Consider the following 119,771-nt stretch of genomic DNA (forward strand, 5'->3'; position numbering starts at 1 on the left):
TGGATATCTCCGTCTCTGGCCCTGGCTGCCTCCCTACAGCCTTCAGAGAATCCCACCAGGCCCCACTGCTGCCACCAGGGGGCAGGAAGGGCCTTCCTTAAAATGTGCTTCCTAATGGTTGAGGTACTGGTGACTTGAGCCCAAAGAGAACCAGCAGAAGTCCCCAACCCCACCTACATTTTTGAGGAACCAGAGGGTCAAATAAAGGGCAGGATGGGGTGGGCAAGGGACTTGACCTGGATGAGACCTATCACTGAAGCAGGAGGGCTTTAGGTTACCTCTGAGGAAGAAAAGGACCATTTCAGGAAACAGACAGTGACGCCCCTTGGACACTGAGGGACTCCCTGAGGGGCTTATGAAAGGTGGGTGACACTACAAACCAAAGGCTATTTATTCCTTTCTTTAATGCAGTAGGCGGCACATTTACAAAGGAGTCAGGAATCAAGAAAACTAAAAGTCTATGTGCTTTTAGGCAAGTGCTTTGGTCTATGGTATTCAAAACACTTTAGCACCATAACCAACATGGTCCTCACAAATATACAAACCCATGGGACTTCCCTGGTGGCGCAGTGATTAAGACTCTGCCTGCCAATGCAGGGGACACGGGTTTGAACCCTGGTCCGGGAAGATCGCACATGCCACAGAGCCACTAAGCTCATGCGCCATGACTACTGAGCCTGCGCTCTAAACCCCGCGAGCTACAACTACTGAGCCCTGATTTCCAGGAGCTGACCGGCACCACAGTTGGCCTTATGTCTCCTGCTGAACATAAACTATTTTATAGGATGTCAGTATCAGACAAAGTCATTCTGTGCCCATGATGGGTTAAGACAAAAAGTGGGACTTGCCTGGTGGCACAGTGGTTAAGAATCCACCTGCCAATGCAGGGGACACGGGTTCAAGCCCTGGTCTGAGAAGATCCCACATGCCATGGAGCAACAAAGTCTGTGCTCCACAACTACTGAGCCTGCACTCTAGAGCCCGTGAGCCACAGCTACTGAACCCACGCGCCTAGAGCCCGTGCTCGGCAACAAGAGAAGCCACCGCAATGAGAAGCCCGCGCACCACAACGATGAGTAGCCCCTGCTCACCTCAACTAGAGAAAGCCCGCATGCCGCAATGAAGACCCAACACAGCTATAACTAACTAACTAACTAACTAACTAACTAAATAAATAAATAAATGGACACCCTGTAATCGTGGTTGAACACAGACAAAACAAGCTAAGTTAACAAGCCACCAAAATGACCAAGCATCTCCCTCTTCTGCCTCATATGAGTGACTGATGCTGCTTTACCAAATACAGTTCTAAACTCTATCTTGTCCTCTCTTCTTAGAGTTAAGATTAAGATACATAGTCAGAGAACTGCCCCACTTCCTGACAGCATCCATCCAGAGCAGAGCCAGCTTCCTGAAACCTTCCCCAAATCACCCAACCATAGCACATTTCTTTAGGTCTTTTCTAACATCCTCTTAATGAGATGCTAGGTGGTTCCCCAAGGTGTGTGTTCTCCTTGCTGTAGTGAGTAATAAACCCAACTGGTTCAACCAGGAACAGGAGTGTTTCTGGAGGTGTGTGGCTAGAGACGTTGACAGGTAGAATCATTAACCTTATTTTGTAAAAAAGGAAAGAGAAACTCAGAGATTTGGAGAGGTTTTCCCAAGACTATAAGGTCGTAAGTGACAGAACCAGCTCTTTCTATTTTCTCATATTTAAAGACCCTGCTATGTGAGTCTCTATGCATCAGTTTCCTTATCTGTAGTGATGCAGTTAGACACTGTTCTCCAAAGGTCTCTCCAGCTCACGTCTTCCTAGAGGCAGAGGCATGAAAACATTGTCAAAGTGGCTTGGCTTGGGAGAGCTGGGACCTCCTTTTGACTGAGAACCCAGTGGATTCTAAACAAGTCATTCCCACAACGCCTTGCAGCGGGGAAGGTCTAATAATGAACTTGAAGTGGGGTGCATCCTGGGAGATACCTCCATAAGCCTTGGATTCCTGCCCCACCTACATCCTACCCGCTCCTCTCAGCCACCCTCACTTAGGTGTTCATATTTCCACAGTATCTGATTGCCACAGCTCTTGACCTACGGGGAAAAGCAAGACTGGAGGGTGGGGCTTCCCTGGTGGCGCAGTGGTTAAGAACCCACCTGTCAATGCAGGGGACGTGGGTTCGCACCCTGGTCCGGGAAGATCCCACATGCCGCGGAGCGACTAAGCCCGTGCGCCACAACTACTGAGCCTGCGCTCTAGAGCCCATGCTCTGCAACAAGAGAAGCCACCACAATGAGTAGCCCCCGCGCACCGCAAGGAAGAGTAGCCCCCGCTCACCGCAACTAGAGAAAGCCCGCGCGCAGCAACAGAGACCCAACGCGGACAAAAATTAATTAATTAAATAAATTACCAAAAAAAGACTGGAGGGTGACCCGGGAGCTGTGATCCTAGTGACCATCCTCTTATTCTTCCACTAACCTCATCTCCAGCCCAGTGAGGGGGCACCTCAGGAAGGGGCCAACCATCCTAGCAGCATAAATTGTAGGGAGCTCTAAAGAGTCATTCCCTTAACTCTGAGTCCTGAGAATCTGAAAGACGGTGAAAGGGACTTAGCAAATGTTAAGAAACTAAAAGAGACTTGGGTGGTGGTGGAGGGGTACTTCCCTGACGGCCATCTCCCAATGTCTGTAGAACTAACAAAGACAGCAGAATTTGTCTGTAGGTTCTTAGGAGCAGAGTCAGGACCAATGTGGAAACACAGGGCCAGAGAGGAGGGGGACTCTTATAGGTTCAATAGGACGGAAGAGTGTTCTATTCATGAATGCTACCGGCTGGCACCTGCTACCCAAGAGAAAGTGAGCTCCCCCTAGCAGGAGGTAAAAAACACTGAGGCTGGTTGACTAGCTACCTTCTATGAAAATTTAACATTTAATTATTCAGAAGCCTTCTCCAGTGTTTTTCCAAAACCTAATTTCTCTTCCACTGGTACCTCTACACACCCACATGGCTCAGCTCTAATGGGTCTGTTTCTTAGAGATGACAAAAGCGGCTGCCTCACTCCCCTCAGGAGCTGGGACTTAGCAGGAGGGAGCGGAAAACTCAAGCTGTGGAACCAGGGCTCGCATGCAAATACGGTGGTTCCCCCACCCCTCCTAGGGAACTTCTGTTGCCCTACTCTGTACAGGGGGACTCCCAGGTTCATCGTGTTCAGGGTTGGGTGGACTTCGAGGAACAAGTTGGGGTCTCCTCGTGATGCTCAAAGGCTACTTGGAAACCAACACAGACTCCGACCTGGGACATGGACGGATGTAGAATCTCTGTTCTCATCTCTGCCTCTTTGTCTTGCCCCAAAGCTCCTGTTTGCCCTCTTCTCTCTACCTGACAGAATCCAACTCACCCTTCCAAACTCAGCTCAGACATCGCCTCTTCAGGGAAGCTGGCCTTGACTTCTTCAGAGAGGCTGGCCTTGACCTCTTCAGAGAGGCTGGCCTTGACCTCTTCTGGGAGGCTGGCCTTGACCTCTTCAGGGAGGCTGGCCTTAACCTCTTCAGGTGACAGCCAGGGCCTCCACCTTGGCTCCCACAGTAGCCCCAGGAAACTAATCCTCCAGCTAACTGACATCTCCATGCTCCCATTTCCTCCCTCTCAGTATCATTAGGAAAATACAAACAAATAATTTGGGGAAAATGACAAGCACAGAGCCTGGCACATGGCCAGTCTCACAAAAAAGGGTAGTTGTCCTTCTTTAACAGAAGAAGCCCCCTCTCCATACAGATGACCTTGCGGAAGGGTGTTCCTTGGAAAAATGGACAATTGAACCTCATGCTTCTTCTTTTGTCCTTCTAAGAGTCCAGGAGAACAACTTGCCCCCACATTTGACCTGGCCCAAGAAGTAAAGAAAGAAAGCTTTCATGTTGAGGTGTCTCCCAGATATTTTTGTAGCTTGGGGTGTCCATTAAGAGGTAGATGGCATTGCAATAGGTTTTCTTCCAATACTTGGTAGGGCCCAGTCTAAGGGCAGAAAAAGGGGAGGAGTCCACTGCTCTGCAGAATAATGAGAAGGGCCACCATCTCCGTGGACAGCGTTGGATAAGGTTCTTCGGTGAAGAATCAGAGTCCTCGCAAGTTAGCTCCATTAGGAAATTAATTTATTGATTATAAGGATGTAGAATTTTAAACGACAGATAGGAAAATGTTCAACGTCGCGGTGGGGGAAAGGGACTTCTTTAATGGAAAGACCTCTGCCATCACTGTTCTCAGAGCTAGATTCCAGAAATTCCACCAACGATACCCACAAGGAGAGCAGTGATGGTGGGGTGGGGGATGAAGGTGAGGATGCAGTGAGGATGAGGGTTAGGGTTAGGATACTTGCTTCAAATCCCAGGCCCTGCAGTCACTCCAGTCATGAGGAATGTGCTCCTGCATTCCTTCCTTCCTTCCTCAAATATTTATGGACCGTCTCCTTTGTGCCAGGAACCATGCTAAGCGCTAGGGATAAAGGGAAGACTGTCTCTCATGGCGCTTAGAGCCGACTGGATGAGACAGAGCTAAAGCAAGTAGACCCATGGGGGGAGGAAAGAGGCAGCGTTCTGCTGAGGAGGGTGGGGTTGAGAAGGAAGCCGGGGAGGCTGAACTGTTTCAGAAGCAGCCACAGCCCAGCCCTGCGCGGGTCCTCCTTGGACTTCAACATGTTGGGGGAGCACGGTTCACAGGTCCTCTGCAAAAAGAAAGGGACTGGCTGAATGACATCTCTGAAGCCCCAGACTTGGACACGGTACACTCTGTTGGGTCCTAGACCATCCCAGAAATGAGCAACCACAGTGCTCCCAGGACCAGGATGACCAACAAGAAGGAAGTGAGTTTTCCAAGCCTAGGTGGGGAGCTCAGGAGCTCTGCAGACCTGCTCTGCAGGGTGGCTGACTCAGTGTTCCCATCTGAAAAAGGGGAGCATGTGAGGAGGCTCCGATTCTCATGACGGGGCTTCTAGGGTGACCTTCTGCCAAGCTGGCCCGTGGAGGATGTGCTCAGTGTGTGGTTTCACAGGACACTGAGCCACTTCTCCTGGGAGGCAGCGAGGAGGAAAGACACTGTGCAGCTGTGAATGGTGGGTGGCCCCCTGAGCCCCTCCTCTTTCCCCAGCCCTTCCCCTCCCACCCTGCCTGCCCCTGTCTTACTCCAGGGCCTTTCGGCACCACCGCAGGTCCTCATGCAGTCCTCTGACGTCAAGAAGTTGTTTTGCTTGGCGTCACACCCGCCATATTTGAAGGTCTCGCAGAGCCTGGAGGTGGCGTTGTAGAAGTACCTGATAAGGATAGCCTTGCAGAGACCCTTGAAGGGAGGCTCCAGGCAGAAGGCGGGCGGTGGGTCTGCAAGGATGGGAGGGACTCTAGGTCAGTTATGAGGATGGTCATCAAAGCTTGGTCTATAAGGTCAACAACAGCAACACCCTGCTTGTTTGCAATAGAGAATGTTGGGGTGCAGCGGTGTGAAATGTGAAAAGGCCAGTCGAGGGTCTGTGCTCCAACACGTTACTATTAATGTTGTGGTGTGACCACGATATAGTAATCATCTTAAAAAATTATATCTTCTGGGCTTCCCTGGTGGCGCAGTTGTTGAGAGTCCGCCTGCCGATGCAGGGGACACGGGTTCGTGCCCCAGTCCGGGAAGATCCCACATGGCCGCTGAGCCTGAGCGTCCGGAGCCTGTGCTCCGCAACGGGAGAGGCCACGGCAGTGAGAGGCCCGCGTACAGCAAAAAAAAAAAAAAAATTATATCTTCCTCATGAAATATTTATGGATTAATTGCCATAATATCTTCGATTAGTTTTGAAACAGTCTACAAAGAAAAGAGGACCCACATCAATAATATTCTCCACATGCTGATAATTGTTGAAGCTGGATGATGGGTAAATGGGGTTTATAATACTATTCTCTGTACTTAATTGAATGGTTGAAAGTTTCCACTATTAAAAAAAATAATAAGTGTGAAGAGAATCCCCTGGTGGTCCAGTGGTTAGGACTCCATTTTTCCACTGCAGGGAGCCCAGGTTCGATCCCCGGTCAGGGAACTAAGATCCCACAAGCTGAGTGGTGCAGCCAAAAAAGAAAAAAAAAAAAAAAAAGTGTGAAGGAATCACGATGTAACGGAGAAAGGCATGAAAGAAAACACAACGGTGTGTTAGCTTTGGTTACCTCATAGGGACTGGAATAATGGAATATTGAGGGAATATTGATATTGTGACTTATAATAAATATATATTTGTCCTTCATCCCATCTCTGGTAACAGACTCCTAAAACCCCTGGAATTGCCAAAGTGAAGAGAGCTGTAAGTTGTCTTTTGTTATGGGACGGAGGTGACTGACTATTGGGAAGCCCCTAGTAACCCGAGGATGGGCGCTGTTGCCACAGGCGCTAACTGCCTGACCAGAGGGTTGGAACTTACATTCCCACCCTCCTCTATGGCCTCCCCCAGCCCCGCTCAGGGAGGGGAAAGGGGCTGGAGGTTGAACAGTCACCAGAGGCCAATGATTTAATGAATCATGACTAGGTAGCAAAACCTGCATAAAACCCTCAACAGACCAAGGCATTCATGTTATTCAGAAGAATTGGCATCGACCCAGGGAACAACATAGGTACACACTCCACCGTGGCTCACCTGCACCCCTGCAGCAGCCTGCCCATGGGCTTCTGTCTCTGCCCTTTGCCCCCTAGAGGCCACTCTCCACACTGCAGCCGCAGGGACCCTGTTACAACTTGAATCCTATCCCATTGCTCCCATGACCAAGCCCTCATCTCTCTCAGTCAAATTCTGACTCTTATCTTACACGACCTGCCCCATGGCCCCTCTGCCTCATCCCCTTCCGCTCCCCACCCGCCCCCCACTCAGCTCCAGCCACCCTGGTCCCGGCTGCTGCTCAAACACACCAGGCACGTTTTACTGAAGCCTGCTCCAGCACCTGCTTATCACAGAAGGTTTGCCCACCAGTCTGTGGAAAGAGCACAGCCTCCTTTATCCCCATCAGTCTCTTTCTTCAAAATATTCATCACGACCTGGCATATTAGTTTCCCCTTTCTCTGTGATCTGTCTCCCCCTTAGGAGGCAAGTTAGTTTGCTATTTTGTGTACAGCTGTTTCCCCACATCAAGAACTATGCTTGTAAGGACTTGAGAAATATTGTTAATGGAATTGACCTCCCATTTCATGCTCATGCTAAGCGTACGTTCATTGAATAGAATGGATAGCATTGAATTGCTGTTAGTGAAAAGTCTATTTAATGATGAGGCAAGTCTATATAACTGTGAATCTAGCTCTAACATTCTATATTTTGAGAGGATAGTAAAGTGATAGACAGGGGGGCAAGGGGAAGGGCATTGAGTTTTGAGTAATATTGTTCCAGCCTGGAAAAAAAAAACAGCCTTAGGCCCACGAACAAACTCACAGCAGTGCTAGATGTCTTGCCCTCCCTGTAGTTGCCTCAGGCAGAGCAGAAGCTCAGCTGCCCCACACTTTTCTGATGAATTTTAATAATAGAGAAATAATCATTATTTGACACGTAAATATTTTGGGCTGGGAAGGGAAAGATAAGTAGACTACGTCTTCCAGATAAATACATCTTGGGGGAAAATGGACATCATTGGTTATGAAATTCATGATCGGTTGGTTATCCCTTCAGAGAACCTGTGCAACAGGTGTCCCCAGTCAGGTGAGGAAACCACAGACGACTTGCCCCAGCACACACAGCACGTAAGTATTTAGGTCACCATGATACTATCATGTCACAACCACAGTCACCAAATTAAAGGGGAGAGTGACTCCGGGTTTCGTCCCTGAGAGCAAACATGTGGTGTCCCTACTGACACCAACCAATTCTGCAAGGCCAACTGGGCGTCCCACGAGTCAATTCACTTCTGACACTAAAACCGCAGAGCTTGTGCAGATTCAACAATATAAGGGCTCCGTCCCACATTTCAAATGCTCGTCACAAGTCCCGGGGTCACCCATACGTGTGACAAACTTGCTATAAATTCGGAGGTTCCATGACCCCACTTCCCATCTTCAGTAATTCATTAGAACCACCCACAGAACTCAAGGAAGCCCCTTACTTACTGCTCCCAGTTTATTACAAAGGTTGAAGCCCAGGTTGAACGGAGGAGACGCATAGGGCAAAGGGGGGTTGAGGGGTGCAAAGCCTCCATGCCCTCTCAGGACACTCTCCCCTCACATCACCTTGAATGTTCACCACTCTGGATGTTCTCCAAAACCCCAAAGTTTAGGGGTTTTTATTGAGGTTTCAATAGGTCAGCAAATTGATTGAATCATTGGTCACTGACGATTGAACTCAGCCTCAGAACTTACCCTCTCCTCTCCCCAGAAATACTACAGGTTGAAAGTTCTAATTCTCTAATCACCTGATGAGACTTTTTGGAGACCGGCCCCATCCTTAAGTTATCCTGGGTCCCCTTCCTTGACTCATCGCATTACCATACAGAAGACAGTAAATTCCAAGGGTTGCAGGACATCTGGGCCAGGAACCAGGACAAGGATCAAATATGGATCTTTTCATTACACTACATTGAGGTTCAGGGACAGGCAGTGACCAGGAACAGAGAGTCTCAGAGATAGAGTCCCTGGTCTGGTACGGTTTGGTGGGTTCCTTTTTTAAAAAGCTGAAACATAATGATTCCTTTTGAGAGTCATGAAATGTCCCTGGAGTTACAACTGCCCAACTTCCCAGGAGAAATCCAGAGAGGCTGTCAGCACCCACCCCACCCCTGCTCCCCAGCCCCTCCCATGGACTCGCCTCATTCCCACTCCACCCCACCCCCCAGCCCAGCCTGTGGAGGAGAGGTGAGCCGGGACTTACCTCTGGCACGGCTCTTGTGTTCAGCCCCTGGGGTGCAGGCCACCAGGGTGCCCAGGAGGACGAGGAGGGCGATGGAGAGGCAGAGCCGGCTCATGTTCGTGGCCTTGCAAGAGGGCTTCTGAGGAAAGCTGGGGGCTGACAGAGCTTTTCATATCCCAGCTGAGGGGTGGGACAGGCAGTGAGGAGGGGAGTGAGGAAGGGGTGGAGCTGGGCTGGGTCCTGTTTATTGCATAATCTCCCCACCTAACCTGCTTCTGCCTGCTGGGGCCAAATGCCCAGTAAGAGCGCTTCTCAGACTTGACTCTGCCTGTGGGTCTCATGGAAACACAGACTGTGTTTCCACAGGTGGAATTTTGTCCAATATGTTGACTCAGGGAGCGTCCCAGCACCTAGAGCAGTGCATGGCAGGTGATGGACGGTCAGTGGGTGGATGAGAGCAAATCAAAGGACAGATAAGTGAACGGGAGTGTGTTAGCTCAGGTCCTCCTTTTCAGCCTCCTGCTGATGTCATCACATCTGGGCATCAAAGCCTTTCACCCCCCACCCCAAATTCACTAACCTCAGAAGACAGGTGTGGCACAGGACACCTTCCTGCAACCATTGCCACAGCTTCTCAGCTGGATGGAACGTGCTCTTTACCTGGCACTGGTCCAAGCAGAAGCTGGGGGGTGGGGGGGAGGCAATGTTCTCCTGGGAGACAAACCCTGATTTTCTGGGTAGAAAAAAGAGTAAGGGGCGTGGGCAGAGGGGAAGCAGGGAAATGAACACGTCTCCACAGCATGACCACTTACCACCCCTCACCTGGTTACACCAACAGGAGAGCTGCCTGCCTGAGCAGACCTCAGGGGCTGGAGTGATCTGCGGGAGGCTGGAAAGATCGCCTGCAACATCTCCCGTTCTCGGGTCTCTCCACCTGTGGTTTTGGGGTCGGAGGATGTCAATTTGCATCCCAGCTCTCCCTTTCCCTAACTTTGTGACCTGTGGCCAGAAATCTCCCACAGCCCTGTGTCGTCAGGTGTCATCTGAGATCCATGCTGCCCACGTCGTGGGGTTGCTATGGAAGCAGTGGAGTCAACAGACATATATTCCTTCTCCCTGCAAAGTCAGTCCTTGTAATAAGAATAATAGGGATTTCCCTGGGCGCAGTGGTTAAGAATCCGCCTGCCAATGCAGAGGACACGGATACGAGCCCTGGTCCGGACTCGAACATGCCACGGAGCAACTAAGCTCGTGCACCACAACTATTGAGCCTGCGTGCTGCAACTACTGAAGCCTGCACGCCTAGAGCCCATGCTCTGTAACAAGAGAAGCCACCGCAATGAGAAGCCTGCATGCAGCAACGAAGACACAACACAGCTGAAAATTAATTATTTTTTAAAAAAATAATTATAATAATGAGTAATGACAGCAGTAAACACTTAGCTCTTTCCATGTGCCAGGCATTACCCTAAGCATTTAACTCATCTAATCCTCACGATAATCCTAAAAGAGGGTGAGGAAATCTTAATATTTCCTAACAATACAGAGGAGAAAATTGAGGCAACAGGAAATCTGTAATTTGCCCAAGGTCATGCTGGGTAGGAACAGGACCTGAACCCAGGAAACCGGCTTCAGAGTCTGCGGACCATGCACTCGGCTGCTTTGTAAGGTATAAAGTGCAGGCACGTGTGAAGGCTTACATACCCTCCCCTCTTCACTTGTCCCATCTATTCACTCCCAATTACAACCATGTACAGCAAGGCCCCCCCATACACACTCACTCATCCACACACAGACAAGCATCCTCCCACTAACACACACACACACACACTAACACTGCCGAGATGTGCTGATTACAATTCCCTCTGTGTACATCTTTTATCTCCTTTAACGATCACATCAAATCTCTCCTCTCTAGGGTATATTTCTACCTTACCACCTATCACAGAGGAGAAAAAATGCAGCACAGAGAGGTGAAGGCATCACCAAACTGCTGATCAGCAGTAAAAACAAGACCACAGCCCAGCCTTGTAGGCAATCACTCACACACACACACACACACACACACACACACCCTGTGCTCCACTTCCAGAGTCAAGGAGAAGGGAGCTGGGCTCAATGCCCAGAAGCCCCAGGAGCAAGCCCAACCAAGTGTCAAACGGGCACACAGCTGGGTGATGAGCTGCAGAGGGCGGGACGGGTTTGTGGCTGGCCCTTGAAGTGGGGCAGTTTTGTGGCACAGAGTCTTCCGCCTGTGGGCTCTAGTCTAACTCTGGGGATTTAACGTCAGAAGGGAATCGACTTGGGGGATGCCCAGTGGGTGTCGGAGAGTTGCTTGGTGTTGGTAGAGATACCATGGATTTGGTGTCTGGGGGAGAAAAACCCAGACCCACTCATTGCTGGGCTTTGGTGGCTGAGATGCGGCTTCGGGACAGGGGAGTAATGAGTGTGGGGCAGTGCATCCAGAAACGATTACCCATTATCTGCATTTTAACAATTCCCTGCAGATGTCAGGTGCTTCACTGACTGGATTTTGACAGAATAGTATTTTGACTTGAACTTACCACTCACCACGAAGTGACAAGAGGCCACTCACGTATCTGCAGTTTCCCCATGTAGACAGGTGACACCTGCCACGCAGGTTCTAGGAAGGGATTACCCATCGTCACATAAAGAGTTTTTTCACATTCCACGGCCGATGCTATCCATTTCCAGCATGATGTCTTAGTCTGGGGAGTTCACTGGTGGCACAGTGGTTATGAATCTGCCTGCCAGGGTCCGAGGATGGCACAGGGCCACCCACACCTTACCCGCGTCGAAACAGGCCTGGCTCTACCCGAAGGCCCTGTCTGGGTCAGACCCTGAAGCCACCCTTGGCCTGCCACCTGTGAAGCAAAAGCCACCTGACCCTGAGGAAAACAAGGATGACTGCACCTCTGACTTGGCCCCAGACGAGGAGGTAGGAGGGGCTGGCACGCCCGTGATCATGGAGATTTTCAGCCTGGGTGGAACCCGCCTCCGGGACACAGCAGTATGTTTGCCAAGGACAGGCAATCGGAAAGGGAAGATGGATGTAAAGAGTGGGAGACCGAGGACACACTGGCACCCACGAGTACAAGCTGGAGACCATGCGGATGGCCCAGAACCCATGTCAGCCTCTCACCACCCCTAACTTCGATGATGGGGGTTTCCTGCAGAAGAAGCTGGTGCCCTTCATCACAGAGTTAAATACGCATCTGGGCCAGGAATTAGAGAAGCCGAAGGAAGATCCTGGGGAAGGTGAAGCAGCTGCAGGCCTGACTGCTGCCCCACACCAACGAGGTGAGCCAGCAGACAAATGACATATGTGAACTGCAACAGTGCCTCGTGCCACATCGCCAACCTTCCGAGTGCACTGCTGCTTCACTGCTGCCCTCCAGTTATCACGCAAAATGTCTCTTGTGGCCCATCCTAACCGGAAGCGTACGAGGAAGGGAGTACTGGGAAACGTAGCCTAGTCAAGGTGACACGTTACAAAGCCACCCTGCCATGAATCAGCTCCCAAGGGTCTCACTACTCACCTGAGGATAACGTGATAAAGCTACATTGCTGAAAATGCAAAGCTGAAGGCCATGGATTTCATGGTGACCCCAGCAAGTACGGAAATTCTGTCAAGCCCACACAGAAAACACTTGCCAGTCTCGGCTCTTTATGTGTCATTCAAGTAGTGAGAACCTGGCCCATGGTAGGCACCGTACTTAATGCTGGGATTCAGGAATGAAAAAGATATAGTCCATGCCGTTCTATTAAATACATCAGTATGTATTTAAAAACAGTGAATGGATTTCCAACTTTATTGTGGAATTTAATGGTGAAAATACAGAATTCAGGAAACTATTGGGAGGACAGCCCTTGCATGAACCTTGCTGAGGCACAAGAGGCATTGGAAAATATATAAATAGTTTCTATCTCTATGCTGTTCTATTTTAAAATTATGTTTAAACGAAAAAGAAAAAGAATCTGCCTGCCAATGCAGGCAACATAGGTTTGAGTCCTGGTCTGGGAAGATCCCACATGCCGTGGAGCAACTAAGCCCGTGCACCACAACTACTGAGCCTCTGCTCTAGAGCCCACGAGCCACAACTACTGAGCCCACATGCCACAACTACTGAAGCCCGCATGCCTAGAACCTGTGCTCTGCAACAAGAGAAGCCACCGCAATGAGAAGCCTGCGCACCGTAACAAAGAATAACCCCCACTCGCCGCAACTAGAGAAAGCCCACATGCAGCAATGCAGCCAAAAATAAATTAATTAATTAAAAAATAAAAAATAGAGAGGGCAGACAGCAGAAGCAAGATGAACAGTTCTACAGCATGTGGAACAAAAACCACATTCACAGAAAGACAGACAAAATGAAAAGGCAGAGGACTATGTACCAGATGAAGGAACAAGATAAAATCCCAGAAAAACAACTAAAGGAAGTGGACATAGGCAACCTTCCAGAAAAAGAATTCAGAATAATGATAGTGAAGATGACCCAGGACCTTGGAAAAAAAATGGAGGCAAAGATCAAGAAGATGCAAGAAATGTTTAACAAAGACCTAGAAGTTCAAACAAAATGAACAATACAATAACTGAAATGAAAACTACACTAGAAGGAATCAATAGCAGAATAACTGAGGCAGAAGAACGGATAAGTGACCTGGAAGACAGAATGGTGGAATTCACTGCCATGGAATAGAATAAAGAAAAAAGAATGAAAAAAAATGAAGACAGCCTAAGAGACCTCTGGGACAACATTAAACACACCAACATTAACATTATAGGGGTGCCAGGAGGAGAAGAGAGAGAGAAAGGACCTGAGAAAATATTTGAAGAGATTATAGTTGAAAACTTCCCTAACATGGGAAAGGAAATAGCCACCCAAGTCCAGGAAGCACAGAGAGTCCCAGGCAGGATAAACCCAAGGAGAAACATGCCAAGGCACACAGTAATCAAACTGACAAAAATTAAAGACAAAGAAAAATTATTAAAAGCAACAAGGGAAAAATGACAACATACAGGGGAACTCCCATAAGGTTAACAGCTGATTTCTCAGCAGAAATTCTGCAAGCCAGAAGGGAGTGGCATGACATATTTAAAGTGTGAAAGGGAAGAACCTACAACCAAGATTACTCTACCTGGCAAGGATCTCATTCAGATTCCATGGAGAACTCAAAAGCTTTACAAACAAGAAAAAGCTAAGAGAATTCAAAAAAAAAAAAAAAAAAAAAAGCTAAGAGAATTCAGCACCACCAAACCAGCTCTACAACAAATGCTAAAGGAACTTTTCTAACTTTCCTAAGTGGGAAACACAAAAGAAGAAAAGGACCTACAAAAACAAACCAAAAATGATTAAGAAAATGGTCATAGGAACATACATATCGATAATTACCTTAAATGTGAATGGATTAAATGCTCCAACCAAAAGACACAGGCTCGCTGAGTGGATACAAAAACAAGACCCAGATATATGCTGTCTACAAGAGACCCACTTCAGACCTAGGGACACATACAGACTGAAAGTGAGGGGATGGAAAAAGATATTCCATGCAAATGGAAATCAAGAGAAAGCTGGAGTAGCAATACTCATATCAGGTAAAATAGACTTTATTTTTTGGATAATATTGTTCTAGCTTTTTTTTTTTAACATCTTTATTGGAGTATAATTGCTTTACAATGTTGTGTTAGTTTCTGCTGTATAACAAAGTGAATCCGCTATACATATATATATATCCCCATATCCCCTCCCTCTTGTGTCTCCCTCCCACCCTCCCTGTCTCACCCCTCTAGGTGGTCACAGAGCACCGAGCTGATCTCCTGGTGTTATGCAGCTGCTTCCCACTAGCTATCTATTTTACATTTGGTAGTGTATATATGTCCATGCCACTCTCTCACTTCGTCCCAGCTTACACTTCCCCCTCCCCGTGTCCTCAAGTCCATTCTCTATGCCTGCGTCTTTATTCCTGTCCTGACCCTAGGTTCTTCAGAACATAAAATAGACTTTAAAATAAAGAATGTTACAAGAGACAAGGAAGTACACTACATAATGATCAAGGGATCAATCCAAGAAGATATACCAATTATAAATATATATGCACCCAACATACGAGCACCTCAATACATATGGCAAATGCTAACAGCTATAAAAGAGGAAATCGACAGTAACACAATAATAGTGGGGGACTTTAACACCTCACTTACACCAATGGACAGATCATGCAGACAGAAAATTCATAAGGAAACACGTGCTTTAAATGATACAATAGACCAGATAGATTTAATTGATAGTTATAGGACATTCCATCCGAAAACAGCAGATGACACTTTCTTCTCAAGTGGACACAGAACATTCTCCAGGATAGATCACATCTTGGGTCACAAATGAAGCCTCGGTGAATTTAAGAAAATTGAAATCATATCAAGCATCTTTTCCAACTGCAACGCTATGACATTAGAAATAAATTACAGGGGAAAAAACGTAAAAAACAAAAAATTTTTTAAAAATTGTTTTAATTTAAAAAGAAAAGTGCTAAATTCCTTAACTTGGGATATCTGGTTTTCTTTCATATACAATAATCTTTTGACATTCAGACTACCTGCCCTTTGTTGGAAAACTTCCTTCTATATATGCTGGCTTCCCGCTCACCTCCTCAGAGCAGTTCTCTCACGGTTACTTGAGATGCTGCCTCCCGGGCTTGAAGTTCTAAAAATTTCCTCCAACTCTCAACTTTTAGGTTGCACACTTTTTTTCAGTCGACAATGGACTAGCCTCATTTCTCCCCCAGCCTGTGGAGGAGAGGTGAGCCGGGACTTACCTCTGGCACGGCTCTTGTGTTTACCGCCCGGGGTGCCAGCCACCAGGGTAACCAGGAGCATGAGAAGCGGGTCAGAGAGGCAGAGCCGGCTCATGTTTGTGGCCTTGCAGGAGGGCTGACAGAGCTTTTCATATCCCAGCTGAGGGGTGGGATCAGGTAATGAGGAGGGGAGTGAGGAAGGGGTGGAGCTGGGGTAAGTGCTGTTCATGCTTTACCTCCCACGTAATCAGGCTTCCTGCCTCTGCCTGCTGAGGCCAAATGCCCAGTAACAGCACTTCTCAGACTTGACTCTGCCTGTGGGTCTTGTGGAAGTAAATACGCATTCTGATTCCCCAGGTCTGGGTGACGCCTGAGAAGCTGCATTCCTAACAGGCTCACCATCACAGGTGTGTCCCCAGCCCCAGTTTCCCCTCCTATAAGATGGTCCACAATTTGATAGCAAGCCTGGAGGAGACTCACCGGGGTGGAGGAGAAGGGTAGCAGGTGCAGAGAAAAGCTGCCTTTCCCACGCACCTTGGAAAGTAGAGCAGAGAAGCCAAGGTCGGGAAGAGCTGAATCTCAGGAAGCCCCGCGTTCTCTCCCACTAACATGTGCCTCTTCCTAATTCTCTGCCTTCACCTTAATTCATTGCAATGATCACACACTGGTGGCCTGTGACAAGTACAAGTCACTGGACTTCTTTTGCAGAAACAAACGTGAGTCTCCTTCCATTCCCCGAGGATGAGATGATTGATTAGATCCCCATCCCCTTCTCCTTCACTCAGGATGGCATATAAGCCTCAACTGCCTGTCTCTGGGTCCCATGTCTTTGGGGATGCTCTACCTATGAAATTTGGTTTTCTCCTGTTCATCTGTCTTATGTCTAGTTTGTCTTACCAAACAAGACAAGGAACCTAGAAGGGAAGCAAAGAAAGGTTTCCTCCCCAACAACAGTAGGAGGACCTGGGTTTGGCAAATTACTTAGTGTTCCTGGGCCTTGGCGCCCTCACCTGTAAAACGGGATTGTTTATAAAATCAACCCCATTTCTTTGGGATGCTGTGAACGCACTTGAGACTAATGAATAGAGAATGCTCAGCTCTGTGCCCCTGGGGGGTAAATACTCAAAGACTCAGGGCTCCTCTCGTGATCATCAACATGACACCCAACTCCCAGTAGGAACGTCTGGATCTGATCTCAGGCCTGTGTTGAAATAAATATCTAGACCCGAGATGTCTGGGGTGCCATGTCAGCACGTTGAAACTTAATTCTGTGTTCTTGTAAATGATCTACAGTTCTTTGGACCCTTGGGGATGGAGACCGCTCACTTCATGAAGTGTTAGTTGGTGTCACCTGAACTGTCTTCTTTAATCATTTTAGACAAGGGAAATGCCTGCTTTCCCTTTGGGGTCTGGGGCTTCCCTGAGGTCAGCTGTGCAGGCAGTATATACCTGCATGCCTGACCACAGTAAAAACCCAAGACTCCCAGACAGAAGTGAGCTCCCCTTGTTGGCAACACCTCGGATGTGTTGGGCTGAAGGAATCAAGCAGAAGCTTGTGCCTGTGTTCCTCTAGCTTCACCCCATGCACTTTCCCCCTTTGGTGATTCTACTCTGCATCCATTTGATATAAACTCAAGTATAACACCTTTGTGTCCCGTGAGTCCTTTTATGAATTAAACCTGAGTGTGGTCTTGTGAACTCCAAACACAAGTAGTCTTGCTGCAGCAGAAAATAGTTGAGGCACCCCCATTACGTTAGACCTTATTCAGCCCTTATTCTTTCCACCCATTCCACCTGTCTCCTACAGATGTTTTCTCCCCCTCTTTCTTGCTTAATTGCACTCTGAAAACGACTGCCCTCTAGCTAAGGTTGCACCATGCGCCTGATGTTTACTTCTCCATGACAACACTCCCGAACACTCCTCTCCCTCGTGAGCATTCTTCATTCCGAAAAGGTCACGGAACGATAGATAATCTCGAGGACCACCAGAACCTATTCTGGAACCACGTGACGCCAGCCCTAATGATCTCAATGTCTCCAGGAGGAAAGAAGGATGCAAACTACATCAGCCCTGATCCTTATCTACAGCCCTATTTTCCACCCTGAAACTGTAAGACCCTTTTCTACTTCCCAGGAAGCGGGGCACAGCCTTGAGTGTGTTAGCCTGCTGTGGCCCCCTTTGCCTGGCAAAGTAATAAAGCTACTCCTTTCTACTCCTCCAAAGCTCTGTCTCCGGGTTTCTATTCTGTACTGGTGAAGAGAGGCCGGGTTTTCGGCAAGTTTCCGTTGTTATCTCCAAGTAGAAACTATATCCATAGAAGGTAAATAACTTGCCTGAGGTCACACAGATAGTGAACAGCAAAGCTGGAATTTGAATTCCTCTGTCTCCAATGGTGAGGTTTTTAACAACTACTGAAGCACAAGTGAAGATAATCTAACATAACTGATGTCTCATATAGAAAACTCAATAATTGGAAAAGAAACATTATTTCAAGATGTAATACAAGGAAATTTCCCTTACAAAAATCTGTAGGTTGGAAAAAGCATTCCATGTTCCAGTACAAAAAAAAAATGATGCAGAATGATACCAAAATACGTTATCTCAAGGATAAGCAAAGAGGTCTTCAAGCTTTCAGGTAGGAAAAAAGTCACCCCTAAGGGAGAAAAACATTCAGGCCACTTCATAGCGACACTCCATGGCAGAATTCAGTGGAACCAGGTCCACAATTGTTCTGGGAAAAGAAAGTCTCATCCAGGATTTTTTATCCCATCAAATTGTCCTTGAAATATAAAGGCAATATGCAAAAATTCAGAGAAAAAAATACCTGTAAACCCTTTGTTTTTTAGAATTATTATTTTTTTATCTACCTAACAAAATGTTTATGAGGATAACCTGAAGTAAAGATACTTATTTCATGTGGTGGAATTTCACCGTCCACTCTGGTAGCCACTAGCCACACGTGGCTACTGAGCACAGGAAATCGGAATAGCATGAATCAGGGTAGGATGCGCCTCAAGTGCAAAATACACTCAGATTCCAAAGACTTGGTACGAAGAAAAGTAAAATATCATATTAATCTGTATTACATGCTGATTATATGTTGAAATTATACTATTTTGGATCTATTGAGTTAAATAAACTATTATTAAAACTAGTTTTACTTCTTTCTTTTTAATCTTTAAAATGCTGCTGCTAAAAAAAAAGCTGCTAATTCCTTGGCAGTCCAGTGGTTAAGACTCAGTGCTTTCACTGCCGTGGGCCCGGGTTCAATCCCTGGTTGGGGAATTAAGAACCCACAAGCTGGGACTTCCCTGGTGGCGCAGTGGTTAAGAATCCGCCTGCCAATGCAGGGGACATGAGTTTGAGCCCTGGTCCAGGAGGATCCCACATGCTGCGGAACAACTATGCTCGTACGCCACAACTACTGAGCCTGTGCTCTAGAGCCCGCGAGCCACAACTACTGAGCCTGTGTGTGACAACTACTGAAGCCTGTGTGCCTAGAGCCCGTGCTCCGCAACAAGAGAAGTTATCACAATGAGAAGCCCGCGCACTGTAACGAAGAGTAGCCCCTGCTCACCACAACTAGAGAAAGCCCACGCACAGCAACGAAGACCCATCGCAGCCAAAAATAAATGAATAAGTGAAACTTATAACAACAACAACAAAGATCCCACAGGCTATGCAGTGTGGGAAAAAAAATGCTGCTACTAGAAAATTTAAAATTCTCTTGCGGCCTGCATTATATTTCTGCTGCACAGCACTATGGTAGAATCTGTGGGGAGTGATTTTGCCTTTTGTTTATGCTATTCAGTATAGCTTGATCTTTTAAAAATAAATATGATGATTTCTATGAAACAATACACTCATTATCCCAAAATTAAATAAATAAGCCAATGAACAAAGAGCTATGTTCTCTCTCCTGGGATGTTGAGACACTAGCTGGGAGGCTCTGGATAGGAACCAATAATAACAGAATGGAGAATAGCTGTGTGCTGAGCCTTTAGGGACCATGTGGTCTAGCCCACCTGTTTTACAGATAGGGAAACCGAGGCCCCCAAAGGTCACTTTTCAGTCCAAGGTCACAGAGACTCGAGTCTGCAGTACATGAGGCTGGGGACTGCGTTCCGGATGCTACAGAAGCACCGTCTTAGGGGACTTGCTCAATAGCCATGAAGAGCCCATCCAAGGCCAGTGGCACAGCCTCCAGGTAAGAAGTCCAGTTCTTCCAGCCCACACCCCTTGCCCAGGGTGCTTCCTATTCCAAGTAATGGAAAGCGAGTACTTCCCTCAGCCCTGGGGAAGAGGACCCCTTCTCCTTCAGCTGCAGATATAAGTTCCTGCCTCCTAGCCTCAGCCCAGAACAAGCAGCTACTCACACCATGAAGCTCAGCCGCCTCCTTGCCCTTTGCCTCACCCTCTGCCTGGTGGGCTTGGCCAGCTCAGGAAAGACCTCAGGTGAGCTGAGGGGTTGGGAAAAGGGTCCCTGAGATCATAGCCTATGGGGTGGGAGGATGTTGGATCCAAGAGGCCACCTGGTCACTTCCCCCTCAGGAGGAAACCAGGGCCTAGGTATGGGAAGGGGCTCCCATGGGGTCACCATCTGGTCTCAGGAAAATGTGGGACCAGACCTCCCCGGTGTCTATGTGACATCTTCACCAAATTCTAATTTTTCTTAAAAAGCAATACACATGTTTGTGTTAAAGACAAACCATATGTAAATGTATGAAGTTTAAAAAGTGGGTCCCCTGTTTTACATAGCACCAACAATCCTGCTCTCCAGAATCCTACTCCCTAGAATTCTTAAGCAAGAAAATAATGTTCATACTGCTTTGAAAATGAGGCCAGATTCTCAGACTTGGCTGCACACTGAAATCCCCTGAGGGGTCTCTGGGTCCCACACTCAGAAATTCTGATTTGATTGGTCTGGGATGAAGCCTGGGCATTGGGACATTTTTTTAAAGTTCCCCAAGAGATCCTAATATTCTAACCAAGATTGAGAACTGCTGCCTAACAGAAGGTCTCGAATTCCCTTCCTAGAATGGCCTCTTCCCTATTCTGGGTTAAGTTTCTCCCAGTATATTCAGCATGGTCAGTGTCATACGCAGTGAAGAGTCACAAAATGGTTCGGTAGAGGTGAGTTGACCCACGTGCTTATTTGTGTGAGGGATGCTGTCCTTATTAGGGAAAGTGTAATTATCAAAGTGGAGTTTGTTGCATCCCATAAAAAGTCCTGAGTGTCCAAGGCTAATGGTTGAGGGAGGGTGTGTGTGAGGGTTTGATAAATTCCTTTGTGTGATAACTGGACCTAGATGTAGTGAGGAGTTAAAATAACAAGTGATTCAGTCAAAGAGGCCAGTTTCCTTATTTGCTGATTACTTATGGATATTTAAGTTTAATGTAAATATCTTTTTCCTAGTTATAAAAAATGATACTTGTTCATTGGCATTCAAATGATACTAAAAAGAATTTTTAGGGAATTCCCTGGTAGTCCAGTGGTTAGGACTTGGCATTTTCACTGCCACGGGCCCGGGTTCCGTCCCTGATCAGGGAAGTAAGATCCGCAAGCCACGTGGCGCAGCCAAAAAAAAAATTTTTTTTAGAAGATAAAAATCCCTTCAAATTCTACCACCCAGAGATAACTACTCTAAATATACTCGTGAACAACTTTCATGTCATCATTCTACCGGTTTATACATATATTTTACATCCGCAGATCATACCAGATCTCCTATTTTGTAATTTGGTTTTTTTATTCAACAAAAGTTATGGACCTCTCCCCATGCTGATGTGTATAGATCAACACTATGCTTTTGTTTTTCGGCCACGCTGTGCAGCATGCGGCATTTAACTTCCCCAGTACCCCTGCAGTGGAGGTCAGAGTCTTAACCACTGGACCACCAAGGAAGTCCCAACACTATGCTTTTTAGTGACTGCATAATGGCCCATGGACCCCCTGTTAGTGAACATTTACATATTTTCCAAATTATAATTCTTTGCAATTATAAACAAATCTACAACAAACATCTTGATGTCAAGTTATGAGAGGCTATAGGACATAGCACTTGGGATTTGAAATTGGATCTGGCTTTGAATCCCAAGCCTCTCTCAACTTACAGGTCTTATGATTTTGGGGAAATTACCAAACCTCTCCGAGCCTCAGTTTCTTCATTTGTGAAGTGGGGACAGTAATATCCTCTCCATTATGTTAAATAATGGCAAGTATAGCAAACACCTAGGAGGGTACTTGGTGTAGAATAAATGCTGGGGGAAAAATACTCATCAGTTCTTTAAAAGGGCACATAAGTGACAATCCTGTTCTTCCTCTACCTTGCAGCCAATCTTCAGCAAGAGGCTTCCCAGGAGTTGCTCCGAACTCCCCCTGCCCTCTGCCAGCTCCCCGCAGTGAGGGGCCCTTGCAAAGCCTCTTTGCACCGATACTTCTACAACTCTACGTCCATTGAGTGTGAGCCCTTTACCTATGGTGGTTGTCAGGGCAATGCCAACAATTTTGAGACCACAGAGATCTGTGTGAGGGTCTGCAAACCCCCTGGTGAGTCCTCTGATGGAAACATGAGTAGTAATGGAGGTGACAGCATGCTGGGCATGTGAAGGGAGGTGGTGTTGGCGAGGATGCTGGCAGTGATTCAGATGATCATGTAAATATGGAAGTTGGTGATGATGGGAATAATGGGAATAAGAGATGGGTCACCGTGGGCTGGTGATGGTGGTAATGAGGTGTAGACAGTAAGGCTGCGGTGGGTGGTGGCATGGATAGTAAAGATGAAAGGAAGCTTGGTTATTGCAGTAAGCCCTTTTAAAATACATGGTGGGGCTGGTAAAGGTGAAGATGGCAATGTAACTTTCACAGGGGGGATCCTGTTGACAGAGGTGATGAACGTGATTGTAGCACTGATCACGGTGGGAGGTGACAGAAATGAGGAGGCCCCCAGGTTGGTGGGTGTTGAAGGGGTTGGGTAAGGAGTCCAGCTTGATGGCTCTGGCTCTAGGTCGCCAACAGGTCAGCCAAATAGGGAGCTGGCTGTCATCTCCCTTACAGAGACCAAGGTCAAGAGCAGCTGAAGGTGATACCTGCACGTTCCCAGGCCTTGACCGAAAGCTGGCTCGGCTGCCATTCCTGCGCAGAGGCCCTGCTCTGAGCCCATCCTGTAACCCTCCGGGACCGAGTCAATAAAGTGTTCAAAGTTGATGTGACCTGAAGCCTTCCTACAAGGGCCCTGGGCCTGTCCTCCAAAACTGCTCATAGCCACAGGGGCAATCAAACCTGCATCACCCCCACCCCTAACCTCCTTCAGACCCGCATTGCCCTGTGTCCCCAGAATGAAGATGAGGACAGAGGACACAAGTTCCCCTATCGCCAGGGGTCCTCATGCAAGCCAGACTGAATGGAAATTTGGGGACCTTGAGTGTCTGTCCCTAGATCCTGGCCTGCTGCTCTTTCCTGCCCGGGGCTGCAGGATGAGCCAGAAGGTTCTTCCTGTCCAGCAGGAACCATGGCCTGGAGGAGTGTGGAGAGGGGTGGAAATTCAGGGAATCTTGGCCAGCTAGGGTGGCACTCCCCTCTCCACCCAGAGGGATACTGGAAAAATGAAATTTATACATATTTTTAAAATTGTGGTAAAATACATACAACATGAAATTTACCATTTTAACCATTTCTAAGTGTACAACTTAGTGGCATTATGTATAATGCTGTTGTGCTAACATGACCACCACCCACCTCCAGAACTTTTTCATCTTCCCAAACTGAAACTTGTACCCATTAAAAATTAACTCCTCTTCCCCCTCCCTGCAATCCTTGGACACCACAGCTCTAATTTCCGTCTCTGTGAGTTTGCTCTAGGAACCTCATCGAAGTGGAATCACACAGTATTTGTCCTTTCGTGACTGGCTCGTTTCACCTAGCATCATCCATGTTGTAGCCTGTATCAAAATTTCCTTCCTTTTTTGGTTTTTGTTCTTTTTGTTTGTTTTTGTTTTGTTTTCGCTGCTCCGCACAGCATGAGGGATCTTAGTTCCCCAACCAGGGACTGAACCTGTGCCCCCTGCAGTGGAAGCACGGAGTCCTAACCACTGGACCGCCAGGGAATTCCCAAAAGTTCTTTCCTTTTAAAGACTAAATAATATTCCACTCTTATATACATTTTTGAAAACCAGACAGGTCTGCCTGACCACCATGCCCACCACCCCCTGTAACTGTCTCCTCCTGTCCTGCGTCTAATCTAACCACTTCCTCTTGCTGAAAGGGAAACTGCTGGGCTTCCCTGGTGGCTCAGTGGTTGAGAGTCCGCCTGCCGATGCAGGGGACGTGGGTTCGTGCCCCAGTCCGGGAAGATCCCACATGCCGCAGAGCGGCTGGGCCCGTGAGCCATGGCCACTGAGCCTGCGCGTCCGGAGCCTGTGGCAACGGGAGAGGCCACAACAGTGAGAGGCCCGTGTACCGCAAAAAAAAAAAAAAAAAGAAAGAAAGGGAAACTGTTGCCCAAAGTCAAAGAGCAATACTAGAAGCCAGAACCTGGAATCCCTAGGCTAGATCCCTGTCCTGGTGATGTCACTGGTACCCTTGGTGTGCCCTTCCCACCTCCATCCCCTTCAGATATCCTATTGCCCAGGAGCCAATCTAGATCATGTGAAATCACATCAGGAAGGACATGCTGAGTAGCCAGCCTTGCCCCAGGCTCAAAGTGGAAACCCAAAGTTGAATGGACCGGGACTTCCCTGGTGGTCCAGTGGTTAAGACTTCGCCTTCCAATGCAGGGGGTGCAGGTTTGATCCCTGGTCTGGGAGCTAATATCCCACATGTCTCACGGCCAAAAAACCAAAACATAAAACAGAAGCAGTACTGTAACAAATTCAATAAAGACTAAAAAAAAAAAAAAAAAGGTCCACATCAAAAAAAAAATCTTAAAAAAAAAAAGTTGAATGGACCCTTGGGCTTTATCAAAGGCCTGAAATACTTAAATTAAATAGACATGAGTACATATATATTTGAGACAAAGGGCATGCTTTTCTCTTTATTTCCCCACTCTCTTTCGTGTTGTGAACTGTTACCAGAGACTGAGCTCTGGAAGATAAGCGTGAGGGTAGCCTTAACGACATGCCAGGCATTGTTCCAGACACTGCAGCTACAAAAGACAAATCCTGGCCCTTATAGAGAGTAATCGTTAATAAACAAGTAAGACACACAGCACTTTAGATGGTGGTGAGGGCTACAGAGGAAAACAAGATAGGCAAGTGGTGAGCTGGTAGCTGGAGCAGCAATTTAAAATCGGGTTGGCCAGGAAGACCTCATGAATAACTTGATGGTGGAGGTGGTGGAGAGGAGTTGGTTTCTGCATTTATTTTGAAGGGAGAGCAAACAGATTTGTTGACAGAGCACAATGGGGAATGAAAAGAAGGATCAAGGATGAGTCAAGGTTTCTGGCCTGACAACTGGAATGATGAGAGCTGCCATTAGCAAAGATGAGCTGACGACGGGTGAGCATGTTTGGGGTGGGGGTGGAGATTATCAGAAGTTTGGTTTTGGGGATATTGAATTTGAGATGCCTTTAGACATCCAAGTGGAGATGGCAAGTAGGCAGCTGGGTAAATGAATCTGGAATTCAGGGAGGCGGTCTAGACTAAAGATATGGGGTGCTGTCTGTACACAGATTACATAAGACATGGTAGTGGAGGGCATTTCTAGGTGCTGACTTGGCTGGGGGAATAAAAGGCAGCTAGGCCACAACTCTGTGCTCTTCTGACTTGGCAGACACCCTGCTGCATGCAGGCAGCCAAGACCACTTCCCTTATCTGCCCACCTGCATTCTTATCTCACCTACACCCTGCGTATTTACTGCTTGGAAGTAAACGAGTAAAAGCATCTTGACCCAGTTGCTTTTGCCCATGGTCTGGACTAGCTCACTCACATCACCTCCCTTCCTAGACACACACACACACACACACACACACACACACACACACACACACACACACACACACACACACACACACACACACACACACACACACACACACACACACACACACACACACACACACACAACGTCGTTTGTATGTTCTAGAGGCTCTTGGAAAACCTTCAAAGGTAACCTGAACAGCCCCATCTATGTTAGCTGTACAGACATGACCAATCCTACTGTGTTAAAGACTGCACTCATACTTGTGGGGTTTCTAGAAAGCCCCTCACTCTACCCATCCCTATCTCTAGACCCCAGACCCCAAGCCAGAATAGCCCACACCCATTCATACATTTACGTCTGTTGACTGAGCACTTACAACTTGTCCTGAGTGCAGTCAGGTCCAGATGGAGGACAGCCCCTGTGCCTCCAGGAAGCTCCTAGTCTAATGGAAGTTAAAGGACAGTAACAGCCAGGGTGATAAGAAACATGAAAGCTAAGTCCAAGGAGGGGAGGGGCACACAGCAGCTCGGTGTATCAGGGAAGAATTCCTGGAGGAAGGAACATCTCACCTGGTTTTGTAAGTCAGAGTGAACCTAGCAGTTGAGGGGGGCATTTGGTTGGTGGAGCAGGGCATTCTGTTTGATGGGCAATCCACCAAACCACTATGATGGGAGAACTGGGGGAGGGAGGGGCAGACCACAAGTAGCTTATACAGTTGATGCCAAGTGTGTAAGAAGAAGAGACAGATGATGGGGGCAGGGCAGACATCTGCCTAAGGACTTGTTTTACAGGAATCCAGGGTTATACAACCAGGAGAGGTAGGCAGGGGTGGGCTTCAAAGCCTGTGGGTGGTCTAAGGACCACCTGCAACAGAAGCTCCAGAGGAGCCTGATAAAAACATAAAAACTCGAAGTCTAGGCTACACCCAGAACGACTGAATTCACAGGGTCTGGACCCCAGGAATCTGCACTATTTCACAAGAGCCCCAGATGATTCTAATACACAGTCTGGTTGGAAAACCACCACACAGAGTTCTTCTGTCGCTCCAGCCCTACCCTTGGTGATGGGGACTGGTTCTCAGGGCTCCTAAAAGGCGCAGGATGATTCATTTTCATGGTCATGGAAATGTTGATGTAAAACACTCCCAGCCAAACCCAGGGAGTTCTGGGAATTACAGTCAGACATGGTGGGCGGGGAGGGAAGCAGGAGACGAGAAGGAATTTCTGGCAGGGGTGGGAGGAGGTAGGGGAATTTTATTTGGTTGGTTGGTTGTTTCTTTGGTGGGGAGGAGGGGATGGGGTAGGAGGTCCTGTTCAGGCACCCAGCAAACACGCCCTAGTCCCCAGCTCTTCCCAGGCCTCAGGGACAGGAGGCAAAGAACCAAGGAAATAGGCACTTTTTATTCCACACCCAGTGAACTCCACCTACCGCACGATACGAATTCCTCAGCACATCCTATTATCCAGGCCACCGTATAACAGAACTTTCTGCAGTGATGGAAACATCTGTCCTCGCTGCCCAGTACTGCAGCTGCTGATCACTTTTGGTTACCGAGCACTTGAAATGGGGCTAGTACGGCTGAGGAAGTACACTTTCAATTTCAATTAATTTCAATTCAAACACACATCTGGCTAGTGGCTACTGTCCTGAGAGCGCCACTTGAGGCCCTGGCCCAATCCAGGGGTCAGCCTGGTTCAAAAACTGCCTCGGGGGAGGGCACGCGGCAGAAGCAGCCCTGGGGGTCAGTCACCACCCACCTCGGAGAGGAGCAGCAGCCCAGCTGTGAGGAGGGCGCGCCTCAGAGCGGGGGGACGCCTCGGGCGCGCCGGATGAGGTTGGCCAGCCGCCTGGCCAGGCCGCCCTTGCTGGGCTCCTCAATCTGGAAGGTTCGGGTGAGGAGGTTGTAGAAGGAGCCGTAGCACACGGCCACCACTGTGCACGTGAGGCAGATGACGTTGTAGGGCATGCTGAAGTCCGGCGTGGGCAGGCTCACCAGCAGTGGCTCCGTGTAGAGCCGCACGAAGTAGCTGGAGCTGTCGGAGGCTGGGAAGCTGGGGGTTGGGAGGGAGAGGTGAGGCTGGACCGGCTGCTACCCGCGCCGTCTCGCCACCCCCTCCTCGGACCGCACTGGGCCAGTCTTGGCAGTAAGGGTTTTCAAAGCCTTCTTAGCCTCAAAGCCTTTTAAAGCTCAACACAGAAATCTGATCACAGGAGAGCAGCTCCGGTGCTGAGGGAGAGGGAAGGGGCCCTGCCTCCACTTGGCTGCCTTTTCCTTAGCCTTCTGGTCTCAGCCTAAAGGCCATCTCCTCAAAGCAGCCTTCCTGAATGACCCACCAGACTACTCCCCAGTGACCTAGCAGCTCCCCTCTAGACTGAGCACAGGAAGGGCAGGGGCAAGTCTGTTTTGTTTACTGTGGTACACATGGTGCTCTCTGAAGTACCTGGCATCTGATAAGCGCTCAATTAAATATTTGTTAAGGGAAATAATGAGTAAACTTGGGCTATACATACTGCGCTTCTCACCTATTGATTCTCCTAGAAGCTCTTTAGGATCATTCCATAAAGGCTGTACAAATATTAGAGACCACTAGGGTTTTAATTAGGACTGAGGGAACCTACTCATTACTTTGGAAGAGGCAGCATCTAGCCCCAGCCCAGCCCGCAGGAACCCGATCCTCTGTGCTGGTGTCACGGCTGAGGTCACACTTACAGGGTGCTGAAGAGGGGACTCTCTTCCCAGTCCACGGGTTGGGCGGCCACCTCGCTGGGCACGAGGGCACTGAGGACAGATGGGCTGCAGAGAAGCAGACAGATATTCTGTGAGCCGTGTTCCTCACAGCTCCTCCATCAAGGGTAAGTGGCAGAGAGGGTGGGTCAGGAGGGTGGGGGCAGCAGGTCGGGGGAGCCCACCTGACGTAGAAGCCGTGGTTGGGGTCCGGGGTGTACTCGGTCCACTTAAGCAGTGCCCGCTCAAACTGGATGGAGACCTTGGTGACCGAGCTGGCCGGTAGCTGAATCAGCATCTCCAGGAGGTGGGGCTGCATCCGGTCCTGGGCAGGCTGGTAGTGGATGTAACCTGGGGGAGAGGTAGGGGCCACCCATAGCTCTTTTTTTGTTAGTTAATTAGTTAGTTAGTTAGTTATGGCTGCATTGGGTCTGTGTTGCTGTGCGCAGGCTTTCTCTAGTTGCAGCGAGCGGGGGCTACTCTTCATTGCGGTGCGTGGCCTTCTCATTGAGGTGGCTTCTCTTGTTGCGGAGCACGGGCTCTAGGCACGTGGGCTTCAGTAGTTGTGGCTCGTGGGCTCTACAGCGCAGGCTCAGTAGTTGTGGCGCACGGGCTTAGCTGCTCCACGGCATGTGGGATCTTCCCGGACCAGGGCTCGAACCTGTGTCCCCTGCATTGGCAGGTGGATTCTTAACCACTGCGCCACCAGGGAAATCCCACCCATAGCTCTTTCCTGGGCTCAGACTACCTGCACCTCTCATCCCTACCTATCAAGGCCTTGGGGCCTGGATCGGGGTGCCCAGAAGGAGGGCTTTGGATCACAGAAGCCAGGCAGGCTCACAGGAGGGAGGAGGATCGCAGAAAAGGGAAAAGGTGTTTCCAGGGCAGCCGCCATCCCAGGACATGTTCAACCTAATCCATCTTCACATCATGAAAACTGGGCCACCAGACATCAGGTGCCTCACGTGATGCGAAAGGCAGTCCACAGAACCACCTGGGAAGTTTTCTTGCCAAAAATATAAGACCTGAATCTAATCAAATTTCTAAATCTAACCACTGATACTCAAGAATACACAAGGGACAGGAACATGTTAAACACGGGCAAATCCAGAATGCAGAACATCCTATACAACAAATGACCCAGTTTTGCCAACAAATAAATTAAAAAAAAAAAAAAAAGCCTGGGAACTGTTTTATAGGTTAAAGGAGATTTAAGAGTACCACACTAATCAAGACGTGAATAACAAGGGAAATGGGGTGAGGGGGAGTGTATACGGGAGCCCTGTACTTTCTGCTCAACTTCTCTATAAACCTAAAACCTAAAAGTCTATTACCTTAAAAAAGAGAGAGAGAGAAACTTAAGAGCATATCAAGCAAATGTAATGTGACGAGGTTACTTTGGTCCAACAAACCAACTATAAAATTATTTTCAAGAACACTGGGGAAGCAGGAGTGACAATGATAAATTATGTATTTGTGTACTTTAGTATTTAGAGGTGAATTGATACAATGTCTAGAATTTAAGATACTCCAGCAGAAACATAACCAAACCAAAAAATAAATAAATAAAGGGAGAGATGAAACAAAAATGATGGGAAGCTGTGGAACAGAATAGAGAGCTCAGAAATGAACCCACACTTACATGGGCAATTAATCTATGACAAAGGAAGCAAGGATATACAATGAGGAAAAGACAGCCCCTTCAATAAATGGTATTGGTAAAACTAGATAGCTACATGCAAAAGAATCAAACTGGACTACTTTCTCACACCATATACAAAAAAACCCCTCAAAATGGATTAAAGATTTAAATGTAAAACCTGAAATGATAAAACTTCTAGAAGAAAACACAGACAGTATGTTCTTTGACCTGGCAATATTTTGGGGGGTATGTCTCCTCAGGCAAGGAAAACAAAAGCAAAAATAAACAAATGAGGTTACATTAAATTAAAAAGCTTTTGCACAGCAAAGGAAACTATCAACAAAATGAAAAGACAGCCTACTGAATGGGAAAGGTATTTGCAAACGATATATCCGATACAGGGTTAATATGCAAACTATACAAAGAACACATACAACTCAACGTAAAAAAAAAACCCCAAAATTACAAACTGGGCAGAGGACCTGAACAGACATTTTTCCAAAGAAGGCATACAGATGGCCAACAGGCACACAAAAAAATGTTCAACATCACTGATCATCAGGGAAATGCAAATCAAAACCACAATGAGATTATCACCTCACACCTGTCAGAATGGCTGTCATCAAAAAGACAGCAAACAGGGACTTCCCTGGTGGCACAGTCGTTATGAATCCACCTGCCAATGCAGGGGACATGGGTTCGAGCCCTGGTCTGGGAAGATCCCACGTGCTGTGGAACAACTAAGCCCGTGCACCACAACTACTGAGCCTGTGCTCTAGAGCCCACGAGCCACAACTACTGAGCCCAGGTACCACAACTACTGAAGCCTGTGACCCACAACAACTGAGACCGCAAGCCACAACTACTGAGCCCGTGAGCCACAGCTACTGAAGCCCATGTGCCTAGAGCCCATGCTCCGCAACAAGAGAAGCCACCGCAATGAGAAGCCCGCGCACTGCAATGAAGAGTAGCCCCCACTTACCACAACTAGAGAAAAGCCCGTGTGCAGCCACAAAGACCCAACGCAGACAAAAAAAAAAAAAAAAAAAGACAACAAATGACAAGTGTTGGTGAGTATGTGGAGAAAAGGGAACCCCAGTGCACTGCATTGGGAACGTAAATTGGTGTAGCCACTATGGAAAACAGCAGGGAGAGTCCTCAAAAAATTAAAAATAGAACTACCATACAATCCAGCAATTCCACTCATGGGTATTTATCTGAAGAAAATGAAAACATTAATTCAAAAAGATATATGCACCCCAACGTTTACTGAAACATTATTCACAATAGCCAAGATATGGAAACAACATACGTGCCCATCGATAGACAAATGGATAAAGAAGATGTGGTACATATAAACAATGGAATATTAGCCATAAAAAAGAAGCAAATCTCGACATTTGCAACAACATGGAAGGACCTAGAGGATCTTATGCTAAGTGAGATAAATCAGACAAAGACAAATACTGCATGATATCACTTATATGTGGACTCTAAAAAATAAAAACAAATGAACGAACATAACCAAACAGAAACAGTCAGAGATACAGAGAACAAACAGGTGGTTGCCAGAGGCTGGGGGGGTGGGGGGCGAGGAGAGAAATAGGTGAGGGAGAGTAAGAGGTACAAATTTTCAGTTGCAAAATAAATGAATCACAGGTATGAAATGCACAGTGTGGGGAATATAGTCAATAACTACGTATAATATTTGTATGGTGACAGATGGTAACTAGACTTATCATGACGGTCATTTTGAAATGTACAGAAACACTGAATCACTATGTTATGCACCAGGAACTAACATAGTGTTATAGGTCAATTATACTTCAAAAATAAACAAAAAAGGGGACTTCCCTGGTGGTCCAGTGGCTAAGGCTCCGCGCTCCCAATGCAGGGGGCCCGGGTTCCATCCCTGGTCAGGGAACTAGACCCCACATGCCGCAACTAAGAGTTCGCATGCCGCAACTAAAGATCCTGCATGCCGCAATGAAGATCCCGCACACGGCAACAAAGATCCCGCGTGCCGCAACTAAGACCCACTGCAGCCAAATAAATAAATAAATAAATTTAAAAAATAAAGAAATAAATGAACTCATAGAAAAAGAGATCAGATTTGTGGTTACTAGAGGTGAGGGGTAGGCGGAAGGGGAATTGGATGAAGGCAGTCAAAAGGCACAATCTTCGAGTTCTAAGATAAGAATTAGGAATGTCATGTACCACGTGGTAAATATAATAGGCACTGTTGTACATTATGTATGAAAGCTGTTATGAGTAAATCCTAAGAGTCCTCATCACAAGGAAAAAACAATTTTTTTTCTATTTCTTTAATTCTGTATCTGTACAAGATGGTGGGTGTTCACTAAACTTACTGTGGTCATCATTTCATGACAGATGTAAGTTAAATGAGTATGCTGAACACCTTGAACTTATAATGTGCTATATGTCAATTATATCTCAATAAAACTGGAAGAAAGACATCAACAACAACAACAAACAAAAAACAGTATATGAAGCTGGAGACTGCTGAGGCTGGATAATGGGTACATGGGGGTTCATTACACTATTCCATTTGGGTATGCGTTTGAAATTTTCCAGAGCGAACGGTTAAAAAAACAAAAGAAACCAAAAAACCGAAAACCCTACAAAATACATTGGTAGGATGTTCGAAGTAGGGATTTTGAAGGTGGTACGGATAGTGGGGCTGAAAATAAGTAAAACTATTAACCACAGGCTTGAAAATATGGGAAACAACAGAGGGGTTTAGAGAAGATTGTAAGTCTAGCTGTTTGGGATGTGCTGTAACCTCTTCCTAGGAAGTCATCTTCTGTATTACTAGTCTCCCTCCACTCCAAATGAAAACAAGTGCTTTTGTGCTATGCCTGGCATCTCTTAGAAAGCACTCAGTAAATATTAACTCCTCCTTAGAAAAATAATAGAAAATAAAAACAAATTTTAAAAATCACACCTCTTTACCCCACCCGAGGAAGCAAAACCATCTATTCCAGCTGTTATCTTCTTTGTTTCCAGTACTCTGTTTTTCTTGCTAATCCATTCTCCACCTGAAAGAGCCTATGAATCATCAGAAAACAAAAACATGTGCCCAGAGCACCAGGAAGCAAATGAAAAAGATATGGAAACTCCTGCCCTTGTCAAGTCCTATTAAGAGTCACCAGAACTATGTGGTTTAACTCTTTTGGCTTTATAAATACTTCCAGATCTGGCATTGGTGAGGTTACCCTTTCCATTTCTCAAACTATTCCTAACTCGTGATGCCTGTGTAGACTGCCGAGGCACTTCCGGAATGACGCTGAGAACTGAGGCTTTGGGGACCTGGAGGGGAGGTGGGGGGCTGGGTCGGGAGTCGGCACTTACTTGGTTTGTTCTCCTTGCCCTTGGAGGTGATGGTGAGGGTGTGCACGTACAGCCGCAGGTACCAGGGCACAGTGTCCAGCAACAGCACGGGGAAGGCCCGGTATGGGTGGGTGTTATACAGCAGCGTGCTCAGCTCCCCGTTGTGCAGCCCATAGCCGCTCACGTACCGCTGGGCGTACAGGAAGGGCGTGGGTGGGGCCTCTGTTCAGAGAAAAGTCAACAGTTAGCCACTCCTTTAAAAAAAAAAAAAAAAAAAAGCATCATTCCCCACCTTCACTCCCTGGGCCAGGTTCAGAGTCTCAAAGCCAGGGAGGGGAGGGGGTAATGCTTTGCCATCAGAACTGGGAAACCTGCATTCTGGAACCATCCCTGGCTTCCCCAACCCACAGCAATGATAACAGAATTACTAATATTTACTAAGTACTTATACAGGCCGAGCTCTGTGCCCCTTCCAACCCAAACCAAGTGCTCCTCACGATATTTCACATTTTTCCTTGGTAACACTGAACATAATCACAATTGTTTGATGCCTGCTTCAACTATCAGATGTTAATGTTGCTCGAAAGCAGGGTACTTCTGTCTTCAAAAAAAATTTTGTTGACTGAATGAATGAATGCATGATTGACCTCCATGTTTTCCATTAATTACCTCACCTGATCCGCTAGGTATTACTGTCCCCGCTTTCAAGACGAGGCAGTAAGGTTAGGAACCTGCCAAGGGCACAGAGCTTAGAAGAGGTGGAGTTAGAATCAGGACGTCTGACTCAAGAGTTCTGGGTCTAAACACAAGCCTGTTGCCTCGCGGTGTAGAGGCAGGACTGTGAGTCTCCCCCACGAGCTGAACCCTCTGTAGCCTATGGGGGCTGCGGCCGCCCACCTCCCACCCACCATTCCCTGGGGGTCTCTTCCACTTGAGCTGGAGGTTGAGGCTGCGCGAGCTGTTGATCACGGCCGTGTCCAGCAGGTCGTAGACGGCATAGGTCTTCCGGGTGCCCAGGACGACGTCCTGGTACGTGGTGAGCGGGGGCGGGTACACCTCCAATGTCTCATTGTCCTGGGTACACAACGGCAGGGCTGAGAAGCGAGCGGAGGGGCAGGCTGGCCTTGGGGGCTGGGGGGGGGCGATGTGTGTGGCTGGAGGCCTTAGTCTTAGTACCTGGCTATAGTTGGTGACGTCCACATACACTCGGCTCTCTGAAGCCAGGGGGCAGGGCTCTGTGAGGGTTCGGGAGAACATCCGAAAGAGGGACCAGTCTGAGGAGCAGAGAGAGGGGTTGAGCAGGGGCGGGACTAGGCCTGCTCCACGTAGATGGGGTGGGGCTGGCAGTGGTGGGCAGCTTACCTTGCTTCCCCTGCCCCGTGACGAAGGCATCAAATACAACGGAAAGGGTCTGCCTCAGCTCCCAGGAGATGCTGGCACAGCGTGCATCCTACCACGAGGGCCAGAAGGCAGCAGTGAGGACCTGCCACTGCCCCAGCCGCACAGCCCCAGGGACTACTACCCGGACTCAGTCCCTTGTCCACCCTGTACCTCCCCATCCATCAATTTGCTACCACCCGCTACCGAGCACTTGCCCTCGTGCCGGCAGCTTAACGCGCATCACTGGGATGAACCATCGCCAACAACCAGAGGAACTGACACTACTATTATTCTCATTTGACAGACGAGAAAACCAGGGAACTAAAATGACTCACTCAAGGTCAAGTCAGCTGGTGAGTGGCTGAGCTAGCAGCTGCACCCACACGGCTATCACTCTTAACCACGGCGAAGACTGAGTGAATGCTTGCCAGGCAACCACTCGGTTTCCTTGGTGTGTGGCCAGTGCCCTGACTCATCATCATCACATCTCCCACTGACTACTGGCTCAGCCCTCGGTAGACACTGGGCTGTGCTTTACCTGCACCTTCTCTCAGAGCCCCTGGATGGCCCCCATCACCTGTTCCCCGTGACTTACTCTGCAAACAGGGCGGATATGCACTGCCTGGGAGTGGTAGCTCGTGTGAAACAGGCGATCGGCCTTCAGCAGCACAGAGAGGCCTGCCTGGAGGAGGTGGCAAGAGAGAAAATGTCAGTGTCCCACACGGCAGGGCACCCAGGCATGGGGCCGAGGTTATCTGTCAGGCAGTGAGGGGGCATCTGCCGACTCCATCCACTCTCTGGGGCTCCCACCTACATTGAGGCCCCTCTGGCCTCACCTTGGAACTGCAGGGCAAGAGCTTCTTCCACGGGGTGAGGTTCTCAGTGCAGACGACCTCCCGAGGCAGCACCGCATAGCGCAGGAAGGAGTGATCTGTGCCTGAGAGATGGAAGCCTGTCTGGGGAGGCTCTCGGGGCACCCCTCCTCAGGACCCACACATACTCTCTAGTACCACTGCCCTAACAGTGTCAGCTCAGGGGGAAGCGGGGAGGACACCCTCCTCCCTTTGGGAGAAGGCAATGCGGAGACAGCAGAGTCTTGGGAAACCTTCCTCTGGGGCCTGCACACCCAGGGGATTTATGACCTGGCCCCGCTGAGGAAGAAGGAAGCAGAGGGGAAAGGAGGCAAAGGCTTGGGTAGGAGGAACAGGAAGAAGGAAGGGGCCGTGGAGGCTGTCTCACCATTGGCCAGCCCCAGGGGTTTGAAGGAGGCGCTGGGCGTGACTGTGTTGGTGGAGTCAATGAAGTTGAGAGAGGCACAGAAGATCCCCGAGAGGACGTTACTGAGCTCCTTCCAGGACTTATCCACACTAAACGGAGACACAAACCCACTCACTGTCCCAGGGCTGCATCTGCTTCCTCACTCCCCTCTGGATACCCCTGCATCCCCAGAGGCCTCTGCTTGGGTGGTTCCTCCTCCCGCCTAGTAATGCCCTCCTAACTCCTCTCTGCTCCCCTTCGAAGAGGTTCCCTCCTCCAGGAAGCCTTGCCGCCCTCCTCAACCACAGCCTCCTCCTGGGCTGCTGCAGTTCTGACCATCCGAGCCTCTCACCAGGGTTCTCCTGGGAAATGGCTGGGTGGCAACAGCATCTCGTCCTAAGCATCTTTTCTCCTCAACTAGGCTGTGAGCAACCTGAGGACAGGGAGCAAGTCTGGGTCACCCACGTACCTCCCACAATGCTATGCAAAACGCCCCACATGCCAGAGGCTGAGATCAGCTCACTGATCCAACCTGAGGTGTGCTCAGCTGGGCAAAACGACATACTTCCCTGTGAAAACCCTGGGTGAGTCCTGGTTCTACGCTCAGGGTTGGGAAGTCTTACATCTACAGAGGCTCACTGAGCAAGGGAAAACAAGCATTCTAGGACCCCACAGAAACATCAAATTAAATTAGACTTTTTTCTTAGAGAAATACCAAAACAGATTTGCTCTTTATACTAATAACAGAATAAAACTAGAATTCTGAACATCACCTCCATATTATAGGTAATTATGAGGGGAGACAGTGACAGCAGAGCAGTTGGGACAAAAGGCAAAGAAGCCAGGGTTCAGACAAGAGAGGAAGCCTTGGCTACTGTGGGGTTTGCTCCTCATTTGACATCACCTTATAGCTGTCCTGGGGGTTTTCAATAGTCCTCTGTTCAGAGCTTTCCAATTGCTCCAATCCTTAGGCCTCAAATAAAGATTGCAAACTGGAAGCCTGAAAGCTCTACCCAAAACCATAGCCATGTTTCATTTGACGTGCACAACATTAACCCATGTGGCATTTCTTAAATTTTTTAATTACTTGCTGATACTTAAACTTGCCAATTTTCACATTAAAATCCAGATTGCTGGTAACTCGTTAAAAATGAGAGTATCTGACGACCCTAGGCCCCTATTCCCACGTGGCAACAATCCATAGGATTGAGTGGCAGCTGTCCTCCCAAGCTCTGCCACAGTCCTCATCACTCCCTATTCTGACTCCAATTTTTTTTTTTTTAATCATACACGTGCTACTGATTTCCCACAGTCGGATTAAGAGGATACTGTGGTCCAACCACAGTACCTAACCACCTCCCTCTGCCCCGCAAATAAAAGCAATTTTTCTAATACAGAGATCTGGTGTCTTGTAGGCCAATTCTAGCCCACATATATTTTGTTTGGCCCTTGTGGCATTTTGTTATTATTATGTGAATGAATGTCTTTTAAAAGGCTGTCCAGTTTGCCACAGCTTCCTACTGCCTTACATCTAAGTAAGCTTCACATATTTGTTATCTGCATCTGTAGATATACACATACGCTACCTCAGGTCTGGAAGTATTAGGGGAAGGAAGTATATTCAGCGCCACTACGTCATAATATTTCTTACTTCCAACGCCATATTTACCCCCATGGAACTGCTGCCCCCAAGGGCAGTAGCAGGAGGACACCACCTGCCCTGCCATGTTCCCAGCACAGCCTGCCACAGGCCTCAAGGTGGGCACTCACTCAGTGATGGTGTCTTGGAACCAGGCCCACAGCTCTGCACCTGATGGGGCCTGCAAGAAGGGTGTCCCCCAGTATCGAGTCCTCCAGAAGCCTTGGGTTAAGGACAGGTGCAGCTCCCGTAGAGAATACTTGGAGATCAACTGCCCCAGTGCTTTGGGGAAGAGCCTATAATGAGATACTGGAGAAGGAGGTGCAGGTGAGTGATGATCCTGGAGGGAGGGTTCTCAGCCACCCCAAAGAGACAATACACCCCAGTTCTGGGGTCAGAGGAATCTAGATTCCTGACCAGACTCAGTCACTTACAAGCGATGTGATCTTGGACAGGTGCCTTACCTCTCTATACCTCCAATTTCTTCCTTGTAACCATTCACAGAACTTATCACCGTGCCCAGCACCCACGATAAGCCGTAACCGTCAATAGCATCATCATCAGTGTTGTCAACAGAGGGTTTTAACTAAATGTTTAGAGTGGCAGCCTGGAGCTGCGGAGAGAGCACTGGACTAGAAGTCAGGAAGAGTCACTGCTCCTCTCCGGGGATCAGTTTCTTCACTGGTATAACGGGATTCTTCAAAAACTATCCCATCCTTCTACAAGGACCATCTTTGTCAGGCCCCAAGCCCAGGGACCAGAACCTCACCCAGGGATCAGTCCTCGCCCCCAAGGCTAGCCTCCACCCCACTCCCAGCAGGTGCCACAGATATCTTTCTCCCGTCAGTGTCCTCTTCTCACCTTCTTCCCGCTGCAGCTCCGAATCCCAGCGCGTGCGGAACTGGAATGTGGCGGCTACGTCCCCAGAAGGCAGCGGAGTGATGACGAGCTCCTCCCGCAGGCTGTCGCGTGGGGGCTCCGTCTGGCCCCAGACGCCCGGCCCGAGAAGCAACAGCACCAGCAGAGAAAGCGGCGCTGCCGCCGCCATAGCTGCGGCTGTTTCCGCCTCCCAATGGCCCCGCCCCCGCGAAAGGCCGGCTTCCAATAGGAAGAGCGTCTGAGAAGCGACTTCCGGTGCCGTCCCGGAAGCCGGGGTGCGGCTACCACAGCGACTGCCAGGATAGGCCTTTGAAAGGCTGCTGGGTGTAAAGGGGCGCTGATAGGGCACAAAGGGCAGTGGGCACGTGGCGTGGCTGGGACCTGGATTGAGGACCCCCCTTCCCCACGACAAAGTTCTTAATAATACCGACCGCCATTGTGCCTCCGTGATGGTTGAAGAAACAGACTGAAAAATTATTACTTCTGCAAGGTCACACTGCGGGGCTCCTGTCTCCCTGAGCTTCGTGTCTCTATTTGCCCTGTCCTAAGCCTAGCCAAGAACTTTACTGCAAAACCCTCAAATAACTCACCCTTTTATTATGAAAAATTTCAAACATACAACAAAGTTGAAAGGATGAATACCTGTTAAAATGAACATCTGTATCCCCATCACCCAGATTCCACTATTAACATGTTACTGCACTTGTTTTTATCACATATCAGCTTCTATCTTCCCCAATTCATCTTATGTTTTGATGCATTTCAAAGAAATTTCAGACATAAGAACACTTCCCCTTAAATAGTTCAGCATGCATATCATTAACTAGAGTTCCACAGTTGTTTACATTTTTCTTTTGGTGTAAAATTTACAAACAATGAAATGCTCAACTCTGAGGTGCACATTCATTGAGTTCAACGAATGGATACACCTGTGTAACTCTTCAAGATATGTTTGGAAAATCCCTGAAAGTTGGCTAATGCCCCTTGCCAGGCAATGTCTGTGACCCCTGCCTTCCAGATGCAACCACTGTTCTGATTTTTCTCCAGAAAATGGATTAATCTGTTCTAGAGCTTCGTATAAATGAAATCATCATATAGTATGTGTACTTTTTTTTGTAAAAGGCTTCTTTCATGGGAAGAATGTTTTGGAGAATCATTCATGTTCTTGCATGTATCAGCAGTGTGTGTCTTTTCATTTCTGTGTAGTAGTCATACATTGTCTGAATATGCCATAGTTTATCTGCTCTCCTGTCCATGTACACCTGAGCTCTTTCAAGTTTTTAGTTCTTATGAGCTAGGCTGCTATACAAGTTTCTTTGTAGGCATATGCTTACATTTCTTTTAGGTAAATATTTAGGAGTGGTCAAAGAATAGGTATATGTTTAATTTTACAAGAAACTGCTAGATCTTTCTCCAAAACATGTTATTTCATACTTGTACCAACAATGTATGAGAGTCCCCATTGCTCCACATCCTGGTGAACATTTAATTTGCGGGGCTTTTTCGTTTTTGCCACGTGGGCGTGTTTGTAGTAGCATCTCATTGTGGTTTTAATTTGCATTTCCGTGGTACCTAGTGATGTTGAACAGCTTTTCATGTGCTTCTTGGCCATTCATATCTTTTTTGCGAAAGATCTGTTAAAATCTTTTTCCACCTCTCCCCTTTTGTGCTGACTTGAGTTGTAGGAGTTCCAAGCAATTCCTGCTTTGGTTTTTCCACCTGCCCAATGGGGTACACATTCATGAAGGATTTTGTAGACAGTCTTTTGGTAAAACTGACAACCATCTGGCTCTGAAGAACCAGAGATTTGGTGTCTGCCAGGTCTGCCTAGATATACCCCTGACCAACTGGAGAGGAAGTGTCAAAAAGACGTCTTTGTCTTATTATGCTCTCATTCTACTTACATCCAGTGTTCCTGCCCCACTAGACATGGAATAGAAGGAAGGCCACGAGCTTAGATGTCAGACAGACGTGGGTTCAAATCCCCACACCAGCCTTTAATCCATATGAGCATGAGCAACCTGAGTGCCACTCTTCATGCTCTGTAAAACAGATAAACCTGCTTTCAGGGTTGTTGTAAGGATCAGAAATTAGGTACATGTAGAATCTGGAATGTAGTAAGTGCTTAATAGCCTCAACTAACCTTTACTCCAAGAGTTCTATGAGGCAGGCACTATTATCTCCATCTTACAGATGAGTAAACTGAGTACAGAAACTGAGATAATTGCCTAAGATCACAGTGAGTGATGGAGCCAGAACTCGAGTCCACACTATCAACTTCAAAAACAAATTTTTTAAGGGAGTTGCTGTTATGATTATGATTACCTTGTACTTCTATGCTTTGTTTCCTTTTGAAATTGCCTGTCCCCATCACTCAAGACCCAGCCACCCCCAGAGAAGACTTGCTTTCTCCCTCTCTAGTGTGCTACAGCCCACATTATAGTTCCATTATCTGTGGCCATGTCTCTTCCTGGAAGAGCTCTTGGCCACCTTAGTGTTTCTGTTGCATAAGCAAGGAGGCTAGCACATAGTGGGGGCTCAGTTATGTTTGAATGAACAAACAAGAAGATATCATAACACCGTTCCATGTTGTCCCCATACCGCCATACTGTTCACAGTATCAAGTTCTGTGCACCCCTGGGGACTGCTACAGTGTGAGCCGTCCTGGGAATCTTCCCCTGAGATGTGGTCCCTCCTATTTCCTCCACAGCACAGGATTCTACAGGAGGAGTCTGTCTTCTTCCCTCCTCTCAAGAGTCTATGACAAGTCTATGCAATGGACAGAAGACACCACACTGTGGCTTGGAGACTGATAGCTGGGCTGCTTGCCTCTGAGTTGGAGCCAAATCATCCCCCATCTCCAAGGGCCCTGTGTGGCCTCAAATAAAACAGTCAGCTGGAGATGCTGGCTCTGGCTCTGAAGGCCAGCCAAGCCCCTGTGGTTTGGCAGAAGAAGAGGTCATTGTCCAAACAGGAAGTGGTCCTGGGGTCTCAGCTGACCCTAGATTTTCCCAGGCAGGGCTGGGGCTCATAGCAGCTGAACTGGAGGCTCCCCGTAGGCTCACAAACAATTCCACCTCTCCAGAGGGCTGCAGATCCCTCTCCCTGGACAGGCTCCCTGCCCCAGACCCCACAGATCTTAGCATTGTGTGCCTGGGGTTGTTGACATGCTGACAGCAACCAAGCTAGGCTAGTGTCCCATCATTCACCTTGGAGGAGAATGGGGAGATCCCAGGAGCTGAGAAGCCCTCAGAGCTGACCTGTGGATATTATGGGGTGCACCCCAGGAGAATGCTCAGCCGCAGTCAGACCGGAGGCTGAGCCTCGCTATTCCAAAGGAAGGGACAAGAGGACAAAGAACAAGAGGGCAGAGACCATGTCTTCTGTGTGCAGCAAAGTCATCGGCAACCCAGAAAAACCACAAAATTTAACATGGGGCTGGGCCCTGGCCCAGCATAGTGGATGATCTCAACTTGGACACAGACACTTTTAGACAAAAGGAACACAGAACTCCCACAAGTTTTTCAGTAGCGCTAGGAAAAGCACTTAAGAACTGTCACTTACAATGGCCTCCTACAGGGGTGGAAGCAAAATGGGGCTATTGGGAAGACTGCACCCCTGTCACTCAGCCTGGATGGTACAAAGAGCTTTGGGATTTAGGCCGAAGGTCACTGACTCCATGGACGGTTTGATGTATGAAGGGAGGTGGAATGATTTAGTTTTTCTAATATGAAAAATGACTTGATGTTCCTTAAGGCTAGGTCCTATAACCCTCCTTTTATTGTAGTCTCTCCCTGGGCAAGCTCACTTGCACCCATCCTAAACGTACCTCCTATGTACTGATATCTCACCTACTGATTTTCCAGCCCAATCCTCTGATCTACATTCCACTCTCATGCGTCCAAGTGCCTACTCAAGATGTCCTCTTGGTCTCAAAAGCAACTCGAACTCAACTTGTCCAAAACCCAATTTATGGCCTCTTCCCCAAACCTAGTGCTCTCCTAAACTCCCCATCTGGATGAAGAACCCTCCAAATTATCCTGCTGCACAGGGCAGAAGCAAGGGTGGCACCCCTGAGCCCTTCCTCTCTCACACCCACCTATGAAAATAGTTTGAAATTTGCCTCCCCAATATCTCTCCATTCCTTCCACTTTTCTACAACCGCCCCACCTCCACCCTATTCCATTTTTACCTAGATGGCTACAGTCATCTCCTGGCTTCCAGGCATCCATTCTTGTCCCCTCCAATCAGTACATCTCTACCAGGACTCCTTGCACCCATTCTCCCCCTAAACTACTCCTACTCCACTTTCAGATCTCAGCTCAAAACCACTTCCTCCAGGCAAACACCTCTTGACCTCTCTTAATAGGCTATTAACTCCTTCCTAGCACTAGTCCTGGTTGCAGTTTTACATTTGGGTCCCCAATAGACGCTGAACTCCATAAGAGCAGGATGGGGTCTTTTTTTTTCTTTTTTTGTGCCACTACCACATTCCCAAGGCCAAGCTCAGTGTCTTACATATGTTAACACTGACATTTAATATTTATTGAATGAATGTCATTTATTTGCTCATACCCTGCCTCAACCCAGTTAAGCTAATCATCACCACTATCTTCTAGGCCACCGTTGTCTCTTGCCTGGATTACTGTGTTACGTCTGTCTGGAGCCTGTCCTCTTCCAGTATGTTCTCTACACTGCAGCCAGAATTATCTTTTTAGGAAGCAACATCAACCACTTGTAATCCTTCATTACTCCCAATAAAGTTCAAAGTCGTAACGTGTAAACTGCTAGTTATCTACCCAATGACTGCTGTCCCCTTGTTTCTCAGTAACATAACCCTGATTTTATCAAGACAGCAGGGTGTCCTACCAAAGGACTACCCCAGCCTCTGCAGTAGCCAGGGTGCTTCTGAGAGGTCTGACAGGAAGTATAGGAATCAGACGCATTGGTAATTGAAACTTGAAGGGTTATTGTCTTTCCAAACGCCAGAATTTCCTTTCTTCTAGATAATGTTGTGTCCCTAAGTCTATAAAACATCTGTAAATGAAACATCCCTCAGGTTACCAAGTTTTGGCCAATGAGATGTAAGTGGACGCTATTGGTTAGAACTTCCAGAAATGCTTGTCGAGGTGGGACTCGGCAGCAGGCCGGGCCTGTTTTGCCCATCCTTAATCTCTTCTCCTTCTTTCCACCAGCTTCAGAGACATGGTGGCTGGGGCCTCAACAGCCATTTCAGCCACGAGGTATCAATGAGAATTCCAGCCACGGGCCTTAGATGGCTGCACAAAAAGAGCCAAGAAGGACCCTGGTGTCCAATAACTGTGGAGCGACCACATCGCCCTGTGCTTTGGACTTCCTTTACATGAGGAAACCAGGTTTATACCTTAAGTCACTGATATTTTACTAGCAAACTGAAACTTGATACAGGCTTCAAAGCGTTTTACGACCTGACCTTTGTCAATCTAGCCTCTCCCTTCTTCTGCTCAAATTCAACAATTCCGTCAAGCTGAATGGTTTTCAGTTCCTCGGGACTTTTCTCTCCATTTAAGTCTTTCCAAGCTGCTCTTTCTGCCTGGGTTACAGCCCCACCTGGCTAACTCCTCCTCATCCTCTGCAACCCAGCTTAAAAGTCACCTCTTCAACGACCATAAAAGCCAGGTTAAGATGCCCATTTTCTGGTAACAGAACAGTTGCTCGGCATGCTACTTATTACGCTGTGAATTGTTGTGCTGACTTGATTTTCTCCTCCATGAAGGCAGGCAGCCTGTCTTGTTCAAAACTGTATTCCAAATCTGCAGCTAATTCCAAATAACGACTTCTTGAATACATGGAGTAAATGAGTCATGGGAATATGGTATTGGTTAGAGAGCTAAAGAAATGTATTGGGTTTGATATCTGTACAATGTGAACAGATGAAGTGGAATGGTTGGCATATTATTATCTGTTTATTATTCATACCGTGCCCTGTTCCAAAAAGGATGTAAGGAAGCAGGATGGCTGGAGTACCATCTCACTGGGAGTGTTAAGGAGTTCACGTCCATTTAGAGACACTGGTTTAGGAGACGCTATCAGGAGACTGCAGGATAGTTTGGAGGAGGGAAGAGTGCTAAGAAAAGCAGTGGCATCTTGTCCTATCTCGTCTTCCATCTCCTCACTTGCAGGCCCTACCTCAGGAGTAAGCCAAAACCTGGCAGGGAGGTTGCAGCAGGGAAAGGTTAGCAGTAAAGCAGGAGCGGGTTAATTCCCAGAAAGGTACACCACCCACCGTCCTTTCCCCCCTCTGGTGCCTACTGCAGGTAAAGAGTCTGGTCTTCTCCGAAGCGCTCTGGCTGGGCCTGCGGTCTCAAGTGGAGAATAGGCAGCTCAATCAGTCTGTAGGTGTGGGCCCACTGCTAGCTGCAGGCTCCAGGCTCTGCCCCGCCATCTCCCCCATCCTCCTCCTCGTCAGACTGTGCCAAGGGCGTGTCTGCTCCGCCATCACTGACATCCGGGCTGTGCGGATTGGTGGAGGAGTCAGAGGATGAGGAGAAAGTGCGGGATGTGGTCCTGTCTGCCGTGGGCATTGGCAGGCTCGGCTCCTCGGGACGGTCGTCCACCCCTGCCCAGAGAGAAGAGCCCGTCAGGGCCATGAACAGGGCTTCAGAGGACTCTTAGAGGCGCTCTGGCCAGGAGACACTGAGGCCCAGAGGGGAGCAGGGACTTGACCAGTCACCCGGCCAGGCTCCTGACTCCCAGTTCCTTCCACTTCACCGCACCACATCTGGGATCTAGAGTCTGGTCAATCAAGTCAAGAGTTCAAATTCTACCTACGTCACTTCCTTGCTACTGAGTAGTTTTGGGCAAGTCACTTACTTTCCCTCTCAAGGACTCTGCCCCTCCTCGTAAAAAAGGGACCCCGACATTCCAGAGGGTTTTGAGGATGAAATCTGAGAATGCTCATAAACTGTCTGGCACATAGACCACCAATAAATAGCAGGTTTTCTTTTTTGTTTTGTTTTTGTTTTGTTTGCGGTACGCGGGCCTCTCCCTGCTGTGGCCTCTCCCGTCGCGGAGCACAGGCTCCGGACGCGCAGGCTCAGCGGCCATGGCTCACGGGCCCAGCCGCTCTGCAACATGTGGAATCTTCCCGGACTGGGGCACGAACCGGCGTCCCCTGCATCGGCAGGCGGACTCTCAACCACTGCGCCACCAGGGAAGCCCAATAGCAGTTTTAAGTAAGAGAATATCTATCTTATAGGTTAAGGATGTGGGCTTTGGAGTCAGATAGCTCTGGTTCGAATCCAGCTTCTCTACTTTCTGGCTATGTGACAACAATATCTCTGAGTCTGATGTCCCTCTTTTATATATATATATATATATATATTTTTTTTTTTTTTGGCCGCATGCCATGTGGGAACTTAGTTTCCTGACCAGGGATCGAACCCACGCCCCTTGCATTGGAAGCTTGGAGTCTTGACCACTGGACCACCAGGGAAGTCCCTCTAATGTCCTTCTTTATAAGATGGGAATAATCCCACCTGCCCTCATAGGACATTGTAAGGACTGAGATAATATATGTAAAATAGCTTAGCACAGTATTAGAAACCTAATAAAGTGCAAAATAAATATTAAGATGACTAAAACTGCTTAAGTTGTCTAATATAAAAATCATATTTTTGTTATTTTAATTATGTTAATTAACTACATTAATTTCACGAATATAAAATTGACAAAGGCTAAGGGGGTTGGGCCTTCCTAGAGTTTTGGATTAGGAATCTGTAACCCAGCTTCCCTCAAGGTCAACTTCCCTAAAATCAGAACAGACAGCTGTTTCATGGGTGGAAATGCCCACTCCCAGCCCCTACATGCATACTTCCCCAGTCCAGCCTTGCAACCTCACTTCAGAGCCCTGACATCCGGCTCTGGCTAACCGGTGCCCAAGTGCCCGAAGTAAAGGGGCATACCAGATGTCTGGGGGGTCGGTGGAGGATCTTCGCAAGGTAAGAACACGTCAGCTCCGTCCTGATCCCCAAGGTCGATAAGTTCCACTTGCTCAAGTGTGTCCACATTCACCTCCATGGATGAGATACTACCTATGGGGGCTGCAGATCAAGAAGGGGGCAAGTCAGGAGGAGCCAGGCCAGAACTGACAGGATGGTCAGAGACATATGTCAGGTCTGGAGATAAGACGTTTAGGGGGCCAAGAAAACCAGGGGGGAGGTACCAAGATTCAGGACCTATAGGACTTCCTCCCTGCCCCACCCTAGTCCCTCTCCCCAGGATTCAGAACTTACGTCTGTGCGACTCGAGATGCAGGTGGGACAGGGGGAAGACAAACTCTGTCTCAGGCTGTAAAATGTCCTCAAAGAATTTCTGCCGCTCCCGAAGGCGGAGCTGCTGGCGCTCCAGGGCTGCCCGCGGATTTGGGTCCATGTCAGCTCCTGGAAGAGCAAGTACAGCTATGAAGTTGAGAGGGGATTCCGTGGGGGCCTGGGCTTGGGGAGCCCCCCTGCAGCCAGCATCCCAGCACTGGGGCCTCTCGACTTGACTACCTCCTCCCCTTTCCTAAAACAAAGTCCATTACCACAAACTTCAAGTCTCACGCAGAGGCGGGGCTGACCCTAGCTCCACAAAGGGGATGCCAGTTCCAGGCACAGCAAAAGAGGCTCCTCTGTATTCAGGGAACGCGGTCAATGGCCAAGTCTCAGCATCATGCCCTTCGGAGAGGGGTTGGAAGGGCTGGTTCAGCTCAAATGGGGGAGGCACGTTTTCCGCTCAATGGACCCAGCCTCTCCTCAGAAGGCTGGGGAAGAGGACAGAGAGGAAGGTCCCTTCCTCCAGGCTGCAGCTCTGGTTCCTGGCCATTCTTCAAAACCCAGACGAAAGCTAAAGTACCCCCTCCCCTACTCTCCCTCTCTCTCTACACACACACACACACACACACACACACACACACACACACACACACACACACACACACACACACACACACACACACACACACACACACACACCAGCATCCCCTCCAAACCCTGCTCTTTAATCACAGACGTGACTTCTAGGCTTGGCTCTGCCCCTAAGGAAGTCAGCTTTCCAGCCTCAGTCTCCGCATATGAAAATGGCATCATCCTCCTACCTGCCTCCAGCACAAGACACAGGCGGTGAAGGTGCTCTGCAAAACGGAAAGCTCTGGTCCCCGTGCTATTTACAGGACACCATCTCTTCTCTGCCCCCCACAGCTCTTTCTTTGAGCTCCTCTCCTCTGACACATCTCAATGTCTGCTCTCCCCACTAGGCATCGAGTAGCAATCAGAAGGGTGCAATTCAGACCAGGCCTTCCGGCCCCCAGTGCTGAGAGCTTTCCAGAACGCCATTCACTCGGATTCGCTCCATTCCGTTCCTGAGCCCATCACCGGAGGCAAGGGAGTATCAAGCTTGAGGACCAGATCATCATCCTCCGCCTACTGCCTTCCCCACCTCATCTGGACTCGGCATATCTGAGACCCTGGCCGGCTCCACCGGCGCTGGGGTGGGCCGCGAGAGACCCAAACCCAAGTGGGCCAGGCAGGGCCAAGGAAGTGTGGGGAGACCATGTGGCCGGGGCTGGGAGCGGAGGAGGGAGGCGCTGACGCCGATTCCTGGGAAAGGCTCTTAGCGCTGCCGCCCAGGTCACAATACTAAAAATACCCAGGGCCTCTGGGGCTGTCTGGGGGCGGGGAAGGGCGACAAAGACGGTCGGGGTCGGGGAACTGGAGGGGACCACGAGCTCCGGGACGCCCCCTCTCTTTCCCCCTCACCCCATCAACCTCAGGAAACTGGAGGGGCTGCCCCCTGGGGAGGTGCGGAGCTAAGCGCTGGGGAGAGGAAGGGGGGTGTTTACATAACTGAAGGTGCAGGGGAGAGGGGTGGAGAGAGCTGTAGAGATTTGGGTGGCCGGAGGCGGCCAGGGGCCCGGCCCGTGGAATGGAGCGCTCCCTCTTCGTCCTGCCCCACCCGCACTGGAGTCAGCGAGAGCGAAAGAATTCCCTAAAAGGGGACACGCCGCGACCGCGGGGGAAGGGGGGGAAGGCGGAGGGGTCCCCCGGCCGTTCCGCTCGCGCTCCCCGCCGGCCTCCCGCTGCACCTGCGCCCGCCCAGCGGAGCCCCTACCTGCCGCGCCCAGAGCCCCCGCTGACTCAGGCTGTCCGCTGCGGCGCGACGGCGGTGGGGGCGTGGTACCGGGCAGCGCCGGCCGGGGTGGGGCTGCGCCTCCGGGTCTCCCCCGGGACGGACTGGCCCTGGGAGCCGGGAACGAGGAAGCGGCGGGAGGCGGAAGTGGGGGAGGGGCGGCGGCGGGCACACACGCTTCTGCCGGTCGCCCGGCGGCCGCAAGGAGCCCCTGCGGGCGCGATCGTTCGCAGTTCCAGGACGGGCAAAAAGTTCCCGGCACGCATCCCTCCTCCCCGCGACCCGTCGGGCCCCTCGGCGCTCCGCCCGGCTCCGCGCGCTCCCATACGCGGGCTCTCAGCCCCTGCTCCCGGCTGCTCCCCGACTCCCGGGCAGCCCCGACGCAAGCTCCACGCGCCGGCACCCGGACTCCCCAGCACCCTCGGCCACGTTCGGCACGCTTAGACGCACACCCCTCGAGAAGGCGTATGCAGGGTCAGAGGGGCTGGGGACTCGCTGCCGCCCATCAGGGCAGGTGCACTGCGGCGGAGGCCCCCTGACCCTGGGACTCACCCCGCAGCCCCCGGTTCCCGGCTCCGGGATGGGCACGGCCGCCGTCCAGCCTTCCAGCGCACTGGGCGGGGTGGGCGCGGGGACGGGGCGGGGTGGGCGCGGGGACGGGGCGGGGTGGGCGCGGGGACGGGGCGGGGTGGGGGGTGGACGCCGGCGGGGAGCCAACTCCTCCGGGGTGCCAAGAGGGGCGCTGCGCGTCCCGCCTGGCGGGGGTGGAGGAGCGAAGCGGAAACTGTGGGCCCAGAGGGGAAACGCTTGCCCCTCTCGCAGTGCCTCCTGGCTCAGACCAGGGCCACAAGTCTCCTGGACCGAGGCACTGTGCTCATTCTCCTCCTCCTCCCTTCCACCCTGTGCCCGTACGTAGCTCCAGAAACCGCGGGGTGGCGGGGTGGCAGGGTAGGGGGGCGTCTGTCGGAGATGCTTCTGCCGTGGGGTCACTCGATCATTCATTCAACAAACATCCACGAGCAAGCCAGAAACTAGGAGTCATCCTTGGCATCTCCCTGTCTTTCAATGCCCACATTAAAACACATCTCCATTAACTGTCGATTCTCTTTCCTAAATATCTTTCCAATCCGCCGCTCCTCTCCGTTTCCACCACCATCTCTCCCGTGGCTCCTACGGAAACCTTCTCTCTGGTTTTCTTGTACTCTGGTCCTGCGGCGCTCCATCCCCACAGCAGTTAGTCGTCACTGTAGAATCGAGAGTGCTAACCATGGAACCCCACAGCAGTCATTTCAAAAACGCAGGTCCGATGTGCCACCCCCTGCTTAAATCCCTCCTTTGTTAGAATGAAATCCGGGTGCTGATATCTGAGCTGAGTCTTAAAGAAATGAGTTCAACAAGCAGAGAAGAGGGGGAAGGGCATGTACAGAGGGACAGAGGTGTGAAAAGTCCAGACATATTCAGGCTTCCCTGTCAGGAGACCAGCACTCAGTACAAATACCTAAAGCTCTGCCTCTTCTATTCTTACTGAGATCCCTAAACAATCCTGTGAGATAAGTACAGCAAGCAGCTTTCCCATTATTTTACAAGCAAGGAAACCAGTTTGTGGGAGGCAAAAAGTGCAGTGGTTAGGAGCACAGGCCTGGGGGTCTCCTAGCAATTTTAAGTAAGAGAATATCTATCTTATAGGTTAAGGATGTGGGCTTTGGACCTGAATTCCTTGGGTGGTAAACCTAGCTCTGGTGTCTAGCCAGCTGTGTAAACAATTTCTCTGATCCTTGATTTCTTTGCCTATTAGGTAGGAATAATTAATCCCCACCTCCTATGAGATAATTCATATAAAATGCTTAGTACAGGACTTGGGCACTCTGGAGATGCTCAGTAAACAATAAACACTAGTTGTTTTGACTGTAATCGATTCTGAGAAAGGGAGGAAACTGCTTTCTTCCATGAATTTCTGAAATTATAGGAAGTAGGCTCTAACCTTCTACAGAGCTTATTATGTGCCTGTCACTGTTCTAAGTGCTTTGCATGTATTAACTCTTTTAATCCTCTTAATAATCCTGTGAGGTAAATACTATTTTTACTTCCATTTTACAGATACAGAAACTGAGATATAGAGAGGTGAAGGAACTTGTCCAAGGCCTTACAGCAACTAAGTGATGGAGCAGAAATTCAAACCCAAGTAGGCTGCTTCCAGAGACTGTGCTTATAACCATGGCTCCCAGCCTGCTCCGCTTTTATCCCGTTGCAGCTTTCATCTTCCGAGAAATGTTTTGCTCAGTCTGATTCTTATTCCTCATTAATGGATGGAGTAGATACTTGGTCCCGTTTTCTAGCACAGAGGAATGAGGCCAAGTCAAAAGTACAGTGGATGAGAGCTCAGCTCCCGAAGTCACCTCCCCCCTTTTCAGGCCTATCCCTGGGAACAGGACTGCATGGATTATTTTGAGCCGTCCCCAAGATGGTGACAGATCAGGAACCTCTCTGTCCCTTTGCCAGATATTTGCCACATACAAGGGTGGAAGAGGAAAAAGCATCCAAGTTAGAAATAATTCACAGGGCTAAGCTGGAAGGGTATTAGCCAAGAGAGAGGCCCAGGCAGCAGACCCAAGGGTGGATGGCAAAAGGAGTTGAAAGGATCAGTGAAAAAGTAGATGGCTTAGACTTCTGGGTTCCATCTAGGATGCCAAAGCTGGGAAGAGCATCATTACCACACTAATAATTTTTTTAAACTGTTAGGTAATTATAAAAGTATTACTTTCGTCAAACCCAGCAGTGAGCTAAGGCTGCAGAGCAACCAATTAACCTGAATTCCAAAGAAGGACAGGCACCTCCAAGAAGAAATAGGATGTAGGCACGGCACACCTCTGAAGTAGGAGGAAGGCAAGGTTTCCGTGCAAACAGGTAAGAAGAGTTCAGCTACACTTTTTATTGCTAAAGGCCAGGTGTGGCTAGCATGAGAGTATAGAATCCTTGGGAGTCACAGACACTAAAAGTAATCATAGAAACAACAACACCAAACTTTGTTCAACTCCTGACAAGATTGGCTCAATTCTCAACACTAATGGCCTAAGAAAAGAAGAGATATGACAATTTCCAGGCAAAAATCATATTGACCTCAGCCTCTACTGTTCTACACATTATGTCCAGGAATCAAAAATTACAACACGCACATCAAAAGCAGTTTAAGAAAAACAAAAAAAAAACCCTATTGTCAAGAGACAAAGCAATCAACAGAACCAGATAACTCTCTGGAGTTACCTGCCAGAAAATTTAAAACAACTATAACAATATGTGAAAGGCTCTGTTGGAAAATATGGACAACATGCATAAACAGAAGGGGAGTTTTAGCAGAGAGATGGGGACTATAAAAAGGAGTCATATGGAAAATGCTAGAAATTTTAAAAACCTGTAACAGAGATGAAGAATGCCTTTGACAGCCTCATCAGTAAACTCAACACAGCTGAGGAAAGAATCAGTGAACTTGAAGATAGGTCAACAGAGACTACCCAAACTGAAACAGAAAGAGAAAAAAAAGAGTGAAACAAAACAGAACAAAAACCCCAGAAGATCCAAAGCTAACATGTGCATAATTTGAATCCCAGAAAGAGAAGAGATAGAGATAGGAACACACACACACACACACACACACACACACACACTTGTAGAAATAATGGTCAACAATTTTCCAAAAATAATGAAAGAACCACAGAGCGAAGAAAATCATAGAATCAAAAAAAAAACCATTAAATACCAACAGACAAACACACACACACACACACACACACACACACACACACACAATATGATCTATCATATTCAAACTGTTGAAAACCCAAGATAAAGAGAAAATCTTGAAGGCATCAAGAGGAAAACGACAGAGTACCTACAGAGGAACAAAGATAAGAATTACAGCAGATTTCTCATTAGAGAAGAAATTATATGACTAGAAGATAATAGAATGATATCTTTAAAATGCTGGAAAAAAAAAAAGACTGTCAACTTGCAGTTCTATACTCAGCAAGAAACTCTCTCAAACATGAAGGTGATATAATAATTCTTTTCAGATGATCAGAAACAGAAAAGTCATTACCAGCAGATCAGCATTACAAAAAATGGTAGAAGTTCTCGAGGCAGAAAGAATATGATACCAGAGAAAAACCTGGACCTACATAAAGAAATGAATATCTCCAGAAATGGATGGAATAAAGGTAAATATGAGACTTTTGTTTTTTAATCATCTTAAAAGATAACTGGGCTTCCCTGGTGGCACAGTGGTTAGGAATCTGCCTGCCAATGCAGGGGACACAGGTTCGAGCCCTGGTCCCGGAAGATACCACATGCCGTGGAGCAACTAAGCCCGTGTGCCACAACTACTGAGCCTGCGAGCCACAACTACTGAAGCCTGCTTGCCACAACTACTGAAGCCCACGTGCCTAGAGCCCATGCTCTGCAACAAGAGAAGCCACCGCAATGAGAAGCCTGCGCACCACAACAAAGAGTGGCCCCCACTTGCCGCAACTAGAGAAAGCCCGCACGCAGCAACGAAGACCCAACGCAGGCAAAAATAAAATAAATTTTAAAAATAAATAAATTTATTTAAAAAAAAGATAAGTGTCTAAAGCAAAAGAGTAGCAATACGTGGTGGATGTAGAGCACATATTAAAGTAAATGTATGACAATCACAGTAGTAAAAATGATGGGAATTGGAAACACACTGTGAAAGAGTCCTTCTGCTATATAAGAAGTGGTATAATATTATTTGAAGATTGACTATGACTAATTGAAGATATATATTGTAAATGCAAGGGCAACCCACTAAAAAAATGTTTAAAGAGGTATAGATAACAAGCCAATAGTGGAGACAAAATAGAGTCATAAAAGTATTGGGAGGCATCCTCCCTGGGCCTCTTTGTGTTCAACATGTCAAGATTGCAAGGATCTGACTTCTCTTTCACCTGGGCCCTTGCTCAGTATTAATACAGCTGGCAGCTCTGAGAAATAAGACCGGGTCTTTCTCAGACAAAGGCAGGTTTGCTGACTGCTCGCTATAAAAGTGCTGGGCCTGGGTTCCTCAGCCATGATGCAAAGCCACTGTGTGGGTACCGTGCATCTGGGACCGCTGTATCACTTGTTGAACTTCGGGCTGAAGGAATCAACACAAAACTATGCTGATGTTCATGTTGTTTGATGTTCTATGAGTAATAAACTGTCTTGATTGGATGCAGTAAGTCTTATTGTCTCTTTTTGGTACCCATGAGGTTTTTCTCTGACAAAGCATAATCAATTAATCCAAAGTAAGGGGGGAAAAAGAGGAAAAACAAAAAAAAAGCACATATGGAAAAATAGAAAACAAATAGTGCAATGGAAGATTTTCATCCAATTGTGTGAATGAACAGCAACCAATTAAAAGACAGGTTAGTAGACTGGGGAAAAATAAAGCAAGAGGCAATAATATGCTGTCTACAAGAAACCCAGTTTAACTATAAGGATATATATGAATCAAAGGTAAATAGATGGAATAAGATACACCATGCAAACACGAATCATAGTAAATTGGAATAGAGATATTAATATCAGAAAAAGTAGACTTCAAAAGAAGGACTATTACCAGGGATGAAGAGGGACATTACATAATGATAAAATGTTGTTCATTTCACCAAGAAGACTTAACAATCATAAATGTGTATGTGTACATCTGTTAACAGAGCTTCAAAAACATGAGATAAAAATAGACCTAAAATAAGAAAGAGAAAAATCCATAATACAGTTAGAGGATTCAGCGCTTCTCTCTCAGTAATCAATAAAACAAGTAGGAAAAAAAAGTAAGGATACAGAAAACCTGAACACTACCAACTAGCTTGTTCTGACTGACACTTTTATAGCACTTTTACCAGCAGAATAAACATTCTTTTCAACTGCACATAAAACATTCACCAAGATACATCTTCTGGGCCATGAAACAAACCTCAACAAATTTAAAAGAACTTAAATCATACAAAATATGTTTTATGACTATAAAAGAATGAAAATATAAATAAAAACAGAAAGAGATCTGGAAAACACCCCAATACTTGGAAATAAAACACAACACTTCCAAATAACCCATGAGTCAAAGGTGAAGTCCGAAAGGAAATTAGAGAAATACCTTGACTGAATAAAAGTGAAATGTAGCAACCAGCCACCAAAAAAGCTCCTAATGTTCCTTGCCTTCTGTTTATTCATACTTTTGTGTCGTCCTCTTCTGCACTGTATCAAGGTTACTTTATGTCGTCAATAAGACATGGCAGGTGATGGTACATCACGTCCAAAATTAGGATTAAAAAAATTGGAAAACCCAGAGCTTCCATCTTGGGTGTGTGTTCTCTCTATTGTTTCGATCACTCACTCTGGGGGAAGCAGGCTATTATGTTGTCTACAGCCCTACAGAGAGGCCCATGTACCTAGGAACTGAAGGTTCCAGCCAACAGCCAGTGAAGAACAGAGGCCGGCCAGCAACCCCATGAGTGATTATGGAAACAGATTCACTGGCCCCAGTAGAGCCTTTGGAATGACTGCAGCCCAGGCCAGCAGCTTGAGTGCAACCTCTGGAGAGACTACGGCGGAACCATCCAGCTAGAGCAGTCCTGGATTCCTGATGCTCAAAACCTTTGAGATGATAATACTTCTTTTTTTTAAACTGCTAAATTTGGGGATGATTTGCTAATGCAGCAATAAGTAACACATAGGGATTTTGGTATTGAACAGGGTGCCACTGTCACAGCACTCTGAAATATGGGGCCGGCAGTGGACTGGCCATAGACTTGGGAAGAGTGTACTCAAAGCCCAAAATGCCTTGAAAAAGCTCTTAAAAGAAGCCTCGTGCTTTTGATAAGATTGGAGCCAGGGTATACAGGAAAGTCAGGTAAACACTATTGGGAACTGGGGAAAGAGGAATTCCTGTTATGCTGTGGCACAGTTTAGCAACCCTGTTGCCTGTGGTAAAGCGGAAAGCAGAAAACGTGCCCAATGAGTTGGGATCTGGCTAAGGACATTTCCAAATCAAGTGTTGAAGGTGCCACCTGGTGTCTTCTTGCTCCTTATAGTAAAACGCAAGGGGGAGAGAGAAACTAAAGCAGCAGCTCTCAAATGAGTGATGGCGCCTGGGGCGGGGAGGCGGCGGTGTGTGTGTGTGTGTGTGTGTGTGTGTGTGTGTGTGTGTGTGTGTGTGTGTGTGTGTGTGTGTGTTGGAGACATTTCTGGTTGTCAAAACTGGAGAGGGGACTTCCCTGGCCGGTCCAGTGGTTACGACTCCATGGTTCCAATTCAGGGGGCGTGGGTTAGATCCCTGGTCAGGGAACTAAGATCCCACATGTCGCATGGCAAGGCCAAAAAAAAAAAAATCTGGAGAGGTTGCTACTGGCATCTAATTAGTAGAGGCCGGGGATGCTGCTAAACATTTTATAATGCACAAGACAAAACCCTCTTACCACCCACCACCTCCTCCCTCCACAAAAAAGAATTATCCTGCCTGAAATGTCAGTAGTGCTGAGGTTGAGAAATCCTGAACTAAGAGGAAGTACTGTTAAATATGAAGGAGCCAGGACTTCATGGTAGAAAATTCTCACTCTCTCTGAATGGCAAATGATAGTAAAGTTAAAAAATGGTTTCCTAAATTGAAAAAAGAGGGGATATATGTATATGTAGAGCTGATTCACTTTGCTGTACAGTAGAAACTAACACAACGTTGTAAAGCAACTCTACTCCAATAAAAATTAATTAAAAAAAAAAAGGTTTCCTAGCAAAGCTCAAATCCAGAGCATTACCAGAAGAACACGGTCCGAGAATGTGACTATCAAATCTTTTGTTTGCATCTCAGGAAGATTCAAGACAATGCATCCGAGTAGTCTTCTGTCAGATAAAAGACCCCTAAAGAAATGATGGGTGTGCCTCACAGATCCTTTGAATCAAGCAAGAAGGATTCTAGAAAGCTTAAGGGTGTTGCCCCTTAGCCAATTCAGCAGAAGCCTCATAGAGAGAAGGGCTTATCTCAGAGAAATTGGGGGCATGGCTTTTGTCTAATAGTGTGGATCTGAATAAGATTCAGAGTGACCCACAAGTTCTTAAAAGGATTCTATATCCAGAAACATCTCCACTTGGACTTAGAGGGATAAAGAGAGTATAAAATGAAAAAAAAGGATTTCTAGTTCTGAACAAGATGGATTAGATGCCTTCCTCTCTTTCCCTCCCACTAAGTGCAGCTTAACATGCTGGGCATTATATATATAAAACAAACGTAAACATAGTTGGCAGACGAGCTAGGAACCCAAGAACACAAATGACATAGCAGTGAGTCCCTGGGTTTTCTTTTTGCTAGAGCTCTGGAGAAGCCAAACAGGCACAGACAAAAATCGCCCCCATGAAAAGCCTGCTCTCTCTTGTCAAAGGATTGGGAAAGAGGCACCCTAGCAGGACAGAAATCTTTTGACATGAAGTGACCCCGCCAGCAAAATCCTAGAGGAGAAGCCTGACTCCCAGTCTTTGTCTCATGGTAACAAGGCACCTCTCCCTCTCACCTCCAGATGGTGTTATGTGAGAGGAGGCGGAATGGGGAGCCTGGGCTTCATCAGTGCTCAGCAGTAGCAAGTACCCCTCCCCACAATTTCCATGATGTCAGTGGAGGGCATGTGGGGAGGTAGGCTGCCCTCCCCATCCAACAGTAAGGAGGCACCGCTCCCTCCCCTCAACATAAAGGTGGCCAAGAGTGGAGCCTAGATGTTCACCTCCGCCCAGCAGTAATGAGGGAACCAACCTTCCAACCCTCCCCTCCCCCTACAGGGTGGTGTCAGTGGGGGCCATGTGGGCAGCCTGGACTTTCTGCACTCCCACCTGGTGGTAAAAAGTTGGTGCCCCTATCTCACTGGCCCAGGACAATAGAGGCCTGCCAACACAGAAGAGTTAAATGAGATCCAGAGTCTCACCACATAACTTCTGAAATATCCAGGTCATAAATGAAAATAATTCACCATACCAAGAGCCAGGAAAATCTGAACTTCAACAAGTAAAGACAATCAACAGATGCTAGTGGATCACAGTGCTGTTGGAATGACCTGACAGGGATTTAAAAGCAGTCATTATAAAAATGCTTCATCAAGCAATTGCAGGACTTCCCTGGTGGCACAGTGGTTAAGAGTCCGTCTGCCAATACAGGGGACACGGGTTCAAGCCCTGGTCCGGGAAGATCCCACATGCTGCAGAGCAGCTTAGCCCGCGCACCACAACTACTGAGCCTGCGCTCTAGAGCCCGCGACACACAACTACTGAAGCCCGTGAGCCTAGAGCCCGTGCTCCGCAACAAGAGAAGCCACCGCAATGAGAAGCCTGCGCACTGCAACGAAGAGTAGCCGCCGCTCGCCGCAACTAGAGAAAGCCCGCGCACGGCAACAAAGACCCAACGCAGCCAAAAATAAATAAATAATAAATTTATTTATTTAAAACAAAAAAAAAAACAAGCAATTGCAAACTTTTTGAAATACTGGATTGGCCAAAAAGATGTTATGGAAAAACACAAGTGAACTTTTTGGCCAACTCAATAAATGAAAAAATAAAAATCTCAGGGAAGCAAATAGAAGATACAAAGAAGAACCACATAGAAATATTAGCACTGAAGAAAAAGTAACTGTACTGGGTCGAACAATGTCCTCCAAAAATTCACGACTACCTAATACCACAGATTGTGACCTTATTTGGAAATAGGGTCTTTGCAGATGTAATTAGTTAAGATGGTGTTGTACTGGATTAGGGTGGGCACTAAGTCCAATAACTGGTATCTTTATAAGACTATGTGAAAACATAAAAAGACACACAGGCGAAAACACCATGTGAAGATGGTGGCAGATATCAGAATGATAGATCTCAAGCCAAGGAATGCCAAGGATCGCTGGCAATCACCAGACGCTAGGAAAGGGGTATGGAACAGATTCTCCCTTGGAGATTCCAGAAGGAACCAACACCTTGATTTTTAGACTTTTGGCTTCCAGTACTGTGTGAAAATAAACTTCTGTTGTTTTAAGCCATCAAGTTTCTCATAATTTGTTAGAGCAACCCTATGAAACTAACACAAATTAGTTTAAATTTAAAAATTTTTAATTTAAAATTAAAAAAAAAACCCTCACTGGATAGGCTCAATAGAAGAATGAAAATAACATATGAAAGGATTGGTGAATTTCAAGATAGAACAGTAGAAATTACCCAATCTGAAAAACAAGGAAAATTAGATTTTAAAGAAGAAGGAAGGAAGGAAAGAAGGGAGGGAGGGAGGAAGGGAAAAAGGAAGGACAGAGCCTCAGCAACCTGTGAGACAATAACAAAAGATTTAACATTTGTGTCACTGGAGTCTCAAGTGGAGGGAAAAGAAGTGGAACTGAGAAAAAGCATTCAAAGAAATAATGGCTGAAATTTCCCAAAATTTAACAAAGAACTACACCCCCTCTCAATTTTTGAATTCTCCCTTTTGAAAAGATCAATAAAATTGACAAACCTCTGACAATACTAACAAAGAAAAAAGAAGAGAGAGAGTGACCTAAACTCTCAATATCATGAGTGCAACAGAAAATATCCCTACAGACTCTGCAGATGTTGTAAAGATAATAAGGGACCAATAGGAACAGCTCTACACACATAAATTCGACAACTTAGATGAAAAGGACCAATTCCTCAAAAAGTACAAACTGCCAAAATTCATCCAACATGAAACAGATAATTTAAATAACTCTATAACTATTACAGAAATTGAATTTGTAGTTAATTAAAAACAAAACACCAAAAAAACACAAAATTCTTGAAAAAGAAATCCCCAGGCCCAGAGAGTTTCACTGGAGAAATCTACACAACATTTTTAGAAGAATTAATACCAATTTTATACAATCTTTTTCAGAAAATGGAATAGGAGGGAACACCTCTCCACTTGTTTTATAAAGCTAGTATTATCTTGATACCAAAACCAGACAAAGACAGTACTGAAATAAAATAAAACACAATAGACACATTTCATCTAAGCTGACAGATTTGAGGGCATAGAGTTATTCATGACGTTCCTTTATTATCCTTTAGATGTCCCTGAGATCAGTAGTGACGGCCCCTCTTAAATTTCGTTTTTTTAAATATTTATTTTAAAAATAAATAAAATAAAAAATTTATTTAAAATAAAATAAAATTTAAAAGAATTTCTTTAAAAAAATATATGTATGTATGTATTTATTTATTTGACTGCATCGGGTCTTAGCTGCCACACTCGGGATCTTTGCTGCCATGTGCGCTGGCTCTAGAGGACGCTGGCTTAGTTGCCCCGTGGCACGTGGGATCTTAGTTCCCCGACCAGGAATCGAACCTGGGTCCCCTGCATTGGAAGGTGGATTCTTAACCACTGGGGTACGAGGGAACTCCCTTAAATTTCTAGTATTGGTAATTTGTGTCTTCTTTTTTTTCTTGGTTAGTCTGTCCAGAGGTCTGTCAATTCTATTTATTTTTCCAAAGGATCCGTTTTTGGTTTCATTGATTTTCTCTATTGTTTTCCTATTTTCAATTTCATTGACTTCTCCTCTAATTTTTATTACTTCTTTTATTTTGCCTGCTTTAGGCTTAAATTGCTCTTCTTTCTCTAGTTTTATAAGGTGAAAGCTTAGATTGATTTCTGATCTTTCTTCTTTTCTAATATACACATTTAGTGCTATAAATTTCCCTCTACGCACTGTTTTCACTGCATCCCACAAATTTTGAGAAGCTGTATGTTCATATTGTTCAAAATATTTTTAAATTCCTCTTGAGATTTCTTCTTTGATCCATGTGTTATTTAGTAGTGTGTTGTTTAATCTCCAAATATCTTGGAATTTCCAGCTATCTGTTATTGGTCTCTAGTTTGTTTCCATTTTGGCTTGAGAACACACTTTGTATGATTCCTACTTTTAAAAATCTGATCAGGTAGGATTTATGGCCCAGAATGTGGTTTATCTTGAACGTTCCATATGAGCTTGAAAAGAATGGGTATTCTGCTGTTCTTGGATGAAGTATTCAATAAATTTTATAGAATTTTATCGTATAAAAGCCAACTAGATCAAGTTGACTGATGGTGGTGTTCAACTATATCCTCACTGATTTTCTGCCTGCTTGATTTATCAAGTATTGAAAGAATGGTGTTGAAGTCTCCAACTGTAGTAGTGGATTTGTTTATTTCTCTATGGCGTTCCACCACTTTTGGGGGATGTTTTTTTAAAACTATTTATTTATTTATTTGTCTGCGCCGGGTCTCAGTTGCGGCTCGTGGGATCTTCGTTGCCACGTGCAGGATCTTCGTTGCAGCATGTGGGATCTTTTAGTTGCAGCATGGGAAATCTTGGTTGTGGCATGTGGGATCCAGTTCCCTGAGCAGCGATCGAACCTGGGCTCCCTGCATTGGGAGCACGGAGTCTTAGCTGCTGGACCACCAGGGAAGTCTCCGGAGTTCCACCAGTTTTTACCTCACATATTTTGACACTCTGTTGTTAGGGACACACACATTAAAGATTGTTTGTCTTCATGGAGAATGGACTCCTTTATTATTATTTAATGCCCTTCATCCCCGATAATGTTCCTTGTTCTGAAGTCTGCTTTGACTGAAGTTAAGATATAGCTGCTCCAGCGTTTTTTTTTTTTTGATTGGTGTTAGCATGGCACATCTTTCTCCATCCCTTTGCTTTTAAACTATCTTGTGCCTTTCTATTTAAAGTGGGATTTTTTTAAAGACAGTATATAGTTGGGTCTTATTTTTTTTATCTACTCTGACAGTCTCAGTCCTTCAATATTTAATATTTAGGCCAGTCACAAAGTGATTACTGATATACTTAGTATAAACATCTACCATGTTTATAACTTTTCTATTTGTTGCACTTGTTCTTTGTTTCTTTTTCTTTCTTTCCCTCTTTTTCTGCTTCTTTTGTTTTAATTAAGTATTTTATAAAATTCTATTTTCCTCTCCTTCCTTAGCTTATAAATGGTACTTCTTTTTAAAAATTTTTAGCTGTTTCCCTAGTTTGTAACATATGTTTACAACTAATTTAAGTCCACTCTCAAACTATAGCAGTTCAAGGGTAGTACAGGTACCATATAAAAGGACCTATATTCATCATAAAAATAGACATAAAAATCTTCAACAGGGCTTCCCTGGTGGCGCAGTGGTTGAGAGTCCGCCTGCCGATGCAGGGGACACGGGTTCGTGCCCCGGTCTGGGAAGATCCCACATGCCGCGGAGCGGCTGGGCCCGTGAGTCATGGTCGCTGAGCCTGCGCGTCCAGAGCCTGTGCTCCGCAACGGGAGAGGCCACAACAGTGAGAGGCCCGCGTACTGGAAAAAAAAAAAAAAAACTTGAACAAAGTATGAGCAAATTGAGTCTAGCAAATATAAAAAGAATTAAACACCAAAACCAAGTGAGGTTTATTCAGAGATGCAAGCCTAGTTCAATATTCAAGTCAGTTAATGTAATCAACCATAGTAATTAACAAAAGAAAAAAATCACATGATCATATCAACTGACGCAGAAAAATCATAAAATTCAATGGCTATTCATGATAAAAACTCAAGAAACTAAGAATAGAGGGTAACTTTGAACTGGATAAAGACCACCTACAGAAGATCTACAGCTAACGTCATACTTAATGGTGAAAGATAAGAAAGATAAGATGCTTTCCCCTTAGCATCAAGAACAAGGCAAGGATGTCTGCTTTCACCACTTTTATTCAAAATGGTACTGGAAGTCATAGCCAGAACAATAAAATAAGAAAAGGAAATTAAAGGTATACAGATGTGGGAAGAAAATATTTGCAAGTCACACATCTTACAAAGGACTCATATCTAGAATATATAAAGAACTCTCAAAACTCAACAGTAAAAAAAAATCCAATTAGAAAATAAGCAAAAGATTTGAACAGATATTTCACCAAAGAGGACATAGAGATGGCAAATAAACACATTAAAATATGCTCAACATCAATAGGCAGTAGGGAAATGCAAACTAAAAGCATGATGAGGTATCACTACACATCTATTTTATACCAGTTAATTAAAAATTAGTGACCATACTAAAAGCAGGTCAGGATGCAAAGAAGCTAGATCATCCAAACATTGCTGGTGGAATGTAAAATGATACAGTCACTCTGAAAAACAGTTCGGCAGTTTCTTAGAAAACTAAACATATACTTACCACAAAATCTAGCAATCATACTCCTTGGCATTGATTACAGAGAAATTAAAACTATGTCCATGTGAAACCTGTACATGAGTGTTCATGTCAGCTTTATTTGTAATAGCCCTAAATGAGAAACAACCCAAATGTTCTTCAGTGGGTGAATGGTTAAACAAATTGTGGTACATCCATACTGTGTAATAATAGTTGGCAAAAGAGGAACAAATTAGTGATACACACAACTGGATGGATATCAAGGGCATTATTCTGAGTACAAAAAAAGCCAAGCCTGCAATGTTACATACTGTATGATTTCATACATGTAACATTCCTGAAATAATAAAAATATAGAAATGGAGATGGGGGACTTCCCTGGTGGCTCAGTGGTTAAGAATCTGCCTGCCAATGCAGGGGACACGGGTTCAAGCCCTGGCCCGGGAAGATCCCACATGCCGCGGAGCAACTAAACCCGTGTGCCACAGTTACTGAGCCTGCGCTCTAGAGCCCACGAGCCACAACTACTGAACCCCGCGTGCCTAGAGCCCGTGCCACAACAAGAGAAGCCACGGGGCAATGAGATGGCCGCGCAACCCAACGAAGAGTAGCCCCCCGCTCACCGCAACTAGAGAAAGCCCACGTGCAGCCACAAAGACCCAATGCAGCCAAAAATAAATAAATAAATTTATTTTTAAAAAAAGAAAATCAAAAGAAAAAAATTAAGTATGTATCCCGCTTTGAAATATATATAAATGTATATATATATACTCCAATAAACCTAACTTTAAAGAAAGTAAAGTACAAACTATGAGATGAAACAAAATAAAACAATGATGAAGAAAGAGTAGACCCTCACAGCCACCAGGATAGCTACTATAGAAAGAAAGAAAAAAAGAAAGAAAGAAAGGAGGGAGGGAGGAAAAATAACAAGTGTTGGTGAGGATGTGGCAAACTGAAACCCTGTGCACTGTTGGTGGGAATGTAAAATAGTGCAGCCACTATAGAAAACAGAATGGTGGTTCCTCAAAAAATTAAAAATAGAGGGACTTCCCTGGTAGTCCAGTGGGTAAGACTCTGAGCTCCCAATGCAGGAGGCCCAGGTTTGATCCCTGGTCAGGGAATTAGATCCCTCATGCCTCAACTAAGAGTCTGCATGCCACAACTAAGAAGTCCACATGCCGCAACTAAGACCCAGCGCAGGCTAAATAAATAAATATTAAAAGAAATTAAAAATAGAATTACCATATGGCCCAGAAATTCCACTTGTGAGTGTACACTCAAAAGAATTTAAAGTAGGGTCTTAAAGAGAGATATTGGGGCTCCCCTGGTGGCACAGTGGTTAAGAATCCGCCTGCCAAAGCAGGGGACACGGGTTCGAGCCCTGGCCCGGGAAGATCCCACATGTCGCAGAGCAACTAAGCCCATGTGCCACAACTACTGAGCCTGCGCTCTAGAGCCCACGTGCCACAACTACTGAAGCCTGTGCACCTAGAGCCCATGGTCCACAACAAGAGAAGCCACCGCATGTGAAGCCCACACACTGCAATGAAGAGTAGCCCCTGCTCGCTGCAACTAGAGAAAGCCCGCATGCAGCAACGAAGACCCAACACAACCAAAAATGAATAAATTTTTTAAAAAAAAATTTAAAAAGAGAGATATTTGTACACCCATGTTCATAGCAGCATTATTCATAGTAGCCAAAAAGGTGGAAGCAACCCAAGTGCCCACCAATGGATGAGTAGATAAGCAAAATATGGTCTATACGTACAACAGAATATTATTCAGCCTTAAAGGAAGGGAATTCTGCTATAACGTGATGAACCTTGAGGATATTATGCTAAGTGAAATAAGCCTTCACAGCAAGACAAATATTGTATGATTCCATTCACGTGAGGTCCCTAGAGCAGTCAAATTCATAGAGACAGAAGGTAGAAGGGTGGTTGCCAGGGCTGAGGGGGAGTTGGGAATGGGGAGTTGTTATTTAGTATTGAGTTTCAGTTTTGCAAGATGAAAAGAGTTCTGGAGATGGATGGCGGTGATGGTTGCGCAACAGTGTGAATGTACTGAACACTACTGAACCGCCCACTTAAAATGTTTAAGGTGGTAAATTTTGTTATGTGTATTTACCACAACTAAGAAAAACAGGGTGGCAGTTTCTCACTCAAGTGCCTTGGATTTGGTCCAAAAGGCTGACCAGCTGTGTGTCCTTGGGTGTCCCTATTCCCATAAATGGTTTTTCCTGTGTAAACGGAAGCGACAAACAAGACAGAATATGGGAATTTGCTTTAGGAGCCATTGCTGGGGTACAGTGTCTGGTCAGGGAGAATGCCCTGCCCCCTTGGGGATGAACTGCCTACGCTTCCAAAGGGAGGGAAGTGAGTGACGATGAAAAGAACAGGCTAGAACAGAATGGCAGAGGCGCGCGCCAGCCCCTGGAGCTCAATCAAGCCCCGTTGCCTCGGTTGCTGGAACGCTCCCAGGATGCTCTGACCCTCAGGACAAACTCCCAGCCCCTGAGCCTGTGGTCAAGCCCTTAGCAGTCTGTGTCTTGCTCACTCCTCCGGGTTTGGTCACTGCCGCTCTGGGCTCCTACTTTCCACTCCAGCACATACACCAGTTCATAATTCCCTCCCACACCTGTACTTTTAAAATCCCCTCTTTTGAGAGTGCCCTGCCCAGCCCACAGCCCTCTGCCTGGAGGCCATACTCCTCCTTTGTTCCTCGTCACCATCTCTGCGAAGACTTCCCTGGCCTCCCCACACTGCTCCTCTGTGTTCCAGCGGTGCCCGCCCCCCAGCCCTTATCATAGGTAACGCCATTTATTTCACTTTTTCATGAAATACTTAGTGGGCACCTATTGTCAGCCAGATACTATTCTAGGCTCTGAGGGGTTAGCAACGAAGAGAACAGCCAAAAGTCCCTGCCCCTGAGGAACGCATATTCTAGAAGGACCTCTCCCCTGGGCCTGTGTGCCATCTTCAGTGGGGAGCGCACAGCGGGGCCCCAGTCCTTGGTGCCCAGGTGCTGAGTGGCGGGGGGTAGACGACCCTGATGCAGCCCACCAGAGTCCAGCAGGGTCCAGGAAGAGCTGAAATCGCGCAGGGAGAGGGAAGCAGAGGAGCCACGGAGAGTGCTGAGGCAGAGGGAGAGGGGCGGGGCTGTGCTCCGTGCCTTCCCTCCCAAGTCACCTCCTGGGTTTCTTCCCTGGTCCACAGAGTGTTTTACCACCTGCTTATCTTTGCCCTAATAATAAAGGGCATGTACATGTAAGAAGCTGTTCGGTAGTCTGGTCTTGGTCCATCACACCTAAAAGGCAGAGCTAAGCACCCCAGATGCACGCACACCCCTCCGCCCGGGTATGGTGTGGATGTGGTACCAGATTGGCTGACTGAGTGAGGTGGTGCCCGAGAGGCTGGATCTCACCAGCTCTTCTGATTATTCAGATGCAGCCAGCTGGGCAGATTACTCAGAGCAGCCTAAGCTGTTAAAATCTCCCATCATCTGTCCCCAGCCCTTCACCACGACTCCGCCTCTGCCCTCATCTCCTGACGCCACTCCTTCCCCCTTCCCTCACCTCCTCCAGGTCTCTCCTCAAATCTCATCTTGTCGGTGAAATGGCCCCATTCCATCCTTTTTAATACAGCAAAGCTTCTACTTTTGTTCTCCCTTTCCGGCCCACACTGTTTACTTTTCTCCACACACTTACTCCCATCCAACGTTAACAGAAGCGTGCTGGAACCGACTCTGAGGGCTTACAAAAGCCTATGACATTTTTAGGAACTTGGTTGGCTGGTTGTTAAGCAATGCCATCACTAAAAATTAAATTATACCAACTTCATCAAGTTAATGATATTAAAAACAAAGGTGAGGGGCTTCCCTGGTGGCGCAGTGGTTAAGAATCCACCTGCCAATGTAGGGGACACGGGTTCGAGCCCTGGTCCAGGAAGATCCCACATACCACAGAGCAACTAAGCCCATGCACCGCAACTACTGAGCCCACGTGCCACAACTACCAAAGGCCGAGCACCTAGAGCCCGTGCTCCACAAGAGAAGCCACCGCAATGAGAAGCCCACGCACTGCAACGAAGAGCAGTCCCCGCTCACCACAACTAGAGAAAGCCCACGTGCAGCAACGAAGACCCAACACAGCCAAAAATAAATAAATAACAAATAAATTAATTTTAAAAAATAAAAGATAAAAACAAAGGTGAAAAATGCTCAAACTCATCACTTTCTAATTTTTACTACCTTTTGCTATTATCTATGATCTTGAGAATCTTTACAGCTGTAGAAATATGGTAGAAATATATAATATATAATGGCATGCTACTGTGCATTTCTTTTCAACTCTGCATTCATTGACATCACACTGGTAGCTTGAAATCGGCCCTGGTAGGAGTATTTACACCACAGAAATAGGTAAGTATGATAAATCAGGTTTTGATTTATTGTTCTGTTGATTGTCTAGACCAGCAGTTGGCCATGGGCCAAATCCAGCCCACCAACTATTTCTGTAAATAAACTTTATTGCAACACAGCCAGGCCCACTCATTTCCATATCTGTGGCTGCTTTCACATCCCAAGAGCAGTTGAGTAGTTGCAACTACATGGCCTGCAAAGTCTAACATATTTACTATCTTGCTCCTTACAGAAGAAATTTGCCTACCCCCGGTCTAGCCTTAAGAAAATAATGGAGGAAATGTTAATAATGTAGATTAAATGTAAATATGTTCTGTCTATAGCTGCTACAGGCAGATCTCATTTTATTTCGCTTTGCTGCACTTCACAGATAGTGCGGTATTTACAAATTGAAGGTTTGTGGAAACCCTAGTTGAACAAGTCCATAGGCACCATTTTTTCAACAGCATTTGCTTGCTTCAGGTCACTGTGTCACATTTTGGTAATTTTCACAATATTTCAAACTTTTTCACTATTATACTTGTTACAGTGATCTGTGACCTTTGATGTTGCTGCTACGACTTGCTGAAGGCTCAGATGATGATCAGTGTTTTTTAGCAATTAAGTATTTTTAAATTAAGGTATGTACTTTTTTTTAGACATAATGCTATTATTGCACACTTAACAGATTACAGTATAGTGTAAACATAACTTTCATATGCACTGGGAAACCAAAAGATTCAGGTAGCTCGCTGTATTGCAATGGTCTGGAACCAAACCTGCCATATCTCTGAGGTATGCCTGTACATTGAAAATAGCCACACACACGCAAAAAAAGCTGAGCAAATATACTCCCGGTGTTTGAAAACTGTGATCTAATACAGCAAAGAAGTCGATCAGGTCATTGAGAAATGAGTTGAATTCCAACATCTTTGTTCTTCCACTTTTTCACTTTCTTACATCAACATTCATGTTGGAACTACACTTGTTCATCAGTTATAACCATAGGTTGACTATGGATGCAAGAGTTAGGCAAAATTCAAGAAAAGTATACTGTAAGAATAAACTGGCTATACCGAATTCACAATAAAGAGTATTGTAGAATTTTATTAGGTTTCTTTCAGTAAAATTTATGATAAACACACATTCACACACACATATACACACTTTGTTTCAGAGAGCCTATTGTTAAACCTTTACAAGCACACACATGCTCCACTAGAATGTAAGTTCCTTGATGGTAGGAATTGTTTTTTTTTTAATCCAGCGCTTAGAACACACCTAACACATAGCAGATACACAGTCAACATATGTGACATGAATCAACATATGAGCATAGTTGGGAACCCACGTTTCATGGGTTGACGGTCAGACCTTACGTTTCCAGCTCCAACATTATCCAGCTGTGTGGATAAATTATTTAATTTCTTTGAACGCTGGGTTCTTTATTAAAACAAACAAACAAACGAAAAGACGGGGGAATCTTCCTACCTCACAGGGAGATGGTGACAATATATGCCTCTGCCCGGCACCTACCAGGTTTCTCCACAGACAGAAGTTTCCTCCTCACCCTCCACCCCTGCCATCCACATACTCCTCGGAGACAGCCCTGCCACTGTCACACATTTCAGTGATGTCACAGCCCCCTCCCTGGGAGCCCCAGCACAATCATCCCCATGCCCAGCCTGAGCGCTGGCTGAGCTGAGAGAGGCGGGGGGCAGGCGGCGCCTTGCTCCATCTGTCTCTGAGGCCTCACAGCTCCAGCATGAGTCCATCAGCAAAGAAGAGGCTCAAGAATACAGTGGTTTCCAAGGTTGGATTTGGGACTAGACCCAGTGGGGGTCTCAACAAAGAGTCCAACCATGCCCAGGATGGGGACCTTCCAGCCTGGGGGGAAGAGGGAGAGGTGAAGGGTGAAGGGAGGTCAGGAGAGTTAGAATGGGCTCCCTGTTTCCACCCCCAAACCAAGGTGACAAAACTCCCAGTCTAGGGTTGGTCACACCAAGCCCAGCCCAATGGAGAGGCATTATGGAGGCGTTCGGGGGGTTCCTACTGTGTTAGCATTCCCTCTCTCCCTCTCTCTCTCTCTCTCTCCCTCTCTCTCTCTCTCTCTCTCTGTCAGATGCAAGATGAGGAACCACGGGACAAGATACAGCAGCCTGTCAGCAAAGTAATTGCGCGGAACCGACTTAAAGCGGTGAGGCGCCCCGTTTTGGTGTCTGCTTAGGAGAGCCTGAGCCCCCATGCAGTGTTGCTCCTGGCTGCCAGGCCGAGTGAACCGGGAGGAGTCACCTGGCCCTGCCCTGAGCTGAGCTGAGCCAAAGTCCGGGTAGCGGGGTGGGACGCTAGCCCAGGAAAGCTGAAGCTTCAGTTTTTCTGGCTCCTCGCCCCTGGCAGGTGCTAAAAAACTTGGCGCTCTTGAAGCTGCTTGAGAGCTCGAACCCTCGGACCCAAGAACTGCATAACCTGGCCAAAAGGTGTTGGAATTCACTGCTCAGAGTTCCGAAGATCCGCAGGGTCTCCTCTGGGTGAGCATGGCCCACCCGCGGCCCCTATCATGGGCCCAATAGCCACCTTTACTAGGAACGGGCACTATGCTAAGGAATTTCGCAACCTGCATTTTGACTAGGCTCTGGCAGAAAGGTAGTTATTTATTAGCCCTATTTTACTGAGGAGCTGAGGCTCAAGAGATGTTGTAACTTATCCCGTTAACTGGACTGGTAAGTGGCAGAGCTAGGATTTGAAGCCGTTCCCAGCTGATATCAGAGCTGTTGTCATAACCCTGGTCATAATCATCCAACCACGGGACTAACCACCACCTGGTGCTCTGAGCACGAGGGGCCACCCCTTCTGCCTCTCCCAAGTCAACACCACGCAGAGATTCACCTGCAAACTAGTCATTCTGCTGAGGCTCAGTTTCCTCACAAGTCACATCAGGATGCTAAGAAAGCTGACATGAGGCACCCGCTAAGTGCCAGGTACCATGCAAAGCGTTTTCCCACTTAGTTTATTCTTCACAAAAATCCTGTTAGGTAGAAGGAATTACCCCAGTTTTACAGATGAGGAAACTAAGGCTCTGACAGGTTACCTTTCTTGCCCCAAATCACACAGATGGTAAGAGGCAGAAGCAAATGTGAATCCCAGTTTGTCTCCAAAGCCTGTGCTCTCCAAGCCGCTCTGCCTCTTCCCTGCCTCCTGCTTTGCAGGACTGTTGTGAGGGTCCTGGGCCTGACACCCAGTGGGCACCCAATCGGCAGTGGCCATTATTATCCTCTGTATTGTCATTATCCTGAGCCTGAGGCCTCTCTCTCTCCACACACACTCAGCTATGACGGGGGCTGCCACATTGCAGGGGACTCAGTCTATGACAGACACCCCTGGGGAAAGTCTCCTAACCCCTCTAGGTAACTCCACCCCTCTGGCTCCTCCCTCTGAGTTGGCGTCCTCCTCGATGCAGGTACTCAGGAAACACTGAGCCAGAAGGGTCAGGATCATCTAGTCCCAGAGATTTCCAAGCCTTTTTAAAGCAGCAGAGCCACTCTTCAAATTTCTGTCCCCAAGCCCCAACTGTGTCGTTGGAGGGAAGCTATCCTGCCCCTCACCCTGCCCCTCCAGGGGTGGGGGGTGGTCATTTGAGATATTTTCTAAGATTTCTTAGAACACAAGATGAAAAAAAAAAAACCCAAAAACAAAACACTGGACCAGTCCACTCCATCAGTTGAAATCCAAAGAGGCAGAACCCTAACCTAGTGGCTGATGCAGGCAATATATATTTCTAGGTATCCTAACTACTAGCCATTGCCTCAGGCCTTTCCAACCTCTCACATCCCTTCTGCCTGCCGGTCCTTATCACCACACCCCCTGCCCCCAGGAACAAGACCTCTGAGTGGTAGAGAAGCTTCTTTTCAGGCCCTCTCTAGCTTTCCTGACAGGCTCCCTGAGCTGACTGCAGAACCGTTGTCTCGGTCTAGCTGGAGGCCCAGGACCTTGGTCTTGCTCTGCTGACTGCCGCTCCTCTCCCTGCCAGCCACGAAGACGTCTGGGATACAGTAGAACAAAATAACAAAGATCTTCAGGAGGCTGGGTGTCCCAACAAGAAACTGGACTCCAAGAAATCAGAGCCCCTGAGGGAGCCTGAGGACCCGGAGCAGTCAAGGCCCAAGGCGGCACTGCGGAAGGGGCACACGGCACAGCAAGCAGTGCCGCACGAGGAGGAGCGGCCGGAGCCTGAGGTCCCCGTGACGTCAAAGGGTCGTGGCCTGCCCACTGGCCCTGGAGCCCAGGAGAGGCAATCACCCACTGTGGACCCCCGGGTCGTCTTCCTGAAGACCCACCAGTACAGAACTCCCATGGAGGACATGAAACAGCTGGACACAGCAGACCAGTGGATCTGGTGTGAGGGGCTGCCCACACGAGTCCACCTCCCAGGGCCCCGGGTGATGTGCAGACCATCCGCCCTGCGCTCGGTCAAGCGCTGCTGCACCCGCCTCTGCTCGGCATCACTTGAGCTGCCAATGGTCCGTCCATACAAGATGTGACAATGCCACTGCCAGGCTAGGGTGAGACACAAGCCCCAAGCCAGGCCCTGAGCTGGGCCCAGAGTCAGAGGGCTTAGGATCCAGAGTCTTGGGGGCTGTGGCTGGCGGTGCTGGGAGGCCCTACCTTCATGCCCAGAGAGGGAAGCCCAGAGAGGTGGAAGCCATTGACCAAGTCCACACAGCAGGGCAGTGGCCAGGCTGGGTCCTCTCAGGACCCAAGTAGGGGCTCTGGGGAAGGAGGGCACTGGGAGTGTGGTTCTGAGGTGTGTCATCCACTGCCTGGAGGCCTCAGGAGGGGCCATCTGCTATGGCTCAGAATCTCACAGAAGTCTGAGTAAGTGAGTTTAGGGATTTCCAAATGTGGGGCTAAGGGGAGGGGGTGTGGTCAAGTAAGGCTCTTCTGCATCTCACCCCCTCTTAGATAAACTCTGCATTTGTTTTATTTATTCGTGCCTCAAATAAGACCTACTCTGAACAAAAGTTCCTTAGCAAAAGAAAAAGTAGAAATACTCCAGCCCCTCCACTGAGGTCCCAAGAAAGGAAGGGGGTGATGGGCCTGGGGGTCCAGTTGAATGGGAAGCTGCCCCTTCAGCAAACCGGGCATCGCCAATCTGCCAGACACCGCAGCGCCCTGGTCCCTGAGCCCTCTCCCTGGACGCCAGCGCCCTCTGGGGGCGGTCTTAGCTCCTAACTGACGCTGAGGTCTCTGCTCGCAGGTGTGACCTTGGATGGGAGCCAGAGGTGTGCGGAGAGGACGGAGATCGCGCAACCATCTCAACGGGAGGTATGGGCGGGAAAATTCGCGAGTCTACAAATAAAATCTCCCATATGGCGCTGAAGAATACTGCCGCTGGCTCTGCCTCTTTATCTGGGGCTGGAAAGGCTGGAGGAAAGAGGCCCTCCGCGGAGGTAAGGCGGCGGAGTGGGGAAGAGTGTGAATCACGACTTCAGGTTAATTCCACTCCATCCCCAGGTCCCTACGGTCAGTGTAGAAGCCGTAACAAAGAAGCCAGCGGGCTGCTCCCCTCCCCCGCCTCTGCAAGCTGGCCTCCTGAGCGGTGCTCTCCATGAAGTCATAGAAGGGGGGCGTTGGTTGTGCGCTTCCTGGGTGCCAGGTGCCTCACAATGGCCCTGCAGGCCAAGGAGAGGAGGAAACCCCCGCGGCGCCGAGAAGCTCACGCCGCTGGGAAGTGGCACAGCAAGAACTCTAATCTAGGTCTCCTGGCTGCTCCCCCCGTTCCATTTCCCGAAGAAGGGGAAAAGGTGCAACGCAGCTTCCAGCCCGTCACGCACGTGCATTGCGCCCTGATTATCACGGCTCCGGGTGTCAATAAATGCCAGCCGGAAATGTGAAATGTGCCCCGCCTGGGTCACGGAAAGCACCGAGTCAGGCGGGGAACCGGTACTTCGTCCTACTGCTCCCGTGGGACACAGCGCGTCCATCCTCCAACCCCGAGTCCGGTAGGAGCCACAGGGCCCTGAATATGCAGTTGGGGAGAGGAAAACAGAGGGGGCCCAGGCTTTCTCTGCACAAAGACTATGATCCTGGTCGTCCGTATTCCCCTGGAGACAGGCTGTGTGCAGCGGGCGCCCTCGGGAGAGCAGCAGAGCCATCGAGGGGCGCAGAGCCCTCCACCCTCACTCCCAGGGAGCCAGGACACTGATGGAGATCCTCAGATTGGGAGGGAGAGAGAAGGATGGGAAAGGCTCCCGCTAAACCGGCCGGCTTGCACCCCTCCTCTCCACTGGGGCTCAGCACCCTGACTGAGCATCCGCCAGGAGGCCGCCAGCGGAAACCGGGACGCGAGAACAGCCTGAGCGGGGCCTGGCGCTGGACCGCTCTGCACCGCACTGCTCAGCCTCGGGAATGGCGACCTAACGACCCCCGCAGCGCGCTCCCTACCTGCGGCCACCCAGGCGCGGCACTCCCTTCCCGAGCACCCCGCCCCGCCCCCTCCGCGCAACCTCCACTCCCGTAACCTTCACTTCAAGCTGTCTTCCCGCTAAGCTTGCAATCCAGCCCGTTTCCTGGGTAGTCTCCATTTCGGTTCCCTCGCTGGGCATCATCAATCACATCAACCCTCTATTAGATCTTTCCTCCCAAGCACCTTCCGTTCCATCAACCTTCAAGTAAACTTCTGTCCAGCGTGCTCTATCAGCGGGCGATTAGGGCAGCGCACTCCCAAACAAAAAGCCAAACCCTGTGTGTGTGGCGGGGGTGGGGGGGTGGGGCATGCACTAGTCTTCATGGGAACCTTCCCCGGGGAGCCCCAAGTGGGGGCCCGAATGGCCTGAGCCTAGGCGAGGTTGGCAACTTCTGCTTTGCCCAATTGGGAGCAAGAACTGGGCCCCAGCTTCCCACGGGCAATGCCATCAAGTGAGCAGACAGAAGCCTGTGTGCCTAGGCTGGGACCCAGCGTGGCCAGGGTGCCGCTGGGGAAGCAAGGATGCAGGCCTCATGCATGTGAATGACTTCCAGCAGTGCACTCCTTCCAGCCTTATCCCTTCCACCTGCCGGCATCAGGCTCAGGCAACCTGCCTCCCATAATCCCAGGACTAGGGTCTCCCCACTACCATTCTCCCATTGTTTAACCACTTCAACCTGAGGCCCCTCTTCAGGGCTCAGTCAGATCCTGATTTGGGCAGGATGCTGCAACCCATAATCTCAGGGATAAGAGACCACAGGAGAAATGGCTCCCTAACAGTTAACTGGGGGAAATTTTTTAATGTTTGAATTTTAACAAGTCACACGACCTCTCAGAGCCTATTCCATCTGTTTATTTAAAGAGGGATACTAGTAGCCATTCCAGAGGGCTTTGCGCAAATCAGGCTTGATGTAGTTGAAACCAGTTTGTGGGACATTGAACATTCGGCCTTTTTTCCGGGCCTCCTTGCTGTAATAAAGCCAGTACTGGCCCTGTTTCTCACTTATGAGCGGCTGCCTAACTGCCCACCTTTAGGGAACTAGCTGCTTGTTTAAAAAGCCAATCTTATGTTCACATTCACAAAATAGCATCTGGATCCCGGAGACTGTCCCTCTCCCAGTCTGGGCCATGTACCACTTAAACATGATTGGTGGATGAATGGGGATGAGGTTGCTGAGGCAGACAGGCCTAGCTTCTTATCAGCTGTTTGATGCTGGGGAAAGCTGTTTACTCCTAAGCCTCAGTTTCATTGTCTGCAAAATGGGGAAAACGGTGGTGCCTATCTCATTGGGTTAAGTTAGAAACATAAATCACTTTACAGTGCATGGCACATAGGAGCTCAATACCTGGTGGCTGTACCTAGGTCATGGGCAAGCCTGCCCCCACCTAACAGTTGAGGCTTTGAAGAAAGATATCTCCTCTGTAAAATGGGAAGGGGGCAGCAGTCCCATAATTCTAACTGCTTAGATTCATGGATCACTTTCTTATAGGTCAGGCACAGCACTAAATGCTTTACATTATGACATCTCACTGAATCCTCACAAAAACTCAGGGAAGTTCAACCCAGGGAAGGTTAAGTAGCTTATCCAAGGTCTCAGAGCTGGTAATGGGACTCCAGGACTTAACCTTGCACTCCATTGCAGCTCTCTAAAGCCTTCTAACATTGGGCCCCTAGAAGTCTCCCTGGCTTGGCCAGGTAGGCAGGTCAGGGATTAAAACTCTCAGCTCCCTCTACTCCCCTTGCTTCAATGTTGTTCTACCATCCTTTGCTACTTTCCTACAGAAAACCTCAAGCACGCAGTAGCTCTTAATTCCCTCTCCACAAAGAACCTCTCTTGTGCCCAGAACTGGCCTCTCCTTCCCCTGCCCCTGAGGCTATAGTCCCTGGGTTAGAGGCTGACTGCCCCCAGGGACTGCGAGAAGGAAGCTACCCTGATCTGGGAGTTGTTGAAGAGAGTCTAAGACTCTGCTTCCAGGGGAACCTAACCTGTTTGAGCTGTGCCTCACATAAGACTCACGGGGACCTGGAGCTTCCCGCCTCACTGGTGCCTGCTGGCTGCCCTTCTGACCCCCATGTGGCTCTGATCTGGGCAGGCCTGCCTAGAACTAGGGGTTAGAGGCACACTCTGAGCTAGACATCCCTTTCTCCTTTCCCATCCTTCTTGTGGGTTATAAACTATTCTGAGTACCAGCTATGCACTAGTCTTCACTTGTCTCTCCAAATGGTAGTGGATGGGATGGGGCGGGCGGGGGAGGCGTCTAGACGTCAGACCCCTAGAAAGTCAAGAGCTACACCAACTCAGTGGTAGGGTGGCGGTAACTTTCGAATCTAGGTACTTTCCTTTATCCTTTGGAAATAAAAATATTTCCAACATTCCTATGTTCACTTGGAAATCTGTGGCCATATTTAATGTACTGCCTATCAGTTTTTCTTGGAAAGCAAGTAATATTCACACAGTTTACATCCTTAGTATTTAAAACAATACAGTAGGATGAGAAAGTATGATTATAAGGTGCAGATTGTTTAACCACTAAGAACTTAAACATCTTTAACTATTAATCTCTTCAGAATGAGTTTATTAATGTCACTACCGGAACCCAAATCCTGGCTCTGCCAGCTCCTAACATGTAACCTTGGGCAAGTTCCTTACAGTTTCCTCATCTGTAAGATACAGATGATGCTATTTCCTACTTCAGAGGGTTGTTGTGAAGATTAAGTGAGCAAGGAGGTGCAGAGCACTTAGTCTACTGCTGGACATCTCTTTAGGAAGCACTCAATGGATGTTATTTATTACTTCCATTGCCCAGTCCTCTCTGGAACTTGCCTCTAGACACTGCTTTGTCACTTTAGAATTCATAAAAATCTCAGGAAACTCACATATGTTTGACCCCCTACTGTCATTCAGCTTAGTCATGATATTATTAAAAAACAAAAAAACCCCACCTTGGCTCCCCTGACCTTTGGCAGTTTTCATAAATCCAACTGACACTCAAGGGGCAGAGATCTGTCATCGAAGATGTGCAGGACAGCACCAGCCTTTGTGGGAAACTCCCAAAGAGGTGTGCCAACACAGCTGGAGCTACCACCACCAGAGCTGGCCACGGGAGCCTGCGGCCACACGATGTGAGTGCTCTGAGGCTTGCCTCAAAATAAAGTTAGTCACCTGCCTTTAGAGTCTGGGGGGAAATCCATCCACCCAGGGGAAGCCATTTCAGCTGGTCATACCTCCTGGACCCCGCAGCCAGGATTAGAATCTCATTAACAACCTGCTTCCTCCCAGCTTGGCTAGAGTTCCCTGAGTTACTGAGGTGCCTCACCCGAGCATTTTCCCAGGCTCTGCCCAGGCATGTTCACTCTTAAACCTTCATCCTGTCGGCCTCAACTTCCCATTCTGCAGGGCTGGGAGCCAGGAGGCTAGAAAGGCTTCCTGAGGAGATGGCAAAAGTCCCCAACCGTGTAGCCCTAACACTGAAAGCTGAGCACTGACAGCTCTCTCAGGCAGGCTCTGGAGGACCCAAAGGGGTGCAGCAATGTTTTCCAGGCAGAAATGGGTCTAGACCAGTGCATTCCACTGGGCACGTTCAGAAGTCACTGGCAAATGGCAAAGGTACCCTGAGCGTCATGGCAGTTCACCCAAGGCGTGGCGGAGAAGGCTGCAGGCGGGGGTGGGACACAGGTGTCCCCGGCACTTAGTGTTTTAACCAGGTGGAGGAATACTTGGGTTCAGGAAAAAAAGAAGGTGGCCTAATCATTCTGTATAGCTCCCGAGCACAGCATTACAAAATAAGCACAGGCAGAACCGTGGAAAATACTGTATTTATGTACACGGGAAGGGCAGCTGTAAGCCCCTCACAGAGGACACTCCACCCCGAAGAAAAATCTTAGTAGCAAATTCCTATCTCCCTCGGCACTATCAAGTGCACCTCAAGCTGGAAGGCTGGGCTTCCTGTGTCTGGGCGCCCACTGTACCCTTCCCACTGTGTAATTCCAAACAAGGCAGGAAAAGGGAACTATTGCCAGAACGATCCGTGGGAGCTGGGATGCCCGGTCATTCCTAGAGAACAGGCAGTGACTCTAGTTCGAGGGTTAGATGGGGAGCGACGCTAAGATTCTTCTCTGGGTCCTACGGCCTGCAATGTTGAAAGCTGGCAGCAGGGTGGAGGCCCAGTAGAGAGAACCGGAAGAAAGTCAGTCATGGGTTCACTGGTGTACACACACATGTGTGTAGCAGGACACAGGTTGTGCATTTTCTTTCTGCTTGATGCCTCCACCTGCCATCCTCTCACTGACAGCAGCCTGCTACTTTGCGCCTACATCTTTCTGTGGCTCTGGATCCAGAAACCCAGTGTTGCTCCAAACAGAACAGCTGCAGTCCAGCAGCATGGCAAAGCTAACAGCTGTCCCAGGGAGGTAAGACAGGTGGCTAGAAGAGTGGTTCGCTGTGATCAGATACCCTTGATTATTTTTTTTTTTCCTTTTTAAAATAACAGGCTGGTGACAGGTATGGTGGCTCAAGAGTGGCATGGTTCTGATTCTGTTATTACCCTGAAAGAGGTCCCCCTTGCCGACCTCCCGGATACCAAGGCTTCAGTGAACGGAGGCCGTTCTTGCAGCTGTGATCCTGCCTGCTACCTGCCTTCTTGACGGGGCCTCACTCTCTCTCCCACACCAACAGAGACTTCACATTTCCCGGGTTCCTCTCAGGCCTGGGCTGGACCTCATCTGGACAGTCGGAGCAGCCCAAGGTGTCAAGTGCCCAGCTGGGTGTCCAAAGGACCTGACTCTAGACACTGGACTTCGGGGCTGAGTTGAGGGGGATCTCCTTGAGCTCCGACCGCATGCACAGGTACTCCCCGATGACAGCCATGAGTGCAATGCACACGGCCTGGACCAGCCACCAGGTCAGCGCCGAGGGGAAACGGGAGCTGTAGAACCAGCAGCCCAGGAGGTGAAAGAAATGGACAGTGACAGTGAAATCCAGACACTGCTTCCCTCGCCGGATGAAGTACAGCAAGCCCAGGGCACTGTGGGGAGAGGACAGCAGTGAGTTGTCACTGGGTTGTCCTGGCCTTAGATTAGGTTATTTGGGGGAGCAGGGACAATTAGGATGACAGCATAGTGGTCAGAAGCAAGCGAGAGAAGTGGGAGGCAGGGGTTACATTATCAGATGCCCAGAGGAACCTGGCAGGTGATGCTGAGAGTGGATCAGGCTGGGGAGAAGGAAAAAGTACGAGCTTGATGATCAATGCAGCTGCCACTCAAAGGGATCCCAGTGACTGGTGGGGACTGTGGCAGCATGAAGCATACCTGTTTCATCTAAAGTGCGGCCTGCAGCTAGGCAAGTCACCATGCTAGAATGCTGGCCTGGAATCAATCGATCATCCCATTTTTTAAGAGAAGCCAGAAATCTGTATTTTTAACATAAAATATCCTGATTTTCAACTAAGTGAAAAAAGTCTTAAACACCCTGCATGGGTTGACAACTGTGTAAGCCAAACAGAACATATCTGGGAGCCAAATTCAGGTCAAAGTCACCCCACCAGTTTTCAACCTCCAGTGTAAGGTCAAGAACAGTAATGTGAAAGGCATCGTTCTAAGTACTTCCTGTGAATTAACTCATGGAACCCTTACCACTATGAGGTGGGTAATATTATTAGCCTGATTTTACTGATGAGGAAACTGGGGCTTAGACAGATTAACTTGTCCACAGTCACTAGACTAGTGGTAAAGCTGAGAGTCAAAGCCAAGTGAGTCGGCTTCCCGAGCCTAAGCTCTTAATCACTTCCCTAAACCACCTCTCAGTCAAAGCCCTCAGGGTACAGATGAGGACCCAAGGCCTAGAGAGAAGGGAAGGAACTTGGCCAATGGCACATGGGCCAAGAATAGACTGACTCCCGGTGCAATCCTTTCCTCATCTGATTCCACATCAGGGAAGTGGTCTGAGATGAAAGCTGTCCCAAGGCAGCATGCACAGAGTGACATAAGAGCTTTCCAGCTAAGTCAAAACAGCGATCAAAGAAACCCTACAGTGGAGCCAGTCCCAGAACTGGCCTCTGCCACCCATTTTAGTCCACCACTGCCCAGGAACAAGTGCCAGCCTGTTTCACGTCCGAATTTAGGAAGTTAGTTCCAGTGCTAAGACCCCAAAAGCTGGATAGCAAAACTGGTGATACTCACCAGGTGAGGGCGTTGAGGACGAAGGACATCGTGGAGAGCCGGCCTGGAGGGGTGGAAAAGCCCAGGATCTGAGGGGGAATCACAAATGGAAATATGCTGGAGAAGTGACCTGGCAGAGCCCCAGGCTCCAGGACCCCAGCAGCCCCACTCAGGAACAAACATCATTCCAGGACCACAGAAGCCAACAGGCCTCTTCATCTGTATGGCAGCCTACTTCCACCAAGCTGCTTTTACAGACGTCCACCACTGTATCTCATCTGACCCCTCACAGCAGCCGGGAAGGGATCATTATCCTCATTTTACAAAGGAGGAATAAAAATTCAAAGAAGTTAAGTCACTTGCCCAAAATGACAGGGTAAATAAACAGCAAAAGAGCTAGAACGGGGTTCAGCAAGGCTCCTAAGAAGGTACTACTAGGCACCTGGTGGGTGAGTGACCTCCACCACTGTCCATACGGTACTATCCAATACCAAACATCTGCACACTTTCAGCTTTCAAAGGCCTTGACGTTCATTATCTCATATCATCCTCACAACAACCTCATAAAGTTGTTATTGTTGTTACTGTTACCTCTTTTTGGATAATAACTTGCTTATTATTACCTTTTTTTGGATAATAACTTGCCCAAGGGCTACATAGAGAATAAGCAACAGAAGGAAAGATTCCATCCCAGATCTCCTGGCTCCAAGAACTGTGCTTATTACCATATACCACAGCTGCCTCTCTGAAGCAAAACACCTCTCCACCCTCCCATTACACTTTATAAGGCACCTTCTTACTCCTAGGCCCCTCTGGCCCTCATAACATTTTGCTGAGGATTATTCTATTCCAGAAGAGGAAACAGGCTCAGAAAGATAAAGCAACTTGCCCCGAATCCCACAGCTGGTATGTTTCAGCCTACATTGGACACTAAGCATTTCTGAATCCAAAGCCAGGCTCTTTGTACTGCAGTCCACGACCTCTATGCCAGCGGTCTCATGATTTTGCAGACAGGAAAACAGGTTCAGAGAGATGACAACACTCGCCCCAGGTCACACAGCTAGTACATGGAACTTAGAGACCTGACTCCAAAGTCCAGGAAGTTCCCATTATACTCCGTGAATGCTCTTTTATCCATCCCCCCCGTCCGCAGTTTGGCACCCGAGAATCTGGGGCTCAGAGAAGTGAAGTCACTTTTTCAGTGTCAGAAAGGAGATGTATCAGGTTGCCTGGAACGCAGGCCCCTTCCTTTGTACTAATCTGCCTCTCTGTCATTCCATTTTATGGATAGGACAGCCGAGGCTCAGAAAGGTGATATCCCTTTCCCAGGGCCACAAAACGAGAAGGTGGCCCAGCCAGGTCTAGAGCCCAGTAGTGTCAGACCACCCGGTGAGGCCGAGACGCCGCCCGCGCCGGCCCGGGGACCATACCTCGGCGTCGAACATCTGGTCCAGCGAGGGGCTGCTGCGCACCAGCCCGTCCACCAGCGCCAGCCACAGGCCCAGCGAGCCGTAATACACGGTCTGCATGAGGACGATCTGCGACAGGATCAGCAACGGGTCCCACACGTAGCTGCGGAACTGGCCCGCCATGCCGGCCCGCGGGGCCCGGCCGCCGCCCGGGCCTGGGTCAGCGCCACCGCCGCGCCATGGGCCCCGGGCCGCCCCGGCACCTGAGAGGACACACGCCGGGCCTCAGCCCGCCGGCCGTCACCATGGCAACGTCGCCCAGTCGGGAGGAGGGACTGGGACCGAGGGGGCGAGCCCATTCCGGGAGTTGGGGGGGAGGCCGGGGCGGACAGACCCATTCCCGGAGTGAGGGGAAATCCTGCCCGTTCCAGCAGCTGCTCGGGCCCCGCTCGTACTCGAGCTCCTGTGGGGTTCACTCACCGGGTGACGGACTCGAGGATCGAAGCTTCCGAGCGCAGCCCAGCCTCAACGACTGGCCCCCGGAACGGTGCTGACAAGCAGGACCATGGAGGAGAGGCCCTACCGGCCTAGAGAGGCAAAGCTCCAGCTGCTGCTGCGACTGTAGCCGCTGCGTAGGAAGGAAGCGTTTCCGGGGACAGCGGTGGAGGGGCGGGGCTGACATTGCGCAGGCGTAGCGGGTGCAGTCTTCGGTTGAGCCACCTAAACGAGAGTAGGGAAGCCCGGAAGCGAAGTGTGCACATGCGCAGAAGAGAAAAATGAAGGCGAACGGAAGTGGGGCACCAGAACGGTAGAGCTAGCGTGCCCTCTAGAGGGAAATCTTGAAGAAAAGGAGGACGGCTAGGGTAGAAGGTAAGAGGAGGGGTCAAGGGCGAGGGAAAGATGTTTGGGAATTAACGAGGTGATAACGTCGACTCTGTTTTCAGCCTAGATTCCCAACGTTTTCTTTCTCCTAGTTAAATCCTGGGATAACTTGAACTTGCCAGCAATTCCACACATGATTTTGCCACTGTTTCTGGGTTACAGATGGTAAAACTAAGGGCCAGAGAAGGAAAGGAATATACTGTCTCAAAGACATAGAATTAGTGGCAGTCAGAATTAGAGTTCAAGTATTTCCAATACCACAGCACTGATTTCGTGCCCTACTGAGTGCCAGGAAAATTTGCACACGTTCGAATGAGACAGCCCCTGCCCTCAGACACAACCTAACTGTATTAGAAGGCAGAGTAGTGGGTGTTTTATAATGTGGATATCCATATATATATATATATATATATATATATATATATTTAAAATGGGAGGAAAAAGCCCAGGTTCTGAAGTCATACCTGGAAGCAGATCCCAATGCTGCCTGCCGCCATAGCTATTTCTCTCTGCCTTCTCTTCTGAGTCCAAATAGTGTGGACAGTCAGTAAATACGTGCTGAATGAGTCAAGAATAGAGAAAGGGCAACAGCAAATTGATGAGTCATTTCACTCCTGCCTCAGCCGACCGAAACCCATCGATTTCCTTGATCCTAGGTTCTCCTTTTCCGGAATGGAAAGAAGGGAAGTAACTGGTTCCAGGAAGAGTCCAGGTTTTCTAGCCTGCTCTACTAGCTGTGTGATTAGCAAGCCACTTTCTTCTTTAAACCTCAGCTTCCCTGTTTATGAAATGAGGAATTAGACAAGATTAATGTTTTCCATCATTTAATCTGCCCTCCACTAATTATTTTCCCATTAAAAAAAGCTTATCAAAGATCTATGTAACTTGCCAATCAGAACTTCTGAACAGCATGTGTTAACCATGTTATCACCTTGAGTTGTTACAATTCCAGACAAAGGTAAAGAAACCTGAGACACTATCAAGAGTAAGTGTGTGATTTCCCTTATCGTTTGGAAATATTGTAAACAGTTCACTTGGACTCCAGCTTGGAAGTCATTAAGGCTCAAAGATTTCTGAGGTGATTTCCAGTTCAACTATTCTTTTAGGCACCTCATTTCAGCTCACCAAATCTCTCTGGTGTATTAATGACTCACATGATCTAGTGCTTCTGAGAAAACATCTTCTGTTTATTAAGTATCTATGTGATCTTGTTTCATCCTCATAATCAGAGAAGGTATGGGAACTCCCTGGCGGTCCAATGGTTAGGACTCTGCACTTTCACTGCCGAGGGCCTGGGTTCGATCCCTGGTCGGGGAACTAAGATCCCACGATGGCCAAAATCATCATCATCATCAGAGAAGATAGATATTATCCCCCACTTTAAAGGTGAGGAAACTGAGGCTCTGAGAGTGGGGCGTGACTCTACCTAGGTCAGAGAGCTCATAGGAAGCTGAGCTGGGATTCAAACCCAGGACACCTGACTCCAAACACCAAGGTACCATTCCAGAATTTTAAAAAAGAAAAAGAAAGGAAGAAGACAGTGAAATATGTGTGGGATAGTGGGAAGTGGGAAAGGAGCAGTGAATCCCTAGGCTTAAGTGGTTCAGGGTGAGGGATTACGGAGAGGTTGGAAGAGAGGCTCAGGAAAAGTGCTTGAGAGGTTCAACTTAGTTTCAGCAGGCAGCTTCCTTTCTTCCAGGTGCTAGATGGTGTGTCTCTTCCTGAGTTGGGCCCCCTCAAGTCACATCTGGGCCTTCTCCACCCCATCTCTCCCACAGAAGAAAGGGGAGGGAACACCTTCCTTCCTGGAAAATGCAGGTAGCCCTGAGGCGTTGGGACTGGTGGATAGCTGGTGTCTAGTCATCCCTGGATCCTGGAGCTTGCCTTTGGGAAACCCCCATGGGCCTGCCAGACAGCAGTTTCCTTTTCCCTGTAGAATTTCAGCTCTTGAATTCCTACCTTTCCAAACCCCGGAAATGGGCAGTGTCCCAAGTCTTAATTTGGCTACGAGAAGGAAACTAAGCTGAGGAAAACCACGGTAATACTCTTGGCCAGTCTTCGCGACCCATTTTGAGAATTTGACTACAGGTGGCCTGGAAAAGGAAAATGAGCTTTGGGTTCAGACCACAAAGCCTGTGCTAGGGCCCCGCCAACTTGCCATGTGACCTTGGGCAAGTCCCACGCTGGATCTTAGTATCCCAAACTATAAAATCAAAGAGGTTCGTTGGACTCCAACTTCCAAACGCAGTCCATGGCCCTGAGCCATCTGAGTCACCTGAGGAACATATACAGTCAGATTCTCAAGCCTTGCTGCAAACCGAAGTCTGAATCTCCAGGAGCAGAGTACAGAAATCTGTAAAGAGCTTCCCAAGTGATTCAGAGGAACATCCGCCTTTGATAATTACAGAACAAGATGATCTGTAATTGACCTCAAACTAACTCTGCTGCTAACAGAAAATTGTGCTGTGACCTTGCCATGTCCACGGCTCTCTTTGGGCCTCAGGGTTTTCTTCCCCTGTCTGTAATATGAGTGGGTTGGACTAAAATAGCTGATCTCCAAGGGCCTTTCCCACGCTGCCAAGTTTGTAGTTTTCAAACTTATGAATGAAACTTTAAACTTTGGGTCAGAGGCAGAATGACAAAAAGCCACAAGCTGGGACAAACTGTCCTCTGGGCGCAGAAGAAGAGACTGCCTCTGGTCACTTGGTCATTGACGTCACTCTCACATTGGGCTCCCACTGTGGGCACATAAAGACAACTCCTGCTAGGGGCACTTTCTAGATCCACCGCTGTAAATCCCTTGGGAAATGCCCTCTTAGAGGTCTATGGACTTTGGAACCCTTCTTGTCTTTGAACACTGGCTCTACTACTGTCTTACTGGGTGACCTTAGGGAAGTTACTTTATCTGAGTCTCAGTTTCCTCCTCTATGAAATGGGGGTCAGAATATTACCCATGTCCTGGGCTTTCCTGAGAATCAAATGTGTGTCGGGCATTGTCTCACTACCGGATATGTGGTCAGCATTATGTAAACATTAGCAAATTAATTACTGTTATTATTTCTTCCCTTGGAATGTGGGAGTGGTAATAGCTGTTCTCTCAGATTTATGGCAAGGATCTAAGTAGATAACAGACAGAGTGAGCTCCTATTACCTGGCACATAATAGGAGCTCAGTAAATGTGGTACCTTCTCTTCCTAATCCCATCCCACCCCTGAGTTCTCCAACCCCCACCCCCCCACTTCTCCCTTCTTCCCTCCCAAGGCTGCCCTACAGCCTCCTCTCCGTGATCTTTTTCAGGGAAGGTTTGCAGGAAAACACTTAAGGGAGACACATGTCTCAGGTTATGCAACTCTGTGCTTACATTTTTTGGAAACTCCACGTGGGAGGCTAGCGTTTGGCTGCCTGTCCTCTGCATTGGTGATCATCCTGGGCTCTGGCCAGTGAGTCACTCTCTTAGAAGGAAAACCAGAGAGAGTTCATTCATTGCCTGCTTGTTTTTTCCTCTGGACTGAGAACCCTGTTACCTCCACTGTTTTAAGGGCTGCGTGTGCCTCTGTTTCTGGGGAAGGATATTTGCTGAGCACCTACTGTGTGCCAGACACATATTATCACATTGAATCTTTTCTTTTTTTTTTTTGGCCACGCTGCGCAGCCCGACCAGGGGTGGAACCCATGCCCCCTGCATTGGGAGCCGGCGTCTTAAACACTGGACCGCCGGGGAAGTCCCCATTTAATCTTTATTTAATTTCCAAAACGAGCCTGTGAATTGTAGGTACAACGAATGGTGCTACTAAACAGATGAAGAACCTCGGCTGAGGAAAAGGACAGTTTACCCAAGACCACACTGGTAGAGCTTGAACTCCAACCCAGGTCAGCCTGACTCCACACATACCTCTTCCCAGCGCACAATAGAAAGTGCACTGGACTTTACAGTTTACATAGAGCTTTCAACTACATGATCTTATCATCCCAACAGCTCTGGGGAGGTGGGTATATACATTTTCCCCATTTTACAGATGAAGAAACTGAGGCTCAGGGAAAGCAGTGACTCAGCTCAGTATACAGCTGAGGTGCGGCTGGTCTTGTCGGTTGGAATGATCAGGGTTAAGAAGCCTCTGGAGCTTTAATCTTGCCACTCCAGCCTCCCACTTCCTTACACCAGAGGGGGTCGAGGAACTGGTTTTCTGTGTTCTGTGCTCAGTGGTCAGTGGTTTCTACAAATCACCTCTCTGTGGAGGATGGACGATGCCAAGCATTCCAGTGGGTGGCTGGGCCTCCGAGCAGAGGGTGTTTTTCTTGAATCAAGAACTCTTTTCCAGGGATTGGTTACCCAGGCCAAAGACACCCTGGAGATAAGTGAGATTTTCTGAAACAGTTACCCCAGCCCCTCAGGTTTTCTGACCCCACCGTGTACTGTACTCTCTGCCCCTCCCTAGAAATTACTCCTTACTCTGACGTTGAAGGATTCAGGGCTTTATTTTAAGAAGAAAAGATGTTTTCTTCACTTTCCTTTTCGTCTTCATTCACTCAGTCAGTCATTCAATCATTCATTTGATAAATATTCATTCAGCATTTACTATGTGCCAAGAACTGGTCTGAGTATACAGATAGAGATGAATAAAATGGGGACCTCCCTGGCGGTCCAGCAGTTAGGACTCTGCCATTTCACTGCTGAGGGCGTGTGTTCAATCCCTGGTTGGGGAACTAAGATCTCGCAAGCCGTGCGGCGCAGCCGAAAAAGAATAAAGAGAAAGATCTCTGCCCTCGTAGAATTTATTTTCTCATGGAGGAGAGAGACAATAAACAAGTCAACCAACAATGTAAAATTGAACATCAAGCAGAGAGAAGCACTATGAGTAAAAATGAGGGTCAGGGGACAGAGGCAGTAGAGGATGGAGGGTGAGAGCTGTCACTTCAGAAATGGCAGTCAGCAAAGCCTTCCCGGAAGAGGTGGCATTGAAGCAGAGATCTGACTGAAGCAAAGGATGAAGCCAACTGGATATCTGGGGAGAATATTCCAGATAGAGGGAACTCAAGGGCAAAGCCCTCAGGTAGGAATGAGATTGGCATATTCACGGGAGAGCAAGGAGGCCAGTGTGGCAGGATCTGAGTGAACAGAGGGAGGAACGGAGGTTACCCCATCACCCTTGACCAAGAATGGACAGCTTACAGTTTATTTTCAACTTACAACACCCCTGGGAGGTGAGTGGGGTAGTTGGGTGGGGGTAGGTGGGAGGGATGGGAAGAGGGGGCAGATTCACTTGTTCACAAATATTTATTTATTTATTATTTTTTTAATAAAAAAATTGGGGGGTGGGCCGTGCCACACAGCTTGCGGGAACTTAGTTTGCTGACCAGGGATCAAACCCAGGCCCCCTGCAGTAGAAGCGTGGAGTCCTAACCACTGGACTGCCAGGGAAGTCCCCACAAATATTTATTGAGTGCTTACTAGGTAGCAAGCGCTGTGTTAGTCTATAGGTATCCAAAACAGACCTAGCTCCTCCCTTCAGGGATCTTCTGATCTAGCGGGGGACATACACAATAAAGCAGGAAAATCAAGAAATAATTGAATAAAGATAAATTGCAGTGAATGTGATAAACCATGTAAAGGAATTTGGGCAGGAACGTAATTTGGCCTCAGGGGTAGGTCTGTTTGAGGAAGTAGTATGAAAGGAGAGCCCTGAAAGATGAGTGGAGTTAGCCAGGACAAGGATGTGTCAGCGCATTTATACCAGTCCCTATGTCATCACACAATGATTCTCGTTTATTAAAGGAGAAAACAGACTTGAGACATGGGATGTCAATCGCCCATGTGATAAATCAAATGGCCAAGCCAGGCTTCCATCGAGGTTCTTTACCTCCCTGCCCTGTTACCTTCTGTTGCACCAATAGCTTTTGCTGTTTGCGAAGAGCAGATTCTATTGGCTGTGGCATCTAGAAAATAATTGTGCTATCTCTGCCTTGACTAGATGTGGCTAGAGGCAGGGGAAAAAGACCTCATGGAAACAAGGAAAGATGGGAGAAAATTGTAAGTTGAGCTGAATGATTGGTGAAGGGAGGTGATGGGCTGAGGATGGAAGTGCCCTGCTCTGTGCGCTGCACTCCAGCCCTTGGTGCTGCCGGGTGTGAATCACATGGCACTAAGCCAACCACATCTAAGTGCTCAGAGGATGCTCTCTATCAGGGACTCAGAAGCAATAGGGTGTTGTGGAAAGAGCCCAGGGCTAGAAACCAAGGGATCTGGGTTTAGATGAAAGCTTCGTAACCTGGGAAACTCACTTCATCTCTCCGAGCTTTCGTTTTTAAATGGTTATAGTAACACCAGCCCTGGCTACCCTCTAGGACTGTTTGGGGTGTATAGATGCAATAACCTAGATGAAATCTCTTTGTAGAACTACATAGTACTCTGTGAATGGTTGGAATTACTAATATCTATGCCTTTCTCTAGCTGTCAGAGTAGGGGACTGCAGGGGAAGCAGTATGCAGGAGGTTCTCAGGGACCAATCTCTCAACCTCTTTTCTAGCATCTTCCTCTCTGCTCCCTTGGGGACAGTATACTTCAAAGATGGTTTTGAGGGGAGAACAGGAATGAGAGCTGTGAACTCAGTGGGACAACACAGTGAGACAGAATCAATGAAACCTGATTTCAATCCTGTATTAGTCAGCTGTTGCTGCATAACAAACAACCCCCAAATCTCAGGGGCAATCAGCATGTATTTCTCAATGGTGGGTTTGTAGGTCAGCCAGAGCAGCTTTGTTACAGCTTTGCTGTCATTTCTCCTCTCTGAGCCTGTTTTCTCATCTGTAAAATAGAAGTAATACTACTTTACAGGGTCAGAGTGAGGATGATGTTCAACCTTCCCTTTTAACTAAACAAACCCTCTGTTCAGGATATGTTAGAAGCTAGATGACGTTCACCCTCTAGACCCACTAGTAATCCAAGAAGTGGTCTGACCTGAAAGCTCTCACTCTAGGAGACAATGAAGGCTACTGGCCAAGCCAATCAGACTGGCTGTCCCCCAAATTCAGACTAGAATAGAGAGCCAGTAAGTCAGTAAAAGAGACAGAGGCACACATCCAGGAAGAGGAGATACCCTCAAATAAAGATCAGGCAGGCTTCAAGAGCTGAAGATAAGTCTGCCAGCCCCTGGAATCACCTCAGCTATTGATATCTTCCTTTCAGTTTCAGTCTTTGGCCCCCCTATATTCCTCTAATAACCCCCAAGCCCTTTTTTCTTAAAGAGTCCTGAGTGAGACATTGCTCCCTGCACTTGGAAGCATTGCACTAACACGGAGAAGATGCATATAAAGTTGCCAGCCCTGAGCTTGGCATATAGTATGTTCTTGGCCCCTGGTAGCTACTGTTCACTAATCAAGGAGCTGCTTAAGAGCAGGGATGGGGTCTCATCCACCATGGTTTTTCAAAAGGCCTCTCACATAGAAGATGTTCATCAAATGTTTATTACAGGACTTCTCTGGTGGTGCAGTGGTTAAGAATCTGCCTGCCAATGCAGGGGACAGGGGTTCGAGCTCTGGTCCGGGAAGATCCCACACGCCACGGAGCAGCTAAGCCTGCGTGCCACAACTACTGAAGCCCACGCCCCTAGAGCCTGTGCTCCACAACAAGACAAGCCACCTCAATGAGAAGGCCATGCACCACAGCGAAGAATAGCCCCCGCTCGCCACAACTAGAGAACGCCTGCGTGCAGCAATGAAGACCCAACGCAGCCAAAAAAAGAAAAGAAAAGAAAAAAAAGTTTATTACATAAATGACCAAATGAGTGAATTTCTATGTCTGAGCCCCTATGGAAAAACATTCAAATGGCATTTATCCATTTATCCACAGAGCAAAGAGCAAAGAGTCACCGAATATCCACTTGTGTCAGATCTTGGACAAGGTGCCAGGAATCTCTCCGTGGACAAGACAATATCCCTGCTCTCGTGAAGCTTATGTCTGAAGTTGAAGTGGATGATAAACAAGAAAAAGGATCAATATGTGATGTCAGGTAAGAGAAGTGTTATGACAAAAAAAGTAAAGCAAAGCAAGGAAAAAGAGTGACTGAAAGAGGGGAGGGCTGTTTGGAGAATTCTTTAACATACCTTGTGGGTGCTGACTCACTGTGTGGGCCTTGGTTTGCCTGTCTCAATGGGAGTGCTGTTGGATTGAATGGGCTGGGAGAATCCTTCTGAGCCCAGTGTTCCCAGTTTCTGTGGCTATGCAAGGCAGCGGCTGGACATTCCACAGCCTCTGGAAACCCCAGGTTGTCATTATCTGGAGCTGAAGAGAGATTTGCATGGAGCAAAGAAGACCAGAGAGGGCTGGTGCCATTCTGGGAGAGAGAAGGCCCCAGGACTCACTCTCTCAGATGTTCTGAAAATAGTGACATGATTCCCTGTTGTTTACTGTGTGTGGAGACCTGTTGCGGAGGGAGCTTCCCAACTCGAGACTGTCACAGGTAGACCTCTGTTATCATAACAACGGGTAATGTCTATGTGCAAGGTATGTGCTAAGAACCATACTCTCAACACTCATGATATGGGAACTATGACAACTCCCAAGTTACAAATGAGGAAACTGTGACACAGAGAGGTAAAGTATCCTGCCCCAGGTCACACAGCCATGATTACAGCCCAGATCTTTCTGACCCTGAAGACTGGCATCTTAATTTCTAACTCTAACACGAGTGAGAAAGGGATGTATGCCAAAGGAGAGGGACAAATGAAATACAAGTTATCTCAGGGGAAGGAGAGATGAGAGGTAGAAGGAAAGAATGAGGGATTTTCAAAGGCTTCCTGGAGGAGGAGGCCTTGGAGGTGGGTCATTAAGCACAGGATTGGTTGTAGCTTTTTGAACTTGGTGTCTCAGTCTGGTGCAGGGAATTGGGGACTTAGTTCAGTTCTACAAACCTTGGACTACTGCATTTTGTTTTGTGAGAGCCAAGAAAAAACCGATTAGAACTTTTTAAAGGGGCCCAGGGTCCGGTCAAATTGTTTTTAACTCTTCCGGGGTCAGGACTTTGTGGCTCTGAAGAGAGACTCAAATTTTATGCCCCAGAAAACTTTACATAGAGACACATACCCAACAGAAGTAGGGACCATCCACATACTTTTATCCCCAATCCAAGGAGAACAGTTTAAAATCCCACAAATTCACAAATAACTACATTCAAACATGTTGGATGCCTTCAGAGAGATTCTCAGAACTTGGACAAGCAGAGATTAATTTCTTTCTTTCTTTTTTTTTTTTTTGATGGTTAGCTGAGATTAATTTCTTAATTTCAGGTTAGGATAGATTTATAGAAGAGCTTTCACTAACTGTCTCAACTTAGCACTCCTCAATCCTTTCTGCTAGTTACTCGCTAATGATTATTGAAAAACTATGTAGAATGGGCATCATCAGAAAATCTACAAACAACAAATGCTGGAAAGGATGTGGAGAAAAGGGAACCCTCTTGCACTGTTGGTGGGAATGTAAATTGATACAGCCACTATGGAGAATAATATGGAGGTTCCTTAAAAAACTAAAAACAGAATTACCATATGACCCACCAATCCCACTACTGGGCATACTACCCTGAGAAAACCATAATTTAAAAAGACACAGGCACCACAATGTTCATTGCAGCACTATTTACAATAGCTAGGTCATGGAAGCAACCTAAATGCCCATTGACAGACAAATGGATAAAGAAGATGTGGTACATATATACAATGGAATATTGCTCAGCCATAAAAAGGAACGAAATTGGGTCATTTGTAGAGACATGGATGGATCTAGAGACTGTCATACAGAGTGAAGTAAGTCAGAAAGAGAAAAACAAATATTGTATATTAATGCATATATGTGGAACCTAGAAAATGGTACAGATGAACCAGTGTGCAGGGCAGAAATTGAGACACAGATGTAGGGAACAAACGTATGGACACCAAGGGGGAAAAGTGGTGGGGGAGGGGGGTGGTGGTGGTGGTGTGATGAATTGGGAGATTGGGATTGACATGTATACACTAATATGTATAAAATGGATAACTAATAAGAACCTGCTGTATAAAAAATAAATAAAATACAATTCAAAAAAAGGTTTTACAAAAATTTTAACTGTTTATAGAGATATAATTGACATAAAATAAATGACATGTATTTAAAGCATACCGTTTGACATCTGTATACACTTGGGAAACCTGTCTTACAAACTTAGATAATTATTAAGCAGAAAAAGTGAGGTTCCCTGCTCCATGAGTCACATATCCCTGAATGAATATTGCTTGTGCTAGAATGAGATAGGTTTTTAGCAAAAATTTTATGCCCATTTTTCTTTTTTTCTTGCGGTCAAACAGTGGTGTGCCAAAGCCAGCTTGTACTGGTTCAATTTGGGGAAATTTTGTGGGTAGTTGTAACACATAATGATTACAAAAAATTAAATTATATAAACTTACAGTTAAATGAACTGTATTTAAAACAAAGGAAATAAGTACCCAAAACTCATCACTTACTAATTATTTCCCTACATTTTACTGTTATCTATGCTCTTGATATTATCTGCAACTATTGTGTCTGTGCGGTAGAAATACTGCTCATCTCTAACCAACTCTGTGTTCAGTGACATCACATTGGTAGCTTGAAATCAGCCCTGGGGGAGTATTTACACCACAGAAATTGGCCAATGGTACAAATTAGCACTACCCGCCTCTCCCAACCTATTGTTACACATTTACCAGCACAGGGCTGGCTGTAAGTGCTGAGAAACCTTCTTCAGTTAATGAAGTTGATGGGAACAAAAGGAGTGTTGTTACAGTGATGTGATGACAGATACCTGAAATTGCATAGTGACCTATCATCAAAAATTATTTTTAATGATCTATATACTGACAACTGGATTAGACCTTACTTCCATTCTGTGGAAATCAAGGATTGCAAAAACCATCTGACTTGCAAAAGGATTTCTTATTCTGACCTGAAATTCATTTATTTTCTCAGTTTATTTCCAAATCCTAAGGAAGAGTATTGAGAAGAGCTGAAATTGATTGCTCACCTTTAAACCTGTAGGGAAAAACATGATCAGGGTTGGAAGCTTGCTTTACTGTCAAGGCTCTCTGCCTCAAAAGAGTTTCATCCTTTGGGGCTTCCCTGGTGGCGCAGTGGTTGAGAGTCTGCCTGCCGATGCAGGGGACACGGGTTCGTGCCCCGGTCCAGGAAGATCCCACATGCCGCGGAGCGGCTGGGCCTGCGCGTCCGGAGCCTGTGCTCCGCAACGGGAGAGGCCACAGCAGTGAGAGGCCCGCGTACTGCAAAAAAAAAAAAAAAAAGATTTTCATCCTTTGATAATAATTAAGGTATGGAAGAGGGAAAGTTACTCCCAAGTCTCCACTTCGTGTATGAATTCATAATGTGCCAACAGAGGCCAAATACCCCAGTTCTGAAGCCATGCTTCAGCCTTAGAAAGATATATTCATGTATTATATGTACACATATCTTTATGGTATATATACAGGTGTGTGTGTGTATACATATACATATATATATACAATCAATCAGTGCCCAAGTCTAGGCACTTTGGGCACTGATTGATTGTCATAGAATACTACCCCCCCTAATCATTCCAACAGTACTTGTACTTGGGGCCTCAGAGAATTTTACCAAACCCCTTCCCCCCACACACACACTCACACACACAAATACACACCGTAAGGAGGATATTCAGGGGATAAGGAGAACATGAAACTATCTTTTACAAAGGGTGGGAGCAGATCTCAGAATTAAGATAAACTTGTCCACCGGTTCTCAAAGAGATCAAACTTTTTTTTTTGCGGTACGCGGGCCTCTCACTGTTGTGGCTTCTCACGTTGCGGAGCACAGGCTCCGGACGCGCAGGCTCAGCGGCCATGGCTCACGGGCCCAGCCGCTCCGCGGCATGTGGGATCTTCCCAGATCAGGGCACGAACCCGCGTCCCCTGCATTGGCAGGCGGACTCTCAACAACTGCGCCACCAGGGAAGCCCGAAATCAAACTTTTTAAGAAGTTCAAAATCTGGAAAACAAATCCCTTAAAACAGAGGTCAGCCACCCTAAGACTAAAAAGTCTGCTCTGCAGCTTGTGTTCAGCCCACTAAGAATAGTTTTACATCTTTAAATGGTTGGGGGAAAAAAAAATCAAAAGAAGTATGCTATCTCGTGACACGTGAAAATTACATGAAATTCAAATTTCAGAGTCCATAATAGTGTTTTATCAGGACACAGCCACTGTCCTTCTTTTAAGTATTAACATTTAAGGCTGCCTTTGAGCTGCTGTGCTAGAGTTTGAGTAATTGTGACAGAGACCATCTGGCTCGCAAAGCCTAAAATATTTAGCTCTTTACAGAAAATGAGTAGTGGGATGCCTTCAGAGAGATTCTCAGAACTTGGACAAGCAGAGATTAATTTCTTTCTTTCTTTCTTTCTTTTTTTTTTTTTGATGGTTACCTGAGATTAATTTCTTAATTTCAGGTTAGGATAGATTTATAGAAGAGCTTTCACTAACTGTGGCTGTGTTTTAAGGCTGACCCCTGCCTTAAAACAACCCGCATTCACTGCCCATTTGGAAAGTCTTCTGTCCCTCAGAGGGCAGCGTACCCGGTTGGAAGGGCGCTAATCTAAATTCACGACCCTGGACAAGTCCTTCCTTTCCGTGGGCCTCAGTTTCCCCAGTTGCCCATCTGTAAAATGGGGTTAGGCACAGTGATCTCCCGTCACCTGCCTAGCAGGGGATCGGGGATCCGGGTTGCTGGAGGTCAGGGATTCGGGTGGACTGAGCGGCCCGGTCCACGGGTAGGGTCCCTCGGGTTTCCAGCTGGGCGGGCAGGCGTAGCGCCCCGGAGGCCCAGCTTTCGCTGGGGAATTCCTGGCGGGTGTGGGCGACGGGGGCGGGCCGGGGCGGGGCCGGGGCGGGACCGATCACCGCCTATAAGAGGGCACGCGCGCCAGCCCTGGCCACCAGCCTTCGCGCTCTCTCCGGACAGTGGTACGATGGCCCCCGCCCGCCTGCTCGCGCTGCTGTGGCTCCTCGTGGGCGCCCTTGCCGTCGCCGCCGAGTCGGTGGGTACTGGGAGATCCCCGGGGGGGCGGACTGGTGCCTCCTTTGTTCCTGGGATCCTGCGATGCGGGGGCAATGGGGAGGGGGATGCGCCGCCCCCAGCTAGACGCAGAGGCCAGAGACACTTTGTTGGAAACTTGGCTCCAGGGTCCCAGGGAGGCTCCGGGGAGAGGGGGGGTGGGGGGCTCCCTCGCGCGCCGTGCGCCCCCAGCCTGTTGCGCTTCCCCTCTCCCTCTGGCCTCAGACCCGCCGCGGGCTCAAGGCTCGGACGTGACTAAGCTGGTGTCACCTCGTTTCCCCTCACCCTCTCGCCCCTTCCCTGGTGATCCTGGGGCAGGCTCGGAGCCCTGACGCCCCTTCTCGCCCTCTAGAATCCGAGATGGCCTGGGAGTGAAGAGGGCTGCCTGTACTAGGAATGGGGAGGGGTTTAGGGTTCTGCAGGGCCTTGTTTCACACACCGGGGCAAGGAGTGAGCCCTGACCTCCGTTCTGGCCGCAGCCCTGCCACTGGCCTGTGGCTCCGGGCAAGGCCCTGCCCCTTCTGAGTCTCGATTTTCCCATCGGCCCAAAGCGTATGGGGGACTGGGACAGGAGGTGACCAGTGCTTCTTTAGGGTCCCTACAAAGTTGGGACGCTGATTTTTCAAGGGCGGACTGGAGGGGACGGTTTAGGCTCACCACTTGGCCAGGAGTCAAGTCTCTGCTCTCCGCCAGAAGAGCGTTTAGCGCTGGGGAAACCTAAAGCTCCCACTTTGGGGTGGGGTGAAGGGGGGCTGGGGGAAGAGAAGGTCTCAGTGAGCCCCGAGGAGCGTCCTTCTCAGCGCTTACTGGTCCCTGCTGTAGTTTACAAAGCCTGGGGCCCACCAGAAGCTCCGTTCGTCCCAGCAGCCAGCTGGGAAGGAGTGAGCCAATCACATCTGGGAAGTTGGGGTGCAGGAATTGCTGAGAGGCAATCTGACCCCCGCCCCCCAAAAAAGCCTGGGCTTTGTGCTTCCTTGGTGCCCTTAAACCTCGGTTTTGGGGAGAGCAAGTCCAGTGGCGTTTAATCATTAATGTCAATTCTTTATGGGCTCCTATTCCTCTGGGATTATTAGGGGTGCTCGTTTCTGCCTGGCAGGCTTCATCTGAGGTATGGGTGAGACCCTGAGCTATACCCACCCCTGACCCCAGCCCCCCTTCCACCCCGTCCCCATGTACAACTGCAGCCCTGAGTGATGACAGCAAACATTTAGTGCTTACAGTACTGTTCTAATAGCTTTCTAATAGCTGCTGTAATGGCTCTATCAGCTAGTTTAATTCAGCCCTTCTGTTTACTGTTTTAAACTGGTCCTGAGGCTACACAGGTCAGCTAACCTGCCCAAGGTCACACAGCTGATAAGAGGCTGAGTCAGATGCAAATGAAGCAGACAGGCTTCCAGGTCCCTTTTTTTCTCTTTTGCACGTATCTTGACGTGTAGTCTGATGCTACTCTGAGTGGCTGCTGTTATGTCTCATCCCTGGGTCACTCTTTAGAATCCATAAAAGATTTGGGGTGGGCCGGCCACAAGGAATTCTGGGGTAGAAGGAAACCGAGGGCCAGAGTGAGGTGATGACTTCCCCAAACTAAGAAGGGCAACCTTGCCAAAAGGTGAGTGGCTGAGTTAGGACTCGAACCCAAGCCTGCTGCTCCCCGTGCAGTGCTCTAAACTAGGCCGCTGAAGGATGTGTTGGCGTCACAGCTGTGGAGGCATCCGAAGGAATGGCATGGCATGTCGCATCGGCCTGGGTGGTGTGGGGAAAAGGGGAAAGACCCTGGTGGTTGAGAGGTAACATGCCGGTCTTGGTTCAGGGGCTGCCAAGCCTGCAGGTGCTTGGGGGGTCGGGGGAGGAGCAGGCAGCTGTGCCTGGGGGCAGTCAGGAGGATGTGGTTTGGGGGAGGGTATGTGGTGACCCATCAGCTGGAGAAGTGAGCCCTAGACAGCTGCTTCCTGAGAGAGATGTCCGTCTCTCTCATCCTGACCTCAGCGCTCCCTTCCTGGCTAATGTTACGAGATCTTCCACCTTGAACTGGGTCCCGGGGCTTCCCCCCTTTCCCCCTGCACCCTGCTCCCAGCACTTTTCCTCCCAAGGTTGTGGCTGGAAAAATCAGACCTAGTCACAGTTGGATTAGACCACAGAGATGATCCGGTCGACACTTTTCTTTTTGCAGGCGGAGAAAATTGAGGCCCAGAGAGAACGGTTTTGGTAATAACAGTTGTTTATGGAGTGCTTTCCATATACCAGGTCTGGTGCATTTTATTCTCATAAAAACCCTAGCATGTGGGGATTATATTATGCCCACTTTACAGATGAGGTGAAATGGTACCATCTTGGGGTAGCAGAGAGCTCCCAGGCCATCAGAATCTCTTGTCCTGTAGTCCCCCTCCAATAATGCTATTGGGGCCACTGCCCAAAGTTTAGGTTTAAGCCAAAGGCCTGTCCTCCCCGTGGGTAGTGCCCTCCTTTCCGCCCCCTCAGTGCCACAGGTTTTGGGAAGGGAACCCAGGCTGAGCCAGACCCTTCTCTGTTAGGTGGGGCTTGCCGTCCTAAACCAGTTCTTCCTGTCCAGCTGGAAGCATTCCCCTGATCTGCCTTCCTGCCACTCCCTCCCTGGCCAATTAAAGGCAGCCTTGTTTTGGGAGCTGGACCCCCGCCCCGTGGTGTTGCTGCCCAGGGGCACAGACGTGGCACCAGGCCCAGTCAGTCCTGGGGAAGTGTCCCCCACGCACCCCGTGTACTTTAGCTAAGAGATGTTTCTGGTCTTCTTGAGAATTCTCTCCTTGGAAGTAGTGGTGGGGACGGAAGCCCAGGGGGTCTAGGACCCTTGAGTGGCCAGAGAGAGTTCTTTGGAATTCTTAGAAGCCCAGAGAGCTACCAAAGGAAAATATTTGGGCCATGCTTTGGAGGGCTGTGTGAGATTGGGTCCCTTTCTCTCTCTGGGTTGACATCCCCCATCTGTAAAATGGAGTTTGAACTGAATAGAGAACCCCTTCCAGCTCGGATATTCTATTAATAATTAAGTAGCTACTCTTTGAAAGCTTTGTGGAAACCATAAAGACATCTAAGGCATTCCCTCCCTTGAAGAAACTTATGGCTCATGAGGGTATTAACATACCCCATCAAATTCTGAGCCCTTCCTCCTCCGCCCCTCTTCCAGCCCCCGACACACCCAGGCCAGGAACTCTGCTCTATTCACTTTCAGTGAAATACCTGGCCCATAGTTAGTACTCAGGAAATGTGTGTATGAATGAACGAGTAAATGTATGCATGTAACTTCATTCTAAAAGGTGCACTGAGGTTATTTCTTACTAACATGATTGCCTCCCAGTGATACTGTGACGTAGGTATTATTATCTCCATTTTTACAGGAAAGTGATGCTCAGAGGAATGTAGGGGCTTGCCAAGGTCAGGACCAGGTCTGTCAGGTAACACAAGGTGTCTGATTTGCAGGTCCTCGGAGAACATTCCAGATGAGGAAATTGGCTGGGTTTGATAGTAGATGCCTTGGGTCCTCCTTCTGAATCGCTGGGTGACCTTGAGCAAACATGCCCTCTCGGTCTCAGTGTCCCCCACTCTGGAATGAGGTTGTTGGACCAAAGCCCTCTAAAGGGTCCTTTCTGGCGGGGGGAGAGGAGCTTTCTTGGCATCCTTGGTTAAGAGTCTACGCAAGAAGCAACGGTGGGGAGGCGGGTGGTGGAGACATTCAGCTCCTTCCATCCCCAGCTCCTGGAAACAGGGCTTTTCCAAGTACTTGGAGCGCTGAGCTGGCCTGAATGAGGGGGTGGGAAGCCTGGCCTGGCTCCCCCGCCCCAGGTCCCTCTTAGGAGGAATTGGCTCCTAGCTGTCCTCGGCCTCCTGGACTGGTGGGTGTGATTTCCAAGTGACGACTTAAAATTGGGGGAAGGGGCTGGACAGGGCTCTGTGAGTCACTGGAGGAGAGTGGTAGCTGGCCTGCCTGAGTCACCCATTTCCTTTCAGCCTCTTGGCTAATAGGATGGCCCTGCAGTGGGCATGTTGGCATGGGCTCCAGAGTTTCACCTTGTCCTTTGGGGGCCTATTAGGGATAGTCAACTAGTGTCCAGGGCCTTGAAGGGACATACAGGAAATACTAGTACTAGGCCCCAGACCTTCACAGCGCCTTGCCTGTGTGTGGCCTCTGACGGAATAGAGTTGACCTCTGCAACTGAATTGTGGTTGCCAAGGGGGAAAGGGGTGGGGAAGGGATGGAGCGGGAGTTTGGGGTTAGCAGATGCAAACTATTACACATAGAATGGATAAACAACAAGGTCCTACTCTATAGCACAGGGAACTATAGTCAATATGCTCTGATAAACCATAATGGAAAAGAGTATAAAAAAGATTGTATATATACGTATAACTGAATCACTTTGCTGTACAGCAGAAATAAACACAACATTGTAAGTCAACTGTACTTCAATTAAAAACAAAAAAAGATTACGTAGAGCAAAAGAGAAGAAAATAAGTGACCCCTGGCAGGTAGTGCTCCCCCCCCCCCGCCCACCCCCGCCTCCCTTAAAGCAAAACTGAGGCTGCAATTGGTCTGAGTTTACAGAGCAAAGCTGGTACAGTCCAGATTGATCCCAGGATTCTGATTTTTCTGACGCTCTCTCTTGCTTCTTGGGATTGGAACATTGATTTGGATTTAGGCAGACCTGACTCCAGAGATGTGAAGCCCCCCCCCCTCTTACCAGCCCCATGGCTTGGGACAGGCCACTGGGCTGCTCCAAGCCTCTGCTTTCTGGTCTATAAGAAGATGGGGTTTGTGGGGAGGCTTGTAGGAGAGGACAAGGCCGCAAGTGGAGCTCTTAGGATCCCGCCTGGTAGGCAGGAGGCCTCAGTGAAAGTTCCCAGCTTTGCCCAGGCTGCCTTGTTGCCAGATGGTCCTTTCCTTTAGAGGATCCCACCCTCAGGGGCCCCAGGAGAGCTCTCTCCCCTCCCCCCAACAGCTGCAAGGTGGGAAGGGAGGAGTCTAGGGTGGGGCTGACAGAGCCCAAATCTCCTATTTGTTTGTCTTAGAAGTTTGTTAATTATCGGATGGGTTGATATTTAAACAAGAACCAGTTCCTGGCAGCCCTACCCCTCCTGCGGGGATGGGTAGGAATCCCCCTGCTGAGCAATTTCTCAGCCTGGAGAGAGACGGGGCAGGGGGACGGGACAACCAGGACACTGCCCGGGCCTCGGGGGTTGGCCTCCCATGCTGGAGGAGCCTTGTGCAGTAGGGGGAGGGCCGGTGTTTCCAGTCCAGAGGCCGAGGGAATTGCAAAAAAAAAAACCGCCCTGGGCTCTGGGGGAGGGAGTGTGATGGTGGACAGAAAAGGTACAGTGTTCTGGAATGCCAGTTTTCAGATGTTTTCATCGTGTGATGCCTAGGGAGAGAGGAGAAGGCTTGTATCAACAGCTGGGGCCTGATTTAACCCTAAGAGTTCAAGCAACCTGACTTGGGCGGGTTTGTTATTAACTCACTGGTGATCTTTGGGCGTGGTTCCCTCTGGCCCTGTCCCCGGGAGGCTGGGAGACTGGAAAATGGGTACGTTTCACGTCAGAAAAACCTGAGTTCCCGTCTCAGCCCTACTGCTCAGCCAGGGACACGCAGTTAGTTAATAAGTCATTTGGCCGGTGTGAGCCCCAGCGTCCTCTATAAAACACCTGTGTCACTCCGGGTCGTCATCAGTGTTTGGCAAACTTGTGAAGTTCTGGTTTAAGTTTAGTTTATTATTAGTGGCTAGACAAGGGTTCTTGACCTGGCCAGAGGTTGGCGTGGGGAGGCGGTTGTCTGTGTGCGCGCTGAGAAATGTAAACCAGTAGTTATGGTTCTTGGGGTTCAGAACTTTTTATCCCTCTCACAGGGCTCCAGGAGTCCCCAAAAAGATCACTCTGTGATCCTAACAGTTCTTAACAGCTTCAGCCTTCTGTGGTCCCCCCTACCCACCCCTGTGACTCCCTACCTCCCACCCCAGCCCCAGGCCCTCCTACTCAGCCCCCTCCCTCCTGCTTTACTCTGCATCCCCCCTCCCCCTCCTTCAGGCTTGGAGCTCGGCTGCCCCAGTTTTCTCTGGCACAGTAGCAGAGGCAGCTAGTCAGGTGACACCTGGGGTAATGGAAAGGGGAGGCAGGGAGAGGCTGGTATGTGTGGAAACAGTGACTTGGTGGGGCCCGCTGGTCGTGGCCAGGCCTGCGGGGGACTGGCTGTACTGTTCAACCTCGGGGCATGGGGGCAGTGGTGACCAACGGCTGGGACACTCCTTGCCCCGGGGAAACCCAGCCAAAAGACGTCTGCGGGACAGACTGACCCGATCTGGAGCTATGGCTTCCCCGAGTGGCGGGGGAGGCTGGGAAGGGGCAGGAAGCCAGCACCCAGGGCTGATCTAATCGGCCGAGACAAGGCTATATCGACTCTGCCCTAGAGAACACGGGAGGCTTGTTTATACCCTGCCCTCGGATCCAGCAGGGACCTCGGATCTGCTGCCTAGATTACCAGCCCAGCTTCAATGCACCTCTGTCTCTGCGGCCCTGAGGGAACCAGCCCCCTCCCGGCTGTCTCCACCGGTAATCGGTAATCGGAGCAGTCCCCAGCTTGGTTACCAGGCCTCCAGACAGAGGAAGGCTTGTCTCTTTGAGAATCGCCTTTCATAGGTGGGGAAACCGAGGCCCAGAGAGAGAATCTCCCACGATTATCCGGGGTGTTAGTGACAAGGATGCCGCATCAGCTTCGGCCAGGGGGATGTCCAGAGGCTCCCCCCACCCTTCCCCTTCCAGTCTCTATTACTAGCTGGCACCCCTGGGTCCTGGAGCTGCCCTGGATGGGCAGGGGGGATTGGTGAAAAGCTGCTGGCAATGCCAGGCCTGGCTTCTCTCCTGAGCGATTGTGTTCCTAGGTAACCCGACCTTGGAGTGGGCAGGGCCGACATTCGAACCCCCATCCCCAGACCTGGCTTAACCCTTCCCATACCAGCACACCAGGTCCTGGATTTGTGTGTGGTTTCTTCTGGCCTTCTAGATATTTTTTTCATCCTCAAGGCAGGTCAGGAAATACTCTGGGGATACAGGTCCCCAAGTAGAGTTTCAAGTGTCTCTCTGGTCACTGCTGTTTGCTCTTTTTGGAAAAATGCAGTTGGTCTCTCCTCTGCCTCTATCTGCTTAGGACAGGTGCTCCAAGCTGTGTGACCTTGCGCAGATCTCTGCCCATCTCTGGGCCTTTCTCTCTTCTATCAGGGGGCCTGACCGGTTGTTAAAGAGTCTCTGGTCTCGGAAGCAAAATAAATAACAAGTTATAGGGTATGTCCCTGCGCAGTTTGCAAAGCACCTCCCCACCCACCAACCACTTTTCTAGCAATGCAACTGCTTCTACAACTTTTCCCAGGTCTCTCTGACCCTTTGAGCACTAATCCCCTTAGCCAGAAGGAAGGCAGATGGGGATTAATAATAGCTGCTACTCACTGAGCACCTGCTGTGTACCAGGCCACGTGCTGGGTCCCTTGCACACCCCAATGCGTTTCACTTAATCCTCATCCTTCAGCAAGGTGCTACTAGCCCTGGTTACAAAAAGAGGAAACTGAGGCTTTAAGATGTGAAATAAATGCCCAGGCTTGTATAGTTAGGGAGTGATAGGACTGCGGTTTGCTGGTGGAACTGCCTTCACAGGTCACCACTCTGGTGGTAGATCCTTCCATTTCTGCCAACATGTAGAGTCCTGATTGTGGCACCCAGGTTTTGCTCATTCTAGGGGATATCTGACCCTTCAGAAGGAGGATGGGGGAGGACCATGCCTGGATCAGTGGCCCCTTCTGGGGATCTCCTGCCGGGACCACTGTGCTGGGTTCAACAGTTAGGGCCCAGGGTACTCGGCATCCCAGCTTCCCCCCAAATTTGGCTTGCCCAGTTGACCTTCTGGTCTCACCCCCGAAAGAAGGGTCGAGTGTGTCCCTGACCCCTGGGGGTGGCTTCCTCCCCTGGGGAAGGGCCAGGTGGGGGAAGGCTCGCCTCTCTTTTCCTCCCACCCGTTCTCTGACCCTGAACTTCTCCCCGGTGTCCCAGCCAAGTTTCTGTTCTTTTGTTTAAGCAATATCACTTTTACCTTTGTTTACTCCCTGACCAGGGGAAGGGGTGCCCTGGAGCCCTGGCCTGGAATTTGTACGCTCTGGGCTGTGGCACTGGGGTGGAGAGGTAAATTGTGGGTGGCAGTGAGAAGTCTGGCTGTGGCAAAGACATGGTCTTGAGAAAGATCTAGGTTTGAATCCCACCTCTGTCGCTTTCTAGCTCTGTGACTTTACATGAATGACGCAACTGAAGCTCTCTTTCCAGCAACATGGGTAGAGCACCTTACAAGGCTGTTGTGTTAATAAAAACAGCTCATACGGAGAAAAACCCAGTTTGGTGCCCGGCATGTCGTGGGTACTAGTGCCTGGCCCCATGATTTTCCTGGGTGACTGAAGCTGTAGGACTTTGCAGTAGGGTTGCTGATGTTTCCTAGCTTCATGCCAATCGCCTAAGGATTGGATGTGGGTTATATCTGGAGTGACAGCTGCTGCCCGTGCATTTGCTGAGCCCTTTAGGGGCAGCCCAGACCCTAGAAGACCCTAGAAGTGGGAAAGGAAGACAAGTCCAACCCAGGAGCCCAGAGACCTAGGTTCTTTTTTTTTTGAATTTTTTGAATTTTTGAATTTTTATTTATTTTTTATACAACAGGTTCTTATTAGTTATCCATTTTATACATATTAGTGTATACATGTCAATCCCAATCTCCCAATTCATCCCAACACCACCACCCCCCGCCACTTTCCCCCCTTGGTGTCCATACGTTTGTTCTCTCCATCTGTGTCTCTATTTCTGTCCTAGGTTCTTTTTTTTTTTTTTTTAGGGACCTAAGTTCTAAGTCCAGTTCTGCTTGGGTGACCTTGGCAAAGGCCCTTATCTTTTAATCTGGGTAATAAAGTGAGATGGTTGGGCCTCAGACACCTTCTGTAGGTAGGCATTAGTCTTCACAGCACAAAATAGCGCCTACCCCTCTTCTTTGCTATGGAGACTCTGGGGAAGCATCCAGCATCTCTAAACCTCCAGGCAGCAGCCCCAGGTGCCCACCAGGGTCTGCTGATTCAGCTGCTGATTTCTGTTGTGTGTCTATGAGTAGGACAAAGATATAGAGAGACCTGAGGGCCCAGAGAGGGTGCCTGTGCGTGCACACACGTGTGACCACACGCTCCCCGGGCAGGGATGGGGTGAGCCAGGTGCAGGGTGGAGTCCCTCTCTGGTCAGGGCTCGGCCTGGCTGCTGGGGGGCCTGGTTCTTCAAAGCCACCTCAGACTGAATGGGCCTTGTCTGAAAAGAGGGTGGGGGAAGGGAGGGCTCTTGGAATCCCCCCATCCACACACAGACACAAAAGGGATACTTGCCCACAATCCCAGGGAGCCTGGTTGCGTCTTGCTGGTCTAGTCTTAGGGATTCTGCCCACTTGGGAATTTCCCTCTTGTCAGGGGTCTTGGGCAGAGAAGGGGCCACTTCTGTAGCTGGAGAGGATTTAATTTCCTGTGTCCTCCATCAGTACGCCTCACAGAGCTCCTCCTAAGCCCTTTGACTTGCTGGAAGAGGGCACCTGGGCTCATCTAATGCAGCCTTTAGGGATCCCTGCCCATTTATTTATTTGTTTGTTTGTTTGTTTATGGCGCACCACACGCCACGCAGGTTCCTTTAGGGATCCCTGTCCGCTTGCTTATTTATTTATTTATTTGTGGCACACCACATGGCATGCAGGTTCTTACTTCCCCAACCAGGGATCGAACCTGTGCCCCCTACAGTGGAAGCTCGGAGTCCTAACCACTGGACTGCCAGGGTATTCCCAATCCCTGTCCTTTTAGAGCTGAGATAGGTGTCTGATGGGATCTAATCCTGGCTACTTCTGGCCATTCCTGACCTTAAGAAAAGTCATTTATGCTCTCAAGGAACCTGGTATAAAAATGAAGGGTTAGGGGCTTCCCTGGTGGCGCAGTGGTTGAGAGTCCACCTGCCGATGCAGGGGATGCGGGTTCGTGCCCCGGTCCGGGAAGATCCCACATGCCGCAGAGCGGCTGGGCCTGTGAGCCATGGCCACTGAGCCTGCGCATCCGGAGCCTGTGCTCCGCAACGGGAGAGGCCGCAACAGTGAGAGGCCCGTGTACCGCAGCAAAAAAAAACAAAAAAAAAACCCAACAACAACAAAAAATGAAGGGTTAGGGATGACCCGGTGACCCCCAAGATGGCTGAACTAGGAATCAATCTAGTTTTCAGCCTGGGTTTTGCTTCAGACTTGGTCTTCATTTCCTGATGTAAAACAGAGCTGTTACCAACCAGTCAGTGTGCTGATCCCGTGGGTTGTTTTGAAACCCTCCTCAGCACTTTCACCCACTAAAAGAAAGGCAGGATTCATAAATAACCAGTCGTGGCTCCTGGGAATGAGAAGGTAGGGGAAGGTCTCAGCCTGAAACAACACAGTGTTGGGACCCCAGCCCCCATCTTGAGGACTTTGAGCTCTGACTTGTCTCCAGGCCAGATAAGCAAGTGGCCAAAGTACCTTCTTTCCCTCCTGGGCTGGGTTTGACCTCCGCTTGACAGGACTCCCTCCTAACCGAGGTAGGTGGGCACTCTGTGTACACGTGTGTTCATGCATGTGTTTATCCGTATGTGGCTAAAGGCTCAGGTGACCCATGCCTGGGTTCTGGTCCAGTGTGGGGACTTTCTTGCCTGGGTGATCTTGGGGAAGTGACTAATTTTCTGAGCATCTCCCCGCCCCCCGCCCCCCCCCCCCCCCCCCCCCCCCCCCCCCGCCTCTTAATACTTCTGCAAATAAGGGCTATGAGGTGGAGCTCATTCACGCTAAGTGCTTAGTGTAGTAAGACGCCGGGGTCCTGCTGTTTCTGATTCTGGGCCCCAGGGGAATTTGCAGCAGGAGATGGGGGTAGAGCACAGGGACCCCACCCTAGGTACAGGCAGCTTGCGCAACCACGGAGGAGCCTTCCTCCAGTGCTGCCAAACTGAAGCCACAGGCATGGGGCTGTGCGGGGGCTGGAATTCCAGTGCCGGCAACCCCACAGCTCCTGATTCCCGAGTCATGAAGTCATCCCCCACCAGGGCTTAACCCCTTCTGGCTCCCCACCCCCACGTGTACCAAGCGTTCAGCAGAGATTCTCGCCTTGGCGGTGGGAGGGGGTTGCCTGCCCACTGCCTTCCTCCCGGCCTGACCCTGCTCCCTTCCGGGAATCCAGCTGCCCTTGACAGGGTGGAAGGGGACCTGATATGATAGTCCGGTTCCGCCCACCTCTCCCCGGAAGCCTGGGCCTCTCCCACAGATGGTAACCTTGTCTTAGGAACGGATGTTCCTTCTCAGGCTCTCCCCTGTGTTACTGGCAAGTCTCTGCTGGGTGAAGTACAGCTTGGGCAGTCAGAAGCACGCCCTGGCCTCTTTCCTGAGCTATGTAGCTAACTCACTGTGTGACCTTGGGCAAGTCACTGCTGTGTCCGGGACTCATCTTGCAAATTCTGTGAAATGGGAGGACAGGGGCCTCCCTGGGCTCCAGCTGGTGTTCCTGGTTCTGAGGAGACCTTCCACTCCCTGCAGTTAGGGGGTTGGGGAAAAGAGAATGTCTTGGGCAGGGGTGTGTATTGAATGTATTCGAAACCCTGACGCTTCTGGGAAATAATAGGCACTTTAATATTTGAGTTCATTAGTGAAAGAATGAACTTTGCCCAGGGCTGCTGTTCTGTGGGCAGAGGAAGGCTTAACCCAGAAGCTAGGGGGAAGGGTGGTGCGCATCCCATATATTTCCCGACTCTCTTGAAGGAGCTTTGTTTTACGCTCAGCTGAACTTGAGGGGATGGGAGCAGGGTAGCTGATGTTCTGTAGGACTTGGGGAAAGTTCTTCGCCTTCCTGGATCTTTCATACTTTCTTTTTGAAAGCTTCTCAGTGGGGATGGACCTAAGATTCTGCTGTGAACAGCTAGCCCCAATAGGTGGCAGCTGAGTGATACACATGGGTCCTGGAGTGGATGGTCCGTGAGGGCAGAGGCAGGGCTTACTTAGCACACGGCAGAATGACTCCGTGGGAGATGTTTGGAAGGCTGAATACACGAGTGTGCTCATGTACTCTTGAGTCCCTAGCTCCGGGCAGAGCCCTGACCCGAAGCTGTCCTGGGGTGTGGGTGGGCCAGCCCTGCCTGTCCCAGCCCAGTCCGACTCAGCTGGGAAAGTTGTCCTGGACAGGGCGTGACCAGCACCAGTGGCCCTCTCCCTGCCGTGGGTGAATCAGCTGTGATAGCATCATAGCGCCCTGGAGTGTGGATGGGGAACAGTGGCTCTGAAGGCGGGCAGCCCTATGTGGAGTCCTCACTTCTCCATCTGCTACTCCCGTCACCAAGAGAAAATGATTTAATATCTTTGATACCCAGCTTCCTCAGTTATAAAATGGAGTTAAAGACTGGCCTTTAGAGTTATTAAGAACAGAGCCTGGCATATAGCAAGTGCCTCAGTACAGGGCACCTAAGATATTTATATTCTGTTCATGACCACCTTTATATTTTTATTAGCTCAGAATGGGAACGGAATTTGTCTAAGGTCACACAGCAAGTTAGGGGCCAGGAGGGGGCCAGGACCCAGGTCTCCAGGCTCTGGCCTGATCCTCTTCCAGCACCCCAGCTCACCTTCCTGAACGCCCACTTCACTGCCTCTCCAGGGTTCAGGGGCTGCTATAGAGCACTGGGAGGCGACTGACTGATGTGTCTCCTGTTTTTACCCTAGATCCGAGAAACTGAGGTCATCGACCCCCGAGACCTCCTAGAAGGCCGACACTTTTCCGGAGACTTACCGGACGACGAGGATGTTGGGGTACCTGGGCAGGAGCCCCATGACTTTGAGCTGTCTGGCTCTGGAGATCTGGGTACGGAGGATGTGGTGGGCAGGCCGGGGCCCAGGGCTGGAGGGAACCCATCCTCTTCCTCCTACAAGGGTGACCCCGCCTTGAAGTTGGATTTTCCTATCGTGCCCCTCCCCCTAAAAAGGGGGGAAACAAAAGTTGCCGGATCAACCCATCCCTGAAACCCTCTCTGGGCAAATGGTTTGTTGCTTTGAGTTCAATTTTAGTTCTATCTTTGCGCCAGCCCGAACCTGTCCACCTTCGGACAGGGTTGGGTGGGGTGGGCGTGGGGAGGAGGACTGTTGAGTGTTTTTCTTCCTTTGAAAAGGAAAGGGAGCAGCTCAGAAGCCTGGGGGCAAGGTGACGAGAGCGGTGTGGGTGGGAACGGATAGCAAACCCCCTGCTTCAGAGGGCGTGGGAGTAGTGAAGGGGCCCAGACCAGGGGCCGGTAACTCTCCTGGTCTGTGACTTCCTGGCTCCGGCTGCCGGGCTAGACAGAACTGCAAGAGGCATCCCTCCTATGTGTGAGGTGGTGTAATAATTTGAAGTTTGAGCTTTGAAGACATGTAGTCCCGAGTTCCAACTGCCACTCGGTGACCTCTAAGCCTTGGTTTCCTCATCTGTGAGATGGGAATAGAAATGACAGTGCATCGGTGTCTGTGTTGTGGAGTTGGGACTGAGTGAAAGCCCTTGGCATTTACCACACGCTTGGGAAATACACGAATATTGCAATTTCTAATATTTACTGTTGCAATCTAGATTCTTCTCAAATGAATCCCCTGGAGATCTTGTTAAAATACAGATTTTGATTTAGTGGACCCTGAGGGTCTGCATTTCTAACCAGCTACCGGGTGATGCTGTTGGTCCTGGGATCTATATGGAGCAAGAGTTTGGAGCTGACAAAAAAATCTGCCCAGTTACCAGCTCAACATTCCTGTGAAAGAGCCAGGGAGGCAGGTCTCAGGAGCCCCATTTTACAGATGAGATGACTGCGGCTGGGGTGGGAATGATCACCTGCTGGACACTGAACATTTGGGGGCCGATTGTGAATTCGAACTCCCACCAGCCCTGGGTCATTGACCTGGGGGTAACCGACCTCACATTCACACGGCCTTTCTGTCCTTACAGATGACTCAGAGGACAGCCCTATCTTCCCGGAAGTGATCCATCCCTTGGTAAGCAGCTACACACTTTTGCCTCTCCTGTTCTTAGTACCTCTTGAGGGGAGCAGAATAAGTGGGAGTCTGACCTCGCTCTGCAAGAAGGCTTCTATTTGTGGCCCTGGACTCTTGGGACAGGCACAACTCTGGGTCATGGGCAAGCCATCCTCTCTGCAGGGGTAATCAGTAAGTGATAAACACTTAGATGTGTTTCCAGCCTCTTTTTTAGTGTGCGTTTCTAGGTATTTCCCAACATTAATATCGAATTATACATACAGTTCTATGTACTTCGTTTTTCACTTAAAGTGATCATGAGTATTTCCACACATAATTAAGTGTTTTTCCTATTCATTTTTATGGCCTGCGTAATCAGAGTTCACCCAGTTTCCCTTATTGATGGAAAAGAGGTTTATGATTTTTTGATCCTTCAATGACAACACTACAGCAAGCATCTTTTACACAAATCTCTGATTAGCCCCTTAGGACAGAGTCCCAGAGGCAAAATTGCTGCCTTAATGGAGAAGCTATTTCTGCAGTTTTGCCAAACCACCCTCCAGAATAGAATAGTAATATTCTATTACTCTAGAATATTCTAGAACACCTGCTTCCCTGTGCCCTTGGTCACGTTATTCATTCCCCTTTTGGGACAGATTTACTAGAAAAGTTGACAGCATAATTGTTGAGAGGTTGTTGCTGATTTCTGCTCTAGGACCACGTGGTTTGGCCAGCGAGATGCAGAACCAGATTCCTCACCTGGCTGAATGTCCCTGTCCCCTGCCCTGGGTCCCTCCCCAAACCATGCTGAGTGTTGGTCTCTTTTCCTTCCCTCTGTCCAGGTGCCTCTAGATAACCACATACCTGAGAAGACAGGGCTTGGGAGCCGGGTCCCCACCGAACCCAAGGAACTGGAGGAGAATGAGGTCATCCCCAAGAGGATGTCACCCTTTGGTGGGGACGAGGATGTGTCCAACAAGGTGTCCATGTCCAGCACAGCCCAGGGCAGCAACATCTTTGAGAGGACAGAGGTTCTGGCAGGTAAGGTCCCATGCTTCCCACAAGATACCCCGAAGGGGGAGAGGGCTTCAGGTGGAGGCAGAATAGAGCTGCAGGCAAGGATGCCGCTAGCCCATTAGGCAACTTGGTACCCCTTCCTTGCAACCCCTGGGTGCCCTGGGGCCTTGAAGGATGACACTTCCCCAAAGACTCTGTGCAGCCTGTTTCACAGAGAGGAAGAATTACATATCAAGGGCTAAAAAAAATAGATGTTGAGTCATTCACTTGCCCTAAGTCCTTCTCTTATTTACAAAGCACTTTCCCAGCCTGAGTTTAGCAGCTGGGGAGTCAATTATTAAAAGTTTAACCTACCTTGAAAATGTCCCCTGAAAGCCCAGAGGCTCCTTTGGGTTGGGCTGTCTTCCCCTCCCCCTGCTGTCACTTGGCAGCCTTGTGACCTAGGCTGAGAAGCTTTCCAGCCTCAATGGATGAAGTGACCCTCAGTTTCCTTGTCTGCAAATGGATACAGTGCTATCCCCTTGGGTTTCATGACTTCATGAAAAGTAGAATCTAAAATAACTTGGCAAACTGTAAAGGGCCGTTCTGGTTTTAGTATAGTTCACAATAGTAGACGGTACAGTACAGTACACTAGTAGTAGGTGGCACCCAGGGAAACTTCATGGGCCAGATTAAGAAACAGAGGCCTAGAGAGAGTACGTGTTTGGCAAGAGCTGTAGCACTCTTGACTGTAATGTGCTGTGTGGCGAAAGCTCTGTCCCGGGGAGAGGCTTCAGGAGTGGCTCTGTGTAGCCTGGCTGTGGGGTCTTCAGCTGGGGTGGTATTTGGCTTTTTCTCTTCTTCCCTGGCAGCTGTGGGGGTCCCCAAAGCTGGGTCGGGGGCTTTGTCAGAGGGAACTCCCTTTCTGGCCAGATTCTACAGGCCGAGGGCCAGCCTGGATGAACCAGCCTGGTGAAGGGGCACTCTGGGCCCAGGCTGGGTTTTTCCTGTCTTCTGGCAAGCAGCTGGGCCGGCAGCTCCGAGTAGGCTGGAGGTACAGGGAAAGAGCCCTGTGCGCTGCCTGCAACCAGGACAGATGAAGGATCTTGCCTGCATCTTGCCGGGGTATAACCCCTGGGGACATTGGGCCCAGCTCAGCGCTGACCCTGGCCCACGGGTCCCAGAGTCAATGTTCTTTGAACTTTATGTGTGATGTGGGTGGGGTGAGGGATGCTGTCGAAACTAGAGGGGCCCTTAGAGACCTTTTAATCTTTGTAAGTTTCAAACTACTTGGTGGAAGTTCAGAGGTAAAGCCTGCCCCGTCTTTCTTCACCCACAGAGTTTCACTTTTATCTGGTGGATGTGGGATAAGGTTTTGGCTTTTACCAACTAAGCGTTCTACTGCTTTTAAAGAAAAACGTAAAAACCACTGATCTAGTCCAAACAACTGTTTCTTATACATAGAGAGACTCAGACCCAGAGAAAGCAAACCGCTTACTTTGGGTCATTTAGCAAGAGAGAACCGGGTCATCTCAATACTTCCAATGGAGAATTACACAAGTGTGAGATCTTCAGTTGAAAAGTTATATTGTTGAGCTAGCTGAGGCGGGACCCTCCATTCCAGTAGTTTTTAAAAAGCACCTGGGACTTTATCCAGTGCTTGTCATGTGCCATGTGATTAATGCACCTGCCTCATTGAGTCCCCATGACAACCACATCCGCCAGGTATGGTTATCTATACTCTACAGATAAGGAAACTGAAGCTTGGAGAAGCCTAGTCACTTGTCCAAAGGCACAAGACCAGACAGTGGTAGACCTGGCATTGGAACCTAGGACCACAGGCACTTCTGAGACTGTCCTTGAGCCTTGACCTGTGGGGAATCCCAGCACAGACCAAGGGTCTAACAGGAGTCATCAGAGGGAAAGGTGATGGAAACGGGAAGGGGGTTGATACCTGATAGTCCACGTCCTTTTTCTGGTATTTCCTGGGGGTACTTTGTTGCTGCTTTTTCGTCATTTTAGTCAAGAAAGAGCCTGATTTGGTTCTCTGCCACTCTGTCCCCATTCTGTGCATGGATTTGGAGTGTGTGCAGGGGCAGAAAATTAATCTTCTTAGGTTAAGACTGAATTAGGGGACTCAATCTGCTACAGAAAGGATTCTGGGAGATATCCCTGCCCGCTCAGCAAACAGGAGTGAGCCCTCCGGGCAGCCTGGTGTCGTACAGAGAACATAACATTCACCTGAAAAGCCCACACCTGCCTGACACTAACGAGGTGCCCTCGGCCAGTGCTCCTCTCTGAGCCAAATTGTGTCATATGTTATTAAGCACCTACTGTTGTGCCAGAATGATTCAGGGTGCTAGGGACACAGATATAAACCACGAAGGTTCATCATTAATGAGTACTCAGCATATGCTATGCACTGTTCTGAGCTCTCTAAGTGGATTAATTTATTTAATCCTGGGGACAAACCTATGAGAAAGGCACTATTGTGTCCATTTTGCAATGAGAGAGATGAAGGAATTTTATTATTTAGATCCCGCAGCCAGTTAAGTGGCAGAGATAGGAATGGAACGTAGGCCTTAAGCACTGAGTTCGTATGTAGGGACATAAACCACATGTACAATTTTTTTTTTGGCCACACCGTGCGGCATGTGGGATCTTAGTTCCCCAACCAGGGATCAAACCCATGCCCCCTGCAGTGGAAGCATGGAGTCTTAACCACTGGACCGCCAGGGAAGTCCCAAACCACATATATAATTATCTATAACGTAGGAGTGTGGACACATCTGCATGTGGTAACTGTGTATGGTAGCATATACCTGCGTGTGTATAGACTGTATATACCAGTCTATAGACATGTAGGTCTGCACAGGGATGCATGCACACGGGGTCAGCTAGAGAGCTCGCTGTGCTAAGGACCATGGGGTAAGTAGGTTTAAGGGGGATTTCCACAGCCTGCAGTTTCTCTTCTTCCTGGCTCAGGGCTGAGCTGGGAGTTGGCCTGGTGTTGAGAAAGAGCCTGGCTTTGGACTCAAGCAGATGTGGGTTGGAATGGTGCCTTTGTCACTCTGGTTCTATGGTTTTTTCGGTGACTTACAGTGACCCCCTTCTCATTAATGAGGTTATGAGAATCAAATTCAGTAAGGCATCAGCAGAGCACACCCAGGGGAGTGATGGCGAGGACGTCTAGTGGTAGGAGAACCGACCAGGCAGAAGTGGCCAGTGTACCCCGAGGTCGCGACGGGCAGCCAGCTCTCACCTCACCGCTCCCCTCTCTCCTCTCCAGCTCTGATTGTGGGCGGTGGCGTGGGCATCCTCTTTGCCATTTTCCTGGTCCTGCTGCTGGTGTACCGCATGAAGAAGAAGGACGAGGGCAGCTACGACCTGGGCAAGAAACCTATCTACAAAAAAGCCCCCACCAACGAGTTCTATGCCTGAGGCTTCCTCCTGAGCACCTGCTTGGACTTCATGGGGAAGGGCCGCTGAAGGATTTTGAAGGGTGGACATTAGGGGAGGGGGAGGGCAACCCAGTCCTGATCTATCAGCATCTCCAGCTCCGATTAGGGTTTCAGTGTCAGAAGAGACATCATCTTCTACTGTTCCTGCCTGCCTCTTCTTGATTCTCTGGGCCTCCATTGTCCCAGCAGAAAAACAGGGTTAAACTTGGCCTTTCTCAAGGCCAAGTCTGGGATTGGATCGTTTCTTCATCTTCCGGTTTAGAATCAAGGCCCAGCTGAGAGCCTGTACTGAACAGGCCTCATCCAGAGCCTTTCTAAGCTATTGTGTGAATCCTGCTGGAGGGGGGCCCCCACCCCCGGCCTTCTTCCCTCCCTCCCTTCCTTCCACAGCCTGGCGCCTCTGCCAGGAGCTGGGAGAAGGAACCAGAACCATCTATCTGCACCTGGAGATGTGTCCCTCAAAGGGCACCTGCAACCACACTATGAGAGTCTGTGGTACACCTTGGGCCATTCTAGCCTCTTCCAAGTGACTTTTGGAAATCAACATTTTTTATTTGGGGAGGGTGGGGAGAAGAGCTGAAAGTTCATTGTGAAATGGACTTGTAGAATATTCATAAATCTATTTTTAGTGGGATTTTTTTTTAATGTTCATTCCTTTGTACAGAGTCTCTCTACCTGGGCAAGAATACACAGAAGCCGAGGCATTCTCCTCCCTCTTGCACCTTTCCACAGTACTTGCTAAGTTTGTATTTAATGTTTTTTGTTTTTGTTACTCGAAAGAGAGAGCAGAGTTGGAGATATAATTTTTATTAATTTTTTTTTACTATTTATAGCTTCAGACAGGGCCTCTCCTTCCCTCTTGCCTCTTTTTCTTTAAATCCCCTCCCCGTGTTTTTTGTTTTTTTAATTCTTCATACTTCCCTGCTTATGACCTTGGCCCTTTCTAAAGCTGCTTCCTCTAAGAAGCTTTTGCTGAAATATAGTTTTCTAGCAGATCCCAAAACATAACCTAGGGGATGGGATATTTGTGTCTCTTTTTCATGTAATATATTATTATTCTTCCTTGGTTCTAGCAAAATAGATAAATATATTTTTTCAGGAAATAGTGTGCTATGATATTCCCACGTAAAGCTGGGTGGTTGCGTGAGTGAATTTTTGTGTGGCTGAGTGGATTTTTGCCTCTTTCTCTGGTCCTGTTCTTTGGTGCCTCCTCCTGACTGGGCTGGAAACCTTCTCTCCAGCTTTTGCTTTGAGCCTAGCTGGGGTTCCTTCATTTGCTGTCTCCTCATTTAAGAGAAAATTGGAGAGCAGTGCTATCCAATATGGCAGCCACTAGCCACATTGAGATCAATTAAAACTACACGAAGTCAAACGTTCATTCCTCAGTTATAGTAACCACATTTCAAGCGCTCAGCAGCCCCACGTGGCTGGTGGCTGGTGTACCAAACATGTAGGCAGAGCCCACTGGCGACGGTTGGACAGCACAGCTCGAGAACTAAGCTGGTTTAACAAGTCACAGCCCCAGTTTTGCTGATGACCTTTGTCTCCCTAGACAAAGGGGGATGGGGGAGGGCTGATCAGGCCCTGGCCCTGTTATCTGTGACCCTTCCTCTCCAGAGAGGAGAGGCCTGGAGAGGCCTAGTGGCTTAGCCAGGGCAGGCGACACCTCCTGACCCCATTGGCTGGGGTTGGGGGGGGTGGATTACCCTTGCTTCCCTCACCTTTCATCACCATAACCCCAGGGTCCCAGCTGGCTGGGTCCTCTTCCTCCCCTGGTGTCCTTTTCCTCTGGCCATGTTGGGAGTGAGCACCTCACACTGTTGTCTGTTACTGATTTTTTGATAAAAAGATAATAAAACCTGGTACTTTCTAGATCGCCTGCCTCTATCATTTTTAAGTTCATCAGACGTCATCCTTTCCCTTGATCTCAGTGGAGCCTGAGGTAATTGCTACCAGACACCAGAAGCAGAGATGTAAGACGCCAGGAAAGAGCCCGGACAGGAGGGAGGAAAGTCAGAACATGCACACTGGCCGGTGGGCCATGTCTCGCCTACCTCGGACTTTTGTTTAGGCGGCACCGTGTTTCAAAAACAAACGCAGAAATCCTTGAATTAGTTGCCGACTATGAAAGTGAGGATGTTTCCCATAAAAATCCAGACTGATTCCCTACTTCTCCCTGGGGGAAAAAAAAATCAAGATTTGGCAACTCTCAGGCTGCATGGCAACCGCCGGGAGTCGCTGATGGGCGGGTACCTGTTTAGATGCAGGCTCTCTGCTTTGCCACAGTCTGTCCACCTGCTTGGCCTCTGGGCATCGAAGCTGGTAGGCTCTGGTCAGATACCATTGATGCCTCTCGATCCTCATAACAACCTTCTGAGGTGGGTAAGATCCTTTCTTTTATTTTTAAATTAAATTAAATTTATTTATTTATTTTGGCTGTGCTGGGTCTTAGTTGTGGCACGTGAGATCTTCGCTGCGGCATGCAGACTTCTTAGCTGTGGCATGCAGACTCTTAGTTGCGGCATACGTGCAGGATCTAGTTCCCCGACCAGGGATGGAACCCGGTCCCCCTGCATTGAGAGTGCAGAGTCTTACCCACTGAACCACCAGGGAAGTCCCAGTTCCTCTCATCTCTTCGATCTGCATTATCCAATCCAGTGGCCACTAGTTACATGTGAGTGTTTAAATTAAAATTAATTAAAATTCAAAAAATTAAAATTCAGCTCCTTAGTGGCACTAGTCACATTTCAAGTGCTCAATAGCCACACGTGGCTGGTGCCCACTCTGTTGGATAGAGCAGATATAGAACATTATCGACTGCGGTAGGGCTAGGTTGGATGGTGTGAGATTAGCTCAGGATCCCGGGATTTGGATTTCACCTTCATTAGCTGTTACTTTGGGCTCCAATGGGCTCCAGGGAGGTGGGTCAGAACTTGGTCCATAGGAAGTGTTCCATAAGTGGCACCTTATCCTCATCATAAACACATCTTTTGGGTGAGGTATTAGTTCCAGAAAGCCCTGTATCTTTTATTGCCGTGTAAAATTACCCCCAAACTTAGGGATTTATCACAATGTAAATATCTCACATAGTTTCCACGGGTCAGGAGTTAGCTAGGTGGTTCTGGAGTCTCATGGGATTGTAGTGAAAATGTTGGCCAGAGCTGCAGTCATCTGAAAGCTTGACTGGGCTGGAGGATCCACTCCCAAGATGGTGCACGTACATGGCAAGCGGTGCTGGCTGTCGGCAGGAGTCCTCAGTTCCTTGCCATGTGGACCCCCATAGGGCTGATTTGAGTGTCCTCATGACACAGCAGCTGGCTCTTCCCAAAGAGTGATCTAAGAGAGACAGGTGGAAGCTATAACACCTTTTCTGGCCGAACCTCAGAAGTCACACACTGTCGTTTCTACTAAATCCCATTGATCAAAGGGGTCAACCCTATTCATTGTGAGAGGGGACTACAGAAAGCAGGAGGCAGGACTCGTCAGAAGCCATCTTAAAGGCTGGTTCTTACAGCACCACAGCCGGTCAACTCTGGACAGGGGTTAATTTATGTGGAATGCTAACTCCGAGTGGAGCTTGGTATAATATTATTTCTGAGAATTGGGCAGGGGATGCAGAGTGGTTTTGGACAATACTGGGCCAGTTTTGTTCATGATCCTGCCCATCTTCTGAAGCACCAGAAGCACTGACCCCTGTACGGGGCAGTTCCTTCCTGGGGCAGAGGGAGGCCTACAGGCCAAATGGATTCCCCCTTGCCAATAATTTGCTACGTGGTTTTGGGGAATGGGATGGTCAGAACTCCAAGGTGACCCCCAAGATTTCTGCGCCCTGGAGTACATAACCTGTCTATTCCCTCCCCTTGAGTATGGGCAAGACCTCTAAATATGCTGGATGTCACCCCCATGGTAAGGGCACATTGGGTAGCACCGGTGAAAGGATTTTGCAGATGTCATTAGGGTCCTGAATTAGTTGGTTTTTGACTTAGTAAAAAGGGAGATTATCCTGGGTGGGCCAGGCTTAATCAGTTGAAGATATGGATAAGAGGGTCTGGGACCTTCCTGATGAGTGATGCTCTCCTGTTGGCCCTGAAGAAGCAAGCTGCCATTGAGTTCTGCAGCTACAAGGACATGGATTTTGCCAACAACCATGTGAGCTTGGAAGAGGGCCCTGTGCCTCGGAGAGACTGCAGCCCTGGCTGACACCTTGATGACAGCCTTGGGAGCCCCTCATCAGAAGACCCAGCCAAGCTGTGTGTGGACTCCTGACCCATGGAAACTGTGGGACAGTAAGCCATGTTGTTTCAACCTGCTATGTTTGTGGTAATTAGTTATGTAACATGGAACACGAATACAGGAAGGTCACTTGTCTCCTCTGGACCATCAGATTCCTCATCTGTCGGAGGAAAATTGCAGTGTTTGGATCGTCTCTAAAAGGGCCTCTGGAGTAACAATGGCAGCAACTGGCCCATATAAAGTGGTTAACTCTGGGCCACTGTTGACCGTACTTTCCATGTATTATCTTATTCTTCATGACATCTTACGAAACCAATCCTATTTTCCCCATTTACAGAAGAGGAAGCTGAGGCACAGAGAGGTTAAGTGCCTTGAACTAGACAAACTCACCCACCTAGTACATACAGCTTGGCTGTCATCTGAAATGTCACTGTTAGCTCTGCATTCCTTCATTTTAAGGTGACTTCTCTGAAAATACATACGAGTCATTAGTGTGGGAAGGGAATGTATATATATACATATAGTGTACGTATATACTTTCTCGACTTACAATGGGGCTATGTCCCGATAAACCCATCATAAATTGAAAATATTTTAAGTTGAAAATATCATAAGTTGAAAATGCATTTAATCCACCTAACCTACCAAACATCCTAGCTTAGCTTAGCCCAACTTAAATGTACTCAGAACACTTCTATTAACCTACAGTTGGGCAAAATCATCTAACACAAAGTTTATTTTATAATAAAGTGTTGAATCTCTCATGTAATTTATTGATACTGTACTGAAAGTGAGAAACAGAATGGTTGTCAGTGTATCAGCCGTTCACCCTCACGAACACGTGGCTGACTGGGAACTGAGGTTCATTGCCGCTGCCCGGCATCAGGAGAGAAAACCTGACTGCATCTCGCCAGCCTGGAAAAAGATCCAAATTCAAAGTACAGTTTCTACTGAACACGTATTGCTTTTGCACCATCGCAGAGTGAAAAGATCATAATTTGAACCATGGTAAGTTGGGGACCATCTGTATATGTATATACCAGGACACAACCAGCCTAGCCCAGGATACTCCCACCCTGGATGAGGGGCTCTTGGTGTACTTCCGGACCCCAGCCAGGGTCGGGGGGAGGATACTTAGAACCAGATGGCGGCTTGGGGATGAGCTTGGCAGAGTGAGGCCCACTTCAATGCCCTATAACCACAGTGAGTCCATAGAGAACTTGGTCACGAGGATCTGCCTTACCCCCTGCCCCCATCCCTGAACTTTACCTGCCCCTCCCGTCCCCCCAGGAGGCGAACAGCCAGCCGTAACAGGTGTTTACCACTTAACCACAGAAATCATTATCGTAGCACCGCTGCCTGGCCTGCCTTTTGTCCCTTGGAGTCTGGAACAGAGCCAGGTCTGCCTGGGGGGGCCTTTTTGGGTGAATATGGTCAGGGCTGATGTTGCAAAACTTAGTATATATCATCTTACTGGTTTCGTTCCCCTTAAAGCTAATTCCTCTCTCCCTTGCCATCTTCACGGTCTGTGCCCACAGCTGTCAGCATCCTCAGGGAGGAGGGGTATGAGAATTTTACCCACACTGGTTATATAATGACTTTCTACTTGAGGAAACAACTGAAAAGAAACGGAACAGAGAGAGAAACCCAAAGGTCAATGCTTAAACCGGAAGATTAGCTTTTTCCCAGTGGGGTCTCAGGCAGCATGAGAGCTGGTAAATTGGGAGATTTTGGAATGGAGATTTTGACCTTATTCATAGTGAGAGTACACTATGTGCCCTACCTCATCCCTCCACCCCCCGCCCCTTGTAAAACACACATTCTACCTACACGTAGCAGGGAATTAAGAGTATTA

The 119,771-nt window shown here is 48.4% G+C and overlaps 7 protein-coding genes and 1 long non-coding RNA gene across 20 annotated transcripts; 4 read left to right on the forward strand and 4 right to left on the reverse strand.

Moving 5' to 3' along the window:
• Window positions 1–4,124: 4,124 nt before the first annotated feature.
• On the reverse strand, window positions 4,125–9,039 carry LOC101275007 (pancreatic trypsin inhibitor-like). Its single transcript, XM_033433815.2, has 3 exons — window positions 8,857–9,039; window positions 5,168–5,359; window positions 4,125–4,481 (listed from the first exon to the last, which is right to left on the reverse strand). The coding sequence occupies exons 1-3, from the start codon at window positions 8,948–8,950 to the stop codon at window positions 4,396–4,398; spliced, it is 372 nt and encodes a 123-aa protein (XP_033289706.1). The 5' UTR covers window positions 8,951–9,039; the 3' UTR covers window positions 4,125–4,395.
• A 10,540-nt stretch (window positions 9,040–19,579) lies between these two features.
• LOC101273120 (early lactation protein-like) lies at window positions 19,580–22,859 on the forward strand. 2 transcript variants are annotated; one of them, XM_049700085.1, is made up of 4 exons: window positions 19,580–19,859; window positions 19,944–20,107; window positions 21,987–22,202; window positions 22,710–22,859. In XM_049700085.1, exons 1-4 carry the CDS (start codon window positions 19,822–19,824, stop codon window positions 22,730–22,732), a joined length of 441 nt encoding a protein of 146 aa, XP_049556042.1. In that variant the 5' UTR covers window positions 19,580–19,821; the 3' UTR covers window positions 22,733–22,859. The 2 variants fall into 2 exon arrangements, with proteins under 2 accessions (XP_049556042.1, XP_049556041.1); XM_049700084.1 differs by having other exon boundaries at window positions 21,987–22,859.
• A 1,261-nt stretch (window positions 22,860–24,120) lies between these two features.
• LOC125961548 (uncharacterized) lies at window positions 24,121–25,716 on the forward strand. Its single transcript, XR_007472424.1, has 2 exons — window positions 24,121–25,283; window positions 25,444–25,716. It is a non-coding gene; the product is annotated as an uncharacterized LOC125961548 (long non-coding RNA).
• A 1,235-nt stretch (window positions 25,717–26,951) lies between these two features.
• On the reverse strand, window positions 26,952–38,658 carry PIGT (phosphatidylinositol glycan anchor biosynthesis class T). The gene is made up of 12 exons (XM_004272902.3): window positions 38,428–38,658; window positions 37,698–37,875; window positions 35,910–36,037; window positions 35,507–35,607; window positions 35,266–35,352; window positions 34,653–34,740; window positions 34,467–34,564; window positions 34,199–34,364; window positions 33,312–33,512; window positions 28,483–28,648; window positions 28,283–28,366; window positions 26,952–27,623 (listed from the first exon to the last, which is right to left on the reverse strand). The coding sequence occupies exons 1-12, from the start codon at window positions 38,612–38,614 to the stop codon at window positions 27,371–27,373; spliced, it is 1,737 nt and encodes a 578-aa protein (XP_004272950.1). The 5' UTR covers window positions 38,615–38,658; the 3' UTR covers window positions 26,952–27,370.
• Window positions 38,659–44,371: 5,713 nt separating this feature from the next.
• Window positions 44,372–68,800, reverse strand: DBNDD2 (dysbindin domain containing 2). 7 transcript variants are annotated; one of them, XM_049700074.1, is made up of 4 exons: window positions 68,717–68,800; window positions 46,719–46,865; window positions 46,389–46,526; window positions 44,372–45,043 (listed from the first exon to the last, which is right to left on the reverse strand). In XM_049700074.1, the coding sequence occupies exons 2-4, from the start codon at window positions 46,855–46,857 to the stop codon at window positions 44,838–44,840; spliced, it is 483 nt and encodes a 160-aa protein (XP_049556031.1). In that variant the 5' UTR covers window positions 46,858–46,865; window positions 68,717–68,800; the 3' UTR covers window positions 44,372–44,837. The 7 variants fall into 7 exon arrangements, with proteins under 7 accessions (XP_049556031.1, XP_033289702.1, XP_033289703.1 ...); XM_033433811.2 differs by having other exon boundaries at window positions 68,672–68,796; XM_033433812.2 differs by lacking the exon at window positions 68,717–68,800 and adding an exon at window positions 49,144–49,228.
• Window positions 49,628–81,863, reverse strand: SYS1 (SYS1 golgi trafficking protein). 5 transcript variants are annotated; one of them, XM_033433808.2, is made up of 4 exons: window positions 81,690–81,863; window positions 81,231–81,493; window positions 79,822–79,889; window positions 49,628–50,923 (listed from the first exon to the last, which is right to left on the reverse strand). In XM_033433808.2, coding segments are annotated over exons 2-4 (231 nt in total). In that variant the 5' UTR covers window positions 81,393–81,493; window positions 81,690–81,863; the 3' UTR covers window positions 49,628–50,922. The 5 variants fall into 5 exon arrangements, with proteins under 5 accessions (XP_033289699.1, XP_033289697.1, XP_004272948.1 ...); XM_033433806.2 differs by lacking the exon at window positions 49,628–50,923 and adding an exon at window positions 77,442–78,668 and having other exon boundaries at window positions 81,690–81,857; XM_004272900.4 differs by lacking the exon at window positions 49,628–50,923 and adding an exon at window positions 77,442–78,668 and having other exon boundaries at window positions 81,231–81,472; window positions 81,690–81,856.
• Window positions 68,854–72,543, forward strand: TP53TG5 (TP53 target 5). Of its 2 annotated transcripts, XM_049700078.1 has the most exons (5): window positions 68,854–68,993; window positions 69,303–69,377; window positions 69,578–69,708; window positions 71,208–71,739; window positions 72,435–72,543. In XM_049700078.1, exons 1-4 carry the CDS (start codon window positions 68,946–68,948, stop codon window positions 71,716–71,718), a joined length of 765 nt encoding a protein of 254 aa, XP_049556035.1. In that variant the 5' UTR covers window positions 68,854–68,945; the 3' UTR covers window positions 71,719–71,739; window positions 72,435–72,543. The 2 variants fall into 2 exon arrangements, with proteins under 2 accessions (XP_049556035.1, XP_049556036.1); XM_049700079.1 differs by lacking the exons at window positions 69,303–69,377; window positions 72,435–72,543 and having other exon boundaries at window positions 68,940–68,993; window positions 71,208–71,761.
• Window positions 81,864–95,028: 13,165 nt separating the features above from the next.
• SDC4 (syndecan 4) lies at window positions 95,029–115,557 on the forward strand. Its single transcript, XM_004272986.3, has 5 exons — window positions 95,029–95,159; window positions 107,958–108,096; window positions 109,201–109,247; window positions 110,069–110,267; window positions 113,512–115,557. The coding sequence occupies exons 1-5, from the start codon at window positions 95,091–95,093 to the stop codon at window positions 113,661–113,663; spliced, it is 606 nt and encodes a 201-aa protein (XP_004273034.1). The 5' UTR covers window positions 95,029–95,090; the 3' UTR covers window positions 113,664–115,557.
• Window positions 115,558–119,771: the final 4,214 nt, after the last annotated feature.

Source organism: Orcinus orca, chromosome 16 (assembly GCF_937001465.1).
Source record: "Orcinus orca chromosome 16, mOrcOrc1.1, whole genome shotgun sequence".
NCBI lineage: Eukaryota > Metazoa > Chordata > Mammalia > Artiodactyla > Delphinidae > Orcinus > Orcinus orca.

What these genes read in the sequence shown, in the direction of transcription:
- PIGT (XM_004272902.3), bottom strand. Translation starts at nt 38,614, where the DNA reads ATGGCGGCGGCAGCGCCGCTTTCTCTGCTGGTGCTGTTGCTTCTCGGG. An exon ending in ATATCCGCCCTGTTTGCAGA is followed by an intron (nt 34,741 to 35,265) that starts GTAAGTCACGGG and finishes CCCTCGTGGTAG; the next exon opens with GATGCACGCTGTGCCAGCAT. An exon ending in AGTCCCCTCTTCAGCACCCT is followed by an intron (nt 27,624 to 28,282) that starts GTAAGTGTGACC and finishes CCCAACCCCCAG; the next exon opens with CTTCCCAGCCTCCGACAGCT.
- LOC101273120 (XM_049700084.1), top strand. Translation starts at nt 19,822, where the DNA reads ATGAAGAGCCCATCCAAGGCCAGTGGCACAGCCTCCAG. An exon ending in GCCAGTGGCACAGCCTCCAG is followed by an intron (nt 19,860 to 19,943) that starts GTAAGAAGTCCA and finishes TACTTCCCTCAG; the next exon opens with CCCTGGGGAAGAGGACCCCT. An exon ending in CAGCTCAGGAAAGACCTCAG is followed by an intron (nt 20,108 to 21,986) that starts GTGAGCTGAGGG and finishes TCTACCTTGCAG; the next exon opens with CCAATCTTCAGCAAGAGGCT.
- DBNDD2 (XM_049700074.1), bottom strand. Translation starts at nt 46,857, where the DNA reads ATGGACCCAAATCCGCGGGCAGCCCTGGAGCGCCAGCAGCTCCGCCTT. An exon ending in GCATCTCGAGTCGCACAGAC is followed by an intron (nt 46,527 to 46,718) that starts GTAAGTTCTGAA and finishes CTTGATCTGCAG; the next exon opens with CCCCCATAGGTAGTATCTCA. An exon ending in ACCGACCCCCCAGACATCTG is followed by an intron (nt 45,044 to 46,388) that starts GTATGCCCCTTT and finishes CTCTCTGGGCAG; the next exon opens with GGGTGGACGACCGTCCCGAG.
- TP53TG5 (XM_049700078.1), top strand. Translation starts at nt 68,946, where the DNA reads ATGAGTCCATCAGCAAAGAAGAGGCTCAAGAATACAGTGGTTTCCAAG. An exon ending in CGCGGAACCGACTTAAAGCG is followed by an intron (nt 69,378 to 69,577) that starts GTGAGGCGCCCC and finishes CGCCCCTGGCAG; the next exon opens with GTGCTAAAAAACTTGGCGCT. An exon ending in ATCCGCAGGGTCTCCTCTGG is followed by an intron (nt 69,709 to 71,207) that starts GTGAGCATGGCC and finishes TCTCCCTGCCAG; the next exon opens with CCACGAAGACGTCTGGGATA.
- LOC101275007 (XM_033433815.2), bottom strand. Translation starts at nt 8,950, where the DNA reads ATGAGCCGGCTCTGCCTCTCCATCGCCCTCCTCGTCCTCCTGGGCACC. An exon ending in ACACAAGAGCCGTGCCAGAG is followed by an intron (nt 5,360 to 8,856) that starts GTAAGTCCCGGC and finishes CCATCCTTGCAG; the next exon opens with ACCCACCGCCCGCCTTCTGC. An exon ending in TGGTGCCGAAAGGCCCTGGA is followed by an intron (nt 4,482 to 5,167) that starts GTAAGACAGGGG and finishes CTTTATCCCTAG; the next exon opens with CGCTTAGCATGGTTCCTGGC.
- SYS1 (XM_033433806.2), bottom strand. Translation starts at nt 81,392, where the DNA reads ATGGCGGGCCAGTTCCGCAGCTACGTGTGGGACCCGTTGCTGATCCTG. An exon ending in ACCAGATGTTCGACGCCGAG is followed by an intron (nt 79,890 to 81,230) that starts GTATGGTCCCCG and finishes ATTCCCCCTCAG; the next exon opens with ATCCTGGGCTTTTCCACCCC. An exon ending in GTCCTCAACGCCCTCACCTG is followed by an intron (nt 78,669 to 79,821) that starts GTGAGTATCACC and finishes CTCTCCCCACAG; the next exon opens with TGCCCTGGGCTTGCTGTACT.
- SDC4 (XM_004272986.3), top strand. Translation starts at nt 95,091, where the DNA reads ATGGCCCCCGCCCGCCTGCTCGCGCTGCTGTGGCTCCTCGTGGGCGCC. An exon ending in TTGCCGTCGCCGCCGAGTCG is followed by an intron (nt 95,160 to 107,957) that starts GTGGGTACTGGG and finishes TTTTTACCCTAG; the next exon opens with ATCCGAGAAACTGAGGTCAT. An exon ending in CGGAAGTGATCCATCCCTTG is followed by an intron (nt 109,248 to 110,068) that starts GTAAGCAGCTAC and finishes CCCTCTGTCCAG; the next exon opens with GTGCCTCTAGATAACCACAT.